Source organism: Bidens hawaiensis, unplaced genomic scaffold, assembly GCF_021521415.1.
Source record: "Bidens hawaiensis isolate Kalapana, Puna unplaced genomic scaffold, B.hawaiensis_p1.1 tig00017166_1, whole genome shotgun sequence".
Lineage (NCBI taxonomy): Eukaryota > Viridiplantae > Streptophyta > Magnoliopsida > Asterales > Asteraceae > Bidens > Bidens hawaiensis.
In genome coordinates, this window is record NW_027492599.1 from 142,051 (window position 1) to 286,229 (window position 144,179).

The following is a 144,179-nucleotide window of genomic DNA, read 5'->3' on the forward strand; positions in this document are numbered from 1 at the left end:
GGACTGAAGTGGTAAAAGTAACAAACCACATGATCAAAAATGGTCATTAACTCAGTTATTAATGTAATGCGTTTTACCATATTTAAAAAATAATAATTAACGTGTAATACATTTACAGAAGTTATCTAAAACAATTACTTAATTGTTGTTTCCTAAAAAATGAACGGAATGTTATACTATTGGATAAATATTTGTTTTTTATATATAAGAACTAAAAATACATGCTTTAGAGTTTTCAAAATTTCAAAACATAACTCAAAATTTTTGAATTTAAAAAGGGATGTGATCCATATACATCACTCTCATGCTGACTGGACATGCGTATACAGCTGTATAGACTATGCATGGCTGACATGAGACAAAAAAAAGTTTTTTTTTTGCAGCCTATACGACCGTATAGGCCTATACGGTACAAGTGTTTATTGGCTCGTATTGCCCCATGACACACCATAAAACCTATACGATCGTATATGGCTATACGACCGTATAGAAAACTTTTGTAGAAAAAGTTGGCCTACCTTTGAACACTGTTAAGCGCTGCCGGAAACGACTTTACGAGCCTATATGACCTGAACCGTATAATGCTACACATTACTTAGCCAAACATGTTATGTAAATTTTAATAGACAATTTATTTTATTCTAAAATATCATATCATTCAACTTTTGACAAAATTAGTAAATTTGAGAAAAAGATAATTTTAATTGTCAAAAATTGCAAAAAAAAAGTAAATAAAAATATATTGCAATTTTTCAGATTTTTTTTTATTAATTTTTTTTTTGCAATTTTCCAGGTCTTTTTTTTACAATTTTTCGCAATTTAAAAATTATTTTTCTCAATTTATTAAAAAATATTTTCAAATGTCAAACTATTTAGAAATTAAAAAAACCTACAAAATTTGTAATCCATGTAAATATTTATGATTAGAACACAAATAAAACTTTAATGGCCATATTGAAACAAAATATTTTATGAGTGACCGTATAGAGGTAAGGTACCAAAAAGACCCAAATACTCTTAAGTACTACTCGCGGGCCATAGAGGAACCCTTCATATATCACCTGTGGGACATATGGATCATCCGCATAACATGGTAGAGGAAAAGCATCCTCACACCACACGCGGAAGCATCTAGGCACCCTCAGAAGTCATCCGCGGGACAAGACATTGGCCCGCCAAAATGACCGAAAGGCAATGCCAGTTGGACAGATGTCATTAACTAACTGACCTCTAGAAGAATAACCACGATTGCTACTTGAAGAATACGTGACCCGCCAGCCTATAAGCAAAGGAAACTTGGCTAGGTTGTTATAACTGTGCACATGGCCAGGGTGTGGTTCGACTTATCATAAAGGGGCGCGTGTCCAGGTTGCTATACCCATGCACATGGGACATATGGCTCAATCTATCATAAAAGGACACGCGTCCAGGAGATTACTAAGGTCTTCTAGAAGGAGGACAGCTGGCTCAATCACCTTCCCTCATCATTCGGCTATAAATACCTTGTCAACCTGCATGAGGTATTCATTCACTCCCACTGTACTTTCACTATTTTCCTAAGTGCACTATCTCTATCAGAATTGTACTTATTCTCACGCCGGAAGGTGGTTACGGGAAGACCCCCCGTCTTGTCCTTCCCGTAACGAGCTCACGGTGTCTGTTTTGCAGGTTCACGTCATTGGACTTTGGGAATTGTGTTCATATTGTATTGGCAGTTGACCATATCCTACCCTGTGGACTCATTAGATCCCGGACCCATACCCGGGGAGTGGATCTGTGTTTCTTCATTGGCGCCATCTGTGTTTTCATTAGAACAGCAAAAAAAAATTTTCCGTTCTCTTTACGATATGAATTAGTTACTAAAGGGCCGACAGAGAACTTGATGCAACCTCCATGTGATCTCAATCTTGAAACACATGAAGGAGCAACGTCTGTTTTTGCTCGAATCACGACTCCTGTTGATATAATGCTAAATATATATGTTTCCCTTGTTCATTTTTAATTAATATTTTAATAGTTTTTGTTCGTTTTTAGTCGAGATTTGTATACCACTAACATTTCTTTGTTCGTAGGTTCCGGGATTTGATCGTGATTAAAAAGGGCGAAAAACGAGCTAAAACGAGCTAAAACGAGCCGAAACGGAGATCCGGAACGCGTCAGGAAGAACCAGAACAGAGAACCGGTCAGACCGGGCCGGTCTGATCGGCCCCCTTGGAGAAGCAAGCCGTGCCGCCTGAAGGGGGGAGGCTAAAAGCCCTTAGCGCGGCGCCTAGGCAATGCTGATGGGTTTTTAATTCGTTTTTGCTTATTGTCGGGCCTTGTTTTCGCTATTTAAACACCTTTAACTTAAACCTGACATAACCTGAAGCCACCATACGATTTTAGAGTTTCTTTGTCACACCCTCAAAATCCACTAACGGAGTTTTACCGTCAGAGGGTGTGAGCTAACAGGATCGGAATCATTAGTTATAATCAAACACCATAAATAAAGTTTTCAAACCACGAAAACATTTAAAGTTTAAATGAGTGCGGAAGCGTAAATTCATAAACCAAGTGTTGCGTCACGCAGGACTACTTAAAACCCAATTAATAACAGGTTAAAACACGTTTGCAAAACGATAGTATTCAATGAATGCATGTTCCAATACCGCGCGCCCGCCTCGGCTACCTGAGAATAACATACTAAAAGTGTCAACACAGGGTTGGTGAGTTCACAAGTTTATATAAATAAAGCGTTTGCGTTTACGTTTTGCGTTTGCGTTTACCAGATAATGTTATGTCAATTATATATCGATAGGTAGCTAGCCTATAAAACAAGTATTACTAAGTGTTCGACACCGAAGCTGACTGTTTATCAATTGCCTTGCCACCATGTCTACCACGACCATGGAAAATGTGTTAGTCAAGATTACACCCACTCGACCTCCAGTCGAGTTTAGCGCTAGGTGGGGTTTGTCAAACCCAGTAGTACTACTCAACAGTGACTCGCTATCATCCAAATATTAAACGGTTCGATGTTATGAAGGACTTTAGTTGGTTCGTTTGCCACTTAGCCTTACAAGTGATATATAATTAATAACAAAATCTAAAGCGTTTTGGAGTATGTTATCTCTCCCAAATAAAAAGCGTTTAAAAGAGTTAAAAGGGGAACGTGAAACTCACTGTTTGCGAAGAATTCAAAAACAAGTCAACCGAGAGATGCGCGTCACAGAAAATCCTCACTAGTGCTCTAAAACAAGAATGAGATTTTCTAAGTGTTGGAACTATTATTGAGTTTCTAGACTCGGCAAATAATGCCTACGCATGAGATACGTTTCGTATTTCGTTTGTGAATTGTGTGTGACTCAACAAACACATTGGTGATACGTTACATTTGTGAGCAACTACTTACGTGTCAAGTATTAATATTGTACATTACTAGCAATTATTCCCCACAAGAGCAATTTTGTCAAAAACATGGCAAGTATCTAACAACAAGCACGTTTCATGTATTTTTACATAGTTCAGCAGTTAGTTTTATCAAGACATATTTCTACTTGAAAGATTAATCTATTCAACAGATCATAACATATCATTTAATTCACCAAAAATCGTCACATAAGCACACATGAGTTAGGTTTCCAGAACTATTTTTATTGTATTTTTATTCCACATAGTTTTCTCATAAAGACCAAAACATTACAGTAAACTCACAGCAGTCAAAATCATGCGCAACAGAATGATATTTGTTATTTCTGTTAAATGGTAATTCCAATTAATGCAAGACCAATTGGGTTAGGTTCTTAACTGAACATTTAAACTTCCAGAAGTGGAACCAACCCATTTGGTCTTGTAGTTTATGAGATATGATAATTACAAAACAGCCTAACAGCAGACCTCACAATTCAGACTTGCACCTCAGTTTTGTAAAATAATAAAAGTTAACTTTTACACGTCCAAAAATTACAAACTTGGACTTTATAGAAACTAGACTCAACCTAGTACACTTTAGTGTTAATAAGTTCGACCAATTACCACGTTAACATTCAGTTACAGTCGTCTAAACATAAACTTAACAGTCTGTCCAGTACCAGTTTTCATCAAAACTCAACATAACAACAATCTATGAACCATAATCCATGCATATAACACTCTAGTCACAATATTTACCAACCATGCATATCAAAGAACAAGTGATTATCAAACAACAATAACACAACTAGTTATCAATTTCATTAGCAATCACCATCAAGCATATAATCAAACCCTAACTCATCTTAATCATCAATTTCGTGACTTAGGGTTTTGGATTAACCCATTCAATATCAAAATTAAACATATATAACGCATAGAGGAGTTGTTAATACCTTCCTAGCACCTTAATTCTTCAATCAAACTTGAAAAGCCTTGTATGTATGTGTGTGTAGTGTGACGGCAGCCAAGGGAGAGGGGGGGGGGTCGATCGGGTTTGGGAGGGGAGGGAAGAGGTTAGGGTTTTGTTATTATTTAATAATAACATGTTACAGAATGGCCCCTCTACTTTTAGTTATTACTTTTCTAGCATAAAATAGCTTTTTGCATCTTGAGTTAATGTTCTACACATAATTATCAAATAACACATAAGCCTAACACATAATTATCAAATACTTATTGTTTTGATGTTTATCGTTTGTTCACCAATGGTTTGAGTCAACTCGTTTGCGTTTCGGTGCAATCCCGAAAGACTACATGTGTAGTGTTGTCAAGCGTCATTTAAAACCCTAGTTTAAATGTAATGAGATGTGCGTTATAGATCAAGTGATCTTAAGTTTGAATTGACGGAGTTTGGATTAACGGAGTTAACCTGAAATTGACGAGTGTCACATCATTCCCATGTTGAAAGAATTTTCGTCCCGAAAATTTGAGTCAAGTCGTGATGGGTGTCTGAAAAAGCTAGAAAATTTTCAGTTTGTCATATCATCCCCTAGTAGAAAGAAATTTCGTCCCGAAATTTAATTCATACTTTTGGTGATTTCTGACGGTTAGACGGATTTCGCGGTTTTCGGTGTTTGGTCAACCCTTCAAAAAGGTGAGGATACTTTTTCATCATTTGGTCCTCGCGTTCCCACGTGAACTCTGGTCCACGTCTCGAGTTCCAACGAACCTTAACGATTGGAATTTTGTTGTGCTTGAGTGTTTTGGTTTCCCAGTCCAAAACTTCGACTGGTTCTTCAATGAAGCGTAGCTGTTCATCAACTTGCAACTCGTCCAAAGGGACAGCTTGGGTTTCATCGGAAAGGCATTTCTTCAAATTAGATACATGGAATACATTGTGTATGCTACTGAGTTCCGTTGGTAAATCCAGTCGGTATGCTACCGGACCAATGCGCTCAGTTATCCGGTAGGGGCCAACGTATCGTGGATTGAGTTTGTTTCGCATTCCGAAGCGAACTACACCTTTCCAAGGTGAAACCTTGAGTAAAACTTGGTCGTTCACCTGAAATTCAAGAGGTTTTCGGCGCTTGTCGGCGTAACTCTTTTGGCGATCTCGTGCTGCTGCCATGCGGTTTTGGATTTGGACAATCTTTTCAGAGGTTTCAAGTACTAATTCTGGACCAGTGATTTGGCTATCACCCACCTCTGCCCAGCAAAGAGGTGATCGACACTTTCATCCGTACAATGCTTAAACGGCGCTGCTTTAATGCTTGCGTGGTAGTTGTTATTATACGAAAACTCTACCAAAGGTAAGTGAGGTTCCCAACTTTTTCTGAAATCCAACACGCATGCACGCAACATGTCTTCCAAGGTCTGAATGGTGCGCTCACTTTGCCCATCCGTCTGAGGATGGTATGATGTGCTCATATCAAGGCGGGTGCCTAGTGCACTTTGTAGTGACTTCCAGAAGTGCGAAGTGAAACGGGAATCTCGATCAGATATGATTGAGACAGGCACTCCGTGTCTAGACACTACTTCTTTCATGTAGATGCGAGTCAGTCTTTCCATTTTGTCTGATTCCTTGATTGCTAAGAAGTGTGCAGACTTAGTCAACCGGTCAACGATCACCCATATGGTATCGCATCCCGTCGATGTTTTGGGTAATCCCGTGATGAAATCCATGGAAATGTGCTCCCATTTCCACATTGGAAGTTCCGGTTGCTGTAGCAGACCAGATGGTTTCTGATACTCTATTTTGACTCTTGCACAAGTCAAGCACTTGTTCACGTAGATGGCAATGTCGGCTTTCATGTTTGGCCACCAGTAAAGTGCCTTTAGGTCATGGTACATTTTATCTGAGCAAGGGTGGATGGAATATCAGGACTTGTGTGCTTCGTCCATTACTAGGGTTCCCAGCTCTCCGTATCGAGGGACCCAAATCCGGTTTTCGAAATATCGGACCCCATCCGATTTGGTTTCAAGTTGCTTGTTCATGCCTCGCGTGAGTTCTGATGGGAGATTATCGTCTTTCAAGGCTTCGAGTTGCGCATAGCGAATCTGATCGGGTAAGTTGGCGTGAATCGTGAGTTGTAATGCTCGCACTCGTCTAGGTTTATCGGTTTCCTTTCTGCTGAGAGCATCGGCCACTACATTGGCCTTGCCAGGGTAGTACTTGATGGCATAATCATAATCCTTAAGCAGCTCGACCCAACGACGCTGTCGCATGTTCAGCTCCTTCTGATCGTAGATATGCTGGAGACTCTTGTGGTCGGTGTAAATAGTAAACTTGGTACCGTACAAGTAATGCCTCCATATCTTAAAAGCAAACACCACAGCTCCGAGTTCTAAGTCATGGGTCGTGTAGTTCTTCTCGTGAATCCGTAGTTGTCGAGAGGCATAGGCTATAACTTTCTCGAGTTGCATCAGCACGCAACCGAGACTTTGTATCGATGCGTCACAATGTACCTCAAAATTTTTCGTTCCCTCGGGAAGGGCTAGGATAGTGGCGCTACAGAGTTTGGTTTTCAACAGTTGGAAAGCGGATTCCTGCGTGTCTCCCCAATTGTACTTAGTACCCTTGTGAGTCAAAGCAGTGAGGGGTTGAGCAATCTTTGAAAATCCCTCGATGAAACGTCGGTAGTAGCCAGCCAGTCCTAGGAATTGTCGCACCTCAGTCGGAGTCTTAGGTGCTTCCCAGTTTTTGATGGCCTCTACCTTGCCGGGATCGACATGGATACCATTCTCATTGATCACATGTCCTAAGAAGTGAACCTCGCGAAGCCAAAATTCGCATTACGAGAGTTTAGCATACAGTTGTTCCATCTTTAGCAATTCCAGGATCAACTTCAGGTGTTCTTCGTGGTCGGCCTTGTTCTTGGAGTAGACGAGGATATCATCAATAAAAACAATCACAAACTTGTCGAGGTACGCCTTGCATACTCTGTTCATGAGATCCATGAATACGGCTGGTGCGTTGGTTAAGCAAAAATGCATAACCGAAAACTCGTAGTGACCGTACCGAGTTCTGAAAGCCGTCTTTGAAATATCTTCTTTGCGCACTCTTAATTGATGGTAACCAGATCTCAGATCGATCTTCGAGTATTAACTCGATCCTTGCAGCTGGTTGAACAAATCATCAATTCGGGGTAAGGGATAACGGTTCTTGATCGTCACCTTGTTCAGCTCTCGGTAGTCGATGCACATGCGGAAAGTCTCGTCCTTCTTTCGAACAAATAAGACAGGGGCTCCCCATGGTGATGAGCTAGGTCGGATAAAACCTTTATCCAACAAATCTTGCAATTGAGTGGACAACTCCTGAAGCTCTGCCGGTGCGAGCCGATACGCGGCTCGTGCTATGGGTGCTGCACCGAGGGTCAATTCGATTTGGAACTCGACTTGTCGAATAGGCGGGAGTCCAGGAAAATCCTCCCGAAAGACTTCTGGAAAATCTCGCATAATCGGTATGTCTTCGATTTGCTTCTCCTCCGCGGGTTTCTCGACAATATGGGCTAAAATTGCCGGATGACCCTTTCGTAAATATTTTTGCGCCTTCATGAGGGTGATAACACTTGTAGTCATGCCGCTCTTCTCGCCATGTATCGGGATGATTTCGCCGGAAGAGGTAGTAATGTGGACTATCTTGTCGTGACATATAATCTCAGCTCGGTTCTCGGACAGCCAGTCCATGCCGACAACGACATCGAAACTACCCAGTGTAAAAGGTATGAGGTCGATATCAAAAGTATGACCCGACAGTTTCAACTTGCATCCCGCAAGTACATGAGTTGTTTCTATAGACTTACCGTCAGCTAATTCAACAGGAAAGTTAGCATCTAACGGGGTTGGAGTTAAGTCTAAGAGTTTACAAAAGGCTTTCGATACAAAACTCCTATCAGCTCCAGTGTCAAACAAAACAAAAGCAAAACAGTCGTTCACAGGAAACTTACTGGTAACCACATTCGGATCGTTGCGGGCCTGGCCCGACCCAATGACGAAAGCTCTACCTTTACCACTGCTTCTGCCACTGTTGTTGCCTCCATTGTTCTCATTCTGCTTTAGTTTAGGGCAATCCTTCTTGAAATGACCCTCTTGACCACACTCGAAGCACCCTTTAGTCGCCGTAGGCTGTTTAGGAGCACCCTTTGCCGCTAGGTCTCCCCTACATTCTTTGGCCTGATGACCCATTTTTCCGCATCTCAGACACTTGATACGGTCGCATGAGCCAGCATGGTGATAGTTGCACTTGTTGCATTTCGGGTACTTCCCAGCATAGCCACTCGAACCCTGCCCGGCACCGTTGTTGTTATTGTTGGAACCCTGATTATTGAAGTTCCGAGCGAGTTCGGGCTTACGGTAGTGTTGTTGCTGTGGGGGGTTCGATGATGAGGACCTGGTGTTGTCGAATTTCCTCTTTCCATTACTCGGGTTGTTGTTGTTGTTGTTTTCAGTGATTGAGTTGTCTCGGGTTTTAGAAGCGGAACCTCTAGGTGGTAACGCACCTTGTGTCACTGCCTGGTCCGTCAGTTTGTGGGCTAATCGGATCGCTTGTTGAATTGTAGCCGGTTTGGAAGACGTCACCATACCCTGAATTTGTGGTACTAACCCATCGATATACATCTCGATCCTCTTACTCGGCGGGTCTACCATCCGTGGAAACATTACTGCTAGCTCATGGGAACGGGTGGTGTAGGCTTCAATCTCGGAACCCACCATTTTCAACGACCAAAACTCAGATTCCAACTTCGCGATTTCCTCTCTAGGACAATACTCTTCCCGCATCATATTCTTGAACTCTTCCCAGTTCATAGCGTTCGCCAATTCCAACCCAAGAATTTTCATGTTGGAGTTCCACCAAGTGAGAGCAGAATCTTCCAGTGTTCCAGCAGCAAATTTGACCCTACTGGCAGGTGGACAGTTACACATCTCGAAAGCTGATTCTGCCTTCTTAGCCCAACGCAGGAAACCTATGGCTCCCTCAGTGCCCATAAACGAATTGGGCTTGCAATCCAGGTAGTTCTTGAAAGTACATGCTCCGGCTGGACCTCCGGCTTGATTCTGAACATGTGCGGCTAGAGCCGCCGCCGCATGGTCATTCAATGGGGTTTGGAGTTCTGCTGCAGTTAGGTTGATGTTACCGAGACCGTGTCCAGCGTTTCTTCCAGCCATTTCCTAGAATCACAGCATAAAATGTTAGACATGAATTCTCGGTTTCATATACAACACACCATACATGTAATAAAAGGTAGGTAAGAAAGAAAAATAAAAGAAACAACATCACATCACAACCATATAATAATCCAAATAATAATTCATGATTAAAACCATTGTATTCGCTACAAAGTATTTAAAACCAATCCTTAAAATTATAGAAAATAATAGTTTGGATGGAGACAACCCCTCCATCTAGGTGTTATCATTCTCAGATGTCATCGTCTGAGGACACCTCTGAGTGTGCCTCCGGCTCAGCCGGTTCTTCCTCCGGTTCCTCTTCGGTTTCCTCCTCGGGATCTTCCTCAGGTTCTGCTGCATTCTGGGCAACTTGCGTCTGTAAGATATCGCAACGCTTTAGAGCTATCTCTGTCCGGGATCTCGCCTCAAGAAGTTGCTCTTGCAAATCTATCATCTCTGCTTGCATTTTTCTCATAATCTTCATCTGCTGATCATTAGCATCCTGCACTTCCTTCATAGCCGCTGTCAGGAGGGAAATTTCCTCCCTAGCCTCGGTTCCATCTCTTATCAATCCGGAAACGTTCGCTCTCGCCGAGCGCATGAAACCCGCGTCACGCTCTAAACAAGAAACAATAGCTGCGAGAACACGCTCTATCGGTTTGGTTATGGGTGGTAGGGTGTTGGGGTATGCAGGACGGCTCGGGTGAGGTAGTGGGGGAACTTGTTCGCGATAAACCATACGCCTGATCAGACTCGGGTACCAATCCCAGCTAACGTCGTCGTCGTACATGCCTCCAGATAGGCGATACCTCTTCGGTGCAGGGGCTTCTAGTTCCAGGGCTACTCGGGGTGGCGATGAGGTAGGTAGTTACGGTTCCTTTCCATGGGCATGAGTCAACTGGTCGGATGATGATGATGGTGGCGTCGACATCCCTACAGGTAAGTCGTGTATGCGCGCGTATGAGTGAATGAGGTAAGAGATAAGGATAACGAAAGACTAAATAAAATATATATGCAGCGCGTAGAAATTATAACTAATGGGTCGTTGCGGTTATAGTCTAGTATGCATGCAATTCCTAGTTCGCTATAACCAATGGCTCTGAGACCAATCTGTCACACCCTCAAAATCCACTAACGGAGTTTTACCGTCAGAGGGTGTGAGCTAACAGAATCGGAATCATTAGTTATAATCAAACACCAATAAATAAAGTTTTCAAACCACGAAAACATTTAAAGTTTAAATGAGTGCGGAAGCGTAAATTCATAAACCAAGGGTTGTGTCACGCAGGACGACTTAAAACCCAATTAATAACAGTTTAAAACACGTTTGCAAAACGATAGTATTCAATGAATGCATGTTCCTGTAACATCCCGAAATTTCTAAGAATATTATAATTAAATAAATTAATATCAGTGGGAAAGTTTACTCGGGTTAGTCGGAAAAAATTAATAGAGTAGAAGCTAGTATGGGTCGGGCTAGTGTTGGGTAATGGATATGGGTTATGGACTTGGGAAGGAAGGAAGAGGCCATGGGCTTAAGCCCATGATCCATAATTATATAAACCTTAATCCCCATTTTTCATTCATTTCACACATAATCCATACACCACAAAAACACACACTTAGCTCTCTCTCATCCTACTCTCTCTCTCTCTAGCCGAAATCAAGAGGAAGAAGAAGGATAATCGATTTCCGACCCGAGGTAATGATAGTTTAATATTGTACGAGCTTAAAACGTTAGTTATAGTCGCGTAACGACGAGCCGACACCGTTAAACCGTTTAAATTACAAAATCCGGGTGGAATCGGGTATAAACCGGACCTAAGATGAGTTTAGGGATCACCCTAGCTCAAATCTGGATCAGACGGGACGAAAAACGATGAAAACGGTGGAAGAACGAGTGAGATCTCGTTTTTCCGGCGAAAACGCGGTTTTCCGGCGATGACGGCGCCGGAAAAGATAAAGGTGTCAGGGAATGTTCCCTGACCTAACCCTAGTTCGCTAAGGAAACTTAGCGAATCAGAGGGTGATTCTTTAGCTAGTTCGCTAAGAAAACTTAGAGAACTAGAGGGTGACTCGCTAGCTAGTTATCTAAGGAAACTTAGAGAACTAGAGGGTGATTCGCTAGCTAGTTCGCTAAGGAAACTTAGAGAACTAGAGGGTGATTCGTTAGCTAGTTCGCTAAGGAAACTTAGAGAACTAGAGGGTGATTCTTTAGCTAGTTCGCTAAGGAAACTTAGAGAACTAGAGGGTGATTCGTTAGCTAGTTCGTTATGGGAGCTTAGCGAACTAGAGGGTGATTCGTTAGCTAGTTCGTTATGGGAGCTTAGTGAATCAGAGGGTGATTCGTTAGCTAGTTCGTTATGGGAGCTTAGCGAATCAGAGGGTGATTCGTTAGCTAGTTCGTTATGGGAGCTTAGCGAATCAGAGGATGATTCTTTACCCAATTCGTTAAGGACAAAGTAAAGAACTAGGAGTTTAATATAAAGACAAAATGGTCCCTGGACTTAGAAAGGAATGAGATAATTATATAGTAGCCCTTGGACTTTGATAATTTATGAAAGATGCCCTTAAAGGATTAACGAGTAACGATTAACTAACCGGGTAATGATTCAATGAAGTAAAATCGGCTTAGACACGTAAGACTAATTAAGTAGTAATGAGGATGGCTAGAGTAGTATTTGATATTCAATTATTAAACAGTTAGACGCGCACAGCTCGAGAAGGAATAATCAGTAGCCGAAGAAGTAACCAAGTTCAGGTGAGTTTCTATCCCCATTCATTGTTATGTTTTCGGGGCTGTGTGCATACTCGATGTGTTGTTAATACATTTATCCTAAGTGATAAGTGTATGCCATATGTGATATATGTGATGGATATGAATGATTGCTTGTCGGTACGCGAACGATCTTCGGATATTGCGCGTACTGTCAGGTTAAAAATAAAGATACGAATATTATATATCGAAGATGTATGAACATTACAAATGAACACTTGTCGTGGCGTGAACGATCTTCGGATATTGCACGTATCGACAAGGGGTATGGTTGTTAAATGAATGATGTAAAGAACGCCTAGAGTGTTCTTATGCTATAATGTAATTATTGTATATGTGAAGTATGTGTGTACAGGTACACTAATGGTATGTGAGTTCTACGTTCGACATAGTAAGTTAGGATGGCGAATCCCTCTAACTTCTGTTGGACATAGACTTGGCAGGTGATGGCGTAGTTAAGGACTGCGGGCCTTATACGTGATGTAGATGATAGATGTAAACGTAGATAGGGACGGTGGGCTTTATACGTGTTATAGGAGATAGAGGCCAACGTAGATAAGGACTGCGGACCTTATACGTAATGTAGATAGGCGTCAGCACAAGAAAGGACTGTGGACCTTATACGTGCTATATTTGTGTTGTGGTAGCATAGGGGAGGACTGAGGAGTTCGTACGTGCTATGGTTATAGGTGATAGACGCCAACGTAGATAAGGACTGCGGACCTTATACGTATTATAGATAGGCGTCAGCACAGGAAAGGACTGTGGACCTTATACGTGCTATACTTATGTTCTGGTAGCATAGGGGAAGACTGCGGACTTCACATGTGCTATGGGTTAGGTTGCAACATAGGGAAGGACTGAGGACCTTGTACGTGTTGTCAATATAGGATGGTACAGGGAAGGACTGCGGACCTTGCACGTACCATAACTGGTGAACATAGGAAAGGACTGCGGACCTTTTACGTGTTCACGATCTTGAGTACAGGTATAGACAGCGGACTATGAACGTACTCTCGGTAGACTGAGGTTAGTGATTGTAGATATGTATGTATGTATGGTAGTAGGGTAACGGATTAAGTATGGATATGTATCTTCGGATATGTATGTATGTGTATGTATTGTATGGCGTCTGATTAACTAGAACTCACTCAGCGTAGCTGACTTTTAGTATGCACGCAGGTGAGCTGATTATAGAGTTATCATGAGGACGGCACATGGCATGGATTGAACGGCTGGCATCTGAAGATGGAAGAAACGATGTTTTAAATATGATAATTTATGTTATGGTTTTAAAGAAAAGATTAATTGTTTTGTAATAAACGGTTAAAGTTTTATATTCCGCGAAAGTTTAATAAACTCTGATTTGTAGAACTGTGTTTATGAGTAAATCCGACGCTAAAGTAGGGCTACCGGGTTCGGGGCCTTACAGTTTCTATACCGCGCGCCCGCCTCGGCTACCTGAGAATAACATACTAAAAGTGTCAACACAGGGTTGGTGAGTTCACAAGTTTATATAAATAAAGCGTTTGCGTTTGCGTTTACGTTTTGCGTTTGCGTTTACCAGATAATGTGATGTCAATTATATATCGATAGGTAGCTAGCCTATAAAACAAGTATTACTAAGTGTTCGACACCGAAGCTGACTGTTTATCAATTGCCTTGCCACCATGTCTACCACGACCATGGAAAATGTGTTAGTCAAGATTACACCCACTCGACCTCCAGTCGAGTTTAGCGCTGGGTGGGGTTTGTCAAACCCAGTAGTACTACTCAACAGTGACTCGCTATCATCCAAATATTAAACGGTTCGATGTTATGAAGGACTTTAGTTGGTTCGTTTGCCACTTAGCCTTACAAGTGATATATAATTAATAAGAAAATCTAAAGCGTTTTGGAGTATGTTATCTCCCCCAAATAAAAAGCGTTTAAAAGAGTTAAAAGGGGAACGTGAAACTCACTGTTTGCGAAGAATTCAAAAACAAGTCAACCGAGAGATGCGCGTCACAGAAAATCTTCACTAGTGCTCTAAAACAAGAACGAGATTTTCTAAGTGTTGGAACTATTATTGAGTCTCTAGACTCGGCAAATAATGCATACGCATGAGATACGTTTCGTATTTCGTTTGTGAATTGTGTGTGACTCAACAAACACATTGGTGATACGTTACATGTGTGAGCAACTACTTACGTGTCAAGTATTAATATTGTACATTACTAGCAATTATTCCCCACGAGAGCAATTTTGTCAAAAACATGGCAATTATCTAACAACAAGCACGTTTCATGTATTTTTACATAGTTCAGCAGTTAGTTTTATCAAGACATATTTCTACTTGAAAGATTAATCTATTCAACAGATCATAACATATCATTTAATTCACCAAAACTCGTCACATAAGCACACATGAGTTAGGTTTCCAGAACTATTTTTATTGTATTTTTATTCCACATAGTTTTCTCACAAAGACCAAAACATTACAGTAAACTCACAGCAGTCAAAATCATGCGCAACAGAATGATATTTGTTATTCCTGTTAAATGGTAATTCCAATTAATGCAAGACCAATTGGGTTAGGTTCTTAACTCAACATTTAAACTTTCAGAAGTGGAACCAACCCATTTGGTCTTGTAGTTTATGAGATATGATAATTACAAAACAGCCTAACAGCAGACCTCACAATTCAGACTTGCACCTCAGTTTTGTAAAATAATAAAAGTTAACTTTTACATGTCCAAAAATTACAAACTTGGACTTTATAGAAACTAGACTCAACCTAGTACACTGTAGTGTTAATAAGTTCGACCAATTACCATGTTAACATTCAGTTACAGTCGTCTAAACATAAACTTAACAGTCTGTCCAGTACCAGTTTTCATTAAAACTCAACATAACAACAATCTATGAACCATAATCCATGCATATAACACTCTAGTCACAATATTTACCAACCATGCATATCAATATCACATTACACCCATAGTTAGGGTTTTTCTTGAAAGTTTAAATCAAAGAACAAGTGATTATCAAACAACAATAACACAACTAGTTATCAATTTCATTAGCAATCACCATCAAGCATATAATCAAACCCTAACTCATCTTAATCATCAATTTCGTGACTTAGGGTTTTGGATTAACCCATTCAATATCAAAATTAAACATATATAACGCATAGAGGAGTTGTTAATACCTTCCTAGCACATTAATTCTTCAACCAAACTTGAAAATCCTTGTATGTATGTGTGTGTAGTGTGACGGCAGCCAAGGGAGAGGGGGGGCGATCGGGTTTGGGGGGGGGGAGGGAAGAGGTTAGGGTTTTTTTATTATTTAATAATAACATGTTACAGAATGGCCCCTCTACTTTTAGTTATTACTTTTCTAGCATATAATAGCTTTTTGCATCTTGAGTTAATGTTCTACACATAATTATCAAATAACACATAAGCCTAACACATAATTATCAAATACTTATTGTTTTGATGTTTATCGTTTGTTCACCAATGGTTTGAGTCAACTCGTTTGCGTTTCGGTGCAATCCCGAAAGACTACATGTGTAGTGATTGTCAAGCGTCATTTAAAACCCTAGTTTAAATGTAATGAGATGTGCGTTATAGATCAAGTGATCTTAAGTTTGAATTGACGGAGTTTGGATTAACGGAGTTAACCTGAAATTGACGAGTGTCACATTCTTGGAGCATACTTTCGAGTCTTGTGGTGATTTTGAAGGCACGAGAACAGCCGGTGAAGAGCTTTACGTTCAAGATCGAAGACTACGGGTTTTATCGCCTTTAATCTTTCGTTTCTCATTATTTCACCATGTTTTCAGTTTTATTTGCTTTGTTTTATTTAGACTATATGATGCTAGGCTAAACTTCATAAACTACCTAGGTCGTGATGAATCTTGTTCGGTTTGATTTTGATTGGGATTTCTTTTCGTTATGAATTTTATGTTCTAAGTAAAGTGTTGAGTTTGAATTAATTGATGCGTTGCTTGGTTTTATTTACTTGGATTTATTGTTTCACATTACCCTTGGTGATTGTTTCATAGGATAGGGTTTTGTTAGGTCATTTACTGTGTGTTCTTGACTAATTTATGATTGATATGCATTAAAATCATAGAAACAATAAAATCAATTAAATAGATAAAAGTGAACTGCCAGCCTAGAAAGTTGTAAGGTGATAGGTTATTGATAGATCTTTTTTGGTCAGGATTGCTAGATTTAGTTCTTCGTAAGGAGTCCGTCTAGTTTTGATTGTCAGCTTAGTCTATTAAGTCAATTGAGTCTTCTTAACTATCTTTGATTTTCGCGCTGTAAGGTAGGATTTCGTCATAAAGATACTTAGACATAAGCAATTAAATAACCGTAAGGAAGTTTAATATAAAACTGGTGAGTCTTAAAACTTGTTAGAAATCCATAGGCGTCTTCTTGAAGTTCAAGGGTCCTGTTCGGGTTTTCTGTCAAGGGTCTATTTTACGATCCCAGTTCCATAACTTAAGTTTCTCATTTGATTGATTGTCGTGACATCGGGGATTCTAGCCTAGGTAGTTATTTTCATCATCTGAGTTAATCTAAGTGTTTTAATAGTTTATTATATTTTATTTAATTAGGGTTAGGTTTAGTTAATTAATAATTAGTTTAAAACCCCCCCTTCAAACATTATTATTAAATAGTCACGTCTTGTAGTTGAGTCTAATTAGCTAGTATACGTAATTTATATAGTCTCGTGGGTTCGATATCCGGACTTACTTAGCTGTACTAGAGTCGACCGGTACAGTTTCCGGTTAGTAGTTTAAGAGTCTAGAATTATTACTTAGTGTCTAGATTAGCTTATTTTTAGTTAATAATTATTTGACTACTTCAAGCACATCACCTGTTACACGAACTGATGCCGTAAACCCTGAAGGTTTTACCTTAGGTGGTTCAACGGCTCGGGGACATTTCACTCCATTAGCAGATACTACTCCGGTAGACACTGGAAATGTCGTTACACCAATTACTGACCTAGGGCTATTACATCCCCAGGAAGTTCCAATATGGGAGATCTGGAACGAATTATGAGAGACGCCCACCAAACTCACTCAGAGTTAGGCCTGGAAGAGGATTCCGGTGACTCAAATCCAAGAAGAACTCGTCATCATAGCTTCGGAATCGAAGAACTTTTGTCTCCGGATGAATGGTTTCGTGTTCAACAAGATAATCTGAAAGCTGAATATGAACGTGGGGTGCGAAACGAGCGTTTCCATGCTCGTACCCTGACGTACGACGATTCTCCTAGAAGATCTATTTCTCCTCCCATAAGGGGAAGTCACATTCAATACAGTCAGCCATTGGAGCAAAGTGTGGGTGAGATTCGGAGGTTACGTCCTCGTCCCCGCATAGATATGCGAGTACCATCTTTTGAGGACGAACTGGACGAAGACGATTCAACATATCGTCCCGAAGGCAGTTATTGCAGCGGAGACAGCCGACTCCCATCACGTGGAGGGGCTAGTTACCCGCGACTGGTTGTCCGCCACGCGGAGTATTACAGTAACGCTGGGCATGATTTTTCCAAACCATATCGTCCAGAATCTTTTGCAGAAAAATCAAAATTTATTTCAAGCATCGCGACAGCTCCATTCCTAATAAACTCAAAAATCCCAACATCCGTTGGAACATATGATGGAATGACAGATCCCTGCGATCCCTTGCTGAGATTTGTGGCAGTAGGAGGAGTTAGTGGTTGGACTCTTCCGTATTGGTGCCACATGTTCGCGTTAACATTTACGGGAGCTGCTCGTGAATGGTTTGAAAAGTTACCCGCTGGACAAATTAAAAGCTGGAATGATTTTGTGGCAAAATTTTCCCAGCATTTCAGTCAGCAAAAGAAGCATACCCGCGACCCTTCGGAAATATTGGATGTTACAAGGCGAAATAATGAGTCTATTGAAGACTTCATTACTCGTTTTACAACAAGAGCCTTAACATTGGCGGGTCAGCGAAGATATGCTGAGGGGAGCATTCCGCAAGAACGTTCATAGTGATGCTCTGATCCGCACTCTCACAGGGAGAGACGGAATGCCCGAGTCATGGGACGAAATAATGAAGGCAGCAAAGTTGTTTGCAAGAACTGAGAAGACTTTGGGTTCCAATAGTCAAAAGCAATCACCGAGGATTGAATTCCAAACTCCGAGACCAAACAGACAGGCTAAGGGACCAATATGGTCAAGACTTCAGCCGAGTGCGGAAACATCAAAACCATTCGATGCAAGGTCTCTCATCGGTAACAAAAACAAATCTGGACCCTCGAACAGAGGTTCAAACAATTGGACTTCGCTTTCAAAGACTCCTGCAGAAATTCTCACCACAAAGAATGTGAATTTTCAGAAACCACGACCACTCACGAGGAGGTCATTCCTCGATACCAAGAAACATTGTTCGTTTCACAATGACATCGATCACAACACGAACGAATGTAATGCTTTGAAAAACGAAATTGAGGCGGCTGTGAAATCTGGAAAACTCGAACATCTGGTGAAGGATGGGAAACCTGGAACTGGTAAAGCTCCCGCATGGGACAATAAGGGCCTATCCAAAAAGCAAGTCAAGGACTTGAACGTTCACATGATTCAAGGCGGATATAAGGCGGGAAAAAAGATAAGAGAGTCCGACGATGAAGAATGGAAGGATGAGCCAGTGATCTTTCAGCGAATCAAGGGAGGTCCCAGCAACAAACCCCCCCCCCCTGATTATCACTGCCCTTTTCGGTCACTATCGTTCCCAATATGTTTTCTTCGATAGTGGCAGCACATCTGACATCATGTACGAACAGTGCTTCGAACAACTTAACGAAGAAGACAAAGAAAGACTGAAATCTATCCATGCTCCTGTGTCAGGATTTGGAGGAGAGATAATGCACCCGCGAGGGGTGATTTCTTTCCCAGTCACTTTAAGCGATGGAATTCATTCAAGGACCAAGGAGGTTGAATTTTTAGTTTTACCAGCAACATCGAAACATGACATTATCCTAGGACGAGAAGCAATTGGTGACTTCAATGCTCATCCGTCCACGACTCACGGTGCGATAGGAGTCCCAACCCGCACCGGCGTAGCAATAATTCACGTCAATCGACATTGCTTTGCAACAGAAAGCTCAAAACCCAGCAAGATTCAAAAACAGTCTCAAAGAACCGAACCGGAAAAATGGGTCTTGAACAAAAAATTTCCTGTTCAAACTGTAACAATTGGACCTGCTATCGCTGAGATAGTAAGGACTTTTCTGAAACAGTTGTTATCAAAGAACATTGACGTCTTCGCATGGCAACCCGCGGACATGACCGGTGTCCCGCGGAATATTGCGGAGCACAAGCTGAGGGTAAACCCATTGTTTACACCAATCGTTCAAAAACAGCGTAAGATGGGTCTGGAACAAACAAAAGCAATGAATGAGCAAGTTCAGGACCTCTTACAGGCTAGGATTATTCATCCAATTCAATATCAGACCTGGGTGGGGTCGCCAATACAGTTATTGTCCCCAAAAGTAACGGGTTGTGGCGGATGTGTATATATTTCAAGGATCTAAACAAGGCGTGTCCCAAGGACTGTTACCCATTACCTGAAATAGATCTCAAGCTTGATGTTGTGGCACCGTTCAAAGGCTATCATTACCTGAAATGCTTTTTGGACGCCTATAAAGGCTATCGTCAGATTCGCATGGCTGCGGGTGATGAAGATAAAACAGCATTTCATACTGATCAAGGCACCTTTTGTTACAAGATGATGCCTTTCGGACTGAAGAATGCGGGGGTCACATATCAACGATTGATGGACATAGCGTTTAGAAGTCAAATTGGTTGAAATTTGGAGGTTTATATGGATGATCTTGTGATCAAGAGTGTTGAGGAATATCAAATGTTGAGGGACATCAAAGAAATGTTTGAAACCTTGAAGAGTATTAACATGAAGCTGAATCCAGCTAAGTGTTCGTTCGGAATGGAGGAAGGAAAATTTCTTGTAGTCATTGTCACAGGTGCGGGCTTCAAAGCTAATCCGGATAAAGTTCAAGTTGTCGCCCGCATACCTTCTCCTTCCTCCCTCAAGGAAGTTCAGACGCTCAATGGTCAATTGGTGGCTTTGAATCGTTTTTATCGAATCAGGCAGCCAAATATTATCCTTTTGTCTCAACACTAAGAAAGTGCCTCAAGAAAGCACAGTTCAAATGGACCGCAGAAGCAGAACAAGCTTTCTTGGAGGTTAAAAAATGTTTGATGGAGTTGCCCACGTTGACAGCACCTTATGCGGGGGAACCTTTAACGTTATATTTATCGGCTTCAGACATTGCTATCGGGGTTGTCCTCTTGACGGATCGTAAGAACGTTCTAACACCGATTTACTATGTCAGTAGAACATTGTCTGATCCAGAGACAAGATATTCAATGGAAAAACTTGTCCTAGCATTGGTCTATGCAGCCCGGCGCCTCCGCATGTACTTCCAAGGACACCCCATCAACGTTTAAACCGAATACAAACTCAAAAATGTTCTTAGTAAGCCAAAATTGTCTGGGCGATTGGCAAAGTGGGCCATCAAGTTAGGTGAACACGCAATTGAGTACAAACCTAGACCAGCAATCAAGGGGCAGGTGTTGGCGGCTTCATCACTAAAGTCCCGCAACACAAAGAGAAAGAATGTTTGATCGAGCAACAACCCCAAGTACCTCTTGAGCAAGGACAAATTTGGTCATTGTTCACGGACGGGGCTTCAAGCAGTGAGGGATCTGGTGCAGGCCTCAGGCTAGTCAATCCCGAAAGCCACGAGTTTACATACGCCATAAAATTGGACTTCAAGAGCACTAATAACGAGGCAGAGTATGAGGCTTTCCTGGCTGGTTTACGGATAGCCAAAAAGCTTGGGGTAAAACATTTGGAAGCCTGCTGGATTCCATGTTAATAGCAGGACGCGTTTTATACCGACGTTCCTTCCTCGGAAGATAAAACACAAAGCCTTGAACTATCAGATAAATGACGGGGTTTTATACCGACGTTCCTTCCTCGGACCACTACTTCGATGTGTGGATGCAGAGGACGCGAACTATCTAGTCAGAGAAGTTCATGAAGGCATTTGTGGTCTTCACGCAGGCCCGTGCATGGTCATCGCAAAATTGATTAATGCTGGTTACTACTGGCCGGGGATGCATCTGGACGCTGTACATGAAATCAGAAAGTGCGATTCATGTCAGCGTCATGCTCCTAACACACTATGACTAAAAAATGAGCTTGTTCCAGTCACTTCAGCATGGTCGTTCCAGAAATGGGCTATCGACATAATAGGACCTTTCCCTGAAGCCCCCGGACGCGTCAAATTTTTGATAGTAGCCATCGATTACTTCACAAAGTGGGTGGAAGCCAAGCCAGTTGCTTCCATAACGGCAGCAAACATTAAGAAATTCCTGTGGGAATTTATAATCTATCGGTTTGGCCTCCCGCTGGAACTCGTTAGTGACAACGGTACTCAATTCGCGGACAATGGGCTACAAGAATGGTTGAAAGAATTGCAGATTTCTCAAATTTTCACATCCGTAGCTCACCCCGCAGGCAAATGGTCAGGTTGAGAGAACCAACTGGAAAATTAAAGAAGAAATCAAAGCAAGGTTAGGGACTAAACGGACGGGTTGGGTCGACGAATTTCCCCATGTACTCTGGGCCTTCCGCACCCAAAAGAATTCCAGTAATTCTGAAACTCCCTTTAGCTTAACCTATGGCACAGAGGCCATGATTCCGGCTGAAATTTGAATTCCGTCCGCACGAGTTTTATTGATCGAAGACAATGGTTACGAACGCCGGATGAATCTGGATCTCCTCGAGGAGAGGAGAGAACTGGCATCGATCCGCGAGCACAATTACAAACGCCAGTTGCAAAGTATTACAACTCGCGAGTTCAGAAATGCGAGTTCGATGCGGGAGACTTTGTCTTCCGCAACAATGAAGCCTCCGAGCAAGCTGGCCCCGACTTGGGAAGGACCTTATAGAGTTAAGCAAGTATTATCTAAAGGTGCTTATAAATTGGAAAAGTTGGATGGGACTGAGATCCCTAGAACTTGGAACGGGACCTAGTTAAAAAAATGTTACATATAATATGTTTTTCCTTTTTGGCCTGCGTGCCTAAATAGATTAGCAAAGTTATGTAATTCTATCTTTTGTAATTCGGCTTATGCCTCATCTATGGAAATTTTGTTTCAGTCATTCATGACTTGTATTGTTGGGTAATCCTTTATTGATACATAAAGAAGATCCTACAAACACTTATATTATAATAAACAAAGTATACCGGATAACAAAAACTTCTTATTACAGATCAAAAGGGATTACAAAGAAATTCAGATTACAAGGAAGGAAAAAATATATCTACAACGCTGCATCTTTATGCTCCGCGTTATCGCCTTCCGCGTCATCCGAGTCTTCCTCTTCCTCAAGGTCAAGAAGGGCCTTTAGCTGCTCAATGCTATCCTCCTTGTCTGCAAGTTCAGATATCTGCTCCGCCAAAGAAAACTTCAGTGTATCAAAGTCTTTTGTTTTCTGGATAAGGACGGCAGCAGTATCCTAGCCAGCCAACACATACTCTTCCGGAAGCTTGGATGTTGAACCAAATTTATAGCCTTCCACGAAGCCTAGTTGACGACCAGCCTGCTTGGATGCTTTCAGGAGGACAGCAACACAGTTCCCAAGCTCATCACTCGCCCGAACATCAGCGATGACCTGTGTGAATAGTAAAGTATAAGTAAGTTCAAGCATGTAGACTATTTACAACAAATCAAGATGCATACCTTGGGAATTACCTCCGCCAACAGCCACTTCTTGTCCGCCTTAGCCCGGACAAGTTCCGTCTTGTGGTCGGCACACTCCAAGGCCTGTTCTCGGCTCCTGATGTTAAGGTCAGACAAACGCTTGTCCTTGGCCGCCGATTCAGTCTGCAAAGTCTTAGTTAAATTGGCTTGTTCATCCAATTGTTTTTGGAGAACAGCCTTGGCTTCCTCGGCGGCGGACCGAGCGGCCTTCTCTGCTCTAGCGCCTAACGGCTTTCTCTAACTTCATTCATAGCCTTGAGGGTATCTTCTTTGGCATTGGACGCCGAAGCTGCTAGCTCGTCCCACTCCTCGTTCATCGCCAACCAGTCCCGAGTTATATCTTGGCTGGTAGAGATCGTATTCGCCATATGATAAGAATTTAGGCTTAGCAATTCTTGACGAATACGATGGCGATGTCTCTCCTTTTCAGCAGAGGGAAGACTCTCCCGCAGATATTCGAAGCACACGTCCACGTCGCGAAACGTCGAGTCTCGGCGTAAGGACCAATGTGGTTTATGCGGAGTAGGATCTTCCTCCTGAGGAGACGGAGAGGTTTGAGGCCCGTGAGCAAACATGCTCACACCTCCTTGATCTCTAAAATGATGAACATTGTAAGAAGGTGACATACTAACATGCACAGTATTGTCAACCTCTTTATTCTTCAAAGGAGAATCGTCCGCCACAACGATTGGTTCTGGGACAGTGTTAGGTGGCGGAGGAGGTGGCGCTGTTGAGCTCTTTGGACCTGAAACATTCCCAGAGAGAACATTCAGAATCATTGAGAAATATTAACAATAGACCAGATATACATTTGGTTCATAGCAGTTGATAAAGTGGAAGAATATTAAACTTACCCAAAGAAATGTCTTTTGCGTCAAGTTGATTTAAACGCGCTTCCAAGGTAGCAGCAGGTTTTTGCCTTTTTAATTTCTCTGATGGCGCAACCTTAGCAGGATTAACCTTCCGTTTACCGGCCGCCTTGGAAGTACCCGCATCAACAGCCTAATCCACATCCCCAGAGGCGATGTCATCAGTGGTCGGACGATTACCCTCAGCAGTATCGTCCGCAACATCGTCGTGGTCAGACGCCTGACTAGTAGCGGCCCTCTGACGAGTCAAACCTACAGTTGATCGCACAGTACTAGTAGCATCAACTGAAAAGCTTCCTTCGCAGAGTGACGACTCCTCGCTAGACTAAAAGAGTACGATCACTCCGCTGGAAGTAATAGCAGTCACGGGTTGGGGTTGTAGAATGCCCTCACCTTTTTGAATAGATTCCCGAACGTACTTCTCACCTTTGGAGTACATTGCTTCGGACACTACAGGTTCCGGACGAAGCGCGGTGGAAAATAGAAAGTTGGTGCTGGTGCGTTCCAAAAAGGGCCCATCCCTTGGATCAACTGGACGACGCACCATCATTCCACCTTCATGGTCCAACAGAGTATCGAAGGCGGAACCTTCACCTATACAAACAATATACAAGTCAGAAATCATATATTTATCAAGGAAAGGGTAGGAGTAAAACCAAGCTTACTCTTGTTGGTCCTCTCATAATACGGTTCCAAGTTAGGAAACGGCCACAAGCGGCTCATCATCGCACTCACCATCGCCCCCTCATGAATAAGGCGCATGGGAGTCGGCGTGGCGATTAACGTCTTGAACCACGAAAGACCCTAATGAGCGGCGGCCGGAACCAATGGCATGGCATCCTCCGCCTTATGTTTAGCCATCGCAAAGAGAATAACATCCTCTCGGATCCAGAAAAACTTTGGCTTCCAGCCATGAAGGCTACGGATCCATTCCGTACCTGCAACATTCTTCCTGGTGGAAGCAAAGCTATACCATCCATCTCGAAAGGTCATGTAAAAAACGGCAAACATGCCAGCGGACGGCTCGAGGTCACGAGCCTGACAGCAGAACTCGAAGTGTCAAATTCTCAACATTCCGAAGGGATGGATTTGGGAGACATGTATCCCATAAGCCGTCAAAATTGACTGGACAAACTTTATCACGGGAATCCTGAAGTTCCCCATCGTAAAGTGGTCCACATACACAGCCATCTTCTTCGGAGGTGGACTGGTGGCAACAGAACCGCTTGCCGGACGCTCCGGCTCCCATTCCGTTGCCAGACCGTACACATTCACAACGTCTTCATAGTCTTTCTCTTTAAGGTTCACGACGACCTCGTGAATAGCAGGAGCACCCTTTTTATCTCCAGTCATTTAAATAAAATTGATAACAAAGAAAGACAAAGAAATCTCAGAAAGTTCAAAATTTTGAAGATTTGAGAGCGAAAGAATTTGGAAGTAATAAGAGTAAAATGGAAACTATGAGTGCTCTATTTATACTCATCGCAATCAATGCGACTGATGGAGTGTCAGAGGAGAGAGAAATTGCGGACCGTCAAATGGTTGACACGTCAGACGAGAAATTCAAGAAAGTGCAAACAGGCTGTCGAGGGCGTCATACACGTCTTGTCAGTTGTTCCTTGAAGTTCCTCTCTCTGCCACGTCACCAAAATTTCAAATTTCAAAAATATCCTCCAAAGATATTTCCCCCAAAACAGTTGAATATTCACAAAAGATAAAAAGTTTCTTTCCATTAAACAAACAAAAAATAGTTACAAAAAAATAGATGGAAAAACAATTACAAGATACTAGACACCTAAACCTAGTCTAGAGGTTTGAAGCTGTCGTATCCTCCGGAGCCATTGGTGAGGTATCTTCGGACGAGTCATTCTCAGATTCATCACCCAAATAATCCTTCAGCTTTTGCACACCATCACTGGCCGCAGCAAATTCCGGAAGCTTATTTTCCAGTATAAACACCAGGCTGTCATGGTCTTTAATCCGCATTTTATACTTCTGCTTGACATCAAGGCCATGAAGCGGATGACTTTCCGGAGAAACATTAGTTTGGGCATAGGTCATCCCTTCATTAAAACCTTCCATCCGTCCAAGATGAAATGAGGCAGACATCAGGTTAGCAAAGCTGTCAATAAGCTCTGGACTACTCTTAATATGGCGGATGACCTGGTAACATAAAAACATAAGTTGTTTAATATTAAGGCCAAGAATACGTATAATGGGCAACGAATGAGGAAAACTTGCAGAATCAAGTCCCTGAGTGAAGAACCATTGACAGTCTTGCTCCGCGCGTTCAGCTCTTACCCGGAGTTCTTGAGACTCCGCAGTCGCCTGCTACCTTTCATTCAAGGCCGAGGTGGCACGGGTCTCCGCTTCTTCGCGTGCTTGCAAGAGGGAGTCATAAGCAGCTTGAATCTCAGCAGCACTTTTGTCTCTAAGCTCCACTTGCTCCCTCTGCAGCTTCAGTTCCGCTTCAAGCTCTTGGATTCGAGTGCCTTGAAGGGTCACTTGATTTTCCAAAGCTGAATTTGCTTCTCGAGCCCGTGCCAAGTCATCATTTTCCTTCTGTGCTTTAGCCCGGGCAGCCTCGAGAAGGGACTTCTGCTTTTCACACGCTTCTTTCCAGTTATGAGCGGCAGCAACACTCCGATCTTGTTCACTCTTAAGGGCGGCCTCCACGTCCGCCTGCTTCCACTTGGCTGTTTTAGCTACCAAGTGGTGATCTTCATCTTCTTTCCTCGCAGCTTCAAGAGCTCGAGAGGCTTCACCCAGCTTCCCGCCCATAGTACGCCATTCACGTAAAATTTCTTGGCTACAGGCTAAACCGTTAGCCAAGAAAAAAGATAAGTCTGTGTGAAGGTCTTGGCGGGAACGGTCACGCTGGTGCGCCATTTCAGCAAGCGGCACACAGTGCTTGACAAAGCTCATGCAGGTCCCGGGATCAGAAAACCGGGACCCATTGATAATATCCCATGGCGGGACAAATAATTCGAAGGTGTCCCCCAAATTTGCATCTCCATAATATCGTGAACCCGAAGATTCACGACGTAGGGGAGCACCTTGCATCGAACCCCCTCCGACCTCATGGACAGACGATCCAAATTGGAAATCTCCCCCTACACCCGTAATCAAAGGCGAGGAAACGGAGGCAAATTGGGGAGGAGGACGAGGTGGAGATTCGTTAATTCTGAACCCCTCTGCATTCACAGCAGGGTTGTCCTCTTGAGAGCCAGTGGCAGTCCTAGTTTGAAAAAAATAGTCAAAAGAACTATCATTTCCAGACTCGACGTTGGGATCCTCCGCAGAGACATCGGTCGGCGGAGTAGGTGGTTTTTCTTCTGTTATCTTCTCGGGCGGAGGAGACGGCGGTTTATCAGATTTGGGAGTTGATGATGGTAGTTTTTCGGACACATCATCTCCAAAAATTAATGGATCTGCATAAGAAAATTACACTTTCATATGTACATCAAGAAACAATAAAGTGTAAAGAATGAAACACATACAGTCCACTATATCCATCCGCTCAACAAGGCTGTATTGCGGCTTTTTGGGACGATGAACCCTCCGCTTCTTCTTCGAAGACCCTTCTCCAGGGTGGGTCCACAACATTTGCACTCGCATCTCCCGCCTGAAAGGACGAAAAAGCTCTCTTCTTCTCCAACTCTGCCAATAAATGAGAGATAGAAGAAAATTCAGGGGCATCATCATCAGAGTTCCTCTCCTTGTCAGAGGCAGAAAATTCAGAGGTATTGTCATCGTTATCGCTTGATGATAGAATGGCTATCATTCCATCAACAGTAATAGCATTAAGTGGACGAGGATTTAGAACGTGCGCACCTGTTTGAAAGGTGGCATCTGAAATCACAGGTTCAACCCGCACCTTCGTAGGAAAGAGAAATCGGGCCTTGGTTTTCTCAAGGATAGGTTGGTCACCCGCATCACCGATGCTTTTTCGGACACAACCCATATCCTCAAAAAGGGCATTAAGCATAGAACCTCGACCTAAAAAGATAAAAAAATCAATCATAAAAAGCTTTGAGGAAAAGAAAAAGACAAAAAGGGAAACTTAAATTCATTCAAATCAATGAAAACAGGCTCCATAAATTCAGATGGCCACAAACGGCTCATGCCTGCCCACACTAGAGCCTCCTCGGGCAGCACCCGCATAGGCGTGGGTTCCGCCGTTAAAATTCGGTACCAGTCATGTCCCTCGTGAGCAGCCGTGACAACGTCCGGTAGAGCGCTGTTAACCGGACGATGGACCATGGCAACGGGCACCACGTCCTCAGATATCTAAAAGAACTTGTTGCGCCAGTCCTTGGATCCTTTTTCAACTTCGTAACCAATACTCCTATCGGAGAAGCCTTGGCATGTAAACCAACCGTCACGGTTGGCAAGCCGATAGAAAACCGGAAATCGGTCAAGATTTGGTACCATGTCATGTGCTGTACATACGAATTCATAATGACGAATCCGCATTACAGCACGCGGATGCAATTGGGATAAATGGATCTCATATGCAGTAAGCACCTTCATGAAAAATTTTGTTATGGGAAAATGGAAATTCCCATAGACAAAATAATCAGAGTACACAGCCATTTTTCCAGGCGGTGGCAGGCTGGCTATAGAACCGGGTAATGGAAATTCTGGTCCCCATTATGGCGGAATACCATAAGCTTCAATAAGTTTCTGATACTCAGTCAAATCCCATTGAACTTCTATTTCATCAACCTCGGTCTGAACATTCGACATTATAATAAGATTTGGGGAAATAGCAAGAAGATGTACGAAAAGTTCGGTATTGTATCAGAGAGAGAGCAAGAAGATTATCAGAAATCAAAGGCGTCAGATCCCATTGAACTTCAATTTCATCAACCTCGGTCTGAACATTTGACATTATAATAAGATTTGGGGAAATAGCAAGAAGATGTACGAAAAGTTCGGTATTGTATCAGAGAGAGAGCAAGAAGATTATCAGAAATCAAAGACAATAAAACTTCGAAAAGAAGCAATCTCCCACTATTTATACCCATTGCAATTAATGCGATGGGATATGAACAGTGGAAAGAGAAACTCATCGCCTAATCAACAACCGCCACGTCACACGGGAAATTCGAAAAAGAGAGAAAAAGCTGCACAGTCGGGTACAGTGACAGCCGTCATAAACGTTCCATCACCTGGTCACGCGCTTGCGAGTGGTCAACTTGTCCTTTTTCATGATTATCTACACCAACAAAAGATATTTTCTACCAAACTTCAAAATTCAAAAACCCCCAAAATACATTAAGTCCAAAATTTCACCCGCATAAAGACTTCACGCGGAAGAAACACTGGACTGGGGGACTTATAGAGGTAGGGTACCAAAAAGACCCAAATACCCTTAAGTACTACCCGCGGGCCATAGAGGAACCCCTCATATATCACCCGCTGGACATATGGATCACCCGCATAACATGGTAGAGGAAAAACATCCTCACACCACACGCGGAAGCATTTAGGCACCCTCAGAAGTCATCCGCGGGACAAGACATTGGCCCGCCAAAATGACCGGAAGGCAATGTCAATTGGACAGATGTCATTAAATAACTGACCTCTAGAAGAATAACCACGATTGCTACTTGAAGAATACGTGACCCGCCAGCCAATAAGCAAAGGACACCTGGCTAGGTTGTTATAACCGTGCACATGGCCAGGGTGTGGTTCGACTTATCATAAAGGGACGCGTGTCCAGGTTGTTATACCCATACACATGGGACGTATGACTCAATCTATCACAAAGGGACACGCGTCCAGGCGGTTACTAAGGTCTTCTAGAAGGAGGACAGCTGGCCCAATCACCTTCCCTCATCCTTCGGCTATAAATACCTTGTCAACCTGCATGAGGTATTCAATCACTCCCACTGTACTTTCACTATTTTCCTAAGTGCACTATCTCTATCAGAATTGTACTTATTCTCACGCCAGAGGGTGGTTACGGGAAGACCCCCCCCCCCCCTCTTGTCCTTCCCGTAACAAGCTCACGGTGTCTGTTTTGCAGGTTCACATCATTAGACTTTGGGAATTTTGTTCATATCGTATTGGCAGTCGACCGTATCGTATTGACAGTCGACCGTATCCTACCCTGTGGACTCATTAGATCCCGGACCCATACCCTGGGAGTCGATCTGTGTTTCTTCATACCGGATTGAAAAAATGTCAAAACTTGGTTAATATTTTACTGAGTAATCCCTTTTTTAACTGACGTTCAATCCAAAAATGCTTTATGCCTAGAAATACCACAGGAGATAACAGTGAAACATATGTTTTCTTTTTCTGTTTTGTTCCTGATTGGAATTTGGATTTGGTAATTTTTATTTTATGATATGGTAAATGGTAAATTATGTTTTGAAACGGTGAGAGGATGATAACCACCATACTATAACTCAGGTTAAAAAAATATGTATTGTTACGTTCTTGCCTTGATAACAATTCTTATAATATCTCACCTTTTTATTTTCTACATTTACACAAGAAAATGATTTGTTTACAAAATAAAAAGTTATTTTGAAGAAGCTCCTTCGAATTGATCTCGCAGCGTCTCATATTTTTTAAGCTCTGCTAGAGAAAGTGAGGGAGAGAGTTCTCTTAATACCTGCAAAGCAAAACCAATCATAAATACTAACAGTTACTGCACATTACAAGCGGCCCATCGTCCCAGTAGGTCGATTCAGGTTATACTCGTTTTTAAAATGGTCGAATAAACTATTTTAACAAAAACAGGAACAGGTGAAACGGGTTGAAAGTTACCAACTTCCTAAATACTTCATCTAAAGATTCATATTGCAGTGGCTATCGTTTGTTAATCATAATTGAAAAGCATTTATTCGTTTATAGAATCGTCCAAAACTAGGACACAGACGTTCTTCGGGTCACCCGACCCGACACAACTGGTGTATTTCGAACAGTGTTAAAAATATGTTTTTGATCTGTTATCCTTACTTGAATATTAATAAAGTTGAAAAGCTGTATCACACGGTATTTTTTTTTCCTATATGGAGGTATATCTAAGATATGTATCACCACTGAATCAACTCACCAATATATGAAATTTGTCTATATTTATATTGATGATAAATTAGCTAATAAACTTACTGTCACAAAATCTTCATATTCAACAACCACAGAATCAGGTTCATCCTTCATGTTATTTGGATCTGCATCGGCAGCTAAAACCTACAACGATTAACAAAATATGAAATTTAGTTATATATACCTATTATAATAGAAACTTAAATTAAGGTAATTCGTCTAACCTTGCGTTTTGCAGCATGGAACCAAGCGTCTGCACACAAAGCGTACATGTCTGCACCAGTAAAGTTTGGGGGGCATTCTTCGCTATTGAATAAAGAGATACGTCTTCGTGTAATTTAAATTTACGGGTCAATGCTTTCAGTACCCTACAAAATTAAAGAAATTTGTCAAGTATTAGAATAATTAAACCATACTCCCCAATCTCATGAAGATTACATAAAATTTTAGTTAATATAACCTTTCCCTATAAGACGGGTCTGTAGTGACTCCAACATATAGTAGCTTGTCAAACCTTCCAGGCCTTAGAAGCGCAGCATCTATCAGATCTGGTCTATTGCTTGCTCCTATTATAAATAAATCCTACAAAAAAAAGATCAAAATTTTATAAAACATAACATAGAAACAATATAAACAAATACGAAAACGATTACTAAGTGACATACTTGGGAAGAATCATTTAGGCCATCAATCTCTGCAAGCATCTGGTACCACAAAACCGAAATGGGTGGCCAATACAGGGTCAGGTTGAGTTAAACACTTTCGATCATTTTATTTGTTTTACTTTCTTATAAGCAATGATACCTGAGAAACAGCACGGTCCATAACTCCTCCCGAATCACCGGAAGCACCACGGGCTGGAGCTAGAGAATCCAACTCATCAAAGAAGATAACACATGGGCGGGCTGCACGAGCCTGCAAATCAGCCCATTATTATGATGTGATTGCTTTAACACACCAAGAAAGAATAGTGACATGATGGACTGGATATGAAAACTTACTTTCTGAAATATGTCTCTTACGTTTTTCTCTGATTCTCCTATGTACATGTTGATCAATTCAGGCCCTTTAACGCTTAGAAAATTAAGAGAACATTCGGTTGCAACAGCTTTGGCCAACAAAGTCTATGAAAGACATATTTTTAGAATTATTATAGCACAAAATTTAGCAATAAAGGTGATAACTGAGAATTATTAAAGTTTTTTAAATGATATGACATACCTTCCCGGTACCAGGAGGACCATAAAGAAGAACACCGGAGCGCTTACGTAGCCCAGATGAAAACAAATCCTTATGCAGAAGGGGGAGCTGTAAAGCAGTTATGCAAAATGATATTATGAACTTCAATAACGATTTACTTTCATGTATCAATTATCAAATGCATACCTGAGCTGTATCCAGAATAGACTTTTTGACATCTTCTAGTCCACCAACATCCTCCCATTTGACATTTGGGACCTGCAACCCATTGACCAAACAACTAAGAATTGCTACACAATTTAACAAAAACGCCAAGCAAATCTGATCCATTTACTTATTAACGAGTCTATTTGGGTTGCTATCTCATATGGCTCAAAAGGGTCAACCGAGTTACCAAAGTATTTTTTTAATACATACAACCTCCTACATTAAATTAGACAAAGTTTTAGAATATTATTGTAATAATTTGTTTGTGTGGTCATTGTTAAAACATTGATAATTTATAGAATAGAACTTCAAATATAAAGCTACAGAATCAGCTTAGTGCAACCTTGGGAGTCCCCAGAGCAGAGGCATTTCTTTTCTTGGATCGATCCAAAGCTTTGGTCATAAAGTCTTTGCTAGGAGGCTGAATATCCTTTGGTGGTTTAGGTTCATGTGAACTGCGTTCATCCAACTTTTGGGGCTCTTTGTTCTCAAAGCTAATGCCATTAGTAGGAACCAAGCTTGAACTAGCATCAGCAATTAAAGCCCTAATATCCCTTGGCATGAAACCAGATGTTTGTCCAACCATATCTTTTGCAAGATCCTCCGGAGACGTCTGGAACAATAATAGGTCCCACCAAAAAATTAAGATTTGTATATCTCTGTGTGTGTAGTAACAAATTCTAGACCCTGTAAGCAGAAACAAATTAAAATTTTCCTACTTACATCTGGAAGCAATTCAGGAATACGTTGAAGTGATTGAGATAGCATTTCAACTCTTTGTTCTTCAGTCAAAGGTCCCATCTTCATTTCATGGCTGAAACAACGCCTAATTGTAGGTGGCAATCCTTCAGAATTATCAGCAGCCGCAACAAGCAGCACTGGATGAGTATACATGGCTCGAGTGTTGTTCATGTGCTGCATGAGAAAAATAAAACAATGAGCATTCTTCATCTTTAATTCAATACGTAGCTATAGGAGTTTTAAAGTAACGAATGGATGGGCAAAAATCATTGTATTGTAAAATCAACCTCTGCTTCTTCCTCGTCTTCATAATCATCTTCATTTGAGCTAAATGGCTCAGTGAACTCCCTGATGACAGACGCAACTTCAGAATTAACACCGATTTGATCATTTGGTGAACCATCATTGGAGCTTAAATTGCTAAAAGCATCAAAATGACGGAGAAGAAGAATCGTCGGTTAGTATCTGCAATGACACCACAGCAAGTATACAAACATACAAAAAAGAGCATGTTACAATATGACCTGAATTATAAACATTAAACATACAACTACAATAAATACCTACGAGCTGCAGTGAAAGCTTGAGTCAACATGGCAGAACTTTTCCTCTCAGAAGATGCAACTAAATCGTGACAACTGTATTCAACCACATGCAGTCCTAGTTGATGAGTAACATGCTTCACCACAGTCCTCTTCCCACACCCTGAAAAAGTGCCACGTAATCATTAAACAACAAATGCATGTCAATAAATGGCATCTAACCAAGTTGAAGCAACACCAACATTTTCTAATATTGTACAAAAACGTAACGCACCAGGTACACCAAACAATAGAACAGCAACCCTGAATTTTGACGAAAGTGCTGATGGGCATAAAGTTGGAGTAATAATGGAGGCTAAGGTTTTTACTGTATCTTGATGTAAAGGTGAAACTTGTTTCTTATTCAGTAAAAGATTTGGGGGAATAGCAGATGGAGTACTTGCAGAAAGCACAAGGGCTGTTTCTGTGCGATTGATTCTGAGAATAGGTTCATCTGACGGTTCTGCTGCAACCACCTATTGACATGCTAAAGATATCAGTAAGCAATTAAGCATCTCAATCAGATATGCAAGTATGCAACAGCGATATGAAAAATGAATGACCTTAAAGTTTAGATTGGTGTCACTTGAATTTTGATTATTTTGGCTACAAGCAATGCACATAGCCGATTTGCAATTCCAATTGATGCAGATACTGAAAACATCACCTCTGGAAAGATATCTATCTATAGTGAAGTACTCATTTAAGGCAATATCAATCTTTTGTTGACGGTCTTCAGCTTCAATAGATGAATTTCCTACAAGAGAACCAATGGTACCACATTTGGGTATTTTTACAAATGATACCCTTAGATGTGAGGCATACCTTGGTAATTTTGTCAAAGGTTTAATATCCAGAGTAACATTAAAGTCTTCGCTTGCTTCAAGATTAGATTCGGTCTCCCCTTTTACTTCAAACAGAGAAGCCAGCTTATCTTCTCCATGATGAAGAAGCAATTTCAAGCATGAGGTATGCAAACCAAGATTAAACGCTAAAAGAGGAGAAGCATATGCAACTTCTGAAGCTAATGGGACATGACGAATCGTGGGGAAAGTAACTGAAGGAAATATGACCATTGCATTTGAAGCATTGTATGAGAATGATTCATTGTTTGATGAAACATCATGCACGTTGGGATGATCAAGAGCCACAATTTGGCTGATTCTTTGTATCTGGGAATCCACATTTTTTACAATCACCTGAAAGAAACATTATACTCGGAAGTAAATAGGAGACATCGATACATGACTGCAGAAACAGTTCTTAAGAAGTTAAAAGTAGCACCGTAATAACATCATAACCTAGATATCTGATAAAAGAGTTTTGAACAGTGTGCATCATAATTCAATTTATGGCTCCTATATTACTGAAAACTACACCTAGAAAACAGGTGAGCCCAAAGGTAACTAGGCTCGAGCTCGGCCCGTGAGTTTTTTTTCAAACTCGGGTTCGGCCCGTTTATCATTTAACTTGTATATGTTTTTAATTCCTTTTGTATATTTTGAGAAAAAACTTAAACGAGCCTAAGCCTGGCCCAATCTCGTGTAGTACCTAAAACAAGCCAAAGCTCGGTTGTGCAGTGTGAAAATTAATACATAGAAGTCCAAAAGCGGTAAAACTTAAAAAATGCACAAGGCTCGTTAAGGCTCAATGAGCCTAAACTAGCGTTTATTTGAGGCTTGGATTTTGCTCAAGCGCAAAAGACGCTCGGCTTGTTTCGAGCCTTTTCCAATCCAAAGTTGAGTTGCTCGGCTCGTTTACACTCCTAACCTAGAATAGAAAACTAGCTTCCATCTTAAAAGAGTGTAATTAGGTCTTATTCCTATTATATATATTCCACATATCCCTAACTTGTATACTATAATCTAACTTTCAATCTTAAATCTCAATTAACTAAAATCAGCAAAACACATATCATTCAGAGATAGAATAATTAGGTTAGCATACATACGAGTGAAGCTGAAGTGACAGATAGCCTTTTGAGAAGTGAAGTAGAGACTCCAATTAAAGCACCTTCATCGATATAACTCGCCTTCTCACGTGATGATGATGATGATATTCTGAGAATACCAGCACGCAACTGCAACGACGTCGTTTCACCGTCGCCTGAGGAGTAATTGTTATTGTTATTAATAATAATCGTATCAGCATCGATTTCAATTTCGTTTGTGTTTTGTTGTTGTTTATTGGATGATGAATTGCTGAGTACGGAAGTGATGAGTGACTTTGTAGAAGAAAGCACCAGAGGCTTCCTTCTTCTTCTTCTTCTTCTTCTTTCCACCATTAATATTAATCTGCAGCTAACAGCTATACAACACTTATTCGAATGATAACACAAGGGTTTAGTTTGTTGTGCAAATCAATACCAAATTTTATTTTGGCGATGATGATGTTGACGTCATATAATTGAATGATATGGTACAGTGGTCAGTGGGTAAATGGCCTTTTTTTTAAATAATAATAATAATAATTTGTCATTAAACGACTGAATTAGACTAATGATCCCTGTAAATTTATATATTTTGATTTAATTAAAATTTTAAGAAGCTATAAATTTATTATTTTCAGTCTTTTCACTTGCGACAATTTATGAATGAAAAATAAATATTATCCTTAGTCTGTCTAGAGCCTGTTTGTTTGGGTCTGAATGACACTGTTTAAAGAAGTCTGATTTAATTATATTTAGATTGTTTTTTTCTTCAAAGTTTACATATGAATGACTTAATACTTTTAATGTTTTATATTTTGAGAGACACTGAATGAGAAACAAGACCCAACATTTCGTGTATTAGAATCTTTTTAGACCTAACATTTCGGATATTTATGTGTGGTGAATCAGAGTCGCTCCTCGTATTTTTACATACAAAAAAACAAAAATGATACGCTAGATGATAGTAAAACCATATATTATACTCAGCTTTTATCTTTTTTTTTTTCATTCGACGTCGTCGTCAAAGTTTTCTCAGTACTCTCCTCCATCTTTCAACTCAAATGCACACATTTCATCTTTTAATCATTTAAAAAAAATTAATAAGAATAACATTAACTAATTTTAAAGCAACTACTTGCTAAATAAAAATTTAAAATAAAGATAAGATTAATCTTAATAATGAAAGATAAAAACATCACTTCAAATTGGTATAATGATGGAAGGAGAATGAGGGCAACAACGTTGGCGAGTTCAAGGTCACACCACTCGGCGACGTTGCTATGTGCAACATGGTAATCCTCACAACATCAGCCGCCTCAGCCTGCTAAGTATGCAGAGCGGGTGTATTATAACGCAAAGTCCGCCATCATGAGTAATTTATATTGTTTTCGAAAGTTTTGATTTATGTTTGAAACAACAAAACATCACAGCGGCCGTAAATCTAATTTAAGGTGAAACCAACACCGACGAAACGATGTCTACTTTGCGCAAAAAAGGACGTTGCAAAACACCGAAAACTTGTTGAACATGAAAAGACCCTCTCGGATTCATTTACACTTAACGGAAAAAACAGCGGAAGCATGATTAAAGAGTACTTATAAGATATAAATAAGATATATATATCTACCATGGTTAGTTAAATCTAGCCATAACACAATTTACCGCTCCCATCAACATTCAACACCCAAACGAACATTTTAAACATATTATCAACATACATGGACAAACCCTGAGGCTAGCGACTCTTGACTCGACAAACAAAACACTAAGCTTTCCCAGATAAAAGCAAAGCTTCGAGAGATTTAGGGTCTGTAACCGGAGCCTTACACGCAAAATCACGACACACGAGAGCCACCACATTGTCGGTTGCATAGTTGCTCTTGGCCATTGCAGCAATATTCGGGTTCTTCTCCTTCCAGAATCCCATCTCTTCTTCATCACTCGGGTCTATGTGTATCACCTAATTCAACAATAAGCAACCAATTATAGATTTGTTAAGCAAATAACATGTTTGACCTGAAAAGTCAAAAGTCAGAGTCAAAAGAAATGGACTTACAATTTTGTTGTGATCATATGATGCATGAGCCGAAACAAGCATGTGTTCCATCTGGGGAGATGATTTCTTCCCCACCAAGACAACTTGCTTCTTTGACGGAATGGCCAGCATCTCGGTCGCACAACACATTAATGGAACTGCCACGGGTGCTTCTTTCAACCGCTTCTCAAAGACCGCCTGAAACAAACAAAACAGGTGGTTGCCGGTTGGGTAACAAGTCAAAAATGAATTCGGGTCAAAAATGATTAGGGCGGGTCACAAAGCATAATAGATCGGGTCGGTTGGCCCCCAACACTTTTTGTCTATTTATCGACTTTTATGTAATATATATATATATATATATATATATAATGTGGTTGTAAAAACAATTATTACAATAGTAAGCTCATATTTTTAAATAAAACAAGGTTATATTTTATATGTGATTATGTCATGGGCTACATTTAACCCCCTCAACCCATTTCCCTTTCGGTCACGTTTTTAAATTTTAAAACGTTTGACCCGTTAGAATTAAACTAAGCCCCAAATCATCCATTTCAAAACGGACATCCAACACCCCCGAAAATAAAATTGGAGTCACAGTAAAAAGTCAAACCAGAAGGTGCTCTGCATTTTGTCGGTAACGATCGGATCGCGCGCCTGTGAACATAGATGCAAGCCTCACAAGATTAATTGCTGAAACGGAGTTGCCAGACGGTTCAGCCCCATCATGGTCTTCTTTCACACGAAGAAGAACCGACTCATCTTCTCCTGTGGTATTAAAATACCCACCCCCGGTTTTATCAAGAAACACCTCATCCTAAAAACCCGTTAAAAAGGTTAAATTTTTAATATTCATCAACAAAATAAAAAAAACTAGAAGGTTCAAGAGCTCAAATACCTGTGTTTCTTGAAGTTCAACTGCCCAAGATAACCATGAAACTTCACCACCATACTCACACACATCAAGCAACCCTGATATTAAAAATGCATAATCATCCAAGAATCCGGGAGCTTTTGAAGGCCCGTTTCTGAAACTATGTTGCAGCCTTCGAGATTGCGGGTTGTAAAGATTTTCCTTTATGAAAGTCAATGCTTTCTTTGCAACTTGCATATATTCTTGTGGCTAATATAACAAAGGAAATAATTTAATATAAGATCAGGGTCTTTAATTGTTATGAAGATTCAATCTTACGTTAGTTCCAGCAACAGGAAAGTTGGATAATGTGCCCTCGGGTTCAGTTTTGAGGATCTTAGATGCTCTAGCAAATGAGGAAATCGCAAGGCCGTTCCAAGATACGATGACCTGCAAAATTATCAAATTTGTTAGCAAAAATGACAAGCGAACCCATTCATATAGTAAATCTATATGAATGGGTTCGCTTGTCATTTTTGGGTTGTTTATTACTCACAACAGGTCAAACATGTCAAATAAATCAACTAAAAATGGGAGGGTTAATTGGGTCAATAGTAACCTAGTTTGTTTCCAAATGCTTACAATATCTTAAATCATATTATTAAAAATAAATTCTTTTAATAATTTAGTACTATAGTTCTTATTATCAATAAATGCCTCGGCTGTCTACAAAATACAAAAGAATTGAAAGAAGTGTTGGCAGATAGCCCCAACCCATCCCCGCCCCCACCCCTCTCAAGTGTTTTATCACATCAACATACAATATATAAAGATGAACTTTAAAGAAACTTATATGACCTTATCATCAAGATGGGGTCGAGGCCGCTTTGATCTTGCATCAAAAAGTTTTTTACGTCTCACACCAAGAATTTCTTGATATTTCTCCAGTGGCATGCCAAGTTTTGATGCCAATTCATTAGCGCTTTTCCTTTCGATGAGTACATTTTTCCCTTTAAACTCTTTATGTGGATCACTCATAGAAGAAATATCACAGTTTCCTGATTTCTTGATGTAATAGTGCTCCTTAAAGAGATTCGCGTGCTCACCAACTATGTCTTCAATCTTAAGAAACAAAAATTCAAATCCATATCAAGAGTTAAAAGTCAACAAAAAAAATTACCTTTTTATATTTTAAACTGATATAAACAGTCAGTTTGACTGGATAAGTCAAAAGAGTTGACCATTATCAATCTAACACAGCAAGTTAGCTTCAGAAATACAAGTGATCAGATCGACTTTTTGCAACCATCACACTTCACTTTGTAAAGATAATCAATTTCTTTAAATACCAGCATTTGAAACAATATTGTTTTAGGTTTCCATTTTTCAAATAGATAAACCCAAGTTAGATCTAAATCTTTTTGGTTTCAAACCGGACCGTTCACGGTACGGTTTGAAACCAAAAAGATTAAGATCTATTCACCTTAATTAGTAAATAAATAAATGCATTTGCTTTAAGTAAAACAAAGTCAAAACATATAGTTACACACACCTCAGTGGCGGTCCACACATAAAAAGCACCTTCCTTTTTCTTTGTAGGGTTTTTTCCAGATTCAGCACTATCAGCATCCTCAGCAGAAAAGATTTCACCATCAGGTCCAATCATTTCTCTCTTCAAATAATCAAGAATATCACGAGCCACACACGAGTAGAAGACGTCCTTTGTGATGGAGAAAACATCAAGATACACGTTGGCAAGTTGACCCTGATCGTACAACATCTTCTCGAAATGTGGAACTGTCAATCATTATCATTAGTCAAAATCTTGATCAGAAAAGAGGGGTAAATAAGTAATTATGTAATGTTAATATTTGTTAACAAACCACTTTTGTTGCACCGCGTATAAACCAAGTTATTTGATCTAAACAATCATTTTTCATAATAGTAGAATCATATTATTCCGACTTAAACCCAATATTCAAATAATCAGTCTTACAATACAAATATAAACATTAAACACCCTTCAAATATGTGTAAATTACTAACCATGCCAGCACTCATCCACACTGTAACGATGAAAACCGCCACCCAAATGATCATGGACCCCGCCTCTTGCCATGCACTGCAAGCTAAATGACACCATTTTTAGAAAATTTTCAGCTTCATCGGTTTTTCCCAATTCCCTTAATTTATTTGACTGGTATAGTATTGCGTGTGGCTCTGACGTGCGGGGAAACTTGGGGGCTGACCCAAATCCACCATTATTTGGGTCATAACTGTCAGCAAGCTACATAAAAAAAATATATATATAAATTAACGGGGAGAAACAAATTTAGCTAAAAAGGAAACAAGTCAACTGGTCAAACACAAGGCAGGATTAGTGGTTTACAGATTTTGTGCACTTGTGTAACGCGCTCTGTGCAATTTCTTCTGATAGTTTGTCGGATAACTTGGTAATAGACAATGCTTCTGACAACTGTTCAATTGCAAATGTGCCACTTTTGACAAGCACGTCTTTCTTACTCTGCCAGGCTTCTTTTACTTTTCTGCAAGAACAATAAATGAAATTCATAGTCAAACTTCACTTCTAAAGATCATTTGCATCCACAAAATAGAAGAAAAAAAAAGATGATCAATTTTTTTAACAGTCGTGTCGCCCTTGTTGTAATTATTGCCCATTCTTGCACAAGTGCAAAAAACAAAAAAAAACGTACACGTTGAAAATTCATGGTTGATAAGAGATTTTAAATTTTAATACATTTGGCACGGTGCATGCAACTATTCAAGGTCAAATGTAGCTTCTTTGACCAAAATGGTCTAAATTCTACGTAAAAAGGCTAACTTTTACCACAAAATAAACATCCAAACCAAAGGTTAACAAGAAAACACCCGCAAAATTAGCATTTTCTTCTCTATAGTTGGCGGTGTTCTTGATACTCAAGACTTGTGCTTCATAATTTCTAGTTACAATGTAGTCCTTTTGACTAAAAGAAGTAAAGTACGCCTAATTTTCTAGAAGACATTGAGTAGACAACTAAAAAAAGTAGAAACCTGAGGATGGATTTAAATCCTGGCCTTCCATGTAAATCATCAGGGGGAAAATAAGTTCCGCCCATTAAAGGCTTCAAATCAGGGGAAAGAAAGACACTTAGCGGCCATCCTCCGCTACCATATAGAGCTTGAACATAGGTCATGTACACCTGGAACAAAAATCAAGTTGTAAGAAAACTAAACAATTTTTCAAACAATTTCGTTGTCTCATGAAAAATGATTTTAAAACATTTCTATTTTTGAAAATTTGATTATCTATTGAGCAAACACCACGAAATGGAAATTAACTTCAGATTTTTATTTTTTTTACTGATTTTAGTAGCAAACTTGAAGTTAGGCCTGAAATAGAAACCAACGTCAAATTTAACGTCATTTTAACAACCAACCACATTTGACCTAGATAGGTTGCTAAGCTGGCACTGGATGATGCCATGCTAGACACCACATACGCAAACCATGCTTATGTGTGAACAAAAAAACACAAATTTATTTACAATTTAAAAAATGTAACTTCAAAAATTACTTAAAGTAATTATTAAATGCCACGTGGCATATACATATACACCAAAATGACAAATAAGATGACACATCAACAATATTTGCAAAAACAGAAAAGAAAATGGCCTGCTACCAGTTGAATAGATCATTCCTTGTTACATTCAGGAACAAAATGTAACTAGGCTGCTGAAATCAGTAACAAAATGTAAGTAGGCTTCTAATTGGCACCTAATTTAGAGTTATTTGCTAAATCTTGAAAACGTGCAAATCTCGTATCTATTTCGTGCACTTTACCTAATCTATCTAACTTTACTTAAAACTCAAAAAACACCTTGAAAGTCTAAACCTACATATGCGTGATCAAACATATATTTTTTTGCATTTTAGGCATCTTCCTGAAACTATTTGCGTTATTAACTCGAGCAAATGTGATATGTAATAACATCTTCTTTCTTCCTCATCTCATATAAATAGACCCATAAAATGTGGTAAAGACTGATTGAACATAAGCACGCAAAAGAGTTGGTTGATGGTCAAATTCATAGTCAACTCCATCTCACATTTTCTATCACCATCACTCACAAAACAGAAACTCCATATCGGAAAATGATACATGAGTAGTACGAATAGAGCATGCAATAATTTGGATGCTATGGTAAAGTCATAGGATACGCCTTACCTTATCTACATCTGGTCGTTCTTCGCGATCCACCTGTTTGGAAGAAAAATAAAATTCAAAAAACGTTTAGCTATTTCAATTGTAATTAGCAGTCAAAAGATCAACAAGTTATGCATGAAATATCATCCTTATTAACTAATAAGTATTGAATCACTCACCTTGATACTAACAAACCCGTCATTAAGCAATTTTGCAACCACGTCATTTTCAAAAGATTCTACCTCCATTACATGACACCTTAAACAACCATCACACTCAGATTATCAACCATATAAATCCCTACAACTTTCTTAAAATGAAAAAATAATCTCTTAGTTACTTTCACAAGAAGCATTATTTTATTTTTGTTCTAAGATTAGGAACTTCGCAACTTATTTACTTTCATACTCCCGATACAAATATATATTTTTTTCTTTTTGAGCTCCAAAAGACCAAAACTGTACAAATACCTCTTATACTACATAATCTAATAATTCAAAGTAAATACTAAATACACGCAGAATCTTTATATTCGACTATTGGTCAAATAGCTAAAATGTGTAATCTTGTGAACTAAAATTAATGATACTTTAATTTTTTAATGATTATCAACGGGAAAATGCTTAAATGCGGTTTAAAAGCATACCGAGAAAGAATTGTTACCCATTTATTTTAGGAGCTAAAAGGAATAGAACTATACGGGTTGACATTATGCTATATAAAAATAATACTGCATTTACTTCAAGACGCTAGGGAAAGTGGTACTCGTGTTTAATGTATGATAAACTACGAACAAAAAAAGCAAGAATATAACTGTTTATGAGAGAGAACAAGTGACTCACCAGTGACAGGTACTGTATCCAACTTCAAGAAATAAAAACCCACGACAAATTAATCAAAAGTATCATGCGTTAGTCTCTGGAATTAATAAAATTTAAATTGGGGGAAAAAATGAAAACCGAACAGAAGACAACATACTTGATAAGAAAATCGGCACATCCCTCTTGCGAGCTTCTGCAAATGCCTCTTCACCCCATGGATACCAGTTAACCTTCAAACATGGAATGAACATAAATCTTTTCAAGCAAATACAATATCCCAGTAAAACTATGAAACAAGATACAGAATCTAAAGTGACCGTTGATGAAAACAAGCAGTTGCTGAAATTAAAAATCACAACTTTGTCACGAAAAGAGCAGAGTTTCATGATTTCAAACAAAACTATATCCAAAGTAACCTTTTGAGGTAAAAAAAAACAGTTGCTGAGATTAAAAATCAAAACTTTTGTCATGAAATGAGCAATATTTCATTAGTTCAAACAAAACCCTAACCAAAGTAACCTTCAATGGAAAAAAAAACAGTTACTGAGATTAAAAATATAAAATTTGTCACAAAATGGGTAAGATTTCTTGATTTCAAACAAAACCCTAACCAAAGTAACCTTTGATGAAAAAAAATAATAAATAACTGAGATTAAAAATCAAAAATTTGTCACAAAATGAGCAATAATTCCTGATTTCAAACAAAACCCTAACCAAAGTAACCTTTGATGGAAAAAAAAAACAAGAACTGAGATTAAAAATCAAAAATTTGTCACAAAATGAGCAATAATTCCTGATTTCAAACAAAACCCTAACAAAATCTTGAACAATAACACAATGTCCTGATTAACCCTAAAAAAATGCACCTGCTTTACATCAAAATTGTAAAAAATAAAAATAATTCCAATAAAGTCTTGGCAAATATGCACACTTTCTTGAAAAAAAAAATCAAACAGAACACTACCCGAAAAATTATAATTCAGAAACAAGATCAGACATACATAAGTCCCAGATTAAAGGGTAGCTGTGATGAGACTGCTGATATGAAATTTAGGTTTTAAGGGTCTGATCATTATTATCAAACATCACACACAATTTGATATATGAATCAAAAACTGATCAAATCAAGGAACAATTAAAATGGGCTATCATGAAAACTTAAAATTAAATATTTAATAAGATGAAATGAGTGATACATACAGGGTTATGAGCATGTTGAAGAAGATAAGGGCTGTGTTCTTCAGCAAGGCGATTGGTATGTTTGTTTTGATGAGAAGAAGAAGAAGAAGAAGTTGTAAAGGTGTGATCTTTTGCAGCAGCCATGGTGAACAACAACAAGACTCTGCTTGATCGATTGATAGATATTGATGATGATGATGATGATGATGATTTAAGGAGTGAATTTGGGCGAAAATGAAAATGGGTAGTGAGTTTTGAAGCAGAAGAAAACAAGAATTTTGAGAACATAGATTTGGGGTTGGTGGCAATATAGGAATTTAATGAACACTGAGATATATATGAAGAAGGTACAAGAACACTTGCTGTGGCCATTTGGGATGTTCAAAATTGTGTTTGGTGTGTCAGTGAGTCCCATTGCCACGTGACAATGAGTCTAGCCCAAGGTTTGTTTTGCATCCAACTCACTAAAAATTTGTATAGTTATCTTGTATTTTCATGGTTCAGAAAATCTTATATTTTTATATCTCCTCATGAGTTCACTTGTGACATACAAATTTGTATGGTATTTATGTTAATCTTGTGATTCGTGTAATAATTTACAAAGGTTGATTATGTCTATTGTTTTATCCTTTTTAAGTTAATAGTATACATATAACCATTAAATTTTTATTTAAAATATATTAATTAATGCAAACAGGATTTTGTAGTTACAAAATTTATTGTATATTTAACTTGCTTTGGTATTTGGTTTCTAGTAGCATCTATTAAATCTAATTAATGAGTAAATAATGTCGAGGCTTAAACCTAATACAATAACAAAACTTGCAACAATTTCGTATTTATCTAATAATGCTTATATAGAGTCCTATGCACCGTCTTAGATCGAGAAAAAGAAAACAAGAAAAAGACACATATCTATATAGAATAATTTTATTTCTTCATTGCATGTTTATTTGTTACATATATAAATGTATCCCAATATGTAAACTTATATCTTTAATCTATATTTTATATTTTACTTTAAACAATGTCATTTATATATATCATTTACAACAACTTTTCAGCACCTTCTGACACTTAGATTCGCATACTTCTTTCAAGAGAAGGCATGTACCACAACAACAATAAATGGGATCACTTCCTTTTTTAACACAGCGTGGAGTACAATCATCTGGTGGTGAAACCCCAAACTGTCCTACGTGACTATCTTCATTTCTTTCACCTACAAATCTAATAAAAAAAAGTGAAAATTTATTAGAGTATCTATTCTATAATGACTAATAATAAACTAGTTATATATGAAAAAGTTACATTGTTGGCATACAAACAACAATATGAAGCTTATCCAGAAGTGAGAAGACGATCAAATGTGACTCCACAAGTCTCACCATAGTATCACTTATTTGACTTTAATACTATTAAATATAGAAATAAATCAGTATAAGTTTGTTTTGTTACAATGCATGGACAATTCTATTTATATTATCTGGGGAGTTTAATAATATCTATTATGCGTGCTAACAAACTTACGTGTCTATCTTGAGCAATTTACATGTATATGGGATGTTCAGAGAAATGCCTTTGGTGTGTAAATGAGTCCCATTGCCCCATGATTGTGTGAGGCCCGGCCCAACCCAACCCAAATGTTACATCCTCAGTCACCAACTTTATATTGTTATCTTGTATTTTTATGGTTCATAGTATCATCTTCATGGCGTAGGGTTGTAAATGAACCGAACTGAACACGACTTTGCTCATGTTCATTCAATAAGCTTTTATCGAACAACTAGACGGTTCATGAACACTCTACCGAACGAAAATTCGTGTCCGTTCCTTATGGAGTTGTGCTTGTTCATGTTCCTTTGTGTCCATTTAATATTTTAAATGGACGCTAATGAACACATGGACAAATGAATACTAAAGCACAAACGAACACACAAACACTAATGGACAAATGATCGCTAACCGACACTAGTGAACATTAATGGAGAAATGAACATAAACGACTGTAGCGAGTAAACAAACAAAAAAACAAATAAATAAATAAAACTATTAATTATAAAATATTAATGCATGGACCTTAGCAAATAAACTTACCTAATCGGGCGCACATAACCGGATGGACGTAAACAAATAGACGTAAATGAACACATTACGGAATGTTCACGACCACTATTGAACTAGTATGGCCTTTGTTCGTGTTTGTTTATTTAGCTAACTGAACATTTTTGGTTCATGTTTGGTTAGTTTGTTAAACGGATGAACATAAACAAACTTCCCGCTAACATCGTGTTTGTTTACAGCCCTAATCATACATTATTATCTTCAACTAGACAACAAGGGTGTATAGGACAACAATGTTGTATATAACTTTAGGGTATTAAGGGCGTCTCGTGTTGGGTTCGGGTTCAATCAGCTTGGTCGGGTACACTGACACCATCAGTTCAGTATCGAGCACTACCAATTTCGGTTTCACCAAATCGAACGAAAACAGAAAACGTTCATTACACTTAGTATTATCTTCTCACTTCCAATGCATAACATTTTCTTCATACATTAAATTATCATAGTAAGATAATTATAAACTAGTTATGTACCCGCCGCTTTGCGGCGATGCATCAACGTGTATTTGATTGGTAAAACCCGGGTGTTGCAGCGATGAGTCTAGTCGGTATTGATTACATTCGTTACAGTTCTGGAACAAAGCAAAAAAGAGAAACTCATATAACTTACAATACGCAAAAATAACATTTTTAAAACCGTTTATTCGTCGGTAAAACTTGGGCGTTGCGGTGGCGAGTTGACGCGACTTCAGTTGGTTTCGGTTACATTTGTTACGATACCATAACTAAAACAAAGAAAAACAACAAAAAAATGCACACATTTGATGCTCGGGCTTATGGCGGCGAGCAGACACGAAGTCGGTCCGTTTCGGTTATGTTTATTACGATACCATAACTATAACAAACATAATTCGTATAGGTTATGATATTATGATATTAAAAAATAGCATATTAAAAATGATGATTATTCGGTCGGCAATACTGGTCAATGTGGCATAATTGACGCATATGCAATCAGTTTCGATTACGCTCGTTAAAGTACCATAACTGAAATATAAATAAAATTAACATATTCAAATCATTAAAATAATCCAAAAACAAGTAACATAATAACAATTTATAAATTTCTTTGACTTGCACCTGTCATAAGACATAATGAAAAATCTGGAATTGATAGTAGCACAGTGGATCTCGATCACACGCACACTGAATTAGAAAGACAAACTCAACCATCATACCACATAAGTTAATTGTTTGCTTATATATTTAAACAAAAGGTCAAAGGGAGGGTAGTAAAAGGCATTGTGGCACCGGCAACGCAATATTTATCTATATAGTATAATACTACGATAATCATCCTTCTAAAATAGAGTGAACTTGGGTTTTCTTTATATACACAAGTCAAAAAGAGTAAGAAATGATTACTCTTCTCATTCAGCCACTTGTCACTTCCAATACATAGCATTTCCGTCATAAACATTATTTATAAATAGTTACAATGAGGTAGTCAATTTATCTGTTCACTTGTGACATATTGTATGGTAATTATGTTAATCTTTTTTATTCGTATAATAATTTATAAAAGATTATTTTGTCTATTGTTATTGTCTTCTTAAGTTATAGTATGCATATAGCCATTAAATGTTTATTTATAATATATTAACTAACGTAAACAGTATTTTGTAGTTACGAAATTAATTGGAGATTTAACTTGTTTTGATATTTGTTTTCTAGTAGCATCTATTAAATCTAACTAGTGAGTAAATAATGCTGGGGCTTAAACTTAATATAATAACAAAACTTGCAATAATTTCGTATTTATCTAATAATGCTTGTATAGTCCTATACACGGTCTTAGATCAGGAAAAAAAAAACCATATCTATATAGAATAAATATTTTTTTCTTCATTGCATATTTGTTACATATATAAATGTCAATATGCAAACTATTAATATATTTAATATATATTTTATATTTTACTTTTAACAATACCATTTATATGTATCTCTAACAACAACTTTTCAACTAAGGACACCTAGGCTCGCATATTTCTTTCTTAGGAAATAAGCATCTACCACAACAACAATAATAGTTGTCACTTTCTCTTTGAATACAGCGTGGAGTGCAATCTTTTGGTGGTGAAACCCCAAATTGTCCTACATGACTATCTTCATTTCTTTCACCTACAAATCCAATAAAAACTAAAATTTATTAGGGCATCTATTCTAACGAAACAACTGATAATAATCTAGTTATGTATGGAAAAATTACATTGCTGACACACAAACAACAACATAAAGCTTATAAATGTGATTCCACAAGTCTCACCATAGTATCACTTATTTGACTTTAGTACTATTAAATATTGAAATAAACCAAGATAGTTTGTTTTGTTATTGTACATAGGCAATTCTATTTATATGGGGAGTTTGATATTATCTATTATGCATGTTAACAAACTTATGTGTTTATCTTGAGCAACTTACATGTATATGGAATGTTCAGAGAAATGTGTTTGGTGTGTCAATGAGTCCCATTGCCCCGTGATTGCGTGAGCCCTAACCCAACCCAAATGTTACGTCCAAAGTCACCAAATATACATAGTTATCTTGTATTTTTATGGTTTATAAAATCATCTTCTATTATGTTTATGGCGTAGGGTTGTAAATAAACTGAACCGGAAGAAACTTTGTTCGTGTTAATTCGTTAAGCTTTTATCGGACAACTGGACGGTTCATGAGCACTCCACCGAACGAAAATTTGTGTTCGTGTTCGTTTCTAAAGAAATTGAGCTTGTTCATGTTCATTTGTGTCCATTTAATATTAAATGGATGCTAATGAAAACATGGACAAACGAATACTAATGCACAAACGATTACGAACACACGGGGACTAATGAACAAATGAACATTAACCGACACTAATGAACATTAATGAAGAAATGAACATAGACGACCGTAACGGGTAAACAAACAGGAAAAAAAATAATTAAAAATATTAATACATGGACCTTAGCAGATGGACTTACCTAATCGGGCGCACATAACCGAACGGACGTAAATGAACACATTACCAAATGTTCATGAACATTATTGAACTAATACAACCTTTGTTCGTGATTGTTTGTTTGTTTAGCTTACTAAACATTTTTGGTTCATGTTTAGTTAGTTTATTAAACGGATGAACATAAACAAACTTCTCGCCGAATAGTTCGTCGGGCGTCGGGTTGTTTACAACACTAATCATACATTATTATCTTTAGTTAGACAACAAGAGTGTATAGGACAACAATACTATATATAACTTTTAAGGGCGTCTCGGGTTGGGTTTCGGGTAGTGCTCATGAACCGACACCATCAGTTCAATATCGAGCTTCGGCTACCAATTTCAGTTTAACCAAACTGAACAAAAACAAAAAATGTTCATTACACTTGATATTATCTTCTCACTTCTCACTTCTCACTTCTCACTTCCATTGTATAACATTTTCTTCATACTATTTATAAATTATCATTGTATGATAATCATACTATCTATCTAAAAGCATAATTTGGGCCATATACATAGCAATTCCGTCATATACATTATTTATAAATATTTATATGATCATCATAGTATCTATCTAAAAGCATAATTTGGGCCAAAATCAAACTCTAGAGAGGTCGCAAAAAGAATGTGTGGCACACCGATCTTGAAGCCAAATCGCAACATACACAAGTCGACGAGGATATGTTCATATTTTGTTTTGTAACGCCTCTTTAGTCGGTAGCCTATTTAAGGCGGCTCTCCAAACAAAGAAGCTCACTTAAATAGGAGATACAATTTAACCAATTGTGCATGCAATTTTCTTGATTAAAAAGAGCTTGATCAATGCTTATGTGAATGAAATGAACCGTGAACAAACATGAGATGTCACACATCTTTTCTAATTACCCACTTGTCTAATAATTTGTAACTAGCCTCCAATTTTTCACACTATTGAAGCCCATTAATCATCAAGAGTCTTCTATCACGTGTCTATGTTCGTATATCCGGTCGACTTTTGCTCGTCACATTTAAGATCTTTTAAGGTTTGCGTATGGATAAACATCACCACCTACCAACACCCACTGCACCATCACTCGCCACCACCACCGCCTACCACCATCGTCCATTACAACTATCACCGTCCACCACCACCATGACCCATTAACACAGTTCGTACACCACCACCAATTTATTTTAGCAATCTCTATAGACGTTAAAAAACAAACAATGTTTGGTCCACCTCTTCTTTAACCCATGTCCGCATATATTTTACCTATATAAAAACAAACAACACCTAAGTAAACATACCTAGAGGTGCACAACTCGGGTTTTTCAAATACTCGGGTCGGGTATGACCAGGTATTGGCAATACCCAGGTCGGGCCCGGGTCCGGGTATTGCCTCTAAAAAATGTACCCTATGTATCGGGTTCGGATCGAGTATAGAAACCGGGTATTTGAATACCCTATATTTGGTTTTTGTTCAAAACCCTGTTTTCGGGTTTTTTCCGGGTATAGATTGGATTTTTTAAGGGGTTACACTTTTTAGGGATATTCTTCGGGTATTTTTCAGGTATTTTTCCGGTAATTTCGGGTGTATGTCGGGTTTTGAAAAACCGGTTCCGGGTATTGGAAAAACCGATTCTGGGTATGGAATCCGTTTCAGTTTTCAGGTATTACCGGGTACGGGTTCAGGTATTTAAAACTTGGGTATAAAAAAAACCGGTTCCAGGTTTTTTTATCCGGTTTCAGGTTCAGGTATCTTTTTCACCTCTAAACATTGAGGTGCACAAAAAACCCGTACCTGGAACCGGACCCGAAAAATACCCGAAATCGGTTTTTTTTATACCCGGGTATTCTATACCCGAAACCGGAACCGACCCTACCTGTAGGGGTATGGATAAGGTATGCATTTTGAGATCAATACCCGTATCTGGAACCGTACCCGATTTATACCCGTAAATACCTGGACCCGGTCATACCCTATACCCGATACCCGGTTATACCCGATACCAATTTTCTAATACCCGAAATAACACATGAGTTTTTATAGTATATTTTTACTATGTTATTAACCCGTGTACGACACGGGTGGATATATTGATATTTTCGTACAAACACATGTCATTTGAAAGGACAACATAAGTTGTTATATGTTATTCGGGACGACAACATACTTAAAGTTGTAAATGATATTGGTACGAAAACAAATGATTGTGAAACACAAAGATAAAACCAAATAACATTCAAATTACAATATTTGAAAACATAATCAAAGGTTAAAAATGTAAAATTTATAAGCTACAAAAAAGACTTCCTTATAAACCATATTTATTCTTTATTTGTAACTTTGTATTCCTTGTTTAATATAAGAATTCACCACTCTTCGTTCTTGATAAAGCTACATAGAGTTGTCTATGTGTAAACATCGGGTCTTTGAGATATGTGTCAACTTTTGCTAGAGATTGACCTGGACTTTTGTTAATGTTCATTGCAAAACAGACTACAACTGGAAAAAACTATCTTCTATTCAATTTAAACGAAGTTTCTTATCTGAAGGTGTTAGACCACAACGAATTATATAAGTGCGATAACCAGTATTAGTACCTACAATAACTTTACTTCAACAAAACGCCTACCCAAATTAATTACTCGCAATTTAGTTTCATTACACAAACTGATATTCTGATCTATATTGCTTAGTAATATTATTGGCACACCGACTTTTAAAACCAATCTATGAGTCAAAATAATTTCGGTCTTTTTGATTTTTTTTAGCATAATGTGTTTATGAAAGTTTTAGTTCAAATTAAAATATAAAAAAATAATTTGTATGATCTTACTTAAAAACCAAAAAACTATTTTTTTTTATATAGACCACAACTAAATTTGTGAATTTTGTTGCTAAGTTTGGAGACAATATAAATTGAGTAAACCAAGTATAAGTAAAAAAATAATGGAGAGATATCTTTGCGCCTCTAATTAACATAAACTGATTCGTATACACATCTTAATTAAAACACATATTTTAATTGGATTTTAAGAAAATAAAATAGTATTGGATAACTGAAAATTATGTTTCGTATCATTTTTAAAAAATAAAATAGAAAAAAAATGTGTAAACATAGATTCAGTGTTATTAAAACTTTGTTTATCAAAAAGGTATAATGTAGTTAATAATAAATATATTAAAAATCGTTTATAAGTTTATGTTACAAGTTCCTAATTTTTAGTTAATAACATATTAATTTTTATTTACTATGTTTTAGTTAATAAAAAAATTATATTAATACAATATAGTGTATTAACACGTTTAAAATAAAATGTTACCGTTCAAAATGCTAAAAAGTAGTTCTATTGGTGTTGAAGTTACACGTTTAAAAAAATGTTTTCTTAAAAAAACATTTAAAGGGTAACTAAAAAAAATATTAAAATGACTAACCGTTTGAATAACTTCTCTTATTGGAAGATGTTGATTGACCCAAAATTCTGTTTTCTTTAATTTTGAACAAATCTATAATATAATATAATATAATATAATATAATATAATATAATATAATATAATATGAAAACGATGAACAACATAAATATAAAAACAGAATCTTATTAAAATGAATTAATTTACATGAATTGTCAAAACTACATAAAATAAAAAATGATAGAAAATTAACAACTAAAATACATTTGTAATGACCAGAACAAACATAATCAACCTAATCTCCATCACATACTTTTTCCATGCAATTAGCCAATCTACCAAGTTGGGCGGCCATAAATTGAAATTACTAAGAAGAAAATTAATGTTAAATACACTGAACTATTAAAAAAAATTAGTAAGAATTATCAATTGATGTAATCGGAATAATTATCATAATAATTTCGATAAGGAAATAAATCAACAATATTTTCGCATATCTCAAAACCTTCAACATGTCTATTGAATCTTGGAAGGTGCAGGTGGAACTTTAGTGACCTAGTCCTACCATGGCTAGAGTTAGTCTCCAAATGGTTCTTAAACTGTAAATATGAATAGAGTGAGCTCCCAACATATAAAAATAAAACTGTAAATATGAATTTCAAGAAATCTTACATCAATCAGAACACGCATTTGGTGACCGGGTCCTACCATGGCTCGAGCTAGTCTACAAATGGTCCTCAAACTTCATGATCCGACCTACCTAAGTAGCAGCAAGATGTGTGTAACATATAAGATGAACTGCAAATAATACCAACAATTCAAATATTAAGTTTATTCAAGGTACACTAACAATAAGAACAAAAGAAATATATTTAAGTAGAATTGACAATACGAAAATTTTAACATGAATCATTTACTTAACCAGTTTGCATATATCTAATTCTCAAGCTAACCTGCCTGCATAACAACCAAAATACTAAATAAGGACAACATAATTAAATTAATATGTGAATTTCACTTACAAACAATAACAAACGATCGAAATTTGAATACAAAGTCGTAGTTATAAGTTATAACAGCTTCAGAAGAGTGAAAATAATGATATAAACAAATGAATATGGAATACCGAATTTATAGAAATGATTGTTGAAATGGTTTTCGAAGTATAAGATGGGGTCTAATAAGTAGTGGAAATTTGAAATTTTAAAAATTGGACATCTAATACTTGAGGGTTTGACAATAGTTATTACACGGTTTTTATTTATAGATGATTTAGATTTAGAGTAAATACATTTAGTAAAGATATGAATTAATTATGTTGTTAATTTTGGTCTAAATTTGAATATTAAAATTGAACATTCATTGTGTTAGTTTCGGTTTAAGTTTGAAATTTAAATTTGAATATTAAAATTGTCGGTTTTAGCTAAAAGTTAGTTTATAGATGATTTAAATTTAAATATCTTAGTATGTGAATTAATTGTGGGTTATTGATTAATTTCATTAATTTTTGAATTATTTAATTGTTAAGAAAATCATATAAGTGATTGTTATATATGGAAACAATAGAGTTTATTCAATAAAACTCAATTGTTTTAATATATATATAGATATATAGATGTTTACTTGACAACTTTTATATTTAAGTTTTTGTAAAATGCATATTACTAAGTAAATAATTTGTAATTAAGTGGATTTATTGTTTTTGTAATATAGTTTCATTAATTTTATAAATTACAAAGCAAATTTAAATTTTAAACAAATTAAAAATGTATAAAAAATTACAAATTCAAAACCGGGTATTAATACCCGGTCGTACCCGGTTCCAATACCCGAACCCGATCATACCCTACCCGGGTACATAGGGTTGAGTTTTTCTCCTCAATACCCTACCTGAACCCTACCCGGTTTCTCTCAATACCCGATCATACCCGAAACCGGTTCCATAACTGAACCCGGGTATTAGAAAAAACCCGATTTGTACACCTCTATCTAAACATACCGTTGTGAAAAGAAAAGGAAAAAGAAAAAGAAAAAGAAAAAGAAAAAGAAAAGAAAACTATTTGGGCTTGGGCTTATATTTTTGGCTTGGGTTAGCCTACCACCAAGAACAACCGAACTGTCAGAGTCCCGCAGTGTATCTGTTCGTTCGTTCGTTCTAGTTCTACTTTGATTGTCACATTGAAGGCGGTGGTAGTAGTTGTATGATGATGCCGCCAATCTCTTTATCAAGGCTTGGAAGCTCACTCCCCTTCTCCAGATTATTCAGGTATTCTTCGGGTTATACTTTCAGGTTTCGAGTTCTTGGGTGGGTTTGAAAATTATAAATCTAGGACTATAATCTCATCCGGGTTTCGAGCATTTGACCTTGAAAACCAAAAACAAGCTTAAACGAGCCCGTCATTTTAAATTATATATTTAATAATTATTAATTAATATCTAAATAACATATATTATTTTATACGTAAAATTATAATACAAAAAATAATTATAATTGATAAATAGTAAACGAGCTTGAGCTATGTGTAAGTTAAATGAGCTGAGCTCGGGCTTGGCTTGCTTGCACCCCTAGATGGAATATATGGAATGCTAAATGGATGAACTCGCACTATTAGGGTATAAAACGCACAATTGGTTTTTCAGGTTAACCTGAAACGAGTAACCAGTAACTAGAAACAAGTAACTGGACTGAATTAGAACGGTCCGGGTACGGGTTCCATGGATACATGCACCTTTGGGTTTGGGCTAACGGTTTATCGGGTTGGGTAGTGACATGCCTAGCTAAAACTATGGTTGAGAAACTGCAGTTTCATATATTTTTTAAAAATTTCAAACTTTATTTTGTGATTTCTTACTCTAGCTTTATTTTGTTTAACAGGCAGGCCGAGCAGGAGATGGAGACTGTGGTGAAAGTACTTCAACCCGGACCTTTGGGAATTGTGGAGCACAAGTTTTCTGCTGAAGAGATTGAGAAAGCAAATGCTACAGTTAAGAGAGCGGTGGAGAATTGGAAGAGGAACGCAATCATAGAACGAAATCGTCCTATCTTAAAAGATTATATTAGTTAAAACACATATTATTTGTTACTACTTTCTTTAAGACATTCTGTTTTTAGGAATAATATTTGTACAATAGTAAGCTCTCACAATCCTTCATTTGTCTGTTGATGTATGACTTTGTTCACTTTCTTTATATGATTTTCATGACGAACGACACGTCTTTTTTAGATATTATTTATTTAACAATTTATATGTACTATTGGTATGATAAACTACACATACTTGTGATTACTAAAATCTTTACGAGCGCTTTTTTCAGGTTATTTTATATAAAAGTATCTGAATTGACTCATCGGAGACTGCATGAATTGAATTGGATCGCAACAAAGGATGACGGGAAATCATGGAAAGGCTAGAGGACGGCACTCGAAGGTGGCATGCCAATCTGCTGGTGAATATCTTCACATTAACCTTTTTTTTTCAGGTAAAACACATATTAGTACCTAACTGCTCTTTACATCGGTTATTTAACATAGAGCTGATACATATAACTTGATAGTGGATAAACTGTATATGTCATTGAAACACAACAGTTTTCCGATTTTAAAACAAGGCGTTGTTACTTACTCTTATATTTTTATTATCTTGAGAGTTTAGTTCAAACTCACATGAGATTTACCCTGTTAGTAACTTGGCTAATTTTCCCTTAAGATTAAGACTCATGATCTCATTCGCTCCACCTATCAGATCTTGACCTATAAACACAACCGGTACACTCGGCTTACATCCCAGTGCAATCAGCTCTCTTTCCAGTTGTTGCCCGTTAGTATATTCATCTAGCTCATAAACCGTAGGCAGTGGCGTAGCCAGAAATTTTTTCCTACGGGTTCGGAAAATTTTGAGGGACGGACAACCAATTGTTTATCACTTAGATTTGAGTTTTCTACGGGTTCGATGTTGAAATTTCGACGGGTGCGATGTCAAAATACACTAATATATAACACTAAAACAAAAATTTTTACGGGTTCAGCCGAACCTTTCCCCTAAAGCTGCCTACGCCCCTGACCGTAGGGTTAACCCCAAATCTATAAATCAGAGCCTTAATGGAGTGACACATACAACAAGAACTTTTGCTAAATATCACCACTTTCTTTTCAGCAACCGCCCTTGTAACTGTCGTCATTATCTAAGAACAACACGGTAACAAGAGGTTTAGAACTGAGGCTATAGATAAAGATTATCAAAACATTTGTTATATGAAATTTGAGACTTAAACGGACACTATATATATAGTCTGCTGTAATGCTGTTAATTAAATTGAATTTAATGAAATGATGCAGATGTGCATAGAGAAGATAATTAAAAGATTATTCTTAGCTTTGTAGATATGTGCATGTGTTTAGTGAAAAATATAACTATAGAGTAAGAATATGGATTAGCATACAATATAGAATAGGATGATCATTTTAGCATCTTTAACCTTTAAAGCCTTTTCAGATATTATTAGCCACTAACTAATCCCCTATTTTAATATGCCAACGATGCTCGTCACACACGCCTATTCGAGATAATAAAGGGTTCTGCTATAAAGGAGATTTTGCCAAAAACTTGCAAAAATGATATTATAACAGTGCGTTAGCGCACTTTTTTTTCAAATGGTGCTTTAGTGCATATTTACTTGCTTCTGGTGGCTTCCTACACTTATTAGGCCAGACCTCCTTTTTAGCATAACCCTACCATAGTTTATATATGCGCATATATGTATGTATACCCATGCTGAAATCTGTTGACATAATGATCTGTAAATATTTAGGCTAGTGACGGATTCCATTTTTCGGCATCTTAAGATGTGGAGATCATGTAGGCTTTTGTTCCCCATATCAAGATTCCCAACATTTTAGTTTAAGAATGCCAAAGTAATACATTGACAAAGAAAAGTAGAATTTTGTCATATCCAGATGCTCATTTCAGCATCATAGCTAAATTATATATACATAAAATGATTCCTGCTGTTTAAAGCACCAAATGGGCGGTTATCGATCCAGATAAGATTAGAAGCATATTTACTAGATAAGGGTACATGCACCGATCAGCCGGTGTCCCGATGATTGAGTGCTATGTGCCTTATGTTCAAGGCTTGATGCAAAACTACTATCGAGCCGGGGGTCTCACCGGAAGCAGCCTCTCTATCCCTATGGGGTAGAGGTAAGGCTGCCTACATCTTACCCTCCTGAGACCCTACCATAGCTTTGCTATTGGTGGGATATACTGAGTACGATGATGATGAATCTTTTTAGGAGTATCCAAGATATTATTATGACTAAACAAAGATTATAAGCTTTGAGTCTTTAACAATAGTTTATCTTTATCCTGCCTACATTAGATTAGTCAAATGACTGATATAGATATGTGCCTTAAGATTTTTTTAGACCCGTGACCCGTTATCTGACCCATATATTCTCCCACCTGTAAAATTTATCTAGAACTTGGAATAAACATGAATAATTGGAACTGTGATTCTAGTTGATATCTATAGCATAACAAAAGTCAAAAGGAGTTGGTTCCGGATTCTTCATGATGGCGTAACATCACCTGCAAATTCAGAATTTCAACCCGTGTCTGATTTCCGTTATATCTACAGTTTTTGCAGAAGGGTTTAGTTTACACATCAGCAAACTAAAAGTTTGTACGGCTCCGATTTTTGCCACTGAAAACATTATTTTCTGCACTAAACTGAAGCATATATTCTCCACCTACTTGATGAATATGAAGATATCGCATACATGTCAACTTGTTTTAGCACAAATAATCGCGTTCAAGCAAATCATCCATCACAGCCACTCTTATCCAACTAAAAGATATCCGAAAAGAACTTATCTTTTAAATATATCCCATGCATTATATTCTCTTCGGTGTCACCTATTTAAGACCAACCATAACTTCAAAGTTCACCAAGTTAGCATACAAGTGTTCATACATAAAAAAACTTAATTAACTAATTCAAGAAAGATAATGGATAAGGTGAAGGCTTTGGCATCGAAGAGTGCAGCGGTTATTTTCACCAAAAGCACATGCTGCATGTGTCATAGCATCAAGGCTTTGTTCTATGATCTTGGTGCGAGTCCTGCAATTCATGAAGTTGACCATGACGCGAACATGGAGTGGGCCCTACGTCGGTTGGGGTGTAATCCCGCGTTTCCAGCTGTGTTTGTCGGTGGGAAATATATCGGTTCGGCTAAAGATGTTATTTCTCTTCATGTTGATGGGACCTTGAAGCAGAAGCTGATTGAAGCAAAGGCTATCTGGTTCTAGTACACTAGTACTTGTCATGGTGTGGTTACTAGGTTTGACGTTGTCGTAGAATACTATAAAATGAAAGTCTTTTTAGAGCTGCTCTTTTTGTCGGCCTTGTTGACTTTGTTGTACTCGAGTCAAACTTTTTAACAAGTTTCTCTCATCTTTTTGTTATAAATCTGTTTTGTGTGTTACTTATATTTGCTGTGCATTGTAATCAAATATGGTGCTTCTAAGTGCATGTTTGGTTGACAGTTAATGATGGATAGAATATGGAATGGTAGGTTGAAGAATTTAATACCATTCTATAGTAAGCCCAAAGCTAAATGTTGGATGATTCCAACTTTTCACAGCTGCATCAGTGTCCCATGTGCATGATGCATAATAAGAAAAAAATATCTTATTTAAGAAAACTTTTATAATATTTTTACTCCAAATAATTTCATTTACTTCATCATTAACAATATATCTACATGAAAATATTATTTCCTTTTATACATGTTACTGCAAGAACAGTAACTACGCGTTTGAAGTTATAGTACTGAAAGATACGAACCAAAACACAGACACTTTTCTCTCGGACTTTAAATATTTTCACTCCATTTTCCTTATTTAATTACAAAATGCGTGAGTCGTGAAATTTGATAACTTTCTCATTTGAATATAATTCTGTCAATTCAATTTTAGATCCACGGGTATGATACTTTGACTTAACGTTAAGTATTGCGAATAATATTAAAATTTTCTTGTCAAAGAGTGTTTCCAATCGTATGTTTGTGCGTTCGTTTGGTATCATAAGAAGCAAGAAGACAACACCAAAAATAGAATTTAATTTCAACATAAATTATCCTATGTAGAGAATCAACACAGATATATTCACAGAGAAAATAACATTTAGAAACAAAGGTAAAAATACAAAATACAAAACACAAACCACTCTTTGGTATTTGTTGTTTGATTGCAGCTTAAGACAGCAACCGAGTGCACACAATTTTCTTAACCATTTCAGTTTAAAAAGACCTGCATACCAGATTAACCAGACATCCGTCTTAGAACGCAAGAGAAGGGTAAAAAGGTAAAAGCGTGTGGTTTATATGCTATTAAACTGCTAATAACATACCTGCAAGTCATTCACAAGTAATCTTGGTGTCAAAACTGCTAAGGCAGATAGCAAATGCTTCGAATGCTGATATCGGGTACTGATAATCCATGGTGAACACGTCTTTTCCAATCTTTCCGAACTGCAGAACAATTTTTTCATGTTCTTTACTTCCGTTTTCATCCTCTACACAAGCGACGAGCTGAAAATTCTTCACTGAAGCAACAGTCACACGCCCGTTAAAGTTAAGGCACCAGCATTGCAGTTGTTGATGCCACCGAGGATTCTTGTTCTTCAACACTAGTGCTCCCAGTTGTGAATCACTCACATGTGCTGATTTTGATCTGGAAAGAGAGCGAGAAGAAGAAGAGGAATCCACATGGAAATCGGTTGGTGTGGGACCCACACGTGGCTCGATAGCGTTTGCAGGGATTGAATTCATGACGCATCGCATCTGTCGTGGGCCCCTGTATCTTAGAAAAAGTGGATTTTTGTCAATGATGACGATAAAAGTTGAATAATAAAAGAAACTAAGTATGATGATTGGAAGGTGTCACGGGCCGTTATTATACCTGGTTCCCGGGTTATTTACTTCATACGAAATGTTGGAAATTAGATAATTTCCAGCAGGGATTTTGGGTGATACATGTTTGATGCTCCCGAGCCTCGAGGAATGACATTTTGTTGCTAAAATTGCAGCATTAGTAGGCTGTGCGTCATAAACTCTAAACTTGGTCCCAAGAAAATTCGATCTGTCATAACAAAACATATGATTCTTCAATAAAAAAAAATATTACTAAAATATATTCAGTTCATTTAGTTAGTTATACGCAGCTAACTTACCTCAACTTTCCTACATAACCGCTGCTCCCTTTTGATATATCATCAGCATTTAGAGAAATTATATAGTCCGTGCACGTTGTGCGCCGAAACCTCTTTGCAGCAAAAAGGAACTTTCCTTCATCATTTGAAGCTGCAAAGAAGATTTAAATTTGTTGCATAAAACAATTACAAATAACACCGATGGCACCAAGATGATGATTATCGTTTTTTAAATTGTTACCTTCGGTCAAATTGAGGTAGAGGGTATACGTTTGAGTGTTACGATTCCTCTTTATAAAACATTGTGTTAGAGATCCCACCGAACCGGGCTGTAAACATAAACAACTTGATTACATAAACGACCGTTTAACATCCATTTAACATCCATTGTTGTCGCCTTGTCGGCTCGAAATAAGGGAAACACTAAAGAGGAAATTCAGATATTTGCTTTTTTAACACCACAAATTTCATAAATCATATCATCCAATTCCTAACAACTATAAATTTGTCAACTAAACAAAATCATGGTCAAGTCAAAAGTGTTAAGTCTATTAAACACCCTTAGCTAACAAGTAAGCCGATTATTTGATAAATCGATTCACTTCACAACCAAAACATCTTCTACACGTGTAAACAATTAATTAATCTCGCGCACTCTTTTTATTCCGAATTTCTCAATGTAACGCCTCAAAACCAATGTTGTAAAAGTAGGATTACAAGGCCGAGTACTCGCTACAAGGTATGTCGCCGAGGCGAGTTTCTGTAAATCCGCCTAGTTACTAAGAATCGGTCAAATGTGGTCAACCTTAGCCAGAACCATATCTTATCGGTGGACTTGGATCGATTTTGACTCAAAAAAAATAAAACATAATTCGTAATTCAATAATATTAAAGAACAAATATCATTTTTTAATTAATGATTAGTAATTTTTAGAATATTTTATTATTTAAAAATGTATTTCTTTTATTTATATTGATATTCACATATTTTGTTATAAATACTAATATCCAAAAATTAAACTTTTTATATTTACCATGTCCAAGTAATCTCCGAGTACACCCCGGGTACACCCAACTCCCCAGTCGACCGCCTAAGATTCGCCTAGCGACCTTTGCAACCTCGCTCAAAATTTATGTGTAACATAATAATGTTTACAAACAACACACAAGATCATATAAACTTCCATCTAACACATTGCATATATAACAATAATCAATAACCAATAACCGATAACCGATCAATACCTGTTTTAACGAGCTTGGGAAGGTGAGACAGCCCGAAACTTGGGGGCATTTCACAATCTCCTTCATATTCTTCCTCCAATTCCTACAAACAGCAGCACAAGACACGACACTCTTTCGAGCCGGCCAGTCGGATTCGGAAGCCTCGATCCGCATTAATATATCCGTTAACAACTCCGGCGGCATATTCGCCCAACAATCTGGCTTCAAATCATCATCATAATCAGATTCCATAGAAACATCATCCGCCACAATTTCAACACTCTTAATTGACATGTGAAACTCAAATTAGAAGAAGATCATTGATGGGTATGATGATGCATTATTATTATTATTATTGATAATAATATTATTAAGATTTCAAGTTGTTATGAGAGTTAGTGACAGATGGGATCAGCAGCAGGTTTAAGATATTTCATGGTATTTTTAATATTAATATTAAATAAAGTAGCAGTTACATTTAGTTTAGTTTTCACTTTACTCAGGAGGAACAGGATAGATAGAGTCGGATTTGTACGTATATACTGTACGTATATTGTTTTTATTTATTGTTTTATTTCTGAATATATAAATACATGCATTCTACATTTTTGGCCTTTACTTCTTTAATATAACAAAATGACAAGGATATTTGTTTTTTTTTAGTTTTTCACATGTTTAGTGAAGTTAATATACAAAGTTATGTTAAAGAGGTTTTTGTTAAAAGATAAAAAAGTATATGAGTTTTTTTGATTAAATTATAATTCTTTTTTGTTGAATATTTTAAATTATGGACTGTGTTTTATAAAAAATGATTTTCATTTTCTATATTTACTTGGGTTTTTATCTCGATTTTAGTCATTTACACCACATTTACAACAACAAACATAAATAAAAGAAAATACTTGATTGACTATTGGCATCTGTGAAACATGTGAGGACATTAAGGTAAGTGTTAACTAATTTAAAATACAAAATCAATTAGAATAAAAATATATTTAAACATGTGGGCCCCACCATCACACCTACCATTTGCCTTTTTCGTTTCCATCACACCAAAATACACAGCCCTAACCGCCTTTACATTTGTCGACCTAAACTATAAACCTCGTTGCCAACCCAATTAAGCATTTGTTGAGAAGGAATACTAAAACTTTGACAAGTAACTTGCTGATATTGGGAATTTCGTCGTTGTGAAAGATATGTTAACAAATTAAGTTATCATATTTAACATATGAACATCATCACCGCCTTTGCCCCCTTTTTTTGTAACTTTTTTTTATCTTGAAGCAACAATGTTTTCTGTCATCTGTATTTCACAAATTTGTCTTTTCTTACTTATTAAACAACACAAAATAATGGTTCATTATACTTGTATAGAGTAACCAAAAATAACTATAAAATGAGATGCTCTAAAGTAGAACCATCGAAGCAATCAAGCACAAGAAATTAAGTGTAAGGACTTAATTATTTCTCATAACAAAGAGCAAGTACCAAACTTGCCAACTACCTTCACATAATAAAAGCCTTATCCAAACAATAATATCCACCGATAATAAAAGCTGTTTCATCATGTCACCATTAACCTCACTACCATACACTTGCCGCCATCACACATCTTCTAAATTAAATTAATTACAAGCCCTAATTCTAATGGATTCACTATCGTTCACGTTCCAATCTGTAATCAATTCAAGTAACACTTCACTTCGTCACTCGGAGATTCAAACCCGAGCATTGGCAATTGGCGGCGGTGGTGCCAATGCTCGTAATGTCCGTGTCGTTTCGAAGCTGAACAATCGTCGTTTTGTCTCTGTGCAAACGCGTTGTTCGGTTTCGCAAACGCAAGAGGACGAACCGGAAGGTTCGGTTGAAGAAATTAGGATTCCGAAAGCCTGGTTGAGTTCTTCGAAAGCTTTGGAGGTGACTTGACATTTGATTAATTGATTAGGCATTTTATTTTAATCGATTTAATCTGTTATTATATACATTGAATGCTTTGGTTTCCGTCTGTTGATTTTAAGTCGAATCCGCTGATAAGTAATAGCTGTTGGATGTTTTAGTGTAATTGAATTGACTTGTTGACCAATGTGAATCATAATATTCATTAAACAAGTCAGGAGGTGCGGTGCGTGCTTTTTTGAGTTTATTGTTTAGTGATTTTAAGTCGAATCCGCCAATAACATATGCCTATTCGTCATATAAAGTTTAATTTGATGCTTTAGTGAATAGGAAAATGAAAATTGGGCAATGATATTGATTTGCCTGTGATAAGGCAAGTAAGGTGGATGTAGAAATCATTTGATCATTAACGTAGATAGTATACTTGATGTTGTTGTGAAATTGTTACCAGAAGTAAGGTCAAACTTTTTTAATCATAAGGCAGGAATTAGAGTGGTTAAGACTGGATGTAGACAAGTCGACCCAGCGTTGGTTTGAGCTCGAGATTAAATGAGGCAGCTCAGCTCAACTCGAGATCAAGCTCAAAGTCAAATGAGCCAATGAGCTGAGCAGAGATTGGCTCGAGTTCGGCTCAATTACAAAAATGAGTCAGCTCGGTTCAGGTCGTTTGAAATCAAGTTTTTTTTAGCTAGCTTTATTCGAGCTTTTATCGAACGAGCTATGAGTCAAGCTACGAGCCGCTAGTTTTTTTAACAGCCCTAACTTAAGAGCAGCTGTACACAAGTGGTTGGGTGGTGAGTTTTGCCTAGAGCCAGCCAACTAATGGGGGAGATTTGACTGTGAGATGGCAAAATGCGTGGGTAGGCGACTAGGCGGGTCGGGTACAATGGCGGGCCTAATATTTTTTTAATGGGGGTTGGTGTCAACATTTCATGGGGTTGGTCGGGATTTTAATGCATATGTAGTAATATTTTTTTCCCACAGGGAACGCCCGAGTGGCCGACCCCGTCCACTAAACCTGGGTCTGCCAGTGGTCAAATCAGGTTTAGATTAAACAGGCAAATTCTTTTATGGGTCAAAACAGATCCAGTCAGGTTACTTGACCTGAATACTCTTTTATCTTAAATAACTGTATGTCAAATTTGACTAAACACAACGTATTATTTTAGTTATAATCTTGTTTTTTTTTTTTTGACAAAATAGAATGATTTATGAAGTTTTATGCAATAGACTTTCAACCCATTTGATCCATTAACAATTAATTCATTAAGAAAATACCTATTATAAGATAGCATTGGGGATGACATGAAAATCAATCATTTTGGAATCCAAAAATAGAACAATGCATGTGCCCTGGCGTTGCTTTTCAACTTGGCCAGAAATCAGAATCATATTGCAATGTTGCCTCTAACATAGATTCTGCCATTACAATGCTTTTTCTCCATCTGAGCAAGTGAATTCACAGCTTGTTCATGCTTTTGCATCTAGCATATTCCTGACTTTAAGTAGTAGCTGACATATCAAATATCATAAAATGAACAAAACAAATCTTATTTTTCATATAATTTTTCCCCGTAAGGAATAGACTCATGTTGAAAACACAAGCTGTGAGCGAATATAAATGAAAAGATCCAAGAATTTCTAAGTGAATTCATATCTTTGTCTCTTATGTTACCCTATATCATCTTCGTTAATACAAGGGCGAAGTTGTAAATAACCAAATCTTCTTAATCTTCTTTGTAACTAGAATCACTGAGCGATTTCTATAATTGCTTATTAGTGGTAGTTTGGTCATTTATGAACAAATACCGTCTGGTGAATCTTTTTTTATCCTTAAGTGTCTGTGAATCTTCAATGAGAACATTTTTGAAATAAATGCATGCATGCATGCTTTGTGCACCGACACCTGTCGATAGTATGTGCAATCAAACCGTTATAACCACGCCTACTAAGTCAAACCTTTCTAGTGCATTTGCTACTACTATGATCCCAATTTCCCGTTGATGTTTATGTGTTTTATTTACATGGTAATCTTGGTAATACTTTATTATAGAGAACAACTTCCCATGAACATCTTGTAAACACTAGAATCAGACGGCCATGCTTTGACTAGTGATCTCTATTTAATATTTATAGTCAATACATGTGCATTTGTTTATTAGCAAACTGCATGCTCAAACTTTTCTAGCATAGTGCAGGAATCAGAATGGTTAAGAGCAACTCTGCACAAGTGGTTGGATGATGAATATATTCCAGAGCCAACTAACGTTGACATTAGCAATGTTGCAGCACGATCATACTATAATTCTTTATTGGAGAACCACACAGACTTAGGTGATATATTGCTAAGGATGGCGATGGATCTGGAAACCATATCCTATAAAGAAAGCTTTCATGGAGCATTCTCATCAGCAAATGCAGCTATAAACCTCATACTTCAGCGAATACTGCTTGAGTAAGTGCTTAGCTTTATTACCAGGTTTGACTTAATTTGTCTGAAATTTGATCACATCAGCCTAGTAATATTTGTAACCTGATTGTATTTTTTAATTTATCAAGTTCACCTCAAATTTGCAACATGAGTTGTGGAATTGTCGCATAGCGGAAGCATGATAATAGACAGAGGATATTCTCAAAAGAATTATTGATTGATAACCGAATAATTAAAGGCTTAAACCATTATAGGAGGGTCCATTTTCTAGAGTTTTCTAGTTTGACATGTATTGCCAGATTTTCAAGTTTAAAAGGGGCAGTCTAAATACTGAAATTAGAGAGTTGAACACGCAAATTATGTCATTAGCGATATACGTGTTTTAGACTAAAAAGGAAAGAATAAAAAATTGTTAGTGGAAGTCTTCAATGAGGAATCAAAACCCTAATTAGTGGAACTTGGTTATGATAGTTGGATCAAGTAGCCTATGATTGGTCAGGTGATATGGCTCATCGAGACTTTTCTGTCTGATGCTTATGGATACGGTAACTACACCCGTGGCCCAAGTTATGATCTATTTAAGTTTGGGCATTTATAGTAATGTTTTCCTCTGTCTAGTTAATTGACGGAAGAGTATGCTAAGTTGCTAACGTACTCTTAGATTAGCTCCTCATCTTTGTTATTAATTCTGGACGGTTTGTATTTCGGAATCGTAAAGAACATTGTCATTGATATTTCTAAGAATGGTGTTGTCATGTCTCGTGCAATGTTGTAAAAGTAGGTTTCCAAGGCCGAGTACTCCCCGAGTACTCGCTACAAGGTATGTTTCCGAGGCGAGTTTTTTAATTCCGCTTAGTTACTAAGAAATGACTAAATGTGGTCAACCTTAGTCAGAATCGCAACTAGTCGGTGAACTTGAGCCGATTTTGGCTAAAAAAAATAAAACATAACTCGTGTTTCTTCAAAATGAAAGAATAAATATCATTTTTTTTACTTAATGACTAACATTTTTTAGAAATAATTTATTATTTAAAAGTGTATTTCTCTTATTTATATTGATCTTTACCTATTTTGTTATAAATATTAGTAAATTTGTGATATTCGACATATATATAATATCCAAAAAGGCAAGAACTAATTTTCTTTATATTTACCTAGTCCGAGTACTCTCCGAGTACTCCCCGAGTACTCCGAGTACACCCAACTCCCCAGTCGGCCACCTAGGATTCGCCTAGCGACTTTTGCAACCATGGTCTCGTGGATATTTAATTTTAGAAAGGAGTGCATATTTTGACACGCTTCTATTCGTTCATTATAGTGCGTACACGTGCCCTTCTATTTTGCCATAGTTGTATATCTTAAGATTGAAAGAATGATATATATATACCTGTAACATCGGGTCTCAATCTATCTCACTAGGAGATTGAGAGAGACATGAGAAGATCAATGGAAATAGTTTGTAGTTTTTCAGCTAGACATTTTTTTATCTTGAAGTTGACACTTAAAAGTCAAATAAAGCTTTTTATTTATTTATAAGAGATCTATAGTTTTAAATTTTAGGTTAGGATTTTAGATGATATTTATTTGGAATAATTGGTCTAAAATCAACAAGGAATGCTAATTGCAAGTACACAACTGTTGCAGGATAAGATTAGAAACCTAACTGTTGAGGCACATGTGACTCTAGAAAAGGTCAAAAAATATCAAATCTGTTGGTTGTAGTGAATCTTTATTGTAATCTTGTGGGTAACCACCTTGATGTACCCTTGGTGAAAGTAACCAATCATCATCACATGCAAACATCAGTTGTTAGTTTGATTATCATGTTTGTAGGTTGCAGCCACTGGGACAACGCCTCATGTAATGTTGGATCAAAGCTGTTGGTTGTTTTGAGGGTTTGTATAGAGGAAGACTAATGTTTGTGTTTGTATATTGGCCTCGCATGACCGCATCATACGTTTTGCTAAGATTTGTAGAAAAATCAATTAATCGATCAAACTCTTTAAAATTTCATCAATTGAAGGGTGAGATGCATGCAAACCGTACAACTATCTCAAGAAATAGAGAGGTTGCTTTCATGGAGACCCCTAGCTCGAAAACTATATGCATGACATTGTCTAAAAAAACCACCAAGGGTCAACACCAGACCTCTAGACAGCAGCGAAAATGATAGATAGATATATAATTAAATAAATAAGTAAATAGGTATTAATGATACCGGTGGTCAAAATACTAATTTAAAATCACAATATTTTTAAAAAAAGTATATTTTATATTACAATAATATATCATTTAGCATTAAAATTATACATCTAAACATTTGTAGAAAGATACTTCTAAACAATCTGTTAGAGCATTCTTATCCAACCCCTCATATTATGTGAGGGGTGTTTTTATAATTTAGAGAATGATTCAAGGTGTTGTGAGTGAATAGTTTTTATATTTTAGAAAAAGTAGTGATTTTTCTGTATATTTGAAAAGTTACTGTTCATCCCCTATAATTTTTTAATATATTTTGAAAGTGGTTGTGAGTGAAGGAAAGAGAAAAGGTAATGATAAAAGGTATAAAAAATATTATTTAATTGAAATGGAGAGAGAAAATAAAGTAAGTTTTAGTGTAATTTTTTGTTTGGAGATAGGGGGTGGGATGAGAATGCTCTTATACCGGTGGTCTTAATGCTAAGATTTGTAGAAAGCCACGTCTCATATGCACACATTCGGGTTGTTTTCATGAATGAATGTGTACTTAAAAGATCTCTCTGTGTCCATAACATTTGGCTAAAGAAGAAATGTAAATGCAATAACCAAAAGATTTAGGTGACTTTGATATTGTCGGTTCACATGAGAGATATTGTGACATAGCAAAATGCTCGGTCTTAAATATCGTCAAGGTGTTATTTGTGTATAGCTTGTTAATGAGAGAGAACTTCATAGTTTAACATGCTTATATGAGGAAATCTAGAACTTACGTGGTAAAAAGAGCAATACATGAGCTGTTTGTGGATAAAGTGAACGATATGGGGTGGTATATTGTTTAAATGTTATAATATCGAGGACTTTGATACTTTTTATAAGCGTGAAGTCGTATTCATGAAGTCGTATTCTCTCATCCTACGTAGGTACGAAACAAATTATTTAAGTGGAGAGACATCTACGATGTATTATTGTTTTTATTTTGATGTGAAAGATGCTTGAAAGATTTTTTTTTCTATTATAAATAATCCTCGATTACTCCGGGCTAACCCTTGATTTGTTACGGCCTAGTTTTTTAATGCTCACTTAAATCTTTATGACATTGCTTTTGTGCATATGAACAATGAGAGTCACGTGGGTCCATGCCCCTCCAAGATCACATCAATTATTATATTGGAATGCTTTATGCTTTATGTTGATGTTATTTGAAGAGAAATTCTTTAGTGTGATGACTCTTTTGCTTGTCATGGTCATAATTTTCTTGTAAGGTTTTTTATTCTAAGTTTGTAATGGTATTTTAATTATTTTATTAACGACAAAGAATTTTAGTATTGACTTTTGGATTATTAAAAAGACTTGGTTTGGTGGTGTTTTTAAGGGTGATAAATTTTATCCTATTCACGTGAGTTTTTTAGTTTTTACATGTTAGTACTACTGACGGTTTGATCACTTACAACTCGGTTGTCTAAAAATTAACCTGAAGCTTAACATCCTGTGTTTAAGGGATTCGAATCTAGGTTTTGACAAGAATATAAAATAATTAGTAATATTGAAAATTCTTTTTGATTTTTCGCTAAAACTTACTCCAAGTCTAATACATGTGACCGTGTATAGAGGTAGGGTACCAAAAAGACCCAAATACCCTTAAGTACCACCCGCGGGTCACAGATGAACCTCTAATAGGCCACCCGCGGGGCATACGGATCACCCGCATATCATGGTAGAAGAAGAACGTCCTCATACCACGCGCGGAAGCATCCTTGCACCCTCAAAAGTCGTCCGCGGGATAGGACATCAGTCCGCCCAAACGACCAGGAGGAAGTGCCAGCGGGACAGCTGTCACCAACCAATTACCATCTAGAAGAATATCCACGATTGTTACTTGAGGAATACGTGACCTACCGATCAATAAACAAAGGACACCTGACCAGGTTGTTATAACCGTGCACATGGCCAGGGTGCGATCCGTCCTATCATTGGGCGACACGTGTCCAGGTTGTTATACCCATGCACATGGGACGTATAGCTCAACCTATCATAAAAGGACACGCGTCCAGGCAGTTATTGAAGATCTTCTAGAAAAGGACAGCTGGCCCAATCACCTTCCTACGTCCTTCGGCTATAAATACTTTGTCAAACGGTATGAGGTATTCATTCACTCACTTGCATTCTGACTACACTTAGTCTGTTTACTTCAGTACTTTCTCCATTTACGAACGTTACTGATTCTCACGCCGGAGGGTGGTTACAGGAAGACCCCCCCTCTTGTCCTTCCTGTAACGAGACTCACGGTGTTTGTTTTGCAGGTTCCGGTCACTGGACTTTGGGAAGTTATACTCATATCTTAGTCGTAATTATCGTATTCTACCATGTGGACTCATTGGATCCAAAGCCCATACCTGGGGATCGGATCCGTGTTTCTTCATTGGCGCCATCCGTTTTGGTGTTAGAACTGCATAATTTTTTCTCCGTTGGTTTTTTGGTTCGTTTGATATGAGTAAACTTCCTGAAGGGCCGACGGGAACTCCTGCACCTGACTCACGAGTAACTAACACGGAAGCACCTCAGGGTTTCTCTTCTAGTGTTTTTGCACGTATCACAACTCCAGGTGGACGTACTCTCGAGCGTGTTACAGCTCCAGGGTCACGAAATGTTGATGTAGTACATGGAGAGTTTACCCCAGAAAATGTTACAGCACCGACCGGTCCCACTCCCACAGATATGGGACGTGTCTCGGCACCAGAAGGTTCCAATTTGGGTAATCTCAGACGAATTACGGAGGAGACCCGCCGAAACCGATCAGTACTGGGTCCGGAAGATGACTCAGGCGATTCTGACATGGCAAGGTCTCATCAACGTAATTCTAAATCCAGAGGAGCGTTAACTCCTGAAGAGTGGCTCTGTGCACAACAACAAAGTTTGGTAGCCGAATATGAACGTAGAATACGTAATGAGCGTTTTCATGCCCGCGCTCTGACTTATGAGGAATCTCCCTGGATATCCCCTTCTCCTCCACCAATAGTGAGAGGAAGTCAGATTCGTTATAGCCAACAGGCGGAGCCAGAGTTTGGCGGAATTCCAAGGCTACGCCCTCGTCCTCGCATCGACATGCGGATACCATCTTACTTGGAAGAATTTGATAGCTATCATTCAACTTACCAACCGGGGGAATACAGTACGTATGCCGGTGACAGTAGGATGAGCTCACAGGCGAGAAGCAGTCGTCCGCATGACATAGTCCGCCACACCGAGTACCACGGCAATGCTGAACGAGACTTTACCAAACCTTATCGCCCAGCGGATTTCGCTGAAAAATCAAAGTTCATAGCAAGTATTGCTACAGCACCCTTTCCTGTTAATGCTAAAATACCTACATCGGTAGGTAAATTCAATGGTATGACTGATCCAAGTGATCATCTCCAGAACTTTGTGGCGGTAGGTGGTGTTAGTGGTTGGACGCTTCCCTATTGGTGTCACATGTTCGCGTTGACACTAACAGGGGCAGCAAGAGAGTGGTTTGAAAAGTTACCTGATGGTGAAATTTCTAGCTGGGACGATCTGGTAAAAATATTTTCTCAACAATTCAGTCAGCAGAAGAAACATACACGAGACCAATCAGAAATTTTAGATGTCGTTCGCCGCGATAACGAGTCTATAGAAGATTTTATTACTAGATTCAATGACGAGAGCCTGTACATCGGCGGAATTAGTAAAGACATGCTTCGCGGTGCCTTCCACAAAAACGTCAAATGTGATGATTTAGTCCGCACACTTACTGGCAGAGATGGAATGCCAAAAGAGTGGGACGATCTTATGACTGCGGCAAAGGTGTATGCGAACACTGAGAAAACATTGAGAAGTGGTAACTCAAAGCAAAAATTAAAAGTCGAGTTTCAAACTCCGAGACCAAATAGACAGGCGAAAGGCCCTATCTGGTCAAGACTTCAGCCAAGTACGGAAGCACCAAAACCATTTGATGCACGATCCCTCATAGGCAACAAGAACAAAGCGGGACCCTCGAACCGAGGTCCCAATAATTGGACTCCTCTTTCAAAGATTCAAGCCGAAATTCTCACCACGGAGAATGTGAATTTTAGAAAACCTCAGCCACTGACAAGAAGGTCATTCCTTGACCTGAAAAAGAGTTGTTCGTATCATAATGACATTGGTCATAATACGAATGAGTGCAGAACATTAAAAAATGAAATTGAAGCGGCTGTAAAGTATGGAAAACTTGGACACCTGGTAAAAGGTGGGAAAGCTGACAATGGTAAAGCTCCCGCACGGGACATCCAGGGTCCGAGTAAAAAGAAAGTCAGAGATTTAAATGTCCATATGATACAAGGCGGGTACGATACAGGAAAAAAGAGGAAGGAGTCTGATGATGAGGAATGGAAGAATGAGCCAGTGATCTTTCCTCGAATCAAGGGGGACCGAATAACGAAAACCCCTTGATCATCACTGCCCTATTCGGACACTACCGTTCCCAATACGTCTTCTTCGACACTGGTAGTACTTCAGACGTTATGTATGAACAATGTTTTAACAGCTTGACGAAGAAGATAAGGAAAGATTAAAACCCATCCACCTCCAGTATCTGGGTTCGGAGGGGAAATAATGCATCCGCGAGGTGTAATCTCATTCCCAGTCACCTTAAGCGACGGAATTCATTCTAGGACCGAGGAGGTCGAATTTCTGGTTCTGCCAGCAACATCAAAACATGACATTATTCTTGGACGAGAAGCGATTGGTGACTTTAATGCTCATCCGTCCACGGCACACGGTGCAGTAGGAGTTCCAACTTGCACCGGCATAGCAATAATTCATGTTAATCGGCACTGCTTTGCAACCGAGAGCTTAAAACCTAGCAAGATTCCAAAACAAGCTGTGAAGACTGAACCAGAGAAATGGGTTTTGAACAAAAAATTTCATGATCAAACTGTAACAATAGGACCTGCTATTTCCGATATAGTACGGACCTTCTTGAAACAGTTATTATCAAAGAATATTGATGTTTTCGCGTGGCAACCCGCGGATATGACTGGTGTGCCGCGGAACATTGCGGAACACAAATTAAGGGTAAACCCGTTGTTTACACCAATTGTTCAAAAACAACGTAAGATGGGTCCGGAACAAACAAATGCAATGAACGAGCAAGTCCAAGAACTCTTACAAGATGGAATCATCCGCCCAATTCGGTATCAGACCTGGGTTGCTAATCCAGTTATCGTCCACAAAAGCAATGGGTCATAGCGGATGTGTATCAATTTCAAATATCTAAATAAAGCATGTCCCAAAGATTGTTATCCTTTACCCGAAATAGATCTCAAGGTTGATGCTGTGGCACCATTCAAATTCAAGTGTTTCCTGGATGCCTACAAAGGCTACCATCAGATCCGCATGGCAGCGGGCGATGAGGACAAAACAGCATTTCGTACCGATCAAGGCACCTTTTGTTACAAAATGATGCCTTTCGGACTAAAAAATGCGGGAGCCACTTATCAACGATTGATGGACATAGCGTTTAAAGGTCAAATTGGTCGAAATTTAGAAGTGTTTATGGATGATCTCGTAATTAAAAGTGTTGAGGAAGACCAAATGTTGAGAGATATCGAAGAGAATTTTAAGGTATCAACATAAAGTTGAATCCGGCCAAGTGCTCATTCGGAATGGAAGAAGGGAAGTTTCTTGGAGTGATTGTCACGGATACAGGCTTCAAAACTAATCCAGATAAAGTCCAAGCTATAGCTCCTATGCATTCTCCTTCTTCCCTCAAGGAAGTTCAGACACTCAATGGGCGATTGATTGCTTTGAATCGATTCTTGGCAAACCATGCAGCGAAATCTCATCCGTTTATCTCAACACTAAGAAATTGCCTTAAGAAAGCACATTTCAATTGGACTGCGGAAGCAGAACAAGCTTTTGTGGAGGTTAAAAAATGTTTGATGGAGTTGCCCAGTTAACAGCACCTTGTGTGGGGGAACCTTTAACGTTATATTTATCAGTTTCAGACATTGCCATCGGGGCTGTCCTTTTGACAGATCGACAGAACGTCCAAACGCCGATCTATTATGTCAGCAGAACGCTATCGGAACCGAAAACGAGATACTCCATGTTTGAGAAACTTGTTTTAGCACTGGTCTATGCCGCCCGACGCCTCCTTAGGTACTTTCAAGGGCACCCCATCAATGTCTTAACTGGATACAAGCTCAAAAATGTTCTTAGTAAACAAGAATTGTCTAGGCGATTGGCCAAATGGGCCATCGAACTAGGTGAACACGCAATAGAATACAAACCTAGGCCAGCAATCAAAGGGCAGGTGTTGGCGGACTTCGTAACGGAAGTCCCGCATCACAAGGAAAAAGAATGTTTGATCGAGCAACAACCCCAAGCACCCCCGGAATCAGGACAGATTTGGTCTTTATTTAAGGACGGAGCTTCAAGCAGTGAGGGATGTGGCGCTGGCCTCAGGCTAGTTAATCCCGAAGGCCATGAGTTTACATATGCCATAAAGTTGGACTTCAAAAGTACCAACAACGAGGCAGAATATGAAGCTTTCTTGACAGGCTTACGGATAGCCAAAAAGCTTGGGGTTAAGCATTTGGAAGTTCGGGTAGATTCCATGTTGATTGCGGGACAGATCAACGGCACATATGAGGCAAAAAATGATATCATGGCTTCTTATGTGTCGCAGGCAAAAGATTTGATGTTCCTGTTCTCTTCTTGCAAAGTCATTCATATAAAGATAAGCGAAAACAGATCAGCAGATGCTCTCAGTAAATTGGCTTCAACAAACTTCGAACATTTTGGCAAAGACATCTGCATCAAAATATTAGACCGCCCGTCTGTTCCGCAACATCAAGTTTTAGTGATCCAAACGGGAGTGGAATCCTGGATAACACCCATTATAGCATACCTGTCATCCGGAGCACTTCCGGAAGGAAAAACAGCGGCCCGAAAGATAAAGCACAAAGCCTTGAACTATCAGATACTTGATGGTGTGTTATACCGACGTTCCTTCCTCGGACCATTACTACGATGTGTGGATGCCGAGGATGCGAACTACTTAATCAGAGAGGTTCATGAAGGCATTTGTGGTCTTCATGCTGGCCCGCACATGGTCGTGGCAAAATTAATGAATGCCGGATACTATTGGCCAAGGATGCACTTGGATGCTGTGAATGAAATCAGAAAGTGCGATTCTTTCCAACGGCATGCCCCCTAACACGCTACGACCAAAAAACGAGTTAGTTCCAGTCATTTCAGCTTGGCCATTCCATAAATGGGCAGTAGACATAATGTAACATCCCAAATATTATAATATTATATAAAGAAAGTTGCGTTAAATTGTCGTGTGTTATATAATGTTAACTAGCACCTAATAAGGAAAATATCACGGACTTGTACTAATTAAGATGGATTAAGGGGAATGGGCCTTAGGTCCATGGGCTTTAAGGGATATAAATATCCCCTAAACCATCCTAAAACCCTAAATCCTCACACTTTCCATCTTATTCTCTACACTAAAAAACACACACATACTTCCTACACCATATACGGCCGCGAGCTAAGGAGTGATCCGAGACTAAACCGAGCCTATAACTTAATAGATCTTGAGCGTGCAAGCAAGATACAAGATTGTAGTTCATCCCCAAGCTAACCGTAACCTTAAAAACACGTAAAGGTATGTCCTTTATCCTTAAAGTTTACGTTTTTATTAACGTTAAACTTGAAACTTAGAACGAGATTAGATCGGGTGTAAATGGAACGTAAAGTTCTAAAATTGATGATTAAACGAACCTAATGAACCCATAAACCTGTGCGGCTCGATTAAAAGAAAACCCTAAAATCTAGTTTGGAGCGTTTTAGCTTAAAGTTCCAACCTTTATGCGTTTCGGGCCGAATCTTTATTAAAACTGACCAAAGGAAAGATCGTGGGTTGGTTAAAATCATAACCAAGACTTAAACAATAAAACTGAGATGATTATAGAGGTTTTCGGGATGAGCCGTAGCTGCAACTGAACAACTTCGCCTGCAAGCTTAAGTTCGCTTGCAAGCAAGTTCGCCGAACCGATCAACTTCGCTGATTGATTAAGTCCGCTGCCGGTTAAGTTCGCCAGATACTAAGTGCTGGCTATAACTTCGCCACTCTAAGTTCGCTCACGTATAAGTTCGCCTATGAATATGTTCGCTTGTAGTTAACTTCGCTTAATGCTAAGTTCGCTTGTATATAACTTCGCTTATATACATGTTCGCTTACAATTAAGTTCGCGTAAGTTAAGTTCGGTAACGAATCGGATAGCGAATCAGACTTAATTCGTTATGAGGAATGAGCTAACGAATTAGGAAATAAATTAAAATCCTAGTGAAAAATATGTTAAGACATTTAATGTAAATAAAATTTTTCATTCCTCAGCTCGACCCCAGCCAGGGGCTCTGCCCCTTGGACCCTGCTAGGGGCTGCCGCCCCTAGACCCCGCTGCCAGGGGCGCTGCCCCCGGACCCCCGTTTGTTGTGGGTTATAATTGAACTAGAAACACAATATAGATAGCGATAGATGATTGATACGTGTAATTGTTATACAGTTAGTCGTGCACATCTCAAGAAAGGAATAACTATAAACGGTGAACGTAACCACATTCAAGTGAGTTTCTAGCCCAACTTCCTTGTAATGTTTTCGGGGCTGTGTGCATACTCGATGTGATCAGTCAATACACTTATCCTAAGTGATAAATGTATGCCCTAGGTGATATATGTGTACGGTATGAATGATTGCTTGTCGGTACGTGAACGATCTTCGGATATTGCATGTACCGTTAGGTTATAAATAAAGATATGGATATTGTATGTAATGCAGGGATGATTACTTGTCGATATGTGAACGATCTTCGGATATTGCATTTATTGCCAAGAATAGATATGATGGTCTCCTTATATGGATATTAAATGATAACTTATATATAGAGTTCCCTATACGGATAATATACAGAGTGTTCCTTTGATGGAAAGCATAGTGTTCCTTTAATGGAAAGCTCCGTGTTCCTTTAATGGAAAACATAGTGTTCCTTTAATGGAAAGCCTCGTGTTCCTTTGATGGAAAGCATAGTGTTCCTTTAATGGAAAGCATAGCGTTCCTTCTATGGGAGTATACAGGATGTTCCTTCTATGGAGAATATATATATAGAGTGTCCTTCTATGGAGAATATAAATAGCAGGGTAATAGTAATAGTTCTTTTAATAGATATTATGTGACGTCCTCTTATGGATAATTATACAAGGATAAGATGCGTATGTATGTAAGATATGTGTATGTATTGTATGTCGCCTGATTAACTAGAACTCACTCAGCGTAGCTGGCTTTTAGTATGCACGCAGGTGAATATGATTAAAGAGCTAGCATGAGGTTGGTACATGGCATGGATCGAACGGCTGGCATTTGAAGATGGAAGAAATGATGTTTTAATATGAGGATTTATGTTATGGTTTTAAAGAAAAATATTAAATGTTTTGTAATAAACAGTTACAATTTTATATTCCGCGAAAGTTTTAAGAAACTCTGATTTGTAGAATTGTGTTTATGAGTAAATCCGACGTTAAAGTAGGACTACCGGTAACGGGGCCTTACACATAATGGGACCTTTCCCCGAAGCTCCTGGACGTGTCAAATTCTTGATAGTAGCCATCGACTACTTCACGAAGTGGGTGGAGGCTAAATCGGTTGCTTCCATAACAGCAGTAAGTGTTAAGAAATTCCTGTGGGTATTCGTAATATGCCGGTTTGGTCTTCCTCTGGAACTTGTTAGCGATTGTTGGTGCATTTTGTGACCGTCGCTATGCAATTCTGACCAGCGGAACGCCACAGGCGAAGTTAGCACAACTTCGCCTTAGGCGAAGTTAGAGCAACTTCGCCAACGGCGAAGTTGTAACAACTTCTGCCTTAGGCGAAGTTATCACAACTTCGCCATAGGCGAAGTTAGCACAACTTCGCCTACTGAAGCCCAGGCCCGTGAATGTTTGTCTATATATAGTTGTGTCTTGTTTAGTTTTAGGAATCTAGAAATCAGTGTGTGTTTGAGCAGCTTGTTTATTGAGAGAGAGTAAGAGACTAGAGTCGTGTGAGACGACCCGAGGTAGAGCTCACCTCGGGTCAGTCGTGTTTTTCTGTTTTTGTTACGGTATGTAACGTGATTATTTTATATATGAATCTGCAGATTTGTTTATCCCGTTCTAGTATTTGTTTGTGTATTTGATCGTGTACGTGTTTGTGTTATTCGTCTGTACACCATAAACGAGTCTAGGAGGATTCCGCACTCCTAGACCTCGTGCGGATCTCGTATCGATCGACGACGCCCCGGGGGGACTAACAAGTGGTATCAGAGCCTTAGGCTCTTACGCTATGGTTCGAGATCTGCGTTTTGGTGTTTTTGGCACGTTTCTGTGCGTTTCTGGCCGAACAGTTCTTCAGGCGAAGTTATTGTTCATCAGGCGAAGTTGCCGTCACTGTTCGTAGGGTTTCAGCGAAGATATAAGGTCAGGCGAAGTTATGAACAGGCGAAGTTGACTTTAGGCGAAGTTGACTTCTCGGCGAAGTTATGGCCAGGCGAAGTTATAGCCAGGCGATGTTAACTTTCGGCGAAGTTAACGAGATTAAAAAAAAAAAAAAAAAAAAAAAAAAAAAAAAAAAAAGAGTATTTTGGAATTTTCCGTCCGTATGGCCAGGTGTACACGATTATTGTGAGACCGAAGATGTTGTTCCGTCAACGAGTGATCTTGTTATCTCTTGGTCTTACGTGTGAACAAATACGTGTCAACTCTGATTTAGAGTTGAGGTTGTGAATGGGTTATGGTTTGTAACTGGATATTGACACATATTCGGGTGTTTGTGGGCAATGAAATTGTTGTTGTTCGAGGTTGACCAATTGAAGAAAGTCAAATTCAACTGAAGGTTTTTGTCATTACTGGATGGCGGTCAGAGCATATTATTTATGTTATTTTCAAGGCTTTCGAGAATTGGATCCTGAAACGTGATGCTTATTTATTAGAGTGAAGATTCTGGAACAAGTTGGATTTAACCGGGAATTAAAGTGTTTATGTTCCTGATCGTTATCCCTGGTGATTGAAGATGCTTCAGATTTTTTAATGGTCGTGTGTTAGATTCTGTCAGGATGGTTTTGTGATGAAATTGATCACTTGATGTTGAGTAGTTGAAGATTAAGCCTTATCGTATGCCGACGAGTTGGTGAAGTTGTGGAGGAAGCCCAACTTCATGTGGTGGTGAAGTCAGATGGACTCACGTGATTGGTTGAGATGATCTATTGGCACGAGGATGCATGCATTACAAAGACCTCAATCGTTATAGTCGGAGAAGCTTACACTGAAGGGGAGATCTGATATGGAAGACGCTGGGTGATTGGTAGATTTGTGAAGCTACAGGACAGTTTCTGACACGGCTGGTTGACTGCAAACAGAAGATCATCAGTTAAGAGGGAGTCTGTTGGTGCATGTTTTGTAACAGATGATCTTTCGTGTTTGTTAGAATTGAGAGCAACGGTCAAAGGGGAGACTGTTGGTGCATTTTGTGACCGTCGCTATGCAATTCTGACCAGCGGAACGCCACAGGCGAAGTTAGCACAACTTCGCCTTAGGCGAAGTTAGAGCAACTTCGCCAACGGCGAAGTTGTAACAACTTCTGCCTTAGGCGAAGTTATCACAACTTCGCCATAGGCGAAGTTAGCACAACTTCGCCTACTGAAGCCCAGGCCCGTGAATGTTTGTCTATATATAGTTGTGTCTTGTTTAGTTTTAGGAATCTAGAAATCAGTGTGTGTTTGAGCAGCTTGTTTATTGAGAGAGAGTAAGAGACTAGAGTCGTGTGAGACGACCCGAGGTAGAGCTCACCTCGGGTCAGTCGTGTTTTTCTGTTTTTGTTACGGTATGTAACGTGATTATTTTATATATGAATCTGCAGATTTGTTTATCCCGTTCTAGTATTTGTTTGTGTATTTGATCGTGTACGTGTTTGTGTTATTCGTCTGTACACCATAAACGAGTCTAGGAGGATTCCGCACTCCTAGACCTCGTGCGGATCTCGTATCGATCGACGACGCCCCGGGGGGACTAACAGCGATAATGGAACTCAGTTCGCGGACAGTGGGCTACAAGAATGGTTAAAGGAACTACACATTTCTCAAGTTTTCACCTCTGTAGCTCACCCGCAAGCGAATGGTCAGGTCGAGAGAACCAATCGGACCATCAAGGAAGGAATTAAGGAAAGATTAGGAACTAAAAGGACGGGTTGGGTCGATGAATTGCCCCATGTACTGTGGGCCTTCCGCACTCAAAAGAATTCTAGTAATTCCGAAACCCCCTTTAGTTTGACGTATGGTACAGAAGCTATGATTCCGGCCTAGATTGGTATCCCATCCTCCAGAGTTCTTATGATTGAAGATAATGATCATGAACTCCGGATGAACCTCGACCTCCTCGAGGAAATGAGAGAACTAGCATAAATCCTCGAGCATAATTACAAACGACAGTTGCAAAAATATTATAAATCGCGGGTTCAAAGATGTGAATTCGATGCGGGAGACTTTGTCTTCCGCAACAACGAAGCCTCCGGACAAGAGCCTCCAGGCAAGTTGGCCCCAACTTGGGAAGGACCCTATAAAATCAAGAGAGTTTTATCTAAAGGGGCCTACAAGTTGGAAAAGTTGGATGGGACTGAGATCCCTAGAACTTGGAATGGGGCCCAACTAAAGAAATGCTACATATAGTCTGTTTTTATTTTTTGGCCTGCGTGCCTAATTGAATGTTTACAACTTATGTATTTTTACTTCTTGTAATTCGGCTTATGCCTTTCTAAGAGAAATTTTCTTTTCTGTCGCTTATGACTTGTAATCCTTTATTGGCATACAAAGAAGATCCTATAAACACTTATATTATGACAAAATAAACAAAGTGTACCGGATACAAACTTAAACCTTCTTTATTTACACAAATGGGATTACAACATAAACAAAAGGAAGATCAACTACAAGTACAGAAACATTTACGGTGCAGCATCATTGTGCCCGGCATCCCTGCTTACCGCATCTCCCGCATCTTCCGCATCTTCTTCTTCTTCATCAAGTTCAAGAAGAGTTTTTAATTGCTGGATGCTGTCTTCCTTGTCAGCTAGCTCGGAAATCTGATCTGTCAAAGAAAATTTCAACGAATCGAAATCCTTTGATTTCTTCTTAAGGATGGCAATAGTATCTTGACCAGCTTGGATGTATTCTTCAGGACGTTTAGAAGTTGAACCAAATTGGTAACCTTCTTGGAACCCAGTTGGCGACCAGCTTGTTTAGAAGCTTTCAGAAGGATAGCAACACAATTCCCAAGCTCATCGCTAGCCCAAACATCAGCGATGACTTGTTAAAACGACTATGTTTAATTGACCTTGAATACTTAGATTATTTATGGTAAAAAACAAAAGATATACCTTGGGGATAGCTTCTGCCAATAGCCACTTTTGATCCGCCTTGGCCCGGACAAGCTCCATCTGATGACCAGCGCACTCCAAAGCTTGGTCACGGTTTTTGGCATTAATATTAGATAGACGCTTGTATTTGGCCGCTGATTCAGCTTGCAGAGCTTCAACTCATTTGGCCTGTTCAGCCATTGATTTGGCTTGTTCTTCCAATTGCTTCTGAAGAACAATCTTGGTTTCCTCGGCAGCAGACCGAGCAACCTTCTCCGCCTCAAGAGCCTGACGGACCTCTCGGGATTCGCTCGTCACTTTAAGAGCTTCCTCCTTGGCATCAGTTGCAGAGGCCGCCAGCTCATCCCACTGCTCATTCATCGCCAACCAATCCCTGGTTATCTCTTGGTTGGTGGAAATAGCATTCGCCACATAGTAAGAGTGGGAGTTCAATAATTCTTGACGAACACTATGGCGACGACGCTCCCTCTCAGCGGGAGGAAGACTCTCCCACAAATATAAGAAACCTACATCTACGTCTCGGAATGTAGAATCCCGACGTAATGTCCAGCGCGGTTGATGAGGGGTGAGATCTTCCTCCTGAGGAGCTGGAGAAGTCTGAGGAGCGTGTGGGAACATGCTCACGCCTCCTTGATCTCTAAAATGATGAACATAATAAGAAGGCGATCTCTGGGCATGTTCAGAAGTGTTAGCCTCCTAATTCTTCAGAGGAGAGTCGTCCGCCACCTCAATGGGTTCTGTCACAGTGTAGGGGGCGGTGGTGGTGGAAGAGGAGTTGAATTTTTCAACCCAGCAGCACCTTCAGAAAGATTGTTCAGGTTCACTGAAAAACATTAGCAAAAGGTTAGAAAAATTCTAATACATAGCAGCTTACAAGTAAAAAAGATGTTGCATACCTAACGAAGGATCGTCCGCGTCAAGTTGATCCAAACGAGCTTCCAAGGCGGCAGGATTTGCCTTCTTGGATTTTTTCTTCTTTAAGGTAATATTGACCGGATTAACCTTGCGCTTCCCGGCCACTTTAGAAATGTCCGCATCAACGACTGGACGTTTACCCTCAACGGTAATATCATCAGTTTCCGGACCCTTGGCGTCCGCAGCAGTATCAACGTCATCTTGACCCGACGCCTGGCTAGCAGTGGCTCGTTGACGGGTAAGACCTGCAGTTGAACCCACAGCTCTATTAACATCAGTTGAACAAACTTCTTCACAAAGTGACGACTCCTCGCTAGACGAAAAGAGTACGATCACTCCGCTAGAAGTAATAGCAGTCACAGGTCGGGGTTTCAAAACACCCTCACCTTTCTGGATGCAATCTTTAACATATGCCTCACCTTTGGCATACATCGCCTCGGAAACTTTGGGTTCCGGACGGAAAGCTGTGGGAAACACAAAATTAGGACGGGTGCGTTCAAGAAAGGATGCGTCCCTTTTATCGATGGGGCGGCGCACCATCATTCCCCCTTCACGATCCAACAAAGTGCTGAAGGCGGAACCCTCACCTGCACAAACAATGAAACAAGTCAGAAATTAGGCTTCTATAAAAAAAACAAAACAAAACAAAACAAACAGATATAACACGAAGCTTACTCTTGTTGGTCATTTCGTAATATGGTTCTAACGTGGGGAATGGCCACAAACGACTCATCTTGGCGCTCACCATTGCCCCTTCATGAATTGGGCGCAGGGGAGTTGGCGTGGAGATTAGCGTTTTATACCACGCCAGACCCTCATGAACACTGGCAAGAATCACGGGCATGGGAGCTTCCGCCTTACGCTTCGTCATCTTGAAAGGAATGACGTCTTCTCGGATCCAGAAAAATTTTGGCTTCCAGCCATGAAGGTTACGGAGCCACTCCGTGCCTATTGTCCTCTTCTCGATGGATGCAAAACTGTACCACCCATCACGAAAGGTCATTTTATAAAAAACGGCAAACATGCCAACAGTCGGTTCAAGGTTGCGAGAATGGCAACAGAATTCGAAATGTCGAATCCTCAACATCCCAAAAGGATGGATCTGGGAGAGATGAATCCCATAAGTTGTCAAGATCGATTCGACAAACTTGGTAACCGGAATCCGGAAGTTCCCTGTGGTAAAGTGGTCTATGTATACAGCCATTTTCTTCGGAGGCGGACTAGTGGCAATAGAACCACTAGTAAGAAGTTCCGGTTCCCACTCCGTCGTCAGTCCATACACGTTAACAACGTCATTATAATCCTCTTCTATAAGGCAGACGACAACCTCGTTGATAGTGGGGGTACTTTTCTTTTCTTTAGCCATTTGAATAACAGAAAGATGAAGAAATCTCAGAAAAGGGGAAGAAATCTCAGAGAAGGTTGGAAAGTCTAGAGTGTTTGAGAGAAATATGAAAGTGATAAATATTAAATGGAAATCACAAGGGTTATATTTATACCCATCGCAATTAATGCGATTCATAAAGTGACAGAGGAGAGAGAAACCGCTGACCGCCAGATAGCTGACACGTCAGGCGGGAAATTCAAGATAATGTGAACAGGCTGTCAACGGCGTTCTCCACGTCTTGTCAGTTGTCCTCAAGGAGTCTCTCTCTCCGCCACGTCATCATAGTTATCCAAACTTTTAAATATTTCAAAAAAGTTGTAAATTTCAAAAATATCTTTTACAGATATTTTCTCCAAACAGTTGAATGTCCACAAAAGTTAAAGAGTTTTTTCTCATTAATTATTCAAAAAATAATTACAAAAAGAGAAAGAAAAAATTTCAAGTTACAAACATCTAGGCCTATCCTAAAGATTCGAGGTCGATGGGTATTCCGGAGCCTTTAACGAAGTATCTTCCGAAGAATCGTCCTCAGACTCTTCACCAAGATAGATCTTCAAAAGTTGCAAGCCGTCATCTGCGGAAGCAAATTCCGGGAGCATATCTTGTAAAGGGAAGGCCAAAGTATCATGCTCTTTAACCCGATTAGCACGATCTTGTTTGACATTTACACCATGAAGCGGATGATCTTTAAATGTACGATTGCTCTGAGCATAGTTTATCCCTTCATGAAAGCCCGTCACACGCCCAAGTGAAGAGGAAGCAGCCATCAGATTGGCAAAACTGTCATTAAGCTCCTTACTTCCCTTGACATGGCGGATGACCTGTTGGGGTAGAAATATAAGTTTTCATTATCAAAAATAAGAAATAGACAACAAGTGTCAAAGTATAACTTACAGCATCAACTCCACGAGTAAGGAACCACCGCCGGTCCTGCTCCGCACGTTCTACTCGCATCTGGAGTTCTTTTGGATTCCATGGTTGCTTTTTCATGAGCTTGAAGGAGAGAATCATAGGCAGTTTGAATCTCAGCCGCACTCTGGTCCTTAAGATCGACCCGCTCCTTCTGCAATTTTAGCTCAGCTTCAAGATCATGGATCTGGGCACCCTGAAGAGCCACTTGATTTTCCAACGCCGAGTTTGCTTCTTGGACCCGGACTAAATCGTCTCGGTCCTTTTGAGCCTTTGCCCGATCAGCTTCACGAATGGAATTTTGCCTTTCACGGGCTTCTTTCCATCGGTGGGCAGCGTCAGCGTTACGATCTTGCTCACTCTTAAAGGAATTCTCGGTGTCGGCCTGTTTCTACTTAGCAGTTTGGGCTGCAATACGATGCTCCTCGGCTTCTTTCTTAGCAGCTTCAGTGGCCCGCCGAACTTCTCCCACTTTCCCGCCAAGAGTACGCCACTCACTTAAGACCTCCTGGCTACCGGCCAAAGCATTAGCTAGATGATAAGCTACATTCTTGTGAAGATCATGGCGGGAAAGGTCACGTTGATATGCCATCTCAGCGGGTGGCGTACAGTGTTCAACAAAATCCATACAAGTTCTAGGATGGGAGAACCGTGACCCGTTAGTAATCTCCCATGGAGGGACAAACAACTCATGTTTGTCACCCAGGCCCGTGTCCCCGTAGTAACGGGAACCCGAAGGTTTAAGGCGAGCCGGGGTTGAAAAAGGCTGTTGGGAAGGAGGCCGAGGAGGAGACTCCTCAGTCCTGTAACCTTCCTCATTAACTGCAGGATTGTCCTGCTGACTACCAGTACCACCCCCAGCCTGGAAAAGATAGTCAAAACGAGTATCAGTTTCAGACTGGACGTTAGCTCCCTCCACAGTGGCAGTACCAATCGGAGGGGTCAGCACTCTTTCTTCTACGACAACCTCAACCAAAGGTGAGGATGGTCGATCCTCCGTGTTAATATTGCTAGCAGGAGTCGGAGGCTTATCCTCCACATTCTTCTCTGGATAAGGAGATGGTTGTTGTTCAGTTTGAGGAGTTGGTGTAGGCAACCTCTCAGAGACATCTTCCCCGAAGATCAGTGGATCTACAAAAACAAAAGTTATTTTTAGCTACACATCTTATGAAAGTGCAATACTTAAAAAGATTAATACATACCTTCCACCATGTCAATACGATCGGCAAGACTGTACTGTGGCTTCTTAGGACGATGGGTTTTTCGTTTCTTCTTCGAAGGTCCTGCTTTAGCATCTGTAGTCTTGACGCCCGCTTGTCCTGCTTGAAAAGCCATAAAAGCTCTCTTCTTCTCTAATTCTGCCAACAAATGGGAGACAGAAGAAGGTTCGGGTGTCTCGTCATCAGATTCCCTCTCCCCTTGGGAGATTGAGAAGTCAGAACCATCACTGTCATCATCACTCGACAATAAAGTGGCGATCGTCCAGTCAGAAGTAATAGCAAAAAGCGGATGAGGGTTTAGAACATACACACCTGTCTCAAAGGTGGCGTTCGAGACAATAGGTCAGCCCGCACCTTCTTTGGAAAAAGGAAGCGAGACTTGGTCTTCTCAAGAATAAGCATGTCACCGGCATCCCGGATGCCATGTCGGACACAACCTCTATCCTCAAAAAGGGCATTAAACATAGAACCTCGACACGAGGAGATAAAGAATTTAATTATAGAATACATCGCAAAAGAAGGAAAAACAGTAAGGGTAACTTACGTTCATACAAGTCAACAAAAATAGGCTCCATAAATTCTGAGGCCCATAAGCGACTCATGCCTGCCCACACTAAGGCTTTCTCTGGTAGTGCCTGCATCGGTGTTGGTTCCATCGTTAGGGTACGGAACCAGTCACGATCTTCGTAAGTAGCTGTAACAACGTCCGGAAGATGAGAGTTGACTGGATGACGGACCATGGCAACAGGTACCACGTCCTCAGAAATCCAAAAAAATTTACAACGCCGGTCGGAAGCACCTTCTCGACCTCATATCCAATACTTCGGTCGGAAAATCCCTGGCAGGAATACCAACCATCGCGGATGGCAAGACGGTAGAAAACCGGAAATCGATCAACATGTGGCACCAGGTCCCGTGCTATACAGACAAATTCATAGTGTCGAATTCGCATCATAGCACGTGGGTGCAGTTGGGATAAATGAATCCCATAAGCGGTTAACAAATTCATAAGGAATTTCGTCAAAGGAAGACGGAAATTCCCACAGGTAAAGTAATCAGCATAGACAGCCATTTTCCCAGGTGGAGATAGACTGGCTATCGAACCCGGTGAAGGAAACTCTGGTTCCCATTCCGGTGGGATGCCATACGTCTCCAGCAGCTTCTCGTATTCTGAATGGTCCCAAGAGATCTCTATCTCATCAACTTCAGTCTGAACATTCGACATTGCAGACGAATTTAGTAAAAGGATTATAAGAAAGTTCAGTGCTTTATCAGAGAAAAAGCAAAAAGATGGTTAAGGAATAAAGGCGATTAAGATTCAACTAGAAGATATCTCTCACTATTTATACCCATCGCAATTAATGCGATGGGATATGAACAGTAGAGAGAGAAAATTATCACCCAATCAATCATTGCCACGTCACGCGGGAAATTCGAAAAAGAGAAAAAGCTGCACAGTCGAATACAGTGACAACCGTAAAAAACGTTCCATCATCTGTTCACGCGCCTGCGAGTGGTCAACTTGTCCTTTTTTCATAGTTATCCACACCAACAGAAGATATTTTTTACCTAATTCCAAAAGATTCAAAAACCCCCACATACGTTAAGTCCAGAATTTCACCCGCATAAAAGACTTCACTTGGAAGAAACACTGGACTAGGGGGACTTATAGAGGTAGGGTACCAAAAAGACTCAAATATCCTTAAGTACCACCCACGGGTCACAGAGGAACCTCTAATAGGCCACCCGCGGGGCATACGGATCACTTGCATATCACGGTAGAAGAAGAATGTCCTCATACCACGCGCGGAAGCATCCTTGCACCCTCAAAAGTCGTCCGCAGGATAGGACATCAGTCCGCCCAAACGACCAGGAGGAAGTGCCAGCGGGACAGCTGTCACCAACCAATTACCATCTAGAAGAATATCCATGATTGTTACTTGAGGAATATGTGACCTACCGGCCAATAAAAAAAGGACACCTAGCCAGGTTGTTATAACCGTGCACATGGCCAGGGTGCGATCCGTCCTATCATTGGGCGACACATGTCCAGGTTGTTATACCCATGCACATGGGACGTATAGCTCAAACTATCATAAAAGGACACGCGTCTAGGCGGTTATTGAAGATCTTCTAGAAAAGGACAGTTGGCCCAATCACCTTCCTACGTCCTTCGGCTATAAATACCTTGTCAAACGGTATGAGGTATTCATTCACTCACTTGCATTTTGACTACACTTAGTTTGTTTACTTCAGTACTTTCTCCATTTACGAACGTTACTGATTCACATGCCGAAGGGTAGTTATAGGAAGCCCCCCCCCCCCCTCTTGTCCTTCCTGTAACGAGACTCACGGTGTTTGTTTTGCAGGTTCCGGTCACTGGACTTTGGGAAGTTATACTCATATCTTAGTCGTAATTATCGTATTCTAGCCTGTGGACTCATTGGATCCAAAGCCCATACTCGGGGATCGAATCCGTGTTTCTTCACCGTGTTATTATAAATCATATACAAAAATGCGGGACTCCACATTCATTATTGTTAAAAGAGTCATAAGAGAAATAAAATATTCTTTTGGTTAAAAAAATCTGATGTTAAAAGTCGATTTGAATCCTTAAAAAGATTGAACCTAGATTACAATAAATTATCTGTCATTAATAAACTCTCGTTCCATGTAACTAACTTTTGAAAGTATATATATTTTTATATTCAAAGTTTTGAAAGTTAGTAATATTAAAAGTTTTGTTTTAAATTCTAAAAAATATTAAATATAACGCTAAAAATGCTGGCATAACTTGGATTAGAATTCAATTTAAATTGTTTATCTCAACCCTTTAGTTTTTATATATTTATTTATTAGTTTGAGTCTTAATATGCTTAGGATTTGCTTAGTTTAAACATGGAATTAGTAAATCATATTTGGCGTGCCAAGTGTTTTAAGTTTAACAGAAACGAGTTGAGACGAGTTTATCTTCCAAAATACGGTTGTTCTAATGTTCGTATTCTTGATTCAATCGTATTTTGCTGCTCGTGTACAACAAATATTAAAAGTTAAATATAAAAAAAGTCGGTTAGATATTAAGATAGATTCCCATATATTCGCAATGGGACAAACACCGATTGGAAAAGAGTCAGGAGATGTGGTAGGTGGCCATAAGCTGTGATTTAATCATTTATTGAGCCCATAACAACAAATTACAATCTTCAATTTAATCACCATACTATAAAGAATGTCACACATATATACATAACTCTCATCACTCTACCTATTAACCACCACTACAAACACATAGATGGGTTTCAAGAACAAGGTGTTGGTATGTGCTACAATAGAAAGTGAAACCAAAGAAGATATGGTGAAAGCAATGGACAGAGCAAAAGACGAAGGTGCAGATCTTGTTGAGCTTTGTATGGACTCTGTTGTTTACTTGCATATTTCGGATATTGAGCTTCTTTTTAAACAAAGAACTCTTCCTACTATTGTTTCTTTCAGGTACCTCGTGTTCTTTTACTTTACGTATTCCGGTTTTGGTTGAGTCCTGACTAGGATGACAATGAGACGGGTTTGGAATGAGTATTGGTAATCACATTCTCGTATCTGAATATGAAAATGTGTCATGTGTGTTTACTAAAAGTTATCAGTATGGTTTTTAAATATATTTAAATTCGTATATAATTTTATCTTCTAAAGATATTCGGGATATGAAAAATAAGATATAGTAGTAGATTACTCTATTATATTTATCATTTTCTTAATTTTCATAAAAATAAAATGTTTATGGGTATGTAATTATGTATGTCTCTTCAAATATTATATCCTTCAATTTTTAAAAACGAATCTCATCTAATGTTTCAGCGCGGAGTCGAGTTTATTTGTCATTCTTAATCCATAATGTCATTTTGGCAAGTCTAGAGCATCCACAGGACCACAACTTTGTTTATTTAATCCTAGGATGTCAATTGTGTTGGTTGGACGGGTTTCATGCTAAACTTTTCCACCCGAATATGACCAATGTTTCTTTTTAATGATAACTCGAACCCGTACATATTTAAATTTATGTGACTTAACCATAACCATCCTTTAAACCAGTGTATATAACCGTGTCAAAGTTGTAAATGTGTTAATCAGATTGATGAGTTATAAAATTAATAATCAAGCGGTTAATTGTATCAAGCTAAAAATTTAAACAGGGTAGGTATCACAAACCAAAATATATACAGTAGTATACAAAAATTTGGCACAACCAAATACCCTTTTTACCCTTGTGATGTAGTTTCATCCTAGTGGGATAAGACACGAAAGTCTAGGTGCAGATGCACATGGACACTGGACGACACAAGTGGTTGGTGGCTATACATCCATGTCACGTTTAACCTATAATTAGTACATTAAGTCGGCTAATTATCTTCTGATAGAATAGATATTATATATTAATCACCCAAAATTAGCTTATGTTTATCTTTCTTTTATTGTGTATATATCTTTCATATCTATTTAACTATTTTTATGAATAGTACATATTTGCATTGAATGCCTCACTTTGATTCATGTGATTTGAGGTTAAATGTGTGGATACCCCCACGGTCCACATAATAATATCTTTGGAAGCATATTTTCTCACCTCAGTTATCATAGATAGGATCATGATATCTTATCTTGCTTTGATACCAATGAGGTTTATAGTTTATTTGCGCGGCAAAATCTTTAAATCAAAATTTGAAGGTATTGAATTCAAGTTTTAACAAAAATTAAAGGTATTCAATTCAAGTTTTAACAAAAATGAATTGAGAAGTCTTGAGATAAAGTCTCTAATAATAAGATATTGACCTTAACAAATGTACAAATGTAAGATTATCTATCAATAGGCTAATAGGCTGAATAAAAGTTTTCAACCACTAAAAACCATGGATTTTTCAAGAAAAACAAAAAAAAACGTAACATTTAATGTAACATGGTACACCAAAAGTATGGGGGTGATAGGTGTGACAGAACAGAACACATCAACTTTGTGGCCTCTTCTTAGGCTGAGGGGTGTGGGGGGCGCGAGAGGGGGCGTGAGTGGGGGCGCCATCCAATAATATTGTGACGTGTGGCAGAGAGAGAAACTTGATAAGATGGGTATTGGTAGTGGTGATAGCGCCCCGGGGCATGGTGTGGAGGGGCGCGAGAGGGGGCGCGAGCGGTTTATTTTTTTATTTTTTTATAAATGTATTAAAAAAACGTATTATTAAAAAAACAAGTAATTATTTAAACAAACACACATTAATTAAAAAAACACATTAATATATAAAAAAAATTAAAGTACTAAAAAATTAAAAAAACAAATTAATTAAAAAAAATTAAAAAAACACATTAACATTATTCTTATTCTTCGGCTTCGTCTTCTTCGATCAACCTCTTCCGGATACGTTCCTTTTGTTTTTCCATCAGCATTTGGTCGACCGGATTTAGGTGGCTGAAGTCTCTTGCAAGGAAGTCCAAATCTCTCATTCTTTTTTTTTCCTTTTTGTCAACAGAGACCACCTCCAGGGTTTTGTTGAATTTATTGAGGGATTCAACAAGATCGTTGATGTTTACGGCTTCCCCCTCAGCCGGTTTTTTCCCCCTGGCGTCCCTTCCCAATGGCCGCCTCCTCGGCGGTGAAGACGTTTCCTCCCCCGCAACGTTTAGGTCGAATCCAACCCGGCAATCCGACCCGTCCGTTGTGCTGTACGCTCCAGACGAACTAGTTTTAGTCCGTTTCGGCCCTACTTCCGCATCAAGGTCCGGCGCCACCAGCTCAACCCACTTGGCACACCTTCTCAACCTCTCCCACAACTTTACACCGTCCCACGTCTTCACCGCCCCATACCTCCGCAGGCACTCCTGCTTCCACTCTTCGACAGTGAAATTATAGACCGCCAAATCGTCACTGCCACTTGGTCTCATATGACCGGCGTTCCTGTTGAACAGATTAGTAAACAAGCCGACAAATTTTCTAATTTCGGTCCACCGACCCGAAATCATATCGGGATTCCGCTCTGTACTCCCAACGAGCGAATAGAACGTCTCCCTAACCTTTGTCCAAAAGACCTTGCTCTTTTGGTAGTCGGCTGCAAAATTATGTAAATAAATTTGTAAGCCATTTAACTTTTTTATTTAACTTTTTATTTACAATCATTTTTAAAAACGTTAAAACAATTACCGCAACGCCGATCCTCAGAAATGGCTATCCAAGCCCGACACAGGGCTTCCTTCTCATCCGATGACCACGGAGTGATTTTCCGTTTCGCCCTTCCGGTCGAAGCCGAACCCGACCCGTCCGTTGCAAGTTGTTTTTTCCGGTGGACGCGTCTTCTTTGTCCCGCAGCTTCACCTTCTGGTTCCGGTTCTTGTGTCTCCGGAACTACAAAGTTAGGAGACGGTTGCATGTTGGATGGTTGAAAGCCGGATGATTGTTGCGACCCCGAATAAAACATCGGTTGTTCCGGTGCCGACCATAAATCGTCGTAAGGGTAATCTGAATCTAGGTTTGGGTACCAATTTCCAGACATGTTTTTAAAAAAAGGTTTCGAAGATAGGGTGATTTTGGGTTTTGGGTGTGGTGTGTGATATTCGTTTTGGTTGTAGTATGTGAGAATGGTTGTGTTTGATATGTATTGTGATATATGTATTGTGATATATATAGATGATTTTGTTAAAAATAAAAAAATATTTTTATTCATTATTAAAGCCTTCCAACGGCTCTTTCCCATTTCCCACAGCCACTCACGCGCGCGAGCCTCCTGGCGCCTGCCTCGTTTTCCGCTCTCGCGCCCCTCTCGCGCCCCTCTCGCGCCCCGGTGGTGTGGCTCTCGCGCCCCGGGGCGCTATCGAAGTCCCTCACGCGCCCTGACTAGCGCTCCGCACCCCTCAGCCTTAGTCCCCGCTTCCAATGTTTCTCTTCTATTGTCGGTCATCATCACATAATAACTAATTTCGGTGCTCGAGGTAATCATATTGTTATATCTTTTCGGGTTCACATGTTTGGTCCTATGGATGGAAAAATACATGAGTCTAAAGAGTCTTAAGAGCATTCCTATGGGTTTCCATACATATCTTCATTTCTAAAATTTAGAAAAAAACATCTAAATAATAATTCTAATTCATTTTCTATCTCCATACTTCATCTCTAAATTTTAGTGAAATTATATAGGAAGCCTCCAAATTTAGAGTGTTGCTACAATACTCCATTTCCAATTACCTTTCTATAAATATGTATTATAAATCAATTTATATTGAAAATGATAATAAGACAAAATAGTCAGAAGTTAATATTATAAATGAAAGAAAAAGAAAAAAAAGTATATAGATGGTAATGGAGAATGGGTTGGGGAAGGTTATTAGAAAATGATGTATAAATTAATGAATTTATGTTTTTTAGTTAAATTTTAAAGATGAAGATAAAGAACCCATTGAGAATGCTCTAACGGGTATAAACAAAATTGAAACGTATGTGCTCGAAACCTGATACATATATGCTGGGTATGGTGCTAGAATATAAATTTCTTTATAGTTTTGAGACTGGTATGAGATTAGATGATACTTGACGCGATTACCCAAAACAACATACCGGTTTACCCGAAACATACTCCTCTTAACCTTTGCCTATTAATGCTTTATTTTGGCACGTTTATATATATAAATAAAATATTTATTTTTCTTTTGAGATATGTATTATAGGTATTATATATATATATATTAAAAACCAACATTTCCTTCTCTCACTAAATATACAATTCATCAAACTATCAATTCTTAACCACTCATTTTTTTCATATATCATTTTCTTAATCATTGTTATAACAAAAAAGTACCAATACATGTACATTTATACACATAAGTGTTATTATATTTATGTTATATTAGATTCAACATAAGTATTTATGCATGTAAGTGTTATTAATATGAATACAACATACACATATGTATTATCATTTTTATCAAATTAAGTTACTTAACTATAACTTATATAACTATATGTTTAACTATAACTATTGTATTTAACACGTAATATTAAAGCCTACATCATGATCCTGATTTGAATTTGAAAACAACACCTGAATATCACAAAAATAAAATTGAGGTTAATAACCAGACTCAAATTGCACTGCCGCAACGCGCGGATAACAACCCTAGTTATTTATATTTTGTATGTTGTGAAGTATATATATAAGATTATATAGAAATTATAATGATACCATCTATTGTTAGAACACTAATATAAATTGTATTCTAATTTGTAATGGTTGTCATATTGATAAAATGTATAAAAGAATCATAATGGTAATGTGCATGAAAATCTCAACAGATATTTTTTTACAAACTAATGGATATATATATATATATATATATATATATATATATATATATATATATATATATATGACACCCGCGAGCATGCCCGATATCGGATGGATTATTACCTAACAAATATCCGACAGGAAATGGCCGGATATAAGACACGCTTTTATAAACAGGGTTGAGACTGGATTATCAGTATCCGACCCATTATCAAAATGTAACAGATTAACTCATACAAACTAGAGATTGTATAGCGTATAACGGTCATTTCATAATTGATAATTTATTCCTAAATTTCTCTCATTCATTTCTAAAACCACACTAAATATTTCATATGAGATTATGAGCTACTTTCATTATACCCGAATTAGGAGACCCGAATTAAGAGACAAACGCAGGTTATGATTAACCAATTTGGTTTCATGCCAGGACGGTCAACCACGGAAGCGATACACATATTGAGAAGATTAATGGAGAAGTATAGGGAGAAAAAGAGGGACCTACATATGGTATTCATCGACCTTGAAAAAGCTTATGACAGTGTGTCACGCAGACTAATTTGGGATAGTTTAAAAGGTAGAGGGTTACCTGGAAAGTATATAGACTTAATTAAAGATATGTATGACAGGACTAAAGCTAGTGTTCGTGCGCCGGTAGGAGATACTGATTTTTTCCCGGTGGAGATGGGACTCCACCAAGGATCGGTGTTAAGCCCATTTCTTTTCACGGTAGTCATGGATGAGCTGTCCAAGTCGATTCAGGAGCCTGTCCCATGGTGCATGCTCTTTGCGGATGATATTGTGTTAGTGGCTGAGACTAAACAAAGCTTGAACGAAAGGCTAGAGGAGTGGCGTGTAGCTTTAGAGGATAAAGGTTTAAGAATTAGTCGCTCTAAGACAGAGTACCTTTGTTGTGACTTCAGTGGTGTTGGTGATAGCGAGGACACCCAGATCACTATCGAGGACCAGGTGGTTCCGCAGATAACGAAGTTTAAATATCTAGGATCGTTTGTCCAAAGCAATGGAGAGATAGACAGTGACATAACCCACCGCATACAAGCTGGATGGTGTAGGTGGAAAGCAGCCACTGGGGTTTTGTGCGACAAGCGGTTCCCATCTAAATTTAAGGGGAAATTCTATAGACTCGCAGTTAGACCTGCAATGTTGTATGGAACAGACTGTTGGGCCATCAAGAAGACACAGGAGCGCAGGATGGAGGTGGCAGAGATGAGGATGCTGAGGTGGATGTGCGGACACACTAGATTAGATATGATTAGAAATGAGGTCTTTAGGGAAAGATTAGGAATAGTTAGCATATCAGAGAAAATAAAGGAAGGGAGATTGAGATGGTTTCGGCATGTGAAGAGGAGACCGACAACAGCGCCAGTTAGAGTAGTGGAAGCCTTCATTGTGGAAGGAAAGAGGAGTAGAGGCAGACCTAAATTGACTTGGGATGAGAGAATTAGACATGACTTGACAGAGTTGCACCTCTCTGAGGACATGGTCCAGGATAGAGATTCGTGGAGACGTAGGATTAAGGTTAGCGACTTCTAGGGGAAGGCACCTAGTTAGCTTAGCTTTCTATTTAGGGTCTAGTTGGCTAGTCTTGATCCTCGTTGTTTATGAATATTTTTTTGTTTTGATGCTGCTTTTTGTTTCTTATGCCCTTTTCTTAGTAGGTTACAGATTCCTTTCTTTTTTGGTAGTTTGTTATCTATGTATTGCTAAGTGTCTTTTGCTTGTAGGATGTATGTTTACTATTATTACCTGTATGTAGCTTTATGAGCCGGGGGTCTCTCTGGAAGCAGCCTCTCTATTCTCTCGGATAGAGGAAAGACTTGCCTACATCCCACCCTCCCCTGACCCTACCGATAGCGTGCTATGCGGGTGGGATATACAGGGCTTGATTGATTGATGTTTGATTTCATTATACCACCTAGTCTTAAAATAACTATCCTAAAAGTTGACCAGAGAAACGTTGATGTTGTAAACGAGTCAGTTAAGCCAGGCTTATATAAGCTTGACTGCGAGCCTAAAATAAGCTCGTTCAGTTAAAAGGTCCAAGATGCGCTTGCAAGTCTGCTCTAGCTCATTATTTATAATCTTTTTACATATTAAATATACATATTTATATAATAATATCGATTATACACGAACATTTGATAAAAATAACCAAATAATGTTTGCTGTTTACATGTGAATACTATTGTTGTTGCAAAAATGCATATAAGAAAGTGTAAACGTAGTTTATAAATAAATTATCAATAAACGAGTCATGCTCGACCTCTCTCATTAACTAAAAAAGCCGAGTTCAGGTCTGTCTCTACTAGTTTAGCTTAGACAATAAAAACGTCCAGAGCGGATATGCACTTTATATACTTTTACCAATGGTGGCTTTCGTTATAGAATATTGTTGGTTTGAGTCTCGTTTATAGGTGGGCATATAAATTGGTTAATCAAACCGAAATGAAAATCTAGCCGAAATTGAACCGGTTTGAAACCAATAATGTAGAAACCAGTTTGAAACTATTGGTTCGGAACCGGTTTGTATTTTTTTCCACCAAAACCGGTTAACTGAACTGAAAGCGGCCAAAACCAGGATAAAACCGTTCAAACCCCTAACCGAAACCGATTGTAACCTGGTTAAGAAACCGGTTTCAGCCCGAACCGAAACCGATCGTGAACCGGTTTTGACTTTTGTTACCAAACCGAACTGGTTTCAACCGACACGAAACGATCATTATGCATGGATATCTCACTCATGGCTTATAATTCAATGCATGTTCATCATTTTTAGGTTAAATCCGGAGAATAAATCTCACAAACAAGATTTGAAGCACAAATGGCTGCAAATTCTGAGACTCGCCATCGAACTGAACGTTGAATTCATCGAAATCGACTTCGAGGTTAGTCTAGTCTACATTATCACTACAAGGCATCTTAAATTTGATAATGTGAAGTTAGTTTTAGTACTTTACTTTCAGTTGGCTTCTTCTGATGTGATCAATGAACTAATGCGAAAACGAGACAGTAGCAAGATAATAGTATCCAGTTATGTGAAATCGAAAACCGGAGTTTGTTGCAAAGAAACACTAGGCAATTTGCTTGTAGGACTTCAATCTACTGGTGCTGATATTGTTAAAGTTGTGACCGAGGTTGCGTATATTACTGATGTTGCACCTGTTTTTCATGTCCTTACTCATTCACAGGTATCAACTTAGTCTTCTAGCAGTATTAAGATATTATTGTTTTGACTAGGCTCTAGCTCGGCTTGTTTCGAGCACTTTTTCTAAAACTCGAGATCGGCTCGTGAGTTGTTTTTTTATAGCTCGAGCTCATATTGGGTTGGTTGTAAAGTTTATATATTTTTAAAATTATTTTATACAGTTGATAAAACCTCATCCTGAGCTCAAGCTCGTGAGCAGGGCCATCCCAGACCCCATCTTGAGCTCAGGGGCTTTAGTTTTAGGGCACGGTTTCGTGGGAGCCCAAAATGTCAAAATTTGTAATTTTTTTCTACATGTCATACAATTTTTATAAAACATTAACAAGTGAAATTGAGCCAAAAAAATCTGAGAAAAAGGGCCTAATAATTTAGCAATTAGTCTTTTTATGTTTAATTGAGCCAATTTTTTTTTTTTTAAATATACACAAGCTCATTTTTATAGTTGTCTTTGGCATTCGAAATCTCGGAGGTGGCATTGCTCTTGTGCAGCACCTTAAATGAGCCAACGCTTGGTTTGAGCTCGGCTGTGCATTGTGAAATTAACACATAGAACTTCAAAAGAGTTAAATTCTAAAAAAATGCACTAGGCTCGTTAAGGCTTGATGAGCCTAGACGAGCTTTCCAAACATGGTTTGAGCCCGGGCTGGATAGCTAAACGAGCTTTAGTTGAGGCTCAGGCTCGGCTTGAGCCTAATAAGCCTCGGCTCGTTTCGAGCTTTCAATCGATCCACACATGAATGGTCTGGCTAGTTTGCAGCCCTACTTATAATTAGCAAAAATATATATTGTGTCTACCTATTCATAGCTTTAATCAACTGATTATCTGGTAACCGTAATGCTGTTGTGTTAAATTTGTAGGTTCCTGTGATTGTGAGAGCTGTTGGAGATAGAGGCCTTATAAGCCAATTATTAGGCCCGAAATACGGTGCCTTTATGGTTTGTGGTTCTTTAAGTGGAAGACCGATTCCCGGTTTACCTTCTCTGCTCAGCCTCAAGAATGTTTATAAGCTTGATAATGTGGATATGGATACAAAAGTATTTGGTGTTGTCTCAAATCCAGTAGGTCATAGCAAAGGTCCTCTGCTGCATAATCCTGCTTTCAGATATTGCGGTTTTAATGGAATTTATGTCCCGCTTCTCGTTGATAATCTTAAAGAGTTCCTTAGAGTGTATTCGTGTACAGATTTTGCTGGTTTCAGGTACTTCGTATGATTTAAATAGTGATTGTTTCTTTAGCTACTTAGTATTTTTGTATACTTGAATATAATGCTTTATAATCTTTGTTAATATTGCTATCGTGATTTATGTAGTCGAAGATGTTGATGAGTTAACTAGGTTGTTTCTGAAATATAACACTGTGTATTGACTAGGTGTTTCGAATGCGTGTATGTATTCTCTTTGATGGAACATATAGTATTGGATTGCCGCATAAGGAAGCAGCAGTAGCATGTTGTGATGAAGTTGACCCTCTTGCTAAGGTAACAAAAGTTGGATAATCTTTACTTAGTATGTTTTACTCACTTAAGTGTCTGCAATTAAATGCAAAAAGACTAAACCTTTGGTGCAAATCAACTGATTGTTCACATTCTTCACTTGTTATCAGTCAATAGGAGCTGTAAACACCATTGTTAGGCGGCCAAGTGACGGGAAGCTGGTTGGTTACAACACAGATTGTGATGCCTGCATCACTGCTATAGAAGATGCACTGCGAGGTACCGTTATATCTTATGCAATGATATGGTTTAAATTTGAATTAAACGCTCTCTAGTTTTCACATATTATTAGCACGACGCCTTTTGTTTTCTCGACTATTTTGTAATAATAGATTAGTGTTGACAATTTCTCACGATAACCAAAATAGTTTTGGTCTATCTTGAACAGAGAGGCAGAGTTTAAAGGGAGAAGTACAAAATGGATCCCCGATAAGTGGAAGATTGTTTGTATTGGTTGGAGCAGGAGGTGCAGGGAGAGCACTAGCTTTTGGAGCCAAAAGCAAAGGCGCCCATGTAGTGATATTTAACCGCAATTTTGGTAAATCCTTTTGACTAAATATGCTTGACTGTCATATATATATATATATTATATCTGAACCTTAAATAAATATTTGCTTACAGAGAGAGCGCAGTCTCTTGCACGTGCAGTCTCTGGTGAGGCTTTGCCTATCGAACAACTAGACACGTTTTGTCCCCAAAATGGAATGATTCTTGCAAACTGTTCTGCTATTGGCATGGAACCAGATGTGCACCTAACACCGGTCTCCAAGGTTCCATCTCTATATATACGTGTGTGTGTGTGCCATGGAAAGGTGCTTTCATTTGTAGTTATTGTTAACGTATGTTGTAACTTCATTAGGAAAATTTAAGATCATATGATCTAGTATTCGACGCGGTTTATACACCTAGAAACACACGGCTATTGCGAGAGGCTGTAGAGGTTGGAGTCACGGTAGTGAGCGGTGTTGAGATGTTCATTCGACAAGCTCTTGGTCAGTTCAAATTGTTCACCAATGGATTAGGTACCCATGCTTTAAAATCTATGATTTGTGGCCTGTTTATGCGTACACGCACGCTTAACATATTTTATATGTTTCTGTTATGTAACAGCCCCAGAGGACTTCATGCGCAAGGTTGTATTAGAACAGTTTTGAATTTTTGATCATCCAACCATCATGGCTACTGGCTAGGCTTTCATCAACACGCTGTAAGGTCCGGTCGAAGAGTACAAAACCACGAACGAATACATTTAAATAAGGTAGAATAACGACCTTAGTATATGTTTAATTATTAAACGTCTCAAAAGAGAATATGATTCATAATATAGAGAATGAACAAATAAAGTGTATATCGTTCATTGATGGATGTATGGTGAATGCTGGTTGCGGAGGAATTTTAGAAATTACATTTTAGAACGCGGTGATGAAATTCTTATCTATATCTATATATATGTTTCTCTTGTCATTGATGCATTTGTTGTGTGTAAAGTGAACAAAAAATCATCTCCATGCATGCATGTGGTACTATTAGTTGTTTAATGGGCGTCATTCTTACTCGATTGTTACAGTATATAAGCGTATCGTTAGCACCGATCGAGAATATATATCTTCTATAACTCTTTCTAGGGGTTTCGACACGCTATAAGATGCATCTAGCTTACCCAAAAGTGAATCTAGCTAGGTAAATTCATTTTTATGTGTTTTGAGGACATGACATTAGGGATGAGCTTGGGACAGTACCCGTACTCGTACTTGTACCCTATTGTACCCGTACTGAAAATCAATAAAATCGTGTCCCAATACCCGTACCAAATTTTTCGGTATGGTACGGGTACGAGTACGGGTATTGGTACGGGTATTTCGGGTACGGTACCCGCTTGTGTACCACTTTTCTTTTTTATATCCAAATCTCTAATAATCTTGAAACCGACATCGGTATGAGTAACAAACAACATGAATTAGTCCGGGTAATGATATGTTTACAAGTAACAAACAACATGAATTGACTTGAGTCCATGTTTTTTATGATATATAATCTAAATGATGTTGATGCTTGATGGCTGATGATGTTCGATGCTCCAACAGTTGGTTGATTGATGATGGTTGAAGTGAGAAGAAGAATGAAATATGGAGAATTAACCCTAACCGTTTTGTGAAATATTAGTATTGATTATAATGATAATGATAAGTTTGATTATTATATGGAAAATTGAATATAGAGAATTTATTTATAGATAATAAAAATTGAGAATCACATAAAAATCTTTACACATTCCAAACGAGTACAATATACCGAATGTACTCGTACCGTACCTGTACCCGATTGTACCCGTACCAAAATTCAACAAAAATGAGTACCAATACTCGTACCAAATATACTAAATCGGTACGAGTACGGGTACGCATACGGGTACGGTACGGGTACGCATACGGGTATTTGGGACAAAATGCTCATCCCTACATGACATGTTCATTAAAAGATAAAGCAAGAACATACATACATTCAATATAAACTTGACAATGTCTATAAAGTATAACGTTAGGGGTGAGCAGAAAACCGAATTAACCGAACCGAAACCGAGTTAATCGAAAAAACCGGACCGACGCATTAACCGGCGGTTAAATTTTTGTTTTTATGATAAAACGAATTTTCGGTTTCGATTATCCATTTTTAAAAAGCCGAAATTAACCGAACCGGTTGATGGTGATAAAGATTATCAAGATGATGAGGAATTGACTAAACTTTAAAGATAAATAAGATGATGAATGAAGATTGTGACAAAACTTATAATGTTTTTTAATTAAAAACTTTGTTGAATTTTAAACTCTATTTAACAATTTTGTATTCATATAGTTCCACGTAACACGTGTCCATTTTTGTTTTTTGAATCAAATATATATACAACATTCTAATACGTTCTTATATAAGTTTAAAATATGCATTTTCATTTTTTATTTTTTTATTTTTTGCAATGTCTACACATAATTGAAAAAAAAACCGAAAATAAGTTAACCGAAACAGAAAATCACCTGAAAACCGAAAAACCGAACAACCGAACGGTCTGTATATTCAAATAACCGATTACTTCGGTTTCGGTTTGGGTTTTGCCTAATAACCGAACCTAACCTAACCTTGCTCAGCCCTAATAACTGTGCCCGTGTTATTTTTAGCTGGATTTATTAGAAGAGTACCCGCGCGATACAGCGGGAAACTGGAAACACATACTTTGATAATCATATAACAAATTTTTGGGTGTTCATTATTTTGTTTGAAACTGTGAGACTATTCACCAGTTTGGTTTCACTGTTGAAACTGGAGCTGGCCATACATATTGAAATGTTAATTATTTACTTATTTAGCATTAGATATAATATATATTAGACATAGTTAAAATATAGTTAAGCAAAGTTTTATTTAATACGTGCAAACTCGTCTATTACAACTTTAATTTAACCAAATTTCCAGTATGATTTTTTATAATCTTTGTTCTTATTATGATTTAGTCTTCTATTTATTTTAATAAGGTTTATTATTTATGTGACCAAAGTTATCTTTGTTCATAGTATGATTTTCTTAATAATGTATTAGTTAAGGTTTAGTTTGAAGTGAAGGTATATGTAGATTTATAATTCTTATTTTAAATTTTAAACTCAAATTTTTTTATTGAAATACAAACTATATCAGAACCTAATCGTTGGTAATTGTTCGGTTTAGTTGGGTTTTAATTAGAAACAGTTTAGTTTCAGTTTTCGACGACAACAAAAAATGGGTAAAGTTGGCTCATGGTTTAATTTAAAACCATCAAAAGCAAACCGCAAACACTTTTGCACTAATTTTTTTACTTCGAAAACTATAGAAATATATTACTCAAATTAAAAATAATAAAATGCCCGTTTTTATGATGCCATTTGTTTTAAAAAATATTAAAGTATGAAAAATTATGATCGTTTAATAATCATGGGGGTAGTTTGGTTAAAAGTGAAAATAAAATAATATATAAGTAAAAGACAAAGGACCAAAATTGTAATTTTAAAGGATGAAACTTATAATTATTTTGAAGAAATTGCAAATGCAAGATTTAATGTACAATGACATTTTTGTCCATAGTTAATGTTGTAGTATAAAATGCATTAAAGGTTGTAAATTACTTAAAGAAAACGTCTTAATTTACCCATCAATGGTATATTATATATAAGGGTAAAGTTAAAACACAAAGGACAACAAAAATGAGAAGGGTGAGAAGGAATTCCGTCAATTGATCTTAGATTTGAATGACTGAAATTAATTTAATAAATAAAATTGATGAAAAGGGCATGAAAGTAATAACCCACATTTGTTGCCTTTCTCTCTCCACATGCAAGACACATGTCAATTCCCCTATCATTTTAAAATGTCCACAACTTTTTCATACAACATTATTTAAAAAAAATCACCATAATAATAAGCGTTTTTTTATCTTTAATATGAGTATCATATTGTTATATAAAAATAAAAAAAAATTAATGAGTTTTTAATTGTGTTTTTTTGTTGTTCATTGTGTCATTGTGTAATATGTTGTTTCCATTGTGTCTTACGTTTTAGGTCATTGTGTTACACGTATTCACCATTGTGTCTTACGTTTTAGGTCATTGTGTTACACGTATTCACAATTGTGTTTTACGTTTCAAGTTGTTGTGTAACATGTATTAATCATTGTGTTTTATGTATTAGATAATTTGTTGATATTTTATCATTATTTTTACATATTATTATTGCACAACGGTGTTATTAGTATTTAAAAAAACATAATGATGAGTTGAAAGACACAATGATGAAAAAACACAATGACAAAAAAAGACACAATGATAAGCGAAAATACACAATGGTGTGCGAAAAGACATAATGGTATGCGGAAAGACACAATGATAAGCGAAAAGACACAATGGTGTGCAAAAAGACACAATGAAGTGATTTTTGTTTTAAATTTTATATAACAAAAATCATACTCATATTAAAGATAAAAAAACGCTTTTTATTATGATAAATTGTTTTTTTTTTAAATATCATACGAAAAAGTTATAAACGTTCTAAAATGATGGAGATATTAGCATATGCCTTGCATGTGGAGAATTAATATCGGGCCGTTATGGATAAAATCAGCCCAACCCATATTCAGTTGCTTTAGGTTACCTGTTACCAAATATCTATCTATCTATCTATCTATCTATTTTTTACCCCCAAATTAATTTCGTTACCAATCTCCAATTATCAATAATATAGATCCGATTCATCTCCAGACGGATTTATACTCGTTTCCGATTTTACCCCTGATCTGCTGTACGACTTTCTAGGTTTGTGATTAATCTCAAAATTGACCTCAATTTGCTTCGTTGAGGATAGAATTTGTTTCAATTGTTCGTAGATTGTGATTTCAGATGTACAATTGATGTGATGTGTTGTGAGCCCTAGGATTTGAGTAATCGATTTGAATTTGGATGATATGATATATGTGTTTGCAAAACCTCATTAGGATTCTTAGTAATGTTTAGTGTTGTAGAATTCGTTAGTCGGTGGTAGGTGGGGTACCGAATAACAATTAGTAAGGATTATTGGATTGGTTAGATACCTAATTGGATATTGTACTGCGAGAATCGCATATTGTACTTGCACCTCTTACTTTAGGTGTTGTACGGACGGCGGTTTTGTTTCTGCCTACCTCACTATTTCATTAAATCATTAATGCACGACGCGCAACCGCCTATTCATATACACACAAGCTTTTATATATAATTTTTCAAAAACTAAAGAGGTATTGAGTCTTTGACCGATTTTAGGGACCTATTAGGTGAAACCGAATCGGTAGCCTTTTGATTTCCGTTTAATTGCTGATTAATCGTTAATCGGCGCTTGGTTGAGATTTTTTCAGAACCGACAATGCTAACAGATTTAACTTAAAATTTTTGGGGAAGGTAATTGCTTTGGTCTCTAGGATTAAACAAGCGTATGATTGTCATTGCACTAGAGCTAATCTATGGAAGAAACAATATACTTGAAAGTTGAAAGTGTATTTGTAATCCAATTCCTTCAATTGTTTGTAGATTCTGATTTGAGATATAAAATTGATGTGATGGTTTTTGAGCCCTAATAGGACCTGAGTGGAGAACTAGGTGTGTGCGTGTGAGTGAGTGAGTGATTAGATTATTGTTGAATTTGGATGATGTTATATTTGTGTTAGCAAAAGCTCATTAGGATTTAGGGCACATATTCTTAGTAATGTTTAGGGTTGTAGAACTCGTTAGTCGAGTGGTAGGTGGGGTACCGACTAGCGATTAGTAGGATTGTTGGTTTAATCGGATTGGATTTGTTAGAAACATAATTGGCCAAGGATAGTGTTCATTTCAGAACCGCAAATATGTTGAGAACTGCTAGAATCGCGTATTGCACTTGTACCTCTTGCTTTAGGTGTTATACGAACGGCGATTATTTTACCGCCTACTTCATTATTTGATTAAATCATTAGTGCACGACGTACAACCGCCTATACGTATACACACAAACTTTTATATATGATTTCTCAAAATAAAGTATAATTTTTCAAAAACTTTAAAGATTTTGACTGGCACCAATTTTAGGGACCTATTAGGTGAAATCGAATCGGTAGTTCGTCTAATTGCTGATTAATTGGTGCCTGATCGCAAGTTTTACAGAACCGGTAATGTTAACTGATTTAACTTAAAATTTGGGGGAAGGTAATTGCTTTGAGCTTAAGGATTAAGCAAGCATGTGATTGTCATTGCACAAGAGCTAATTTAAGGAAGAAATAATATACTTGAAAGTGTAATTGTAATCCAATTTCTTTTGCTAATAGATAAACTATGTTCTATTGCTTCTAGATGCTATGTCATCAGAAAAGAATATCCCTACAACCGGTGAAGGCAACGCACCATCTTTGACCTCAGAAAAGAAAGCTCAAAAGTTTAAGAAACGCAGGCGTAGGCTTGTGAAGAAGGTCCCAGATGAAAAGTCTGTACCTGATGATTCCATCTCACCGTTACCAACCTCCAAAAATGAAACCCCAAATTTCTTAAAACCGAAAACAAAAATAATGAAGAAGTGTTCGGGTGAAAAGTTAAAACTCGGTGAATCCAGCTCAGCATTGTTACCTTCGGAAAAGGAAACCCCAAATTCCTTAAAACCTAAAAGAAAAAGAATGAAGAAGTCTTTGAGTGAAAAGTTAAAACTCGGGGAATCCAGCTCAGCTTTGCCACCTTCGGAAAAGAAAACCATCGTGTCCCCAAATAATAAAGGTGAGATCGTGAATAAGCCTTCTAAAGAAAAACCCTTGCCTTCTAATTCAAAGGAAATTCAGAATAGTCAAAATGTTACGAAGAAGCCTAATAAAAAGTTTAAACCAGTAAATAATAATAACAATAATAATAAAAAACTTGAAGTTGCAAAGAAGGGGTCTCAATCTGGAAAAGAGAAAGAAGTGGAAAGTTCATCAAAAAACAATTCAAGAAAAAATGATAAGAAAAAACTTGGTGGTTTTATCTTTATGTGCAATGCGAGAACCAAAGGGGATTGTTATCAGTATCGTGTAATGGGCATTCAAAACCACAAGAAAGATTTGGTTATGAGTATCAAACCTGGTATGAAGCTTTTCCTCTTTGATATTAATTTAAAGCTTTTGTATGGTATATACAACGCAACTTCTGGTGGTGGTATGCGACTTGAACCGGCTGCTTTTCAAGGGGATTTTCCTCTTCAGGTTTGTTTTTAATTGTTTGCTTCTCTCACCTTAGTGATAGTTACCTCGTGTTTTGTTTATTTGTTATTGGGAAATTTCCAGGTTCGCTTTGAGGTTCATAAGGATTGTCTTCCTCTACCTGAGAGTGCATTTCATAAGGCTATCAAGGAGAATTATGATCGCAAAACTTGCAAGTTCAAGTCGGAGTTAAATTTTGATCAAGTGAGCCCCTTTGCATACATAATACATTTACACACACACACTTACATATAATGGTTATTGCTATACGCTTGTTAGGTAAAGAGACTTATACACTTATTCAAGCCTGCTCCAGTATTGCATTCAAATCCACAGCCGGTTCACGAGCCAGAGCCAACCATGGCTTCTTCATCACTTTTACTAACCGAACAAGACTATAAGAGTTATGGGCTTAGAGGAGATAGACACAACTTGGCTCCTGTTCACGAGCCAATGCCAAACGTGGCTTCTTCATCACTTTTATTAACCGAACAAGACTATAGGAGTTATGGGCTTAGAGGAGATAGACACATCTTAGCCCCTTCTGCCCCCCCAGCTTATGACCCTTATAGGCCCAATCTAGAAAGAGAAGGAGCCCGCACAGAAACTGTTTTTATTAGTAGACCTGAACAAGAAATTGTTCAGTTGGTAAAGCCAACTTTGACTTCTCCACCGGTTCTGTTGACCGAACAAGAGTATAGAAGTTATGGGCTTAGAGGAGATAGACCCAACAGCATAGCCCCTGTAGCCCCCCCTGCTTATGACCCTTATAGGCCCGCTCTAGAAAGAGAAGGGGCTCACACAGAAAATGTTTTCATCAGTAGGCCTGAACAAGAAACTGTTCAGTTGGTAAATCCAGCTTTGACTTCTCAACCGGTATTGTCGACTGAACAAGAGTATAGAAGTTACGGGCTTAGAGCAGATAGACCACATCCTGTTTATGATCCTTATAAACCTGATCTAGAACGAGACAGGACCCACCTTGATACAGTTTACCTCAAAAGGCCATCTGAACAAGAAAGTAGTCAGAGGTCGCAGTTGCTTAACCCAACTTTGACTTCACCTCAGGTTTTGTTGACTGAACAAGGGTATAGAAGTTATGGGCTTAGAGGAGATAGACCACCTACTGCTTATGATCTTTACAATCCCGATCAAGAAAGACAATATTCCCGGGCCCCACCTGATGCCCTTTTTCTCAGTGAAAAAGACTATAGAACGTACGGTCTTAAAACCCGACAAGAGAATAATCCTACTTCATTTACTCCAAATGTAGATGCAAGTAATCATAATCCTTCTACCGTTTTTCATCAATCAGTACCATATGAACCGTATGATCAAGATTCTGATTTGGTGGAGCGGTATCTTCCTCGTAATATGGCACCTTCTTCTAGTTGTTACAGAGTTGATCATGAAACTGCTTTATCTGAAAGATTATACCCGGGAAACACCTCCATTGAACCATCAAGTTACAACCCAAATCTTGGCCCAAGAGTGGAAGAAACCGAATACAAATTGGCTTCTGTTTCGTCTCGATATGCATTTGCCGGGCCTTCTGTAATGCGTCGTTGATTGAAGGTATGTTATTGCTTCATGTCGTTCATTGTTAAAAATGAGAACTTGTATGGCCGACTTTACTGTTCATGCTAAATGACTGTAAATGGATTCTGTGTTTATTTGTTTAATTTAAATGTATGTTTAGGTAGAGACCGGGCCTGAATTGTCTTCCTCTAATCATAAGGAATGTGGGTGTTCAAATTTCAATAATTCTAAGTACTTACGAGTTGATTTAGGCTGTGTTATACTCAAAAGTGTCAAATAAAAAACTTTGGCTCAAAGTGGAACGGTTGATTTGTTGAAAGCTGTCCAAAATATGTTAGATTATTATTGTGATAATTGTTGTTTTTGAAATCTTTATTAATGGATTATTTATGTATTATAAGTTGGATTAAAAGTGTGATTCAATCCAACACAACGTACCCTGGCCCCTCTTGACAACGAACCGTCGCCCTGACTTTTAACCAAAACTAATCCGTGTTATTTCATTTATATCATTTTCTTGGTATTCAGTCTTACCTCGAGCAACATTGTATAGTTTAAGTCCAGACAACTATCAGTGATACCTAGCTTGCTTAGACTATTTACTTTGATACCGACTTGTAACACCTTTGTTTTTCAAAAGTAGGTATCACCAATAGTTGCCTGGAATTAAACAATAGGCTCATGAAATGACTTTTAAGAAAAGATATAGAAGCTATGATTCGGAAAGAATAGGAATGACAATGGTAAGGCAGTAAGACTTTAGGTAGGTTAATTTGGGTTGAGAGTGCTGGAATGATTGGCTGATTATACGATTTGACCAAAAGTTTAGGACGGAATGAAAGAGTGTTAAAAGTTTTCTTTTCGTTTACATAGGGTTGGATTATGAGGACGCAATCCTTCCCTAGTGGGAGATGGTTATGAAACCCGCTTATCTCTAATCATTTATAAGTGAAAAATGTAGTTGCCAGTGGACACACGAGAACGACGGGATGCAGATAGCAGTCATAATATGGCTCACAAGATTATTTAAAGAACTTAATTATGATATACAACTAGAAAGGAGACTACTTGTGTAGTTGTTTTATCGAATTTATCGTGGTTTGGTGTAGGGAAGTAGAATAACTAAATGTGAGACTTGATTTGGTATTGGTGTACATCTATACTATATATAATATACCAATCATGGGCAAATTAAGACGTTTTGTTTAAGTAATTTACAACATTTAATGCATGATGTACAACATTTATTAGGGGCAAATTAAGACGTTTTGTTTAAGTAATTTACAACATTTAATGCATAATGTACAACATTAATTAGGGGCACAAATGTCATTCTAACATCAAATCTCACGGGCATTTGCAATGTCTTCAAATAATTATAAGTTTCATTCCTTAAAATTACACAATTGGTCCTTGATCTTTTACATATATATTATTTTATTTTCATTTTTAACCCAACTACCCCCACGATTTTTAAACGGTCATAACTTTTTTGTACGTTAATATTTTTTAAAATAAATGGCATCATAAAAACGAGCATTTTATTATCTTTAATTTGAGTATCATATTGCTACAGTTTTCGAAGTAAAAAAAATTATGCAAAAGTGTGTGCGGTTTGCTTTTGATGGTTTTTTAATTAAACAATGAGTCAACTTTACACGTTTTTTTGTCGTTGAAAACCGAAACTAAACTGTTTCTAAATAAAACCCAACTAAACTGAACCATTACCAACGATTAGGGTCTGATTTAGTTTGTATTTCGATAAAAAAAATTGAGTTTAAAATTTAAAACAAGAATTATTAATCTGCATATACCTTCACTTCAAACTAATCATCAACTAATACATTATTAAGAGAATTATACTATGAGCAAAGATAACTTTGGTCATATAAATAATAAACCTTATTAGAATAAATAGAAGGCGAAATAATAACAAGAACAAAAATTATAAAAAAAAACACTGGAAATTTGACTAAATTAAAGTTGTAATAGACGAGTTTGTTCGTATTAAATAAAACTGTGGTTAACTATATTTTAACTATGTCTAATATATATTATATCTAATACTAAATAAGTAAATAATTAACATTTCAATATGTACGACCACCTCTGGTTTCAATCGTGAAACCAAACTGGTGAATGATCTCACAGTTTTAAACGAGATAATGAACACCCAAAAATTTGTTACATGATTATCAAAGTATGTGTTTCTAGTTTCCCGCTGCATCGCGCGGGCACTCTTCTAGTTTTTATATATGCAATTGGTGAATGAGTTAAGATTGGGTACTAGCAAATAATTTAAACGACGAATGATTAAAGGACAAAAAAATAAAGGAATATTGGTTTTTAATACTCTCAACTTTCCCTCATTGGTATATAACACTCCTAACTTTTAACATGTCACCCACCACTCCCAACTTTCACGCTGTTTTCCTGTACCACTCCCCGTCTAAATGAACACTAACCTCGTTAATGTTTTGGACTAAAAATGTCATTCAAATTAGTTGAGGGGGTAAAACTGAAATTTTATTTTTATCACACAACCTCCATTTCTGGTGACCTCGTTTTCCCGGCGACCTCATTTTTTTCGGAGAATTTGAGTTTTCTGGCTATCTCGTCTTTCAGAACACCATATCCATCATTTCACCGAGCTTCACATATGAATTTGAGTTTTCCGGCGAGTTGCAGGTTTCCGGCGAACACCATATCCATCATTTCACCGCCCATCGCCCCAAAACCGCAACCCCCGCCCCCCGCCACCACCAGTGTCTCACCCAGCCACCTTCCGGGATCGCCTGCGTGCCGGAAAATCGAGTTGCAGGTTTCCGGCGAGCACCATTTTCATCATATCTCCACCGGTGCACAATCTTCATGATCTTCATCACCTTTTTACACATCTGAACCATCTCCATTTTCTGAAAGACGAGATAGTCGGGAAACTCAAATTCGCCGGAAAAAAGAGGTCGCCGGAAAAACGAGGTCACCGGAAATGGAGGTTGTGTTAAAAATAAAATTTCTGTTTTACCCCCTCAACTAATTTGAATGACATTTTTAGTCCAAAACATTAACGAGGTTAGTGTTCATTTAGACGGGGAGTGGTACAAGAAAATAAGGTGAAAGTTGGGAGTGGTGGGTGACAAATCGAAAGTTGGGAGTGTTATCTACCAATGATGGAAAGTTGGGAGTATTAAAAACCAATATCCCAAAAATAAAACCATGTGATAAAGATGACATGATAAAGATAAATTTGTTAACGCGGATAAAGATAAATTTATTAAGGCGGAAAGATGGATGCGATGAAATTGAGATATAGGATGAGCTTCTTTATTGTGGTGTTGGTTTGAATCGTAATTTATGATCACTTGGAATGAATGCTTTTCCGAGTTTTAGAATGTTTTTAAATCAGTTTATTATTTGATAAAGTAAAAGCTAGCTTTTTGTTCTATGGTTCTTACCCATTATCTTATTCTATAGCTGACTTGTTTTCGGAACTGTTGTGTAAAGTTTTTGAGTTTGTTAAAATGTGATTATGAATGAAGCTGATAAACAGGCAGAAGAACTTTGACAAGATCATGTGAATGTTCGATATGGTGGATCTATTCTTGTATTGTGATTGTATTGCAATGAATGACAATTGACAAGTCCCACTTTATGAATAATATAAATGGTTATTATTTTATCAATATGTTTTTTTAATGGTCATTTGGGTCATTGACCCACCTGATCATCTCGCTTTTTACAAATTAATTTAGTGAGATATAAAACCCGGAAACTATCACTTTAATTGTTGCATTTTTTTTGCTACAAAATTGTTTTTTATCGTGATCCAAATCAGGTGTTATGTTCTTGAAATATATTTAACGTTTCATGTTAGAACGTTTTTGTTCATTATCAGGCCTACTGCAAACTAAGATAAGTGTGTAATCACGTCAATTTCTCAAGCTTGAACTTAAACCCAACCTCGACTCTAGGTAAATGAAACGCTCGCTCCTAACTTCAATTTGAGCTTGTTGAATAAATGGATACTTTCAAGCTCAGCTCGATTCAAGTGTTAATAGCTTTATGTAAAAACCACACTCGAAGAGTAAAAATCTAGAAAGACTTAGAATAACTTAAGTTCAATACAACTCCTGAAGTTGATTGATTGTTTTACTCAAAATTCTACGCAAATAGCTCTCGTTCTTAGTCAACCTAACGACTTGAGTTGGTTTGATTCAATTTCCCTGTACACAATATATGAGTGATTCAGGTACACCGGGGCCTCGTGTGTTTATTCATAGTTTCGAATATTTTGGACCAGTAATAGGTTGTGGGACAAGGTAGGTAGGTGATTGTTGGTTCCAAATCTTACGTTTTGCTTATAAATGGTAAACTCATGTCGGGAACTTCATAAAACTATAAAAGCATTAACATAAGTTACACCAGACAGTACCTTGTGTTTGTAGCCACCAATGTTTCCTTCGGTCATAGTAAATGGCCAAACGGGACCAGTTTGATATGGTTAAAACGAGTAATCATACGGTAATATGCATATAATATATGAAATAAAATAACCTAACTAACAAAGATCAATTAGAAACAATTATTTCCACCTGTGTGTTGTTTCGGAGCGGGTTTGAAAGCTACCGTGTGTTGCGGCGGAAAGTAGCTCGGTATAGGTTCGATTCATTACGGCAACACTTTTGTGGCAAAAGTTTCATTACCGAAGTTAAGAGGGTTAAAGAGTAAACATATAAGTTGAAAAGTAAAACTACGAGCTTCAATGCTCTTTGGTTGCGTGGCAATCGATCAATCGAAAATTTGAAATGTGTCTTTCATGACACAAAGGCTAACATCCAAAACTTATTACCTCGACAATAATGGTTTTGTAAAATGTTTCTAAATCATATCAAATCTTGACAGCTTGAAAACAAATAACATCGTCATTAGTGTAATGTTATCATTGCCTTGTTTGTTTAGAGGACAAACATAGGTGGCGGAGCCATAACATTTGTTAAATGGGCCACTAAGCTTCGGTGTTCGGATAGCTATCAACTTGATAACAAGTTTGTGGGTTCGATTCGGTCCAACTATTTAGAAGGATGGTGGGTGTCGAAGCAAGAATTTATCTATTTCATCCGAAGACAGGTTCATACGAAGTTTGATATCATATGAAAATACAAACATACAAAAACTTTGGTTAGTGATAGTGACCCTAATATACCTACTACAATATTTTTAACTAATCTAGTGAAATAGTGTTGACGGGTTGGTTAATAATAGTTTTGTCATTTAGCCACTAAAACATGGTGTAACGTCATCGTACACATGTATCGTGAGTCCAAAAATGACCCGTTATGACCTAATGTGGTTTTGTGTAACCCAAACAACCCACTAATGTATGATAATACCCAAAATGACTTGTCGTGACTTAACGTGACTTGGTGTAACCTAAACCAAGTCAGTGAGTCACCAACACATAATGCCACTGTAAAGTAATTATACACATATATTATGATGCCCAAAATGACTTGTGATAATCTAATGTGGCGTGATGTAGCCTAAACAACTCATTAGCAATAGCATATAACTATGCACATCTAAGGCTAGTATAAAATAATCATATACACGTACGGGGAGGGGATGATGAGCAAAAATCAAACTAAACTGAAATTAACCGAAAATCGGTTATCGATTATTTTTTGTACCACTGGTAACCGAAATTAACATATCTGAATCATTCATATTTTTTTTATATTTCTAGTTTTATGGCTCAATTTCAAAAATTTCATGTTTTATATCACCATGTATTGTATTTATTACCTTCATTTTATGTATCTAGATATTCACTTTATGGATTTATATCTCCATTTTATGTATTTATACTTTCATTTCATGTATTTATGCATTAATTCATGTATTTCTAAGTAAATATTTTAGTCAGAATTTGATTTTTGTTATTAACTGAACTGAACTAAAAACTAAAAAAATAACTGAATAAGCCGAACCAACTAACCAAAAACCAATTGGTTAATCTTTTTTAGGCCAATAACAAAATCGTGCTCAACCCCTAATTAATTTCTTGTGAAGCTTTATGGATCATGGATGACGCCCCTTGAGGGTAGTCGAATTTCAACATATCGATTAAAATTCTCCTTATGGTAGTCTTTTGTTAGTTGTTGGACCGTTAAACTGTAGAATTAGAGATAAAGGTGAATGTTAAATATGAAACTTACTTTCTGTATGTTTTAAATGCTTTAAAATATTTTTATTGTAATAAATAAAGAAAAAAAATATTTTAAAAGGAAAAGGCAAGGAAAAGTGATCATGGGATTTACGTGAATTCTGTTTGTGAAGTGTGACGATATATACTAAATTATATAGAAATGCTACATATTGTAGGACCATATTTAATTTAGTCTATACGTGTTTTATTTGAAATAGTGTAGACAATAAAATACAGTCGGGTGGTATACTCTAACGCTAACATAAATTAAGATGACATGACATTGATAATATATATTAAACCACTCTTCATTAATCTTAAACTTGTTAGACTATGGATAATGAGGGGTGGATAGCGGGGCGCGGTCCTATGTGACAGCCTAGGTGGCTCGCACACACCACTACACCACCCAAGTGAACAGGGGCGCGGACGGCTCCCGTGGTCCGGACCACGGGGCTTGGTCAAGCTTTTGAGCAAGGGTGGACAAGGGGGCGCGGTCAATAAATTGGGGGTGGGCAATCAAGCCTCACTACACCCTATGAGGCTTGGTTGAGAGGCTTTATCCAGTGCCATGTCATCACCTACGTGTCTGGTTTGGATTGGCTCACTTGGGGCTCAACCAAGCCCCATTACCCTTAGCCTTAAAAATGGCCATGGATTATGCTCTTTATTGGTTAAAAGGCAAAAAACAATACATTAAATTAAAAATTAATATGAGTGAGATGGTGTTAAATGGGTTATATGTTCGGTACAATCCAAGTCAATAACCCATTTGTTACCTTGACCAAGCTTACCTGTCATGTTTGCGGTTGGAGGGGCACCCTCCTTTCTAGATGAACCTTTAGCTGAAAACAAGTTTAAAAATTGTTGATATTGTTCAAAATTTAAACCTGGCAAAGGACTTTGTTCACTTTTAACGAAGGTAGCCTTGGTTCTTCCCTTCTTGGTCTTTCCTTTGCCCGGCCACCAATTCGGGTACCCTATTCGTTTAAAACAGCCGTCACGGCTATGGCCGTCTTTAGTGCAGAAGTCGCAGTGTTTTACTTGATCATTCAAAGGCTGCTTGTTCTTTAATTTTGTTTTAGAGTCGGATGTTTCTGCTCCCTTGCCATTGCTTCCGACCATGGTGAAAGGTTTACTAGTTTTCTATTAGGGTTTTGTTTGAGCGGATCTCCCGCTTTGATACCATAAAATAAATGGTTTAGAATGTTTTGTATTTCTTCACTCATTTATTGATGCGTATAATGATAATTACATATAGACTCTTAACAAATACAAATTAACAAATACAAGGCTAATAATAGAAAATGCCATGGAAGTAAAATAAGAAAAGATATTGTCAAAGCTTGATTTTCGCCTTTACATAATAATAATATTAATACATATCAAATCAAATCAATTGCACACACAGTCTAATTCGAATTTGTTCGATTCCTAGGCTTGTAATTCGACTAGCTATGGAGAGTTCCGACGCTGAGAACAACAACGGATCTCATTCTGTTCGTGTTGCCGTTAATATTCGTCCGTTGGTTACTACGGAGCTACTCGTCAAGTGATAATCAATCATCTTCATCCGACGATGCAAATTGTAATGGCATGTGTATGGTCGATACATTATTTGACGATGAGCATACATCGCGCCCGAGAACACAAAAATCTCGGTTAAATCGAGATCGTAAGGGTGCACACAAACGTTTTCTAAAGCCTCGGTCCCGGTGCCCTACATTGGCGTTGGATTTACTCATAAACTCAATTTTAACTTCCTCTTTTCTTTCTCTCTTTCGTTCATACTTTACATTTATTCATACTTTACATACTTATACGTATTAAAGAGCATTACGCCCTACTGCCTCGAGTATTTTTTGGGCTCGGTCCCTTTTCTGCCTCGGATATTATTAGGGTTCGGTCCCTTTACTGCCTCGGATATTATTAGGGTCCGGTCCCTTTTCTGCCTCGAATATTAGTAGGGTCTGGTCCCTTCTTTTATACCTTGTCATTCTTTTATATTTATTTATAACTTTCATACATAACATACATATATCATCCATACATCATATATAAACAATCACATATTCAAACTATCACTTGGCAGTACATGTAATGTCCGAAGATCGTTCACGTACCGACATGCCTCGTTTATAACTTTCACTTAAATCCTATAAGGCATACACTTACCACTTAAGGTAAGTGTATTAACTAACCACATTGAGTATGCACACAGCCCCGAAAACATAACAAGGAAAATGGGGTTAGAAACTCACCTGTAAACGATTCCTCTTTGAATTTACGGTAATGCCCTTCTTGAGCTGTGCACGGCTAATTGTGTATCAATTAACAAGCATCACTTAACTATTCCTAATCATATCGTATTTCTAAGTCATTACCCGTTTTAAACGTTACCCTTCATTATTAATTAATTACTTATCTTTAGCTCATATATCATATAAGTCCATATCTATCGTTTACGTACGTATAAGCTTTTTATCGTTCGTTTATTTTGTAAATTCATTCCAACGTATAAGTCTCCGTATAAGTCTCCTTAGGCGTATAAGTTATTGATGGCGTATAAGTCCATTTGGCATATAAGTTGTCCAACTTGTAAGTTGTTATCCAGCGTATAAGTCTCTATAGCGTATGAATTATACATATACGTGTATTCACATACACGCCACATATATACATATACGTATGTGCATATACGCTACACATATACATATACGTTTATATACTTACACGGTGCATGCATACACATATACTTAATACGCTTCAGATACATGTGCGCTACCTTTATTCTTATACGGCCTGTTATACTTTGCGTTGCTTAAACTTATACGGCGGATAAGTTCAGTTCAGCTCCTTATTACGCGTTTTTACGGTTTTTCTTCGATTTTGGCGCTGTTAGCCGCCGTTAACCACCATGGTTGATCGGAGTTTGATCGTTTATGATCTAGGCCGCTTCGGGGCGTCCAGTCTGAGCTAAGGTGATCCTTAAGCTTGTTTTTGGTTGATTAAACAACCGAATAAAGCTAGATCTAGATCCAAATGGATCATTCGGCATCTTGGGGCTGCGGTGTCGGGTTCTAAAATGTTGTGTCAGCTGAGATAAATGCATTATACCAAGTTTCATGCATAACCGACTTCGTTTACCCGTTCTTTCACGAACCGAACACTACTCGTTTTACCCGGAACGAACCAACTAACCCGTTTACTATAATGTTCATTACTTTATCAATAACCATGACCTGATCTAGCATCCTACCAAGATTCATGCAAATCCGTGCACGAAAAGTAAGTTTTTTTAACAAAAACATACCTTTAAGGTTTATGTCTGAAATCACTCGAATAGACCAAAACCATCTCAAATGAACTCGAAATTGAGTGATTCAAGCGGCCATGGAACCGTCTCACCGAGATCTACCAGATCCACCCACTGATGCTGCCGGAAGCTGCCGCTACAGTTTCCGGAAAAACTCCAGTTTTTTTGTTAAAATCCGGACTTCCCGAAAGGAGTGAGGCAAGTTAGTTCTACACATCATCGATCGAACCATGTTTAGCAAAGTTCGATTTCTCCTCTCGCTCACGCCATTAAGTTGGGGTGTGCCAGGTGGAGTGAGCTGTGAAACAATTCCATGCTCTTTTAGATGAGTGATGAACTCTGTGCTGAGATACTCTCCACCTCGATCTGATCGAAGTATCTTAATGGTTATATCAAGTTGTTTCTCCACTTCGCTTTGAAACTCTTTGAACTTTTCAAAAGTTTCGTGCTTGTGTTTCATAAGATACACATAAGCGTATCGACTATAATCGTCGATAAAAGAAACGAAGTATCTTTCATGGTTTCTAGTCATGGTTCTGAAAGGTCCACATACATCAGTATGTATGAGTCCTAACAGATCACTTGCTCGTTCACTTTTATTAGTGAAGGAGTCTTTGGCGAGTTTGCCAGCTAAGCAAGATTCACAAGTGTTAAAAGAGTCCGGTCCTGTGTATTCAAGAATACCTTCGGATTGGAGCCTTTTAACCCTTGCCTTGCTTATGTGGCCAAGTCGGCAATGCCATAGAAAAGTATCATTGACACTAGTCTTGATACGTTTTGAAAGATGATATACGTTATTGTCAGGTTGAACATCAATCTCATAAATACCATTTCGAGGTTTAGCCTCAAAATAAAAGATATCATTTAAGTAAGCAGAAATAGCCATGCCATTAAGAACATACTTAAATCCTTTTTCAAATAACAACGAAACTGAAATGATGTTTCTGGTCAACCCAGGAGCATACAAGCAATTATTTAAAGGAAAAACTAGGCCAGATGGACAAGTAAAATTAAATACTCCAGTTGCCAGAACTGGTACTCTCTTCCCATCTCCAACGATGAGTTCCATGCTGCCTTTATTCAGTTTCCTCCACTTTTCAGGCTCCTGCAAGACATTAACGATGTGGTAACCACATCCGGTATCAAATACCCATGTGTTGCTAGAGACAGTGAAAAGTTCAATAACGTATATGGAAATACCTTCAGAAGAGCCTTCACCATTGGCTCTATTCTTTCTGATCTTAGCAAGGTGCTCGGGGCAGTTTCTCATCCAGTGCCCCATTTGGTTGCATTTGAAGCACTTGCGCTCCTCAAAGGGCGGCGGCTTTTTCTTTGCAACCACCTTGTTAGTGTTGGCGGCAACATGGGCAGCAACAGTAACTTTCTTCTTGCCTTTTCCCTTAAAACCCCGATTCTTTGGTTTTGGCTTCTTGACACCAGCAGATCGAATCATCAGAACTTGATTGGTCCTAGAAGGAATGTTCATCTCAGCCGTCTTGAGCATGTTATGAAGCTCCAGCACTGTCTTCACCCAACCATTCATGTTGAAATTCATTACGAACTGGTCGTATGAGTTGGGGAGAGAGTTGAGAATGAAATCCGATGCCATCTCATCGGGCATGGGATAATCAAGTTTCTTGAGCTGATCGATGTGCCCCTTCATCTTTAGAACATGAGCACTGACGGGAGACCCCTCTGCCATCTTGAAACTGATGAGTTGTTTCATGGTGTCGAAACATTCTTGACGGGCTTGTTTCTGGAACATGCCCTTGAGTTGCTCAAGCATCTCATAGGCACCAAAGTCTTCCAAGCCTTTAGCAAGCTCAGAAGTCATGGTGGCTAGCATAATACAGGAGACCTCAGCCGAGTCATCCTTATGCTTGTCAAGAACTTTTCGTGCAGCGGCTGTGTTGTTTTCAGGCTCGGTTGGAACAGGTCCATCGAGAACATACAGGCGCTTTACCATGGTGAGAACAAGTCTTAAGTTGCGATGCCATTCGATGAAGTTGGTACCATTCAGTTTATCCTTCTCAAGGATAGTCTTAAGGGCGTAGGGTGAAATTTCGTTTGACGACATCTGATTAATTAAGCAAAAGTAAATTAAATTAGTATTTTCGATGTTGTAGTCCTATTATTAATGACCCAATAACATTAATTAATTAGGAGTATGAGAATCTAGCTTCCAGTTATTAAAGGCAGCTGTAGCACACAACATTTAATAAGTGGTTAGGCAGACTGACAACGATTGTCAATTGTGAATAGAGCACAACTCTCGGTTATGAGGCCTATAGAGACAACGATTGTCTGTATAGATACGTTTAGCCTCATCTTTGCCCATTTTAAGTCTCCAGACAGCTTTAGCACGTAACAGGAGAGTAAAATAATAGTTGTCCTAGTACCGTGACGTGTGAAAGGGCCGGATGTGTCAACGAAGCGCTTTCACCTTGATGGGATAGGCTAGAAAACAAGTGCGGTGCTGTAGCTCCAAACACTCGAAATTTCGCAGTATGCCTCAAGTGTGACTTGTAGTAGGATTGACATAAACTATTGGTTTTAAATTGGGATTAATTTTAAAATTTACCAAATAGTGTAAAAGTCAAATTTTACTGTATTTATTATCGGGACGAATAGATGAACCCTTTCATCTCTCAGGACACTTAGTTTTAGATAACCTATTAAAAACTAAGTTTGTCGCGATATGACTAACCAATTTTAAGTTAAAAATAACTTATTAGTTTTGGAAATCAAAAGGATTTTAATTTGCAAAACAAAATCGGTTAAAAAATGTTTATTTTCCAATTTTATTTGGTATTAGGTCGGTGATATTATAATCCTATTATAAACAATCCAAGCAACCACAAATAGCAAATAACAATAATATGTAAATCCTTATGGCCAAAAGGTGATCGGTCTCGCTAGAGCCAATTAGGGAGACCGATCGGTTCAAGGGGTTCACAACACAAATAACCACAAGGATGGACTTCTCCGTGCATCCCGTCGTCTTGTCCGAACTCCCACTAACTCCAAAAGGTCCTCGAGCTCGTCCTCGGTTATCTTCGCGTCTTCTTAATTACAAATTTATAAACTAACATTAATATGTCCTATTACAAATTTGAACCATCTTTATGGCCAAAAGAAAATCGAAAATTAAATAATAACCTTTTTACAACTTTTGAACCAACCATATGGCCAAAACAAGCTCAAACACCAAACAAAACCAATCAATCACATAGGTCGGGGCCGGATTTACATATTCACAATAAACGAATTTCGGGTCGTTTTGACTTGGTCAAATAAAATAAACAAAACTTTGACCAATCCAAAATCACCCGAAAATAATTCTAGATCTACAAACTTTAAACGATTTAAAGTTTAAGATGTAGATCCGGTTTTAAACGAACCGGGATCGACTCGTACGTTGTAATCGCGGCTCTGATACCACTGTTGGGTTTCAACGGTGGTCCGAGACAAAAACGGTTAAACTATTTTATCCGTTTTATTTAATCTAACCCGTTTTAGTTATAAGTTTCGTTTTTGATATGAACTAATCAATATTAATATATGTATGAAAACGAACAACAAAACGCAGCGGATATTAACGAGTTAAAACGAACCATAAACCGAAACCCGAACCCGGATCCGATTACAAACGCGTACGAGCACGAATAACATAAATAATAATCAACCATAGAAAAGGTAGTCGATATACCTCGGTTATACACAAACCGGGAAGACACCGAAGGTTCAACGAGACACGCTAGAGATGCGACACAATCAAACACCCAAACTAAGATCCGGCGACGGCGGCAGTGAGCGGCGGCGGCGGCGGATTCCGATGGGTAAGATGGCGGCGGCAGTAGACGGCAAACGGCAGCAGATAACACAAAGGAACAACTGCTTGAAGCTATGGTGGTCCGGTGGCTGGCTGTAGATGGTCCGGCTGCTACCACGTTTTTCCGGCGGGTCTCCGGTAACAACAAACAACACTAGCGGCTGTATAAAGACGGACAATAAGCACCAATAACCTATTAGAGGCTGAAATGGTGGTCAGTATCGTCTAGGGACCGGAGAAGGCGGCGGCGCGTTTTTCCGGTGGCCGGAAAAAACGGCCGAAGGTGGTGGTTCAGGTGTGTATGAGGTCTAGAACAGCTACCACAGTGATGCAATAAAGGTGCAACACCAATGGAGGTTGTTGGAAAGCTCAAATGGCCGGAATGGAGGTCGCCGGAAAACCGGTCTGCCGGATTTCGGCGCCGGAATCAATGGTGGCAGCTAGGGTTTGTTAAATATTGATGGATTCATAAATATTTCATCTCTTTCTATTTATAGGAGATGTAATAGGGTTTAACAATTAATCCCCATTGGGCTTTAAGCCCAATTGTTAAAACAAAGCCTAATCCAACAATTAACCCCATTATGTAATTGTGTCGGGCCCAGTAAGCGTAAACGTTTAAGTGGATATATTTCTCGTTTCCTCCGGTGTAACTAATCCGGATCATGTTCGGGTCGGTCACGTTGACTTGACCCGAAACGTTCATAAAATCCAACACCCTATTCGTTTAAAACAACCATCACGGCTATGGCCATCTTTATTGCAGAAGTCGCAGTGTTTTACTTGATCATTTTAAGGCTGCTTGTTCTTTAATTTTGTTTTATAGTCGGATGTTTCTACTCCCTTGCCATTGCTTCTGAACATGGTGAAAGGTTTACTAGTATTCGATTAGGGTTTTATTTGAGCGGATCTCCTGCTTTGATACCATAAAATAAATGGTTTAGAATGTTATGTATTTCTTCACTCATTTATTGATGCGTATAATGATAATTACATATAGACTCTCAACAAATACAAATTAACAAATATAAGGCTAATAATAGAAAATGCTATGGAAGTAAAATAAGAAAAGATATTGTCAAAGCTTGATTTTCGCCTTTACATAATAATAATATTAATACATATCAAATCAAATCAATTGCACACACAGTCTAATTCGAATCTATTCTATTCCTAGGCTTGTAATTCGACTAGCTATGGAGAGTTCCGACGCTGAGAACAACAACGGATCTCAATCTATTCGTGTTGTCGTTAATATTCGTCCGCTGGTTACTACGGAGCTACTCGTTAAGTGATAATCAATCATCTTCATTTGATGATGCAAATTGTAATGGCATGTGTATGGTCAATACATTATTTGACGATGAGCATACATCGCGCCCGAGAACACGAAAATCTCGGTTAAATCGAGATCGTAAAGGTGCACACCCACGTTTTCTAAAGCCTCGGTCCCGGTGCCCTACATTGGCGTTGAATTTACTCATAAACACAGTTCTAACTTCCTCTTTTCTTTCTCTCTTTCGTTCATACTTTACATTTATTCATACTTTACATACTTATACGTATTAAAGAGCAATACGCCCTACTGCCTCGAGTATTTTTTGGGGCTCGGTCCCTTTTATGCCTCGGATATTATTATGGTTCGGTCTCTTTTCTGCCTCGGATATTATTAGGGTCCGGTCCCTTTTCTACCTCGAATATTAGTAAGGTCTGGTCCCTTCTTTTGTACATTGTCATCTTTTATATTTATTTATAACTTTCATACATAACATACATATATCATCCATACATCATATATAAACAATCACATATTCAAACTATCACTTGGTAGTACATGTAATGTCCGAAGATCGTTCACGTACCGACATGCCCTCGTTCATAACTTTCACATAAATCCTATAAGGCATACACTTACCACTTAAGGTAAGTGTATTAACTAACCACATTGAGTATGCACACAGCCCCGAAAACATAACAAGGAAAATGGGGTTAGAAACTCACCTGTAAACGATTCCTCTTTGAATTTACGGTAATGCCCTTCTTGAGCTGTGCACGGCTAATTGTGTATCAATTAACAAGCATCACTTAACTATTCCTAATCATATCGTATTTCTAAGTCATTAGCCGTTTTAAACGTTACCCTTCATTATTAATTAATTACTTATCTTTAGCTCATATATCATATAAGTCCATATTTATCGTTTACGTACGTATACGCTTTTTATCTATACGTTTTTTATCGTTCGTTTATTTTGTAAGGCTGGCATGTCTTTTTGTAGATTAATGACATCACTTTCTGTTAGTCTTGTTTCATCTTACTTGCTAAATCTAGTACCATAGTCTTATCGGTCAATTTGCCAAAATCAATGTTTACAAAGCAATCATAGTTCGTGGAATGTATAAAATGTATAAAAATAGTACCTTTTGTTTCCTTTTTTTTAGTAGTGACTTTCTTTTCTTGTATGTTAAATAATTGCACTCTTTTATTTTGGATAGTCTTGCTATCTAATACTGGTCAAATTATGTTGTCTTAATCAGGTTCACGATGGCTTCAGAGTTTGGCTCGGACGTTAACCCGGGTAACCATACCATCGGCTGTCACTTGATAGTAATCGTGTCATCACAAGAAACATAACACTTTGGCGTAACACATGGTGAGACCAAAACCTGGGTGGGTTTCGGGTTCGAACTGACAACATCGCAAGGATTAACTTAAATTATTCATTGTCATAATCTACCCAAAGTGACACTATTGAGGATCGAACTTGGGTCTCTACTATAGAACTCAAGCCATCTACCACTATGTCACAAAGGTAGCGTTTTTAGTACCTTTATTTCTTAATTTAAGGTAACGTTTTTTTAATGTTTAAAAACAAAAGTTTTATATTTGCCCCTTTTATAAATAACTTATCACTTTATGTTTGTAGTAACTAACTATCAAGTGACGTCATAAATAACAATAGAGAATTTTTGTATATGCTTTAACAGCTCTAGTGACGATAATTTATGTGTACAAAACAAAAAATAAAGACAATGTAGTTTACCCTTATTAATAAATAAAAATGTAGTGGTTCAAACTCTCAGACCCCTCTAATCTCACTTATATTTCTAGTAATGTTTAACAATTATTAACGGGTCTTTATTATTTAACTAGTTATAATTTTAATGAAATAGTTATTTTATCTATAAATCATTAAACACGTACACATCAAACGACTTTGCAACTTTATAAGATGAAAATAAAATGTATAAGGCTGTAATAGTATGTGTATACATGAGTGAGTTACACTAAAAAGGAGTTTTTGTCTTAGAAAGGTATAAAAAGGAAATTAATACATGATGTCTTAATTTTTTTAACACGGTAAGTTTTTATTGTATTTTAACATGGCGCCGCGTATAACATTATGTCAAAATGTAATACACCATTTGTTAATTCAGACAAGACTCAAAAGAATTTTTATAAATAGTTATGACATATGTCGGTAGTTTTCAACAACTTAGTAGGTATCATCCTATGTCATCACAACTAAACTTACACACGCTACCATCCCTGAGCCGTACGGTGCATGGGAGTATGGTCGCCTTATAAGGGCGTGATTAGTATTCCTAGTGTCAACGATATATGAAAGGATCCTAACACATATACGTGTTAGTCATGTATCAAACTGTTTTAAGAAATCCTATTAATCCTTCAAAACGTTTTAAAGACATATGCACACCTCAACCTAGATCATTTTAGAATCTAGTTAGGGTCTGGTTTATGGCTTCAAACTTTTCTTTAAAAAAGTTAATGGCTTTATTATTTTTTTAGTCCTTACAGGGTCAAACCTTTTCTTACAAGGTCTTGATTTTTAATTTTTACTTTTTCAAATTAAAAGTTAGTAGTTGAAGGCTTTTCTTTTAAAAAAACTGAATTTTATTTTTATTTAAATATTGTTATTGTTTGGCATGGTCCCCACTCACCTTCGTTCGCGCTTTGTCTGGTTTTACGAACCTGGGGGAGTGGACTTCAGGTCGACATCGAACAATATCCATTCTCATTTCATTTGGAGGTGCCACGTCAAGTGGACAAGCTCCACAAACTACTTGTTGCTTTAAAATTGTAAAAGGTAAACCGTTTATGACACATATAATATGTTTAAATTACCTTCCTGAATAGGTTTATAGGTTGACACGACACATTATTGACCCTTGTATCAAAACGACACAATATTATAATTTTATAAACAACCATATAAAATATAAATATATACGGATAATCATAACGAAAAGATGCACTCCCACACCGATGAGAAACACGATCACCAAATCATCTCTCCAAGTGTTAGCCTCCTTTTTCTAGTAAGATGAGCATGTCACCCAACCCCAGCTTTTCAGTCGGTTCAGATACAACATCCTACTTCATATTCTCAACCTTTACACCGCCTAGTTATATGAGCATGTAATCCGACCCCAAATTTTCAGTCGTTTAAAATGCAACATCCTACTCGTATTCTCAACTTTTACATCCCTCCCACTCTTAGTCAGATATCATCGACACGTAGTTGGAGTGAACTTGTAATTATAACAAACCATAAAGTGTAAAATCAGGACCATAACCTCCAACTAGCAACAAGACTCAAGAGTCGAGACAACTTGACACACATATGCGTCCTAACCATCTTCACCTAGCATGACAACAAGATCCCATAGCCTCGCACCACCACCACGACCTTGCACGAGTAACATTTATAATATATATTATATGCTAATAATGGGTTTAATATTTTTTTTTAAATAGACGTCCATTGTTATTTATAGCTATTTAAATGATGCACATGCATACATGTGGTTGCAACATGACACAATGGTGTTGTTTGGATTTCCTATGTAAATGTTTCATACCCCTACCCATATAATTTGTATACTATTCTATGCACACAACCATACATGTGTGTGTTTGTGTATATCATAAAAATAGTTATTGACCGGAAATATAGACTTGCGTGTTAAAGAAGAGTAGAGAAATACTTAAATTGAAAAATAATAAAGTTAAATAAATAAATGTGGTTTGATTCTGGGATTGATTTTTTAAGTTTTTGATGCACAAAATTAAAACATGGGTAAGTTTATGGGGTGCAAATGAGCCAAGCTGCTTGTGAGCTTGGATCAATAAAAAGCTCGAAACGAGCCTAGCTTTTTCAAGGTCAAGCCAAACCAAAGCCTCAAATAAAGCTCGTTTAGTTATCGAGCTTCAGCTCGAGTGTTGTATGGGAAACTCGTTTAGACTTATTGAACCTTGTGTGTTTTTAAGTTTTTACCTTGTTTGGACTTTATTAATCTCGCATTGCACAACCGAGTTCGAGCCAAGCTTTAATTTGTTTAAGGTATTATTCGAACTCGAGCCGAACTTAGGCCCCTTTAAAGTACTACACAAGCTCAAGTTGTGGTTAGGCTCGTTTACGGTTTTTTTTTCTAATATATATAAATATATAAAAACATATATTAATTAACTAATAAACAATAAACAAGCCTAACCCAAGCTTGAAAAAACAATTCACGAGCCGAGCCCGATGTCACAGACCAAATATTTGAAGATCGAGATACTTGATTTATGTTTTATGGCTCGTCCTAGACTTCATCGAGCACGACCTCAACGGAAAAGGAGACGTACATACCTAGTCGTGCTTGTACGACGAACGTATCGCTGCAGAACGAAACCAACAGATCCTGATCATAAGCAGGGGCGGACTCACTTGTTAGTGAGGGATGTCCCCCGTTCCCTGTGAAAAGAAAAAAATTAGTCTTAATATACCGGGAAATTCCTGTCCGACCCCTGTAAAATTTTGATCCCGACCCCTGTGAAATTTTGAAGCCGAACCCTGTATAATTTCAAGACGACCCCCATGAGATTTTGAGACTAACCGTAATAAAAACTACAATGAAAATTTTATAAATATAATTATATAAACAATTTTTCCTATTAATATCAATAAGTTCATTATTCCAATATCCAATCCAATTTTTAAGCCCAAGACCCAACTCAATTCCTACTCAATATTTAGCCCAATACCCAATCTCATTCTAAAATAATATTTACTTTTACTGCCTCTCGCACCCTCTGCCTCACATTCTGATCGTCTGCCTCCCTTGTCCCTTCGTCTTTTCAAGCTTTAGCTCACCGGAATCGGAAATTCCGGCCACCAGGCAGGGGCGGATTCACGGTGACAAACAATTTCACTATTCCAACATCCCTCCGGCCACTAAAAAGCACACTAAGATATACCATAAATACATAATACATTTAATTTATGTCTAATTTAGTTAGGCTTTTAAATTTTTAGGTTAATGATGTTTAGATTATGTAAAACAAATGGGGGAATTTTGTGATTTTGCGGACAAACTTGTAATTCTGTAACATAATTCATAAAGTGGAATTTTGAATTTTTAGTAGTTTGATACTTGACTAGTTTGATTACTTGCTAAGTTTGTTGTAAATATGATCTTATAGGAAGAAAGAATAATGAATCCGATAATGGAGAGATTTCCTAAACAGAAAGGTAATCAAGGATCGTCTTCTAAGACTCCCGAGTTTGTTGAACTGGATGATCTTCCTTTGGATCCCGCCGATATAATATATTACGATTAGTCGAGTTGTACCCATATGATTTTGATGAAAGTGATAAAAGAAAACTCTCGGTTGAACTCGCGACATACATCGATAATTTGATAGGAGATAAACGATTGAAAAACTTGAATGGCAAGTCTTGTTCAATTGATGGTTCAAACAAAGAAACACCATTCCTTTGCATTGGTGTATCGTTTATTAAAGTTAGCTCTCGCATTATCCGTCGCAACCACAACCGTTGAAAGATCCTTTTCGACGATGAAGTATGTGAAGTCCGATTTGCGTAATCGAATGGGTGATGAAAATTTAAGCGACAGTTATATTTATTACATTGAGAAAAACTTGTTTATCATTGTTAAAGCAGATGATGTAATGGTTAGATTTCAAAAAATGAAAACTCGTAGAGAACAACTTTAATAATTTTGTCATATAATATTTTGTTTGGTAATCCTTTTTTTATATATATGACCCTTCCCGACCCTATTTGACCTGACAGTTGTATTAGTACCGACCATAAAAATTCCTGACCCCTGTGAGAAAATTTTATGGATCCGTCACTGATCATAAGCAGACCGATTGGCTGGCCTTCGGGCGCTACACTGAGTCTTGGAATATAACTCTGTGACATCAAGCTTTCTTATGTCAGAACGAGCCAAGCTAGAGCCTAGTCAAAAGCTACAGCCTACCGGGGGTCGTTACACATAACTTGATAGTACATGGGGATAAACAACACATTCCTTATAGTATAAGGATCATATACATATATATAACTATATATACACGTCACTCCTCAAAATATTTACCCATTTACCCAAACAGCACTCCAACCAGCGAAGACCCAAGTGTGTGTCTAGAGAGAGAAAATAATAATAATAACAACAATAATAATAATTTTAAGAAGAGAGAGAAAACAAGTTCGAGATCACCGAGAAACCCGACGGCATTAATGGCGGACGGTCACATGCTTCGAAAACATTCCGACGACAGCGTCAAGCTCTTCGTCGGCCAAGTCCCCAAGCACATGACCGAACAACAGCTTATTGCAATGTTCAACGAGTTCGCTCTGGTAGACGAAGTCAACATCATCAAAGACAAAGCCACCAGAGCTTCTAGAGGTTTATTTATTATTTAATTCTGGATACTGATCATGTTACGTTAGTTACAGATCACAATGCGTGGATCATAATTGATATATTTTTATATATTTATTTTTTTGTGTTAATAGTGTTGACTTGTGAGATCTGGTTAGTTGAGAATTTGAAACCCTAACTAATTGTTGTTATCAGGTTGTTGCTTTGTGATATGTCCGTCTAGAGACGAAGCCGACAAGGCGGTGGAGGCGTTTCATAATAAGAAGACTCTGCCTGGGGTAATTCATTAGTTAATTAATTAATTAACTAATTATTATTGTTGTTGTTGTTTGGATCTTCGGTTATATAATGCATTGTGAAAATTTGGATTAGGAAGAAGTATAATGTTGTGAGTGAGTAGTGACATCTCCATCACATCAAAATCACAAACTTTTCTATGTAGGGGTATCCATGGAAATTGTGACAATTTCTATTTTTGGGATGTTTTGTTAAATTGCAATGTTTTGTGTTTTTTAAGATGTCTAACTGTTTTCTTACAAAATACAAATCCGTGATGATTATTTCTTCGGCGACATTTTTATTAAAATACATGCTGAATTAATGCCCCAACTTTTATGAGATTTAACAACAATTGTCGATATTTGCACCGAGACGAAGTCAAAATTATTGAGGAGGTTATAGCGCAAAATTTAATATAACTGTTTATGCTTGAGGTACTTGATATATGGTTTAGTGTATAAAGGGAGTTCTGATCACCTTTTTAATTGTTATTAAAAGGAACATGATCATAAAGTTTAGTAAAGTTGTTGTGGGAAAAACAGGCATTATGTAGCAACCTGCTTTACTGGACAATGGACATCATCCTTGTTTTGAGACACTCATGTAAAGTTAACTAGCTCGTTTCTATTTCAATATTTCAAAAGATGTATGGTTACTACTATTAGTAGTAGAGTATGATATTGATTAAAGTAATGGCTGTTTATCAAACGTAAAGTAGTACAGTAACTGCAGGGAAGTAAAAGGCTTGGATACTAGTAATTAGTGCTGGCGAAAGAGTCGATTATGTTTTTGGAATATGGAAATGCCAGTAATTATGCTACTGTTTAACCTTATTCTAGGGTTTTATTCATCATTCACTGGTGTTTTAATCAAGATTTACGTTATTGGTTTCTTTTTAGTGACATTGATGCTAAATATCTCATAAGCTGGGTTGCTTGTAGACTTGATTTTGACTTTTCGATTTGATGACGTATGTCCTTTATTATATCTCCAGGCATCTAGTCCATTGCAAGTGAAGTATGCGGATGGCGAGTTGGAACGATTGGGTATGCTATGTTATTTCTTTTATTTAATTGAAGATTGCTGTTTTCTTTGTTGTGCGTGTCATCTGTTGGTTGTTTGTTGTCTAACATGACCATTATCTGATTAGCATTTTTTAATTTCTGTGACATTTTTCTCAAGAACACAAGCTTTTTATCGGTATGCTTCCCAAGAATGTTTCTGAAGAAGAAGTTTCAACATTATTTTCACAATACGGAACCTTAAAAGACCTACAGATTCTCAGAGGTTCTCAACAAACAAGTAAAGGTGCAAATACTTTCTGATTCTTGATTCAGCAAACTGTAGATATTACGTCTGTTATCTTCTTCTGGTGCTCCGTTTCATGTTTTAGAATCATGATTATGGCAGGTTGTGCTTTTGTGAAGTATGAGACAAAAGAACAAGCTGTTGCTGCTATAGAGAGCCTTAATGGAAAACACAAGATGGAGGTTTATATTAATTATTACGCATTTGTGCTCCCTTTTTTTCTTCTATAAATAGTTTCCATGTTGTTTTAATCTTGTTGTTTTTCTCATATTAGGGTTCAACCGTCCCTCTAGTTGTTAAATGGGCGGACACTGAAAAGGAAAGACAAGCTAGAAAAGCTCAGAAGGCTCAATCGCTGGCGTCTACTTTGGCAAACGTTGACCCTAGTCAACATCCGTCTTTATTTGGAGCACTTCCAATGGGATACATGTCACCGTATAACGGTTATGGGTATCAGGTTTGTTTTATCATAGTCACTGCATTACTCGGGTACTTTTTTGTGTGCCCTCTTTTGTTTGCAACTGCCATTTGGCATTGAAGGTGCTTTATGAATAAGAGTTGATTTTGTAAGTAGGCTTCTGGAACTTATGGGCCCATGCAGTATCGCCTTCCCCCGATGCAGAATCAACCCCCTTTTACCAACCTGAGCCCGACTCAGCCAAATGCATTACGAGCTGCCTCTCCAAGAAACTATGCGGTTCCACCCGCTGGTTATATGGGCTCTGCTTACCCAACGGTTCCTAGGCTTCAATACCCTCTGGCGTTTCCTGGGGGAATCAGACCTTTCAGTGGCCCATCTAGCCCAGTACCACCAGAAATTGTAAATAACCATGCTGCAACTGCTTCGACTGTCAGTGGAAGTGCCCCAGACCATGTTGAAGGTTGTTAAAAATCTTTTTATGTAGATCACATCTATCTTGACTGTCAGTCTGTTCATGATGTTTCTTTAACGGGTCAAACAGGCTAAAATTAACAAAGTTAGCAGATTGTTTGTAGCTCTAACGAGTCAAATTGGTAAAGTCGAAAAAGTTATCTTAATAGGGAAAGCGTTTGAACAGATAGAAAACTCCCTATTTAACAAAAGCATTTTTTTAATAAAATAAGTTTTTTTTTGTAATCAGGTTCGATGCACTAAAGTTGAACAAAAAGTGTTTTTGGTCAACCCAACTCAACCCGTTTTGACCAGTATCATATCTATCCATTTTGAGACCCATTAGCAACAGTGCAACACACACCTAAATGTACAATGACCAACCGACCCAAGTACCTGACTTGTTCGGTTAGTACTAAAATTTACCCATTTTGACATGAACCAACCTGTGCCAAACTTTGGACAAAAGTGTTTAGGGTCTGCCCATTCCGACCCGTTTAGACATGTACCAAAAGTAACCCATTTTGACATGAACTCGTTTGACCCATTACTGACCCACCCGATTTTCCATCTTCAGTTATTATTGTGTGTTTAAGGAGCCTGTTTTAGTTCAGGTCCACCTGGTGCTAATCTGTTTATTTATCACATCCCTCAAGATTTCGGGGACGAAGAGCTTGCAAATGCGTTTCAAGGGTTTGGAAGGGTGTTAAGTTCCAAGATTTTTGTTGACAAGGCAACTGGTGTTAGCAAGTGCTTCGGTATGACCTTCATCATATTCCATTCCATTTTCCAACAATTGTTACAATTCGGTCTCTAATTAGTCAGATGTTAGCAGGTTTTGTTAGTTATGACTCTCCAACTGCTGCACAAGCTGCAATAAATTCAATGAACGGGTTCCAGTTAGGTGGTAAGAAGTTGAAGGTTCAACTTAAACGAGACAACAAACAAAATAAAGCTTATTGATCTGATGATGATGGTAAGCTAGCTATTGAAGGCTGCAGAACTCTTATGTGTAATTTGCATATACGAGTTTCTGCTGTTGAACTGAACTGAACTGCTGCTACAAAGTGGATCTGGGACCCACTTGTAGCCAAAGCCCTGACACTTGTAATACTTTGTTTATTGTGTGCCTTTGTAATCTGTAATTGTGTAACATATTAATTCATTTAGTCATTGACTTTCAATATATTCATTCTTTTCTCTATAACATCACATGTAGCTTTAGTGTTTCAAAAGCTTATTTTAAAAAAACTGTTCAGTTTTCTCTAACCGCTAATCATCTTTCTGGATCTTGTTTTATTGTCGTCAAAGTTATCTGACTTGTTCGTCATTTCAATGAGCGTTTGAAGATATCTATTCACATGCGGTTCGTCTGCAGGTATTTGCTTCAGTTACTCATGCATGTTTTTTATATGCCTCTTATAGACGTGTGCATTTTGAACCATTTTACCAGTATATCTGCTTAGATTGCTTAATGAATTTGAAAACTAACTTTATCATTAATTATAATCTTAATTGCTAATGATTAGTCTTTTTTCTGATCAAGAGTAATAGCAAGTTTTAAGGTATTTCTGAGTTATTCATTTTTCATACTGTTCCTCTTTTGTACACAGGCCAAAAACATTGGATGCATTCTCCCACACATGTGTCTTCTGTCATGTTCCTGCAAATTGTTGTATTCTTGGAAATTGATCTTTATCCAGCTGGCTCTTAACAGATAACACAACCACATACTTTCAAGTTTGGTTGGGTTCCAGGCAGCCATGTCACCACATAATGAGATTGTAGTTGTTTCTTTGCTTAAGCAGAACTGACACACAGTGATATCAGGTAATATTGCTAAAAGTTGCTTTAGTATTGTTTCTTTATAAAGTATTTTTATATATTTATTTGTCAGATGTGCTTGTTTTTATGTTTTTGTCTGCCTTTTTTGTGCCTCAATATGTTCTTGGGAAACGTTAGAACCACATTCTAGTTCTTGTTTATCTTTAATATTTTATATTATTTTGTTACTATATATGTTGCAGTTTGTGCACCATTGATACATCATACATGACCTGTATTTCCGTGCCTAGTCAATTAATACCTTTTTCTCAAAAAAAATTATCTCTTAAATTACTTACATTAAAAAGTTTAGATTATTGTTTTATGTTCTAGTTTTCTAGTCATATATAAAGTCTTGGTTAATTTTCAAAGGTTTAAAAAATATGGACAAAGACTTGGTTGCAGCCTCGCGGGTCAACTTGATCAGGCCCGTTTTCACACATTACCCAATACTCCCGACCCGCCAATTTGTCACTTCTATCAGTAATGTTTTGGTAGTGAAATCTGTGATCTAGATTTTGCTTTTACATACAGTTCATGATGGTAACCTATTTAACGTAGTTTTGATGGTGGAGTACTGATGAAGCAGTGGAGCTCTTCTAAAAATAGCACAAAAATGTTCAGTTTTAGATCAACATTTGGTTCATTTGCAGAGCTATTCATGAGTTTTACAGTGAAAAAACCCACAAAGCCATCATGTCGGTGTGCTGTACACCGAGAATTTATTTACAATCATATATAATCATGAAAATGCATCTCGTTTCTTTTCTACTCGGTGTTTGGTGAGATCATAGGCGTGAGCATGATCGTCTGCTAGCTTTATAATGTTACACTTATTCTAAGTTCTATATTTAAAACCTCAATCCTCACAAAAGGAATCACTTTGTATAAGTTCTATATCTGTATATAGAGGTGGACAACAAAACCGGTTCCTGGAACCGGTTCGGTGGAACCGAACCGGTTCCTACCCGTTTTTCGTAGGAACCGGTTCGGTTCCGTTTCAACCCGACGATCCGGAACCGGTTTGACATGTTTGGAGGTGGACCGGGTAGGAACCGGAACCGAACCGGAACCGGTTCTGGAACCGGTTCGACCGGAACCGGTTCGGAACCGGTTATAGCCGTTGGAGTGGTTCTAGCCGTTGGGAAACGGTTTTATGGCCGTTTTTTGACCGTTGGGGTCAAAAATGGCCGTTTTTTTGGCTCCCCAAACACCCCACTACTAGTATAAATAGGTATTTGGTGTAATGGGTTCATCACAACACTCAAAACGCAAACCCGAACGCAAAAAAATACAAAAAAACGCTATTACAACGTTCTGAGTTCTCTAATCTCTTGTTTTCTCTTCTTCTATATTCATATTTGTTGTTATGGCTGCCTCACAATCATCGGTTGGTCAAGGTTCCACCGCCGGACCAAGTTTCGTTCGTATTGTACCTCATAATCGTAATCAAGAGATTTGGTGCAATTGGGATTTGGTTGAATTGAGTGACCATTCATTGAAGGCTCGGTGCAAGTTTTGTGGGATTTATTTAAACCCACTTCAAGAAGCTTTTACATACAGTTCATGATGGTAACCTATTTAACGTAGTTTTGATGGTGGAGTACTGATGAAGCAGTGGAGCTCTTCTAAAAATAGCACAAAAATGTTCAGTTTTAGATCAACATTTGGTTCATTTGCAGAGCTATTCATGAGTTTTACAGTGAAAAAACCCACAAAGCCATCATGTCGGTGTGCTGTACACCGAGAATTTATTTACAATCATATATAATCATGAAAATGCATCTCGTTTCTCTATACGATCTTGAACTCGATCAATTTGGTATGTAAATATTCCGCCTTCACTATCCATTTGCGTTTGTTGCGACTCGACGTTCTGTTTCAACGCCCTGCAATACGGTCTTTCGATGTGTTTCTTCAAATTTGAATTCGAAAGTGGGTTTAAATAAATCCCACAAAACTTGCACCGAGCCTTCAATGAATGGTCACTCAATTCAACCAAATCCCAATTGCACCAAATCTCTTGATTACGATTATGAGGTACAATACGAACGAAACTTGGTCCGGCGGTGGAACCTTGACCAACCGATGATTGTGAGGCAGCCATAACAACAAATATGAATATAGAAGAAGAGAAAACAAGAGATTAGAGAACTCAGAACGTTGTAATAGCGTTTTTTTTTATTTTTTTGCGTTCGGGTTTGCGTTTTGAGTGTTGTGATGAACCCATTACACCAAATACCTATTTATACTAGTAGTGGGGTGTTTGGGGAGCCAAAAAACGGCCATTTTTGACCCCAACGGTCAAAAAACGGCCATAAAACCGTTTCCCAACGGCTAGAACCACTCCAACGGCTATAACCGGTTCCGAACCGGTTCCGGTCTAACCGGTTCCAGAACCGGTTCCGGTTCGGTTCCGGTTCCTACCCGGTCCACCTCCAAACATGTCAAACCGGTCCCGGATCGTCGGGTTGAAACGGAACCGAACCGGTTCCTACGAAAAACGGGTAGGAACCGGTTCGGTTCCGCCGAACCGGTTCCAGGAACCGGTTTTGTTGTCCACCTCTAGTCTTGAACAATTGAATATCACGCTAATCTGTATTCGAGGGTTCATTATACCATAACCAAACTATGCGAATTGGTAAAACTCAAAGCCCTATGGTTAGGATTTTGTATTTCCGTTTGGTATGAATTTTGTGATAGACATTATCATAACCTTTTCATGTAATGTTACAAAGCATTCTGTTACTTGGTTGAAAACATTTTACTTTCTAGAGTTGTAGCCAGGGTCGTCTCGGAAATTTTGAGTGCCTAATACGAGTACTAAAAAATAACCTTTACATAAACCTTTTTCCCCCCAAAATGGACGAATGAACCACATTATTAGGTTACTTACAATTCCATTACTTCATTATACTAGGCCTAGGCTCAATAACATATTATTTGTTGTGAAACAAGCCTAATAGCTAAAACATAAGAGAAGGGGATGTAGGGAGAAAGAGATATATTTCATTAATAAGATGTATCTTACAATGAGGTATAAAGATATGTATATATAAGAGAAAAATAACTTGGACAATAAGCCTAATCTATATTAGGTATTGATAACCACCATAATATATATTTATAACACTCCCCCTTGGTTATCAACTTAATACGCTTGGAGTGCTGCCTCATTAAAAACCTTGCTAGGAAAACCCAGTGGGACAAAACCATAGCTAAGGGAAAAAGAGTGCAACGCGTATTGTCTCCCCCTTGATTTATATATCCGTTAAAAGGGTAAATATCAATCTTCTGTGAAAGCTACAAAACGCTTGTACTCAATCATTTGTGTCTTCGTCCTTTTACATGCCAATCGTTAAGTTGAACAATGTTGCATGATCTTCACGTGAAAAGTTCTATTGTATCATCTGTTGTGTTTCTCTGCATCGACAAGACTAACAAAACTTGTTTTGACAAGTTAGTAAAATATAAACGCATATCTTTCATACCTGAAATATATGTTTTAACTCATTCCGATGTCTCCTAGCTGGATACATGCTGTTAAATATATATATATATATAAAGAAAATAATAATCATATATAGCTAACAATAGGATATAATGCACATATGCATTTAATTGTGGTATTTCCGAACTAATAATATTTCATAATTAGGTATAAAATGATATAGAGTGCATTGTAACATACTCAAGAAGTCTTGTCTTTGGTAAAATGTATCAACATCTTTTAGATGTACTTTGATGGATTGGTAAACATATAATTACATATACACTCGAACTGCGGCTTGAGAAATAATCATATCATGTCAAGGTTTTTCAAAAATTCTCCCTCTAAAAGCTCAACAGTTTCTCTCGATGATGTGTACATCATCTGTGTAAAGTGTGATATCATTGTAAACTGTGATTATATGAACTTTTTAAGAGTAAAATTTTGAAAAATTATGGGTATCTATATCCAACTTATCTCCCCTTTTATCAAAATTTATCTTGACATGTACCACACTAAATCTAAATATTTTAGTCCATATGTAATAAGCATAAATCCATGCATTTTTCAATCCATCATGAAGTTTTTTCATCTTGACAAATTATACATGCATATTCACACTTTTTAAAAGTTTTGGTACATGAATTTATCACTTACCAAATTAATTGCAAAATCTATAATATCCAATTCATTTCCTTTACTTATTGTACCATGCTTACACATTTATGATATCATAATCGCCAAGTTTAGCTTCTTCCTTTCATGTTTATTGGTGCACAAGGATGACATCTTTATGATGTTTCAAATACCTTTAAATATTTAATTAACCTTAGGAAGTTATCGGGAGTTCCGATTATATTCAAGGCATCGATGCATAAAATAGTCATAATGTATTCATATCTGATTCAGTATACAACAATCATAAAGTTCTCGGGAATTTACTTTGCATGAATTTATAGATTTATATCCTTTAAGGAATTCCATATAAATTTCCATATTATATGAATCACAACATTCGTAAGACGCATATCAATTCTATTTTTGTATTACCAGACTATTTAGGTATCCAAATGTTATTGATTCCACCATTGGAGAATACATCTCCTCATAATCAATCATGGGTCTTTGCAAAATCCTTGTGCCACCAATTTTTCCTTATATAATCACTTAGTTAAATTTTCGTAACTCACATAAAAGAACCATTTGCATCTAACACATTTTACAACTATAGTTGTACGGACTACTGGTCCGAAAAACTTTTCGTTATTTAGAGAATTCAACTCTGCCCTATACGCGTCTTTCCACTTTGGCCAATCATTAATATGCTTTCATTCATAGGCAGATCTTAAATCTTGATCCTCATCATTTCATAATTTAAAGCGCTATATTGTTTACAAAAGTATAACGACGTCGATTTTATTTCGATTCCATATATCTCGGAGACATGATAAAATATAATGAGATCTCTTTATTTTCATGCACCTGAGGTTCTTCCATAACCATCATGTCTAATTTCTTTTTAAGAGACATTTTACTGCACCTCGACTTGACCATCTTCATTATTTGCTCCAATTTTCAAGGAAATTTTACCTTAGGAACCGATCAGTCTACCACGCTACACGTGCGTTAGACTTATTATCAATATGCATTTGTCCTTCTGGGACATTTATTAATTGGAGCATTAACAGTTCATATAGATGTCTTAGTTAGACACTCTCTTTTGGTCAGTGAATCGTCTGGTAATTGATTCATTAAACCTTATACATGAATTATCCTTTAAACTTTTAGTTCATATAATTTAGTTTGAGGGTCAATGATAATTCATTCCAACTAAATTCGTTTTTCAACTGTTTTATATCTCCCCCTAATTTTGGGAATTTTGATTCACTAAAGTGAAAACCGATACCCAACATAAATTCCCAACTTCATCTTTGTGTGTTGTGGTGGATTAATTTCAGTATATAGCACACACCAAATATTAGATGATAAATAATTAATTCCTGACCAAAACCCAACTTTAATGGGGAGTAAATGCTATAACATGTTGGCTTAATGTGAAATAATTATAAGACATGTATAATCATATGTATTAATATGCAAACATGAACCTTTGCTCTCTTGATCGTTGGCTTAGCAACCAATTATAGGCGTTGCATAATCGTCTTCAACAAAAACAATTCGTGTAACAACATAATCTATATGAAGTTCAACACTTTTCCAATGGTCATTAAGTTTATTCTTATTACCAAACCAAATATCATAATATGGAATAATGTGCTTGCTATCTCATTAGCTAAGCTATAAATCACGCAAACATGTAGTTGCGAACGAGATAACCATTTAGACGATGCATCGATTTAAAACACTAAATGGTATCGTGTTAACTTCCGGGATTCACACCCTACTTTAGTTGGTAATTCCTTTGAGAGCAAACTTTGCTTATTTTATTCTCATAAATAATTTTCAATTCTTCAATATGTTTCACATCAATGACTCGGTGTGGTCAAACCGGTCATGCCGTTAGATAATCATGATCCATAAACTTCATGTTTATGATCGTATATGTATTATTCTTACTTAATACAATACAAAAGAAAATATCAAAGAACAATGTATTATCATTTCAAGCAATCATATGATCTGACTTTTGTATTTTCATATTTTGTTCTCATATATGATCAATCACTTTGCCACTTCTGGTGGCCAATGTCATTATTAATATAGCCATCAATATAGTTTTCTCATTTATGTCCATGATAACAATGCCCAATATATATTCGCATTCACTTTGGGGAATGGAATAAAACCGAGTCATTTTCATGGTTTATTCATAATTTTTTTTGTGACACAAATAAAAAATCACTTCAAACATTTTAATAATGTGCTACTTCATGAGCATATTTATGGTTTGACAAATGAAGACTTGCCTTATCCGGTTTTCCTCATAATTAATCTTCTCGTCATATAATATCAATCGAGAAGTAATAATTACATGACCAAGTCATCTAATTTATCATGCTACTATTTTATAACCTTCAATAATAAGATTTAAAAATATGACACATCAAACGTGCTTATAATCTTTTGTAACGGTGATACAAAACCACATATTTGATCATATAGTCTTCAATATTATCACCGATCTATTTAATATGTATATGATAGCACATTGAATACAACATATACCATTAATTTAGATTTTAAAATACACAACGTCATAACATGTCTTTATATAAAACAAGTTTCATTAAAACTTTGTGAAACAAGATGTTGTTTTTCACTCGTTACAAACAAATATATAAGTCATGTATCTCTGTATCGTAACATAAGCATTCACACGTATATATGTTGCAATCAAATACTTTACTGTACTTTGAAACATAAACAAATATCTCAATGAATTCCTTTAATGTTATAACAAATACTTTACTACGAGTTAAAAACCTTTATTTTCCTAATAATATATCATTCTTTTTCATATTTCCTTAAAATCTCAATGTTACAAATGTATCTTTTATCCAGTGTTTTAAAACCGGTTTAAACCGGCCGGTTGAACCGGTTAAACCGGATTTCGCACAGTAGGCCGGTATTTTGAGTCCGGTAATTTTGACCGGTTTGCTAGAACATCGTACCGGCGGTTTTGCCTAAAATATCGGTTTTTACCGGAAAAGCGGTTTTAAGCCCGATAAATTTTTTATATTTGCGGCCCATATTTTTTTCATAATTATTTTTAACCCAACAATTAACATTTAAACATGCAAACTTTAGGACTATTTTTTTATTAAAATTGAATGCTTTAAATTACTTTTTTAATATGGATCAACTTTTGGATTATTCTTTCTTATAGAAATTATTTAGTTTTGGGTTATCTTTGGATTAAATTTACATTTATAGAAAATTATAAGGTAAACTATTCAACCGGTTGAACCTCCCGGTATAATCCGGTTCAACCGGTTGTACCATTTTTTAGCTCAATCCGGTACAAGTAAAATACCGGTTTTTAAAACATTGCTTTTATCATATATACGTTTCAAATATATTTGATGAAGCCAAAGTTATAAAATGTATATATCCATAAACTGTGGAAATAAAATAACGTTATTACTAATTTGTATATCCACGATATACATATATTAATAATTCCTAATAAAATAACGTTATTACTAATTTGTATGTCCATGATATACATATATTAATAATTCCTACGTAGTTGTTTTTTTTTTCAAAAACATGGATTTAATTTAAAACAATGATACGTTTAAAACTAGACAAAATTATCATGAACCTCACTATAAATATATTTTTGGAAAGTTTTAATTAATTTGACAACTTTGTATGCAAAAAATTGTTACCATTAAATTGTAAAGCAATCTTTGATTTAAATGAATTAAACCATTAAATAGTTAAGAAAATATTGATGATAAGTTCCTTTCAAGCTTTTAACCATTAGGAATTTCATCTAAAGGAACCTTCCATGTAGATCTCGATTGTTATAGATTGATCTAGTCTGTAATTCATAACCGTAAAAGTAGATTTTACTAATTATAAGAAACTATTTTGTCAAGAGATCAAGTTTATTAGTCTAAATTAACACTTTATATAATTTCCAAACATGATGATGCCATACATCTTAACAACCATAATAATATTATGGATATCTTGACAGTAATTTTTTATTTTTTTAAAGATTATTAAAAGAAATCATTCAGTTTTACAAATTATAAAGAACTGAGAGTATTTACTTTTAAATAAGCATATACATATAATGACTATTGGAATCTCTATTTTCAATTTGAAAGTTAACTATCTGTTTGTTTTTTAACCTAGTATAAAATTCATAAACTTACCTGGAAGAAATTTCGAAAACTTTACAAAAGAATAATTAAATTTTGATATAATAAACCATTCTTGTATGCATAATAATTAATAACATGTTACTGGATCCATGAATTATTTTTTCATAAACCAATATATGTGGAAAAAATTCATAAACCAATGATATTTGATTATCAAAAATCAGATTACCGACCGACTCCCCTTATCCTATTTCGTTATTTATTGCCTCTAGTTTATTTTCAGTTAGTTTAATTGAAACAAAATTTCATCATCTTATAAATAAAAAACGTGCCTCTTATAAATCAAAGACATGCGCATATGAGTGTAAACACAAAATACAAGGGCTAGTCTTTGTTACTTGAATTATGAATGAAGAAGTTTGGCTGAGACGACTGCTTCATCCCTAGGTTTTTGACAAGCTAATAATTGACTTCCATCTTCTCCTTTCCGTGGTATCTCAATGGGGGCTTTGACCAAAGGTAGGGAGTGAAAAAAAAACGAGTTGAGCAACTCGTGCTGATAACGTGTTGTGAAACAAGCCTAATAGCTAAAACATAAGAGAAGGAGATGTAGGGAGAAAGAGAGATATTTCATTAATAAGATGTATCTTACAATGAGGTATAAAGATATGTATATATAAGAGAAGATAACTTGGACAATAAGCCTAATCTATTTTTGGTATTGATAACCACCATAATATATATTTATAACATTATTAGATTATTTAATGTTTAACGAATTTGCTTATAGTTTCTTATCAGCCATGTTCAGCTCCGTTTGCTTATCGATGTTAAAAATTTCAGGCCCTCATCGAAAATGTGCCCTCGACGTTGGCCGAGAAGTGTATGAGGTTTGGGCCGGCCCTAGTTGTAGCAATCACTCCAGACTCCGGAGTCTGCATACACTTTGCCTCTTCAAAAGCAAAAATACTTTATGCCTACATTTTTCGTTGTAGTTTTCCACTTTT

At 37.7% G+C, this 144,179-nt stretch overlaps 6 protein-coding genes and 2 pseudogenes across 10 annotated transcripts; 5 read left to right on the plus strand and 3 right to left on the minus strand.

Moving 5' to 3' along the window:
- Positions 1–30,450: 30,450 nt before the first annotated feature.
- Positions 30,451–36,114, minus strand: LOC143553333 (peroxisomal ATPase PEX6-like; annotated as a pseudogene). Its single transcript, XR_013138817.1, has 16 exons — positions 35,777–36,114; positions 34,389–35,024; positions 34,061–34,301; positions 33,808–33,949; positions 33,532–33,709; positions 33,227–33,418; positions 32,847–33,116; positions 32,483–32,554; positions 32,318–32,404; positions 32,098–32,220; positions 31,901–32,011; positions 31,762–31,800; positions 31,557–31,678; positions 31,321–31,464; positions 31,160–31,240; positions 30,451–30,659 (listed from the first exon to the last, which is right to left on the minus strand). The product of XR_013138817.1 is annotated as a peroxisomal ATPase PEX6-like (transcript).
- Positions 36,115–37,386: 1,272 nt separating this feature from the next.
- On the minus strand, positions 37,387–45,225 carry LOC143553334 (uncharacterized). Its single transcript, XM_077043353.1, has 15 exons — positions 44,875–45,225; positions 43,832–43,904; positions 43,696–43,717; positions 43,033–43,111; positions 42,875–42,907; positions 41,698–41,846; positions 41,036–41,192; positions 40,693–40,933; positions 40,199–40,443; positions 39,505–39,768; positions 38,986–39,096; positions 38,692–38,916; positions 38,407–38,610; positions 37,812–37,988; positions 37,387–37,715 (listed from the first exon to the last, which is right to left on the minus strand). Exons 1-15 carry the CDS (start codon positions 45,223–45,225, stop codon positions 37,521–37,523), a joined length of 2,526 nt encoding a protein of 841 aa, XP_076899468.1. The 3' UTR covers positions 37,387–37,520.
- A 14,144-nt stretch (positions 45,226–59,369) lies between these two features.
- On the plus strand, positions 59,370–59,930 carry LOC143553321 (glutaredoxin-C11 pseudogene; annotated as a pseudogene).
- Positions 59,931–60,473: 543 nt separating this feature from the next.
- LOC143553323 (tubby-like F-box protein 3) lies at positions 60,474–63,052 on the minus strand. Of its 2 annotated transcripts, none has more exons than XM_077043344.1 (6): positions 62,818–63,052; positions 61,814–61,901; positions 61,594–61,723; positions 61,323–61,502; positions 60,758–61,217; positions 60,474–60,646 (listed from the first exon to the last, which is right to left on the minus strand). In XM_077043344.1, exons 1-5 carry the CDS (start codon positions 63,046–63,048, stop codon positions 60,779–60,781), a joined length of 1,068 nt encoding a protein of 355 aa, XP_076899459.1. In that variant the 5' UTR covers positions 63,049–63,052; the 3' UTR covers positions 60,474–60,646; positions 60,758–60,778. The 2 variants fall into 2 exon arrangements, with proteins under 2 accessions (XP_076899459.1, XP_076899457.1); XM_077043342.1 differs by having other exon boundaries at positions 60,758–61,223.
- Positions 63,053–64,396: 1,344 nt separating this feature from the next.
- On the plus strand, positions 64,397–69,112 carry LOC143553322 (uncharacterized). 2 transcript variants are annotated; one of them, XM_077043341.1, is made up of 3 exons: positions 64,397–64,716; positions 66,894–67,174; positions 68,960–69,112. In XM_077043341.1, exons 1-2 carry the CDS (start codon positions 64,447–64,449, stop codon positions 67,152–67,154), a joined length of 531 nt encoding a protein of 176 aa, XP_076899456.1. In that variant the 5' UTR covers positions 64,397–64,446; the 3' UTR covers positions 67,155–67,174; positions 68,960–69,112. The 2 variants fall into 2 exon arrangements, with proteins under 2 accessions (XP_076899456.1, XP_076899455.1); XM_077043340.1 differs by lacking the exon at positions 68,960–69,112 and having other exon boundaries at positions 66,894–67,277.
- A 21,221-nt stretch (positions 69,113–90,333) lies between these two features.
- Positions 90,334–101,698, plus strand: LOC143553335 (bifunctional 3-dehydroquinate dehydratase/shikimate dehydrogenase, chloroplastic-like). The gene is made up of 10 exons (XM_077043355.1): positions 90,334–90,722; positions 98,349–98,457; positions 98,536–98,760; positions 99,636–99,976; positions 100,192–100,255; positions 100,381–100,489; positions 100,659–100,808; positions 100,892–101,040; positions 101,130–101,292; positions 101,381–101,698. Exons 1-10 carry the CDS (start codon positions 90,523–90,525, stop codon positions 101,422–101,424), a joined length of 1,554 nt encoding a protein of 517 aa, XP_076899470.1. The 5' UTR covers positions 90,334–90,522; the 3' UTR covers positions 101,425–101,698.
- A 3,793-nt stretch (positions 101,699–105,491) lies between these two features.
- Positions 105,492–109,982, plus strand: LOC143553336 (uncharacterized). 2 transcript variants are annotated; one of them, XM_077043357.1, is made up of 5 exons: positions 105,492–105,600; positions 107,143–108,017; positions 108,099–108,218; positions 108,294–109,589; positions 109,714–109,982. In XM_077043357.1, the coding sequence occupies exons 2-4, from the start codon at positions 107,148–107,150 to the stop codon at positions 109,581–109,583; spliced, it is 2,280 nt and encodes a 759-aa protein (XP_076899472.1). In that variant the 5' UTR covers positions 105,492–105,600; positions 107,143–107,147; the 3' UTR covers positions 109,584–109,589; positions 109,714–109,982. The 2 variants fall into 2 exon arrangements, with proteins under 2 accessions (XP_076899472.1, XP_076899471.1); XM_077043356.1 differs by having other exon boundaries at positions 105,498–105,604.
- A 20,361-nt stretch (positions 109,983–130,343) lies between these two features.
- On the plus strand, positions 130,344–134,325 carry LOC143553337 (RNA-binding protein BRN2-like). Its single transcript, XM_077043358.1, has 9 exons — positions 130,344–130,628; positions 130,800–130,882; positions 131,878–131,929; positions 132,066–132,191; positions 132,294–132,373; positions 132,466–132,648; positions 132,766–133,072; positions 133,677–133,820; positions 133,898–134,325. The coding sequence occupies exons 1-9, from the start codon at positions 130,460–130,462 to the stop codon at positions 134,023–134,025; spliced, it is 1,272 nt and encodes a 423-aa protein (XP_076899473.1). The 5' UTR covers positions 130,344–130,459; the 3' UTR covers positions 134,026–134,325.
- Positions 134,326–144,179: the final 9,854 nt, after the last annotated feature.

Excerpts from the sequence above, each read along its gene's own strand:
- LOC143553334 (XM_077043353.1), bottom strand. The coding sequence starts at position 45,225 with ATGGCCACAGCAAGTGTTCTTGTACCTTCTTCATATATATCTCAGTGT. Across the intron at positions 43,905-44,874 it reads TTCAACATGCTCATAACCCT|GTTAACTGGTATCCATGGGG; the intron begins GTATGTATCACT and ends CCATGTTTGAAG. Across the intron at positions 39,769-40,198 it reads ATGTGTGGACCGCCACTGAG|ATTGAAGACATAGTTGGTGA; the intron begins GTGTGTGTAACT and ends TTGTTTCTTAAG.
- LOC143553323 (XM_077043342.1), bottom strand. The coding sequence starts at position 63,048 with ATGGAATCTGATTATGATGATGATTTGAAGCCAGATTGTTGGGCGAAT. Across the intron at positions 61,724-61,813 it reads CTACCTCAATTTGACCGAAG|CTTCAAATGATGAAGGAAAG; the intron begins GTAACAATTTAA and ends TCTTCTTTGCAG. Across the intron at positions 61,503-61,593 it reads GGTTATGTAGGAAAGTTGAG|ATCGAATTTTCTTGGGACCA; the intron begins GTAAGTTAGCTG and ends TTGTTATGACAG.
- LOC143553322 (XM_077043341.1), top strand. The coding sequence starts at position 64,447 with ATGGATTCACTATCGTTCACGTTCCAATCTGTAATCAATTCAAGTAAC. Across the intron at positions 64,717-66,893 it reads GTTCTTCGAAAGCTTTGGAG|GAATCAGAATGGTTAAGAGC; the intron begins GTGACTTGACAT and ends AGCATAGTGCAG.
- LOC143553335 (XM_077043355.1), top strand. The coding sequence starts at position 90,523 with ATGGGTTTCAAGAACAAGGTGTTGGTATGTGCTACAATAGAAAGTGAA. Across the intron at positions 99,977-100,191 it reads ACAGATTTTGCTGGTTTCAG|TATTGGATTGCCGCATAAGG; the intron begins GTACTTCGTATG and ends TGGAACATATAG. Across the intron at positions 100,490-100,658 it reads TATAGAAGATGCACTGCGAG|AGAGGCAGAGTTTAAAGGGA; the intron begins GTACCGTTATAT and ends TATCTTGAACAG.
- LOC143553336 (XM_077043357.1), top strand. The coding sequence starts at position 107,148 with ATGTCATCAGAAAAGAATATCCCTACAACCGGTGAAGGCAACGCACCA. Across the intron at positions 108,018-108,098 it reads AAGGGGATTTTCCTCTTCAG|GTTCGCTTTGAGGTTCATAA; the intron begins GTTTGTTTTTAA and ends GGAAATTTCCAG. Across the intron at positions 108,219-108,293 it reads CGGAGTTAAATTTTGATCAA|GTAAAGAGACTTATACACTT; the intron begins GTGAGCCCCTTT and ends TACGCTTGTTAG.
- LOC143553337 (XM_077043358.1), top strand. The coding sequence starts at position 130,460 with ATGGCGGACGGTCACATGCTTCGAAAACATTCCGACGACAGCGTCAAG. Across the intron at positions 132,192-132,293 it reads TTCTCAACAAACAAGTAAAG|GTTGTGCTTTTGTGAAGTAT; the intron begins GTGCAAATACTT and ends TGATTATGGCAG. Across the intron at positions 133,073-133,676 it reads TGCCCCAGACCATGTTGAAG|GTCCACCTGGTGCTAATCTG; the intron begins GTTGTTAAAAAT and ends GTTTTAGTTCAG.